Source organism: Telopea speciosissima, chromosome 5, assembly GCF_018873765.1.
Source record: "Telopea speciosissima isolate NSW1024214 ecotype Mountain lineage chromosome 5, Tspe_v1, whole genome shotgun sequence".
Lineage (NCBI taxonomy): Eukaryota > Viridiplantae > Streptophyta > Magnoliopsida > Proteales > Proteaceae > Telopea > Telopea speciosissima.
In genome coordinates this window covers 67,537,077-67,681,255 of record NC_057920.1, presented here as the reverse complement: position 1 = coordinate 67,681,255, position 144,179 = coordinate 67,537,077, and the positions used below count along the sequence as shown (strand labels likewise).

Below are 144,179 nucleotides of genomic sequence, written 5' to 3'. Positions count from 1 at the left end.
GTAGTTCTCGTGATGTAGCCAGAGAGACCACGGGAACCAATCGCGAACAAGCAAGAACGAGACCACAAGAGATAGTTGCTGCCATTTAATTTGATGGGATTCACTGGAAACGGAAGAAAGTCACGTTGCAACGAACTATCAGGGCCAGAGGAAGCATAAGTGATCTCCGAAATGTCAGGCACGGTTAAGGGTGTCAATTTGGGACCGGAACCGGGAACCGTCCCAATACCGTCCCGCTAAAACTCCGATCTTGACCGTCCCATTAGTAAATGGGACGCATGTATCTCGATTTTGTACCGAATGATAAATGGGACGGACGGTTCGGGACGGATTCCCGACGGTACAGATGCATCAAATACCAATAAGGTACTGAATGGTACTAGACATACTAGTACCGTTTAAAAAGAAAAATATATAAGATCTTTTTTTTTTTTGGAGGAAAAATAGGATATAAGAATTATATTTATGATGCATTAGGGACGGGACAGTCGTAGCTCTTGAAGTCCCGCCTCTCAAAATCCTGGTTCGCTACTCTCTCTCCTGCAAGCAACTTCATGTACCAGTTTTTCTTTTTTCCACTCGTAGTACCATGTGACAAGAATATGTGTGATAATAAGGTTTTATTTGGAAAATCAAAGAGGAAAACATAATCGGATTTTTCGATTAGGAACAATTAAACTTCTTCCTTTTCTACACGCCTAGAACCGTTTAGGAACCGTACCGTCCCGCCCCGCTAGTAATCGGACTGGGATCTAGGTTTGGTCCCGTTAAATAAATGGGACGGCATCGGGATTGACACTTTTGATACCGGTACGGTACCGTCCCGTCCCAAGTACCGGAACCGTCCCAATTGACACCCTTAGGCACGGTGGCTGGAAAAAATTGCATGAACAAAAAATAGCTTTAAAATAACCAGATCATATAGGTGGGAGTCAACTCACCACCAAGGGTGTGAAAGAGACGGCGGCAAAGTGGGAGAGGGCTCCCGCGAGAAGGAAAGAAGGCCGAGAGGGGTCGCGGGAGGCTGGAAGGGGCGGAAAGGGGTAGCGGAAGACCTGGAGGGGCTGGCAGAGGTCAGCGGAGGGGTGGTGGTGGGGGCGGAAGGCTGGCGGAAGAGTGGTGGTGGTGAGTGGTGGCCAGCAGTGGTTAGGTTAGGGTGAGATCACGAAAGAAAAAAAGAGGTTGAGAAAAAAAGGAAAAAAAATCATTGCCCATATTCCCAGATGATTTTTGGCTCTGATGCCATGCTGAATTCCGTGAATACTGACTTGAGTCAGAGTGACTACAGCCATCTTTATTTATAATGTAAAGAAGAACATTCTGAAATAGGTACAAAGACATAATTACCCTAGGACAATTTTACCCGTGAACCCATATTACAACAACTTGTAAACAAGCATGCTTTTTAACGTATGGGAAATTAACCTAAACATGAGACATGCTAACCATCTAACATATCTGTGAAGCGCAAAACATTTTTCATAATATTGAAGTCACATGCACTTAGTTTCATAGTTCATACCATTCCAACAAAGAAACAACAAGAGAACTACTTACCAATTTTCGCACCTCTGCAGAAGGATCATGTGCAAGAGCAAACAAACCTTGGACGTATTGATCCATGGATTGAAGTAGTCCCTGCAAAACAATAACAACTCATGCTGAATCATGGCAGCTGTAAGCCTGTAACAACAGAGCAACAGGTCCAGTGGAAAAGAAGGCGGGAACAAATGTCAGATATTTAAGAATTAAAAAAACCACTCAAAACACTTACCGTGGGCATCAGCATAATGAACTGATTTATAGAACCCAAGGAAAGCTTTCGGAGAGAGGCATGTGGCGACTGGAAAAACTGGTTGAAACAAAGCGAAGGGTCTTAAGACAAAGTTTAGTGCAGGGCAACAACTAGTCAACTTCCAAATGAACATAAATATCATGAAGAAAGACTTCAAACTATGCAATATATGACTGCAGAAACGCATTGAGTCACCTGGAATAATCTGGGTAGAAATACATTGATTGGGCGTTCTGCTAGGCCAGGCACATCTGAATCAAGCTCCTGTGGTATATCCTCACAAATCTGAGGTGCATCACGTGACTCAAATGTTACTAAACAATCAGAGAGTTCCATATATAACTTAGATTACATCTATCTTTGTTATTAAGAGCCTCATCAAATGATCAAGCACCATTAGAAGCAAATGGACGAGAGAAATATTCAAAACATTTTTGTATAAAGGAATCATGGGAGGATTTTGTATATGAATAGGCAAGTTTTTGTAGTGGGAGGGCAGGGTGAATTGATGTAAGTTTGATCAGGAGGCTCTTTCCATAGAATGTTCCTCATGAACAATTTTGGCTGCTAATGATACAAATATACTTACCTTTTCAGAATTCAGAGAGAGGAAAAAACATAATTGCCCCTATATGGTCCACCATAAAAAATAAAAAATTTTTAAAAAAACTTGTCTCCGCAGTCCACCTACTTTTTCCACGTCACTGATGATGTGGCAATTCCGACCAATGGATAGACAGGGCAAGATCTAAATATCCACATGTCAAATTCCACACTCAAATTCAATCACTTATCCTCCCATGTATGTCCATGCCCATGTATGTCCATGCACCCCTCTTCCTCGGTAGTCCGTGCACCCTATCCTGAGTCGTGAATTTTTCAGTGTTTCATTTTGCCACTTGGCGAACTGCATTTAGGCTGAAATTTCACATGTGGCAAGGAACCTCGAAGTCTTACCTGTCCACAAAATTTTGGCCCCATATGACAAGCCATGTAGCCAAAAAAACGGGTGCTTCCTGAAGAGAAGCTCCTCTCCACGGGCATATGGAAGGAACCTTTGCACCAAAAATAATTTCAAAGCAAACCACGAAACGGAATAAAGTAACCATCAGATTCGGGGTCCAACAATTGAGGCCATCAGAGACTCAGAGGTACCTTCATCAGTTCAACTATGCCTTACAAAACAAATAACTGTAAACTGTCGAACCCCGACTATATTACCAGCCTCATTTCCATACTTGGACCTTGGGGGTCCTACCAGTAAAGAACACTATCAAACTTAAATTCAATGATTGTGCTATAGACCTCTAGAATTGGAGGAGCTTTTAGGGACAGTAAGAGCACAGTGATCCAAGGCCAAGGGGGTAGCTCAGTTCGCAAGGACTACGCCTCACAACTAAGAGATCATGAGTTCAACTCGCCTTGGGGCCTATCTATCAATAAAAAAACGAGCACAATGATCCAGCCATTTTTAACCCAAATACAAAATTGCGGTTCAGTGGGAAGTCAAGGTAACTGCAGAGGGAATGCATCTTTAATAGTTGAACTCTGTAATACTGGATTATTAGGGGCTTCCCAACTAGAAGCATGAAAGAGCTTCTTGCTTACCACCAAAGGTTCTTCATGCTCAATAGAGGGGGAGGTTTTGTCTGACTTATGTGACCAAAATTGCATCTACAACCCAAGATTTCCAAAGCTCACTGCTCTTCCCCTCGTCTGGAGCCTCCTAGCAGTACCAGAGTCGGAACAAAAAGAATTTAATTCTTATGGTCCAAATTTACACTCAGAAAGCTTGACCTTGACTCATTCATGGGTCTTCTGGCAGACTTGAGTCAGATTCAGTTAAATTGCAAAAGCAAAGGTCTTCCTTTGGTCTCAAGTTGGCCGTGTATCACTGGACCTAGGAATCCAAATACAAATCCATGGACGAAATTATTCTGCAGTGGCTGGTTTCTTTTCTTCATGTACCACTGGGGGGGGGGGGTGATTAACTCTTCAACATTAAAAGGGCTCCTCTGAGCATTCCCACATGAACATCTCATTTATTAGCTACAGATAGGCAATTGACTCACAGATGAGCTAACCAAGAAAGAAGTAAGCAGGAACACTACATTTGTTGGGTCTTTCACTCTGCATAAATTTGGTAGTGGGATAATTTTTATACTCTTTCAAGGGACCTATATTTCTTTTGTGTCTAAGTACATTTTCCACCATATTGCTGACAAACACAAATTTAGTGAGAAACTTTGTTGGAGATATGGCAGTGGTGTTGTCATTGTTGTCAACACACTCGCAAAGTAGCAGTACTGGAATGACAGTCAGTGCTGGAAATGGTACACAGGTGACATGACAGTGTTCACAGGTGTCAGACAAGGTTTGACAGTGTTCTCTGATGATGCACAATGTTTACAAGTGTTCTGACAGTGTTGGACATGTCAGACAGTGATTTGACAGTAGACAGTACACGGGTAGTGTATCTTATAGTTTGGCAGAGTTTTAGTGGCATTCGGCGATGTTTGGTAATGTTTGGAGGTCTTTGATAAGGTTTTGATAGCATGTGGAAGCCTTGGGTTATGTGATGCGAAGTTTGAAAAATGACTTCGTAGGTTCATGCAGATGGATGCGTTGGAGCAAATTTCAGCATTCCAACTGGCTGAATTGGAAGATGAATGAACTGAGAAGTTGTAGAGCAATGAGAGCATGCGCATGCATGTATACAAAACACATGGGGACACATTACGGATATGAAGATGTGTTGCTGATGTGGCATTTGATGTGCCAAGTGGAACATGATGTGGCATCCGAGATGTCCATAGTCGCAGCCAAGGCTCAAGGAGTCACATTGCCTAGGTGGCAGCACAAGCCATACAAGCAGCCACCCATGGCACAAGGCCACGGCTCATGGCCGAGGTAGTCATGCCATTCTCATCACCAGGGGCCACGCACAAGGGCACACTAAGCCTGGGTCAGCAGCATCATGTGTTCTCTGCGCGTGCACAAGAATGTCAAGGGCATGGATCATTGGGCCATCTCATGGTGAAAAGGCCTTAGGCTGAAAATTACTATGCCATGAGTTGCTTCTGAAGTGTTAGAGATATTGCCCATGTAAATGGCTTTGAGGGGGCTGTCAGCAATTCTCAGAAGTTGAAAAAGATGCCTTTCTATGGTGTTTAGGCGGCCGGGTATATAATGCCTCATGAACCGCAAAGCACCAAATCAGTTTCCTTAGCTGATTAGCACATGCAGTCATGCGACTCATGCACAATTGGTACATTTATGATTCCTGGTATATTCCCTCATAAAGAATTAGAGCTATTAATGTTGATTCAGATCTGACGGATATGAGCCTTGATTATCTACTAGACTCATGATCCTTGTTTGGGTGTGAGGCATGCGCACAGTGCACCATATCTTATGAAGACAATCCGAGGGCTCAAATCTAATCCGAATGTTTGAAGCTCCATCCAATGGCTGATATTCCAGCCGGTCATCAGTGATAGTACCCTTGTCACGAGAGATCAATTCCACCCCCGCAAAATGACAGTTTTGCCCCTCCAACTTAGAAATACCATATCTCACTCATTTTAAGTCCATTTTTGCTCATTCAAATTGCTATCTTCTTCATTTGCTAAGAAGAACATCACTGTCCTGCTGGAATGAGCATTTTTTGAGGTCCTGCCCAGGTTTTTCAAGAAAAACTTCAAGAGGATGGATTGGGATATTATGTATGCATTGAATCACTTCAACAACTTCTTTTGGATGCATTGAAGCCACATTGATGTCCTAAGAAGGTTGTGCAGCCTATTGGAAACTACAAGTGATTCTTGCCAAGAAAAGAAAGTGTTTGCAAGGAAGAGAGAGAGGTGAGGGTAGATGCTTGGGGAAGATTAAAATGCATTGCTACATTAATTTGAAGCCTTCAAGACCATGAAAAATGCTGAAATGATGAATGTGTGTGTGAGAGATGTGTTTGTTTAGAAAAGAGAAGGAGAAGAGGGGAATTGCAAGTTTGTGTTGGAGACGTCCATCATTGGCAATTCCAAAGATTGTGGGTTACTCCGATTAAGGTAATCCACCTTTGCATTTCCCTATTTAGTTGTATTTCACATGTAGGCTAGATGTTTGTAAAAATGACCATGTGAACGTTTTATGGGGTGATTTCTATTTCAGAAATTGTTTGGGTTGATTTTTGAACCTTATTTCAGTGAAATAGAAATCAAATGGAATAGAAATTCTGAAATAGGTGAGGAGATGTTTCAATTTTGAAATTGAAATTGATTTCACTCTTGCTCTTTAATGAGCACATGGTTAATTTGATGGGCAAAGTAGTAGTTTCATGTTAAAAATAAAACACCACCCTTCTTCTTCTCCTTGTGGTCTCACCACCACCATGCCCCCACCACCTCCCCGCAACAATCGCCACCATCACCTTGACACCAGTAGCACCACCACCACCCCTTTCTGGCCCCACTCCGCACCACCACTCTCTCCCAAAGAAATGTAGAGAATGTTCTCAGAAATTAAACTATCACATGGATTTCTTATTCTTGAAATATTTCAAATTGATACAACTAAAAAATGTTAATTTCTTGACTATTTCAGGAAATCAATCCAAAATTGAAATAGAAATCATGCCAAATCTGGTCTAAGAGAGCTAATTACGGCATGACATCCAAATAACCTGTAAAATGGCGTACATAGACACTAACACCAGTTCTCTAGATGTGACATTTTAAGCATATCAAAAAGTGTGATTCTGACATTGAAATCTTATGCCAAAAACCAAAATGATATTTCTTTACGCAATGTTTGGCATATTAGTGTTGGTGTACCTTAGAGAACTTAACATGTTAACAAAAAGAATGAGTGAATACACTTCAATAAATAGAAACAAGTAAAGTAGGAATTTTTAATGTCTACAGGATGATTCTTTCAGTAAGCTACAGAACAAAATCCTGCACGGTTGATTGGTAGCACTATACCTTTGATAAAGCATCCATAGCACCTTCCATATGATTTAAGTCATTGCTGTCTAAGCACTGGACAAGTGCTTGCAAGAGCTCTGGCCAACCAAACACCCGTCCTTGTTGAACAACAACACTAATAACTGTTCCGACTGTGGATCTTATATGTCTATCTGCGGCTCCCAAGCAAGGCAACAGCTCTGATTTGATGTATTGCTGGTGGGCAGGTGCCATGGATTTGAAAGCAGTCCTCAGATTATTTTTTAAAAGTAAACCAGCTGCCTGCCGAACTTCTACAGATTTACCCTGTTTGAGCAGCATATCGAAAATATTCAAACCCAAAAGATGAAAGTATCGTGACGTAAATAATATAGAAAAGCTCAAAAATATATCCCAAAGCAAGAAAATATTGACTTTGGGGCCCACAAAACAGAAAAAATACGTAAATGACAATCTCAATCCTCAAGCATTCAAGAAAGAAATTATACAGAGGATCAAGAAATTAAGAGAACTCCAACACCATTAAAAATAAATAAATTACAAGCAGACCTATGCAAAGAGACCACTGTGATTAAAGCGGATATCAGCCTAACTTAAATATCCAAATCTTGCCAAGACTGAAATATGGACTGGGTGTATTATAAAAGAAGTTGCAGTTATGCTTCTCAACCACCACCCACCCTCGATCCCAAAAAAAAATAATAATAATAATAATCTATAACGCAATTGTGTAAGACGATCCCATTACAATCTTAATTATAATGCCCTTGAAAATGTCATGGTTAAGTAAGATCATATTCTAGAAAGTGTTCCCAAATATCTCAAACAAACATCCATACAAGAGGAGGCAAAGCATGAAGCATCCATCACTATAGTGGGTCTTTTTCCTTTTTCACTGTTTATTTAATTTACTTCTAAGTATGCAATGTTATCAAGTAAGTAGCAACATCTTGGCTATGAATGCACTCAAGCATCCTATAGCATTGTTAGATGTGAGGGAGGAAACAGGGAAAGGCCGATATCACTGAAGAACACAATCATCCAATAGAAACGCTTCCTCATCAACATCAATCCAATATTGAACCCCTCTCGTTAAACAATCACTTGCAAGTGTGGAGAGGCTCCACCCTCTAGGAAAAAATAACCTTTCAGTCCCGAATTTTGACCTTCTCCCCCAGCAGACAGAGCTCTTCTCCTTTCATCTCTACCCACACTCCTTCACCATTCCAAAGTGATCAAAAGGAGGCTCTCATGCATGGAGTCAACCAATCTATTCCCATGAATTCATTCAACAAGCATATAGAAACACACCCGATTCTTAATTTCATCAGTACAAACCAATCCACTACACTCAAAACACCAAACCCGAACTTAAACTGAACAACAACCCCTCCACCCTCCCACCCAACCCCAATTAAATCAACCAGAACCAGAATCCACTCAAAGAAAAAAAAAAAAAAAGATATCATTTGCAACAAACAGTTGATCGGAGTACCTCGGCATGGGCGAATATGAAAGCGAGATAGTTATTGAAATCAGGGAACTGACTGCAGTGCTGAAGCTGCTGCCAAATCTGAGGCTTATCTGAAGTAGGAGAGATGTGCTGTTCAAGTAACCCACAGATCTCTCCCAGACCTTCCTGCTGAGGCAGCCACAGAGCAGCTGCCGCCATGTTCAAGCTAGTGCGGTCGTGTGTAAGGTTTTTGAAGGATGCAAAGACGAACCGAAAGAATCTAGCGTTCAAATTGTCAAAAAAATCTATAGAGAGAGAGATGAAAGACGGCAATCGATATTAAAAAGGAACGAAATTTTCGAGAGCGATATGATTATGTGTAGGTAATACGGAGGGAATTGGAACTTTTCGCTTTTGCTCTTGCGGCGGCGCGCAGTGAACGTGTTTCTGCGCGCTTTCGGTGATGTCTACGGTAAAAGTTTTGTCGGGCACCAGTGTTCTAGCATGGATAATTTTAGCCGTTGGATATGTAAATGATGTTTACGGGAATTGATTTAATTGTGGGGGCCACTTGTTTGATTGATGTTTCTTCATACGTTGGATCCGAATCTACTTAACACCTAATGCTTAAGGGATCATGGGAGGGGTGAGTTTGAAAATGATTCTAATCTTGCATTTAGTGAGTTTGAAATGATTCTAATCTATCTACCAAAAAAAACAAAATGATTCTAATCTGGCATTTCTACGCTAAGTAGTCACTCTCAACATTTGAGTTCGGACATGTTTTTCACAACTTTAACCTGTTATCATTGCTCCAAGCAATGGCTCTTTGTCTTGAACACCCACCCTATAGGCTATAGCCAAGGGCATGGATTTAGTTCATGGTATTAATGACGGTATCGGATATTGATGATATCGACACCGATACATCTTGGTCATACCAGGTTGTATCATACAAGATCAAAAACCCATTTTTTGTTAAAAAAGTAAAAATCCAATCAAATTTGTATTGTATCAGTCGACCTGTGTCAGTCAAGTATCGATATCGGTAACAGCCAATCCATTTACAATTCCTAAGGGTTGATAATATTCATCCATATTAGTGAGCTTTCTAAATTCATGATTTCTCAAGTGGTATGGGTATATAATGTAAGTGCCTAATTTTTAACCCTAAAATGAACATGTTCTATGAGACATTCTACGTTTTATTATAAGGCTTAAAGGTCGCAGTACGTACATGAAAATAACTTTGCATGTCGTCCTGAAATTAATAACCGTTGATTTAAACCCATTGAATCTAAGTCGTTAAATTATTTTATCTCATTGTACCTCATACAGGCTGTGATGATGATCTCTCTCCCCATCACTGTGTTTGCACTCCTACCTCGCCCTCCCTTTTACTCCCACCTCGCCCTCTATCCCTACATGTATCTTCCTCCCACCCCACCTCTCTCTAGTCTCCCCCCCCCCTCCTGCCCTCTGCATCCCCTTACCCTCCTCGCCTCTGCATCCCCTCCCTACTCCACCTCTCTGCAGCTCCCTCCAGCCCTTGGGCATCTTAAACCTGTATCCCCCACTCCAACCCTAGCTCTCGCCCCCACCACTGTCCACATCCACTACCATCACACCCACAACCATTATGAGCAAATATTTTTCCCCCCACTTCACCGTTATCAAAACATCCTCCATGTCTATGAGATCTATGACTAAAGTCAAACTTCAAAACCTTGGAGAAACTGGAATATAATTGCAGAAGTTGCAGGCTTTAAGAAACCCCAAATTGTTGGCTAGAAGAGAGGAGAGATTTAGATGTGACCTACCTTCAGATCTTAGTAAGTTGGGTGAACGTATGCTCTGCTACCACTCACCCTTATTATTATTAACTTTTTTGGAAGGTGGTGGCACAACAAACAAATTGTAAACCATTCATTCAAAATAGATGCACTACCAGTGAAGGAAAAATTCCTTCTTCACATTGTAGTCTTGTTTCATCATTATACTCGCATCCCTTATTTATGAAGTTGAAATTATTCTTTCCTAATGCAATCCGATGGAAAGATGACCACGGTGAGGGAAAAATCAGTCCATAAAGATTAAATTAAACCATTACTTAGAATTTAATAAAGGAGGAAAAAGTTTTCCTCCTCCATTTGGCCATCTGATACTACCAGTTTCGATAATGAAGGAATTCCTCCTTGACCATGGATGAAAGAAAACTTGATCCTAATAAAGAATACTCAAAATTTTCTATTCATACATGATGGTTGTAATGGCCATAGAAGTCTTAATACATGTATCAGTACTAGTATCACATTAACATATTAGTATTAATATCACATGTGATTAAAAAAAATTGTAGGGATTGGACAAACGATTAAAAGCCTAGGGAATTATTGGCCAATGAATGCTGTTATATCTTTTTAACTTTTAGCCTTTGAAAACCTAGAAGGAATCAAAGGGAAGGGAAGGAAAGTAAAATTGGTTTTATAAACAAAAAATGGTAATCTTCCCTTATCGTGTGGCCGTACACTAGCGCAGAGACAAATGAGAGGATGCACAAGGCATTGTCCAGAGGGATTTTTCATTCAGTAGAGGTGCAGGGCGTTCATTTTAGGGAGGCTATGTCTGGACGCAGATGACACACGACAAGGCAGTGTTCTTTTCGCCTTTATTAAAAGTCCCTATTTAGTAATAACAACAAATGAAAAAGATCCTTGCCAAACAGTGTGCAGTCTGTGCCCAGACAGAAGATCGCATGAAATGACGCCTCGGTTACTCAGTGCTCCATAGCCTCTGTTGGCCCCATGCTTGTGCAGGGTCCACACAGCCTAGCAGTGATCTTCTACCCTAACAATAAATTATGTATACAGTCCTGTACATACACGGCCATCGTTGTAGCATTTTTTGTTTTTTTGGAAATGTCGTTGCAGCCATCAGATAGATATAAAGTGGCTACTTGTAATACATTTTTTTTGCCCCTCCCCCTACATAATGAAGTGTAGCCAAACACACATGTATGAAAACCAACCCAGTCAATAATTATCCTTTTCAGATGTGATTTTTCTTTTATTTTTCATATCCATGGGATTTGAATTGGATGTAAAGTAAAATTTAATAACAAATTTTGAAAAACTGAAACCAAACTTATTTGCTCTCTGGTTCTGTTTATTGAGCCTTTCAGTTTGTTACCTGGAAAATAATCATAACAATTGAGATGTGTTAGAACAGAATGACTAATTGCCAGTGAGGGGGAAAAACTTGTTATTAGATTTTACTCTACTTTACATCCAATTAGTCACAAAAAGCCAAAGTAATGTACTACTTGGGGCTGGGGTTGAAGATGGATGTGATAATTTTCGAGAGGAAAAAAAGATGGAAGGAAATGAATTAATCTGACTTTAGCTATAAGTTTTTTCGTTGCTGATGCCGAAGTTGAAGTGAGGTAATAGTGTAATACTCGATCTGTTGTTACCACATTTTATAGTAACCACAATTTTGGTTCAGGAACAGGTCTATGGAAAATAGTGAAATCAAAAACGAAAAAAAAAAAAAAAGGTGCTTTAGTACAAGAAAAAAAGAAAAAGCAAAGGATGACTTGCAAAGAACTTGCACAACATCCATACCAAAAAACTGCAGCATAAAAAGATGCGAGTGCAATTAAAAGCAATCTTTTTTTTTTTTTTTTGGTAAAACAATTAAAAGCAATCTAACACAACATGATAGGAAACCATTAAAAAAATTCCAAGCAGGAGCAAGAGCAATGAATGTAGAATTCAGAAAGAAATGCAAAAGTTACTTAAAGGGGGCTACGAAATTCAACCAATTCATTCTACCCAAATCCATGCATCCAAACATAGTTGTACTGATCAAATACTCTTACAAGTGGATCTAAATAACACCATATAACCAAGTTTCAGTTTAATCACGCATGACGAGAATAAGCTTATGGACCATCCCAATCAATTGAATCCTAAAATTATGGAACCAAGCAACTTAGTCTTTCAAGTATTTCTAGAAAAAGCTATATTGTGATTGCCTCTATATCGTAGCCCATCACCTCCCTGGACCAAGTAAGAGTTCCTGAACTCCATAACCAGGATATAGACAATGTACTCCATTACACAGCACTGAAATAACATTTAAAGGCGAGGCTAGTCCACCATGATCAGTTTTTGCAATAATTAAAAAAAACAAAAACTTACAGAAGGCAAAATAAAGTGAGGACTTCCACTTAGAAACATGTACCAGTCTTGCATCAGGTGAGAAATCAAAAGCCTGACTTTGAAATCCAACTGTAGTTTCAACTAGCACAATGTAGCAAAATCTACTACTGTAGGAGTCGGGAAGAAACTCCAAGACCACTCGTTGAAGATTGTCACTAACCATATAATACATACCAAGCAGCTTTCTGAGGCTACCTTTTAGTTAATTAATCAAGGCATCATGCTCTTCACTCATTTGCCAGAAATGAGAAACCTAAAAAAGTGGAACAAGTCGGCTTTTCATCCCCTTGGAAAAAAGATGAACTTGAATTCACGTATATACTACAGTATACAACAACAACAACTCATCCTTATCCCAACTTAATGGGGTCGACTACATGGATCCAAACAAAATAAAGTAGGAAAAACCGAGTTCTAACCAAAAAAGGGAAAGAAAAGATGGGAAAAGAGAGATGGGAAAAGAGATGAGAAATGAAAAATGGAAAATGACAAATGAAAGATGAAAGATAAAAGAAAGAGACACAACCCAACACATAATGAGAATCTTCAGCTAAATGGGTTCTGCTACATGGATCTTTGCCCTCCAATAGGCTCTATCCGAAGTCATACTATTCTGTATTTTACATCTTTAAACAACAATCAAGTGTTTTCAAATGCTTACCAAAGCCACAATCCTATGTTAAGCATCCTCAGATAAGGAGAAACACGTGAAAGGAAATAGAATAACCGTAGAAATTCATCACAAACATGAAAGATAACACTTAAAATAAAAATATAAATAAAAAAAAGGACTCAGATAAATCGAAAATCAACTGATGATCGTGTATATATATATATATATATATATATATATATATATATATATATATATATATATATATATATATATTTATTTATTTATTTATTTATTTATTTATTTGATTAGTAGCAATATCTATAACAAGAAATACAAAAGAATTGAAGGAATTGGGATAAACAATGTGTTTTGTCTATAAGCCACGAATGGTATAGTGGTATACACAAAAAGATTCTCTCCAGACAAAAGACACCTTCCATGACCAACATTTAGCCGTTACAAACTGAATTGAAAACGTGCAAATCCAATAAGGTGTTGTAGTAACCCTGTTCTATTTCCTCCTCTTTCACCATATGAAGTAGGAGTAATTCAATAATGCAATCCTCCCAATCAATAAGATCTTCTTTCACTCCCTGCTGTTGTTTTTTTCTCAGCTTGCAAATGTTCTGAAAGGCAACGATCTTCCTTTCCTCCTGAAACAACATTACAAGGTTGCATGATCTTATTGATTCGTTGTTTAGCAGCCATTATCTTATCTATCCTCCTTTTACATGACAAGCTGCATGCGACAAAAGATGGAGGCAAAGCATTAAACCCTACATTCTTCTCCAAAATTTGATTGAGTGAAAGCTTTTTGCACAAATCCGATTCTCCAGTCCACCATTCATGCACCAGAAACTCACTTCCTTTTCTCTTTTTTATTCTATGACACTCCCACTCTCATCTGTAGGCTCATGATAATCATACTTATTCTTGAATTTTGAATAAATCTTAGCCAAGCACTCTTGTGACAGCTTTAGCATCTCCATCTCATCAGAACACAGATTTGGGATTCCATTCCTGTTCCTAACATCAAAATACTGTGAATCCTTTTCTGCTTCACAATCATAAGTAGAATATTCATCTTCACCCCGCAAGCACTGGTTGACAACATCTTTAACTTCGAACCCCGCAAGTCCTATAATCTCATTCCCAATGCCACACTTCGGCTTTACCGTAATGTTCTTTCCCCAAGGCAAGGCTTGTGCCACTTTCACAAGTGTCTGTAAGAGCTCTTTATGCCGTCGTTTGCTCGTAGGCACCGCCACGTGTAATTCCTTTGCTATATCTTCAATCCTAGCTTGAACTTGATTCAGTTCGGCTACAAAGGCCAAAACAGCTACAATCACAGGAAGGGGCCTCCGTCCTGTCGTCAGGAACCAATTCACCGCGCACTGCAATAGAAATGTACCCTGCTTAATCATTTTATCCATCCTGTCATTGGAAATCCCAGCAAAACTAGGGCAATTCTGAATTGCCCGTTCCAAATGGGTCACAACATCAAATTCAGGCAATTTCAAGTCGAGGAAATCGACAACACGAGCAACCATGAGGCCTAGCTCGTGAATATCACATCCGATCACTGAGGCAACTTCAGCAATTGAGAGGGATCGATTGTTCTTGCTCATAACAGCATAAGAGCAAGCACCAACCAGGATAGGGAACCAAGTGCCACAACCAAATTCTCTTTCGGTGATGGTCTCAATCATTTGTTTGACCTCAGCAGAGGTGGCAGCATGGAGGCCTAGATTTAATGAGTGGCTTCGATCTCTTTCTGAGCTCCGTAGAGTTTCTTCTCTTTGTAACTGAAGTCATAGCCAGAGACTGAGGAACCAACGCGAACAAAGGTGCCCTGAGGGCCGCTGATGCCACTGAAAGTGTGTTGGAAGTTATTGAATTCTTACTCGATGCCACAAGACGTACAGATGCAGGTGCTTGTAATGTCGTCGCGGATAACAGTATTCTTCTTACATCTCGTGCAGGAGCGAGAGGTTGACATCTCTGCCAAGATAAAGCCCTAGTTAGCTGGCTTTGGAGTTATTTTAAGAGGACTTGGCAGTACCGCAGTCCACAATAGATGAAACCATAGTCGGTAAATACGAGGAAGGGGGAAAAACAGGTACAAATACGTATGGACATTAAACAGCCCTGGGCTTCAATAATAATTTCAAAAAATTCGGCGTTAAAAAAAAGGACATAACAACAATACAATATGTGTTTAAAACATGTTTAATATGGTTCCTGTTTAAAAATTCAGGGGCAAAAATACAGGCATGATATCAATATGCAATACATCATTCAACAAACACAATAATAGAATCTCAACTACTAATGTATAAAAGGAAGCCATCATATTTCATTTGCATCTACTTCTTGGGTATTGAGGTCTATCGCACCCAAGAGAGCCTTCATCTCTCACAGGCAAAATACATCACTGATTTGTTGCACTATGAAAATGGCCAATGCCAAGCCCTATGCCACTCCTACAGTAAGGGGCTCAACCATTTTCAAACTTGATGGTGATCCCTTTTCTGATGACATCTTGTATCGCAGCATTGTTGGTGCACTGCAGTATTTGACTATTACTCATCCTGAACTTGCCTTCTCCATCAACAAATTCAGTCAATTTATGCACCAGCCAACAGAGGTACACTGGACTGCTGTCAAACGAATTATTTGTTATCTAAAGGGTCCCCAAATCATGGTATTTTTCTCAGTGCACCCTCTTCACTGCAATTGCAAGCCTTTTCTGATGCCGATTGGGCCGGTTGCCCTGATATCGCCGATTTACAAGTGGCTATTGTATATATCTTAGCACTAATTTGGTTTCTTGGTCTTCCAAGAAGCAACATGTTGTTGTCCGCTCTAGTACTAAGTCTGAATACCGCGGTCTTGCATTTATGACGGTAGAGTTCACTTGGCTACAAACGCTTCTTTGTGACCTACATGTTCAGCTTCCTCATCCTCCTCTTCTATGCTGTGACAACTTGGGTGCTACCTATCTAATTGCCAATCCCGTATTCCATGCCCGCAAGAAACACATTGAAATCAATTTTCATTTTGTTCGGAAAAAGGTTGCTTGTAAGGCGCTTGATGTTTGATTCATCTCCACTCTAGATCAAATCTCAAATATAATGACCAAGGGCCTTGGCTCAAAGCGGTTTCTCTCTTTCCGTGCCAAGTTCATAGTTACTCCATCCATGTCTCGCTTGCGGGGGAGCTATTAGGGAGGTTACAACAACCTAAATGTTACCCAATCATTGTAGGATAACCTCCTTTTGAATTTAGTATTTTTTAATTCAAATGTAGTCAGCTCTTATCTCCTAATCTCTAAGAGCTTCCCTGTAACTCAAACACTTGTATAGACCTATATATCAGCACTCTTTCAGGCTTTGTTTGGTTGCAAGGGGAATGCAAATTTTTTTCCCAGGGGAAATAGTTTTAGGCGTTTGTTTACCAGGGAAATACATTTCACCTGAGAAATAAGTTTTACATTTTAGGTTTACATTTCCCGACCAAAATCAGAAGTAAAATCAAAATCCGACAGAACCCGACGGTGAGACATTCTCAAGCTGAAGCTCGGTCTCTGAGTTTGCTCATCTTTCTCGCTCGTAGTTTGATCGCTGCGTTTTCTCAACTTTCTCTGCTCGAAGCTCGGTCTCTGCATTTGCTGATCTTTTTTTGCTCGAAATTTTGGTGGCTGCGTTTCCTCTTCTTTCTCTGCGTTTTCTTGTTGGTGGCTCAGTTTGCTCATCTTTCTCTTTTGAAGCTTGGTTGCTGCGTTTTCTCAACCTTTTCTGCTCGAAGCTCGGTCTCTGCATTTGCTCATCTTTTTCTGCTCGAAATTTCGGTGGCTGCGTTTTCTCATCTTTCTCTGCGTTTTCTTGTTGGTGGCTCAGTTTGCTCATCTTTCTCTCTCGAAGCTTGGTTGCTGCGTTTTCTCAACCTTCTCTGCTCGAAGCTCGGTCTCTGCATTTGCTCATCTTTTTCTGCTCGAAATTTCGGTGGCTGCATTTTCTCATCTTTCTCTGTTCGAAGCTCGGTCTTTGCTTTTTTCTCTTTTCGAAAGCTTGGAAGCTTAGCTCTGTGAGCAGGTACCATTTTCAATTCTCTTTTACATTTTGATGGATTTGAATCCAAATGGGATAAGTTCCAATGTGAGTGAAAAACACTAGGATATACTTAGCTTCCTATCGATTCATTCTGATTCCTCAGGTTTTCCTTTATTTACCTTTAACTTAACTCACCATTTGTCTGTTACTTCCTTCCATTATGTTTCTCAGCATTTTGAGTTCTATTTTTCAACAAAAATACAAGAATTCAAAACTGTTATCAACTCGCTTTGCAGAGTTTAGAATGTAGAATACAAAATAAGACTGGAATTAACTTAACTTCGTAGATGAGGGAATAATATATGGAGACTGCTGATGGTCTTCTTCACAACAGTGGGAGAAATTCAGGTTTTCAATTAGCAAATACCAGTGCACATCAAGAATATAGCAAACACATCCAACTCAGACAGCAAACAAATCAAATCGACAAGAAAAAAACCGAGAAGTATCATCAGAGTCGAGAAATGGAGAAACGCTCTGAAACCAGAGCGTCTGTCCAGTGTGAGAGGGTGAAGAGGATAGACAGCGACAAAGAGAGAACCATACCTGAGTTGAGTGGTAAAGAAGCGGCAGCCGCTCCCTAGCTCTTTTGTGCCGTTTGATCAGCGAGTGTTGCAGGAATCACCTTCTTCTTCTTCTTCAGGGCCATAGCTCAGACTTCGGAGCAAAGAGCATAGCCAAGACACATATGCCACACTTTCGCGATACTCCCGTCAAAAGCCCGCGAATAGCTTCTCCGCGTAAGTGAAACTACATATTGTGCGGGATCAGAACCGGGAAGCACCCCCCAAGCGACTTACCGACCTACTAAACCCGGAGTGGATTGTCCCCATCCCTCTTCTTTTAATTATTATTATTTTTTTTGTTTTTAAGGTCTCTAGAAAGAATGCTATCTGGTTGCATGGAGTGCATGACCGCTGTCTGATTGCATTAGACACCAAGCAGCGTGAAATGAACGTCGCACCCCATGAAAATACGAAATCCCCGAGTATATGTGGTCATTTTGCATGGTCCTGTGACAGGATGCAGAGCGCACAACAGATGACCAGATATCTTTCTCTTTCTCTTTTTCCTTTTAATAGAGAAAAAGGCATTTGTTAAGAAAATCGGATTAAACTTAGGGCTGTAAACGGATCAGATTCGGCTCGGATAGTGCTATATCTGCATCCGCATCCGATTAGCTATCGGACGGACTCGGATAGTGCTATATCTGCATCCGCATCCGATTAGCTATCGGACGGATTCGGATAGTGCTAAACAGATACGGACACGGATACGGATTAGATATTTTATCCGTTTACATGTAAATATAGTTTTTCGGATAGCTATAGCCTATCCGTATCCGCATCCATTTAGCTTTCGGACGGATTCGGATAGTGCTAAACGGATACGGACACGAATACAGAAATGGATTTCGGCTATTCATTTACACCCCTAATTAAACTCCTAGAATTTGAAATAAGAAATTCATTTCAAAATAATCGCAAAAAATGGGAGCTGATTTTGAGATCGATTATTAAATGGAACGAAATCAATGAACAACTACGTGGAACCAAAACTACTAGGACCCGTTTAAAATGCATATTACTTTATGGAAGAAAAGTTTTATGCGAGGGAGTGTGCGCCCATACGGCCAAACACAAAGGGGAGCGAAATGACCACCCCACCTCCCATGAAGGAGGAAATGATTGCCCTATTGATGGCTCTGTGTGTGCTCCTATTGGTACCCACACCACGCTCCCCATAAAGAACTCTTCCTCATTACTTAATTAAGATTGATTAATATTTAATAAGTTGGGGGAGGGTTCTCTGAGCAAACAGGGTATATCTCCACCCTCCCATATAAACATTGTTTATTCGTTTATTGAAGAGGTAGAAAAAAATAATAATAATATATGAAGAGGCGCAGTGTATGCCTTAGGCTTAAAGAGCCTTTTCCCTAATAAGTATAACTATTTTTTCTACCCAAAAAAAAAAAAAGTATAACCATTTTTAAGGTTATGTTATAACTGCAAAAAAATCTTAAAGGTTATGTGTCAAAGAAACTTATATTTGAGTTTTTGAGACTTTAGGGTCCACAAGTTTTACAGAACTCGAACTGGATTATGTGGTAATTACAAAGAAACACTTATATTTGAGTATTTGAGACCTTATGAGTGTTCAAAACCGTTAAGGAACTAAAACCAAAACTAGATTGTCCCATTATTAAACAGGATTGGGGCCTAGTTTTGGAACCAATTATTATTTTGGACAGTTTTAGGATTAGGTTCCCTTAGGACTGGAACCGGTAAGAATCCATCCCGATTACCCAGAATCGTCCCTGTTGACACCCTTACGTGTGCCTAGTGTGAGATGCCCATAAACACACTTCCTTGGATCCGGCTCCTCTCCAGGGAGCTCAGCGCCCAGGGAGTGCCTAGGGGGCATCCAAGGGTTGGGCTGTGCCGCACACATCTCGACACACGCCTACGAATGTGTGTGGCACAACCCAACGGCTGGATGCCCTCTGGGTGTGCTAGGCTCCCTGGAGAGGAGCTCAATCCCACTTCCTTGGGCTTTCTATAAGCTCAGTGCTTCTTGAGCCAGTTTCCATAAGTTGGGTCCTACAAGCTATCCAATATGATGCCCATGGCCCGGCTTCGATTTCTTGGTGAAAATCCAAACCCTGGAATTCATGTTTGTTTAGCAATCTTTGTTCCTGATACATTAGATTTGGGACAAGGTTCTTTGAACCAACCCGTAAGATACACGAGCATCCTCTCTTTCTCACATGAAATGACCTTTCTACCACCTATATATGAAATTGTTTCGTCACTCTTCATTGATGCGTTTCCATATACTGCTTGCTCAGGGAACCCTCTCCCATAAACTTTATTTATTAAAATATCATTTTTATTAATTGTTGGGAAAGGATTCTCTGAGCAAATAGAACAAGGGAGCATACCAATAAGATACGACAAAACGGTACTATACATAGGAGGGCAGCGAGGTTATCTTATATGAGGAGGAAAGAAATAAGACGCATAAGTGCTAGCGCGCCCTGCCTTGATTGAACCCCTCTCTTTTCATCTCTTTTCATCTCTTTTCTTCAATATCCGTTCGTCAGTCTTTTGGGGGAGGCAAGAGAATTGATCACATATCATACAAAATCTACTGGAAAGCGTCACATTGGATGAGCAGATTTCATTGTAGACACTTTAAAAATAAATAAATAAATAAAAAAATGGGAGACTGAAGACAGAGAGGAGAGGAAGGATAGGGGAAGGATGTGAGAGAGAGGACTCTAAAGGTACTTTTGTGATAGGGAGATAGTATGGTTTAAGGGTTTTTAGATTTGTATTAAAAGTGGAGGATATTTTTGTCAAGTGCCACAAAGAGGGAACACAAAAATGTACGTGCAAAAAGAGAAAGGAACTGAAATTACTAATATTAATATACTGACTTATTTTGAGTGAGGTTTCTCAATCCCATCTCAATCCTTCAAGGGGTTAGCGCAGCTGGCTTGGAGGGGACATGAGACTCCGCCTCAAGAAGCGAGGTCTCATGATCAAACCTTCACCGCTGCATAATTTCTTGGGGCCACCCGCCTGAGGCTCACTAGGGCCCAGAAGCTCCCAGTTTGTGCGTGGAGTGGGGGTCATGTACGAGCCCGGGGGGGATTTAGTCAGCCTAAAGTCGGATACTCCTCCTGTCTCAAACAAAAAATAAAAAAATAAAAAAAATCAATATCAAGTTCTCAAAGTACAGAGAGAGAGAGAGAGAGAGAGAGAGAGAGAGAGAGAGAAGGGGGTTCAATAGTTAGCAGTTCACAACAAGTGCAGCATAGGAGTAAGTATATGAGCCCAAAAATCAGATCTCATTCCAGAAATATCATTAACATTATCACCAACATTGTCAGAGATGACTTAAATGTATATAAGAATACAAAATGAGAGACAATGGTGGGTAGGTAGAGACTCAAAGTAAGCAAAAAGACTAACAAAAAACTAGGTAACATTTGTTACAGCTGAGTTTCTCGGGTCATCCTTAGGAACATTCCTCTCAACTATGCCAACAAGATCAACAGTCATTAGCTGCTTTTGTAGAGGTACCTCCAACAGTTTTACCAAAGAGGGCTTGCACCTCAGTGACATATAGGCATATAGCTCTATTGCATATTAAGACTTTCTATATAGCATTGATTGTACAACAGCAATCGTAGGGCTAGAGTCTTCTCCATATTGTATAGGGGATATCAATAACCTTGATATTGGTTTTCAAGGCCACATTGTCCACATTTTATCTTTACCAACAATGTCCAAATGGAAGAGGGGGTTATATGAAGAGTACAAGAATGCAATCATCTTGCAGCACACAAGGCAGGATCTCATAGAGAGACATTCCCAGGTTCTTCAGACTTAACAATCATAGAATGTCGCAAGGAATTTCAAGATCAGATCTTCCAAGAGTTATCTATTCAAAGAAAAAAATAAACCCTTCATAAGCGTTTATTGACTTCAAATGCCCAGCTTGAACTGATTCATTTGCTCAAAAGAAAAATAGAAGAAAACATGAACATGCATTGTAAATCCTACGATAAAGAGAGAACCAGAAAAGGAAGAAGAGAATATACTGATCAAGCAGAAATAACTTCTTTCTTCTTAATATTTCAGCCAACTCCAGAAGCCAGATCCAATGCTCCTGCTTTTGACATCTTGCGATTCTTGAATACAAAAAGGCCTGAAAACACTTCAACAATAAGAACAAATAAAATTGTTTCTCATTTTGAGCAAAACTATCTCAAAATGAGGTAAATATTAAAAAATTAGAAGGATTGACAAACACAGCAAAGTTTAAAATAACGCTGCTGCTTCTCTAGGACAAGAGCAAAGCGAGCAAGAGAAAAAGAGTGTTTCAAAGAAATGACGCCAAATAGATGAGAGATGAGAACTTAAATGAAGAGGAGAAACTGAAAAGTACCCAAAACATACGAGGGTAAGTCCTTCGGAGCAAAGCGAAAATATAATAATCAACAACAAATCGGGAAGAGAAAGAAAATCACTACTTAGTTGCTGCTGTACAATCAATGCTATATAGATAGTGTAAATATGCAATATAGTAATATGCCAATATGTCATTGAGGTGCTAGACCTCTTTGGTAAAACTGGCAAATGTATCCATACAAAGGTAGCTAATGACAGTGTTGATCAAGAACAAATTCGCATACACAATTGAGAAGAGAAAAAGATGAAGATTATAAGAACAAATTGACATACACAATTGGCGCAAGTGAAATCCCCCTTTCTTCAACAGTGACATAAGCTCCTGTTAGCGCATAAACTCATTCCGTTTGCCATTGCCCTGTTATGGCAGATTTCAATGGTCCAAGTTTTAAAATTTGGTAAAAAGGATAATTTTTTTGAAGCGTACCTGCAAAGGGTAATCAGAAGCACGTATACAACCAAATTCTTTTATGGTACGTAGCGTCTCGCTCCTTTGGCTTTCTTCCCTAATGATTCAAAACAGTAGCAATTGAAATCTAATCGAAATAAAAATCAATAAATAAATCAAACCTATCATGTAACCAACTATGTTACCTTTCTTTGATATCTTCCAAGAAGGGATTAAGTGATAGAGAAGAGAAGCCCTAGCATGAGGGGGGAGAAAGAGAGAAAGTAAATAAATAGAAATTGATCGTACCTGGCTCTTAATAGGAGTAACGGTGTCTCTATCTCTTCAATCGGAATCTGTGGGGAGGATGATGCACAAATCTACGGGGAGAATCTCTGCCTTCAGTTTTAAAGCTACACTTCACCATAGATCTGCAGGGGAGAGAAGGAACCATAGATAAAAGGGGGCGAGAGAAGGAATGTGTGGAGAAAGAGGGTATGGGGATGAAGAACAACGTCGAGAGAGGGAGAGGGTTTGGGAGAGAAGATATTAAACCTAGGGATATGGAGGAGGTCAATGGAGATGGTATTTTAGATTAAAAATTTTAAAGACTAAGGGTACCAAGGTCATAGGAAAAGTAAGAGCGCAAAAGATGTAAGATAATGAGGAAGAGATAATATTTAAATAAGAAAGAAGGATGAAGTAGTCATATGAAAAAATAGCGAAAAAGCATGAATTCGTGTATGTATATAATAGTATTAATACATACTATTATATAAAAAAATACAAACTTATACTTAGTGACTATTTTTTCACTTGACTATTTTATCCTTCTTTCTTATTTACATACCTTCTCCCTCTCATTGTCATGCTTTCTTTTCTTTTTATTTTTTCCCGAATCTTTGGTATCCTTACTACTTTATTTTTATTTTCTCCAATCGAAATCTTTCCTATCTTTGATTCAATCATCCTTTCTCCCAAGACCTCTCCCTCTCAAGATGAACTGCTTCATCGCCGTACCCTCTCTCTCTCTCCACATTCCTTCTCTCTCGAACGCTCCTCTCCTCCATGTGAACTGCCACATAGATGGAAGTCTATATCACCAGCATAAGGAAAAGGAGAGGACCCCCAAGTTAAAAGCTTCCACTCCCCAGAACACTTGGATGCACCTTTGATTGGTTCTAAGATGGATTCTGAAGCAATCTTCACTCTCTCCTCAAGCAATCTCTTTAGGAACAAAAGCGATCTCTCCCTAGGAAAAACTGACCGATATTACTTGTTCGGTTATCACGCAGGCATTAGCAACAATTCTAGATTTACAGGTTTTGGGTTTCCTTATTTCTGATCCCATGGGATGTTGAAGAGAAGATTGGGCTGAATAAACACTCTTCTATTTATGAAATGGCAATATACTGAATAAAGATCGAAGCGAGTCGTCTACTCGTCTTCTTTTCTTTTTGTTTTGTATTGTCATCAATTTTAGAGGTTTTGGATGCTGATTTGGGGAAGAACTTGAGAGGGTTTCTTCAGTACTATATGTCTATATTTGGGTTTTTGGCTTTGATGTGGGAATTACCATTGGACTTGTAATTGGCTATTTTCTGTTCATGTACTTCCAACCAACTGATGCGTGAAGGTCAGTTTCTCTCCTTTCTCTCTACTACTTGGTATGCTCGTTCTGAATGAGAACAACGGTATTTAGTTCTTTGGTTGTATTTGTCACTGTCCATTGTTCAATTTTTTTGTTGGTTTGATCTGTTTCAGACTTCAGAGTATTGTATTTTGAAATTTTGTGTCTGCATGACAATAGATGCTTTTACCTTAATATTTGAACTTCATAGTGGTAAGATAATTTGTAAAACCATCATTAACAAAATGGGGGTTAATCTCTTAGAATAGCTTGTTTGTCTTCGGTCATAATTGGGGTATGAAGAAGCTCTGGCCAATTGAATTACATTGGTTTCATAGAATGATTTTGATTTCCGGAGTGAACGAAGAAACTCTGTAGAGTGCAGACTGCTAGCAGCAATGGCGAAACAGAGCTCATGGCTTCTGCGGGGCGGTCAATTCCTTGGAGAGATATATGCTCTTTGTTTTCCACCCCTTCCTTTCCTCCCCACTGGTATGTAATTCCTCTTCTTTTTTTTTTAATCTTCATTGTTCATTTATTTATTTTTATTACTTACGGCCCAATGAACCTCCAGTCCTCCACTAGTGAATATGTTCTTATTGTTCTGTAACTTTTTATCCTTCTTATTATGTTTGTCAGGACCTTCAGACAAGGAAGATGATTGGTGGAGGGCTTGAGCGCGATGAGCTGTATTACCTAGATGGCACCGGACCTTCCACTGCTGCTACATCCACTACCATACCATCCCCTATGCAATGGAACCTACGCTTTGGTCATCCATCCATATCTAAACTCCAACTAATGGTTCTTGGTTGCAAGTCCACATCTCATCTTGAATGTGAAGCTTGCAAATTGGGCAAACATCATCGTGCCTCCTTTCCTGCCTGTACTTTACCTAGAAGTTCTTCATTGTTTTCTTTAGTTCATTATGACATTTGGGGTCTGTGTCGAGTCCTTAATAGGTTAGGGTTTCTTGTTTTGTTAGTTTTGTGGACGATTATTCTCGATCCACTTGGGTTTATTTGTTAAAAGACTAAACTCAATTTCTTATTGTATTAAAATTTTTTTTTATCAAGAAAAAAGAATCAATTTGCTACATTCATAAATATTTTTTGTTCCGATTATGCTCGAGTACACTCAAACTGAAAATTCAGATTTTTACCTCACCCATGATTTTATACACCAAACTAGTTGCTCTTACACTCCACAACAAAATGATGTGGCTGAATGCAAAAATCAGCACTTATTAGAGGTTGCCCGATCTATTATGCTCCACATGAATGTCCCCAAACGTTTTTGGTGTGATGCTGTCCTCACCGCTTGTTATCTTATTAATCGTATGTCGTCCTCGGTTTTACATAATAAAATTCCTTTTTTTATTCTTTATCCTGATCGTCCTTTATTTTCCTTTCCACCACGTGTTTTTGGTTTTGTGTGTTTGTGCACATCCTTAATCCCTCCATGGACAAACTATCCTCTCGGTCCTTTAAATGTTTGTTTCTTGGTTACTCTCGTACTCAAAAAGGAGATAAATGCTTTGATCCCATTTCTAATAAACAATTTATTAGTGTTGATGTCACCTTTTCTGAAAATACTCTTTATTTTCCTCCTACTCCTGTACCATCCGCAGTGCATAATGAAAATCTTCTAGGTCCGCCACTACCTGTCATTGTTCCCCTCTCTCAACCAATTCAAGTCTATCACCGTCGTTGCCGTCAACCACCAACCAAACCGTCCACTACTGCTCCTATACCGGCCTCCACTATTCCGCCAACTATACCTGATCCATCCCTCGTTGTTTCTGATGTTCCAGCCTTGCCTACTACTACAGCGGGTGCCGATCAGCCCGACACTCAATCTGACTTTGATGTTGAAGGCTCCATTGACTTACCCAATGCTGTTCGTCAAGGTACTCGTTCTTGTACTCACGAACCCCACAAATCCTTAACTGTTTATCCTATTGAGCACTATGTTTCCATTTCACACCTTCCTTCCCATTATTAACCCCTTGCTTCTGCTTTCTCTATTAACTTTATACCTCACACCCACCATCTCGCATTCTCTCAATCTGGTTGGAAGGCTGCCATGGATACCGAGATGGATGCTTTATTATCTCGGAATACTTGGACTCTGGTTTCATTACCTGTTGGGAAGGATCTTGTTAAGTGTCGGTGGGTTTATACTATCAAATACAATCCGAATGGTTCTGTTGAGCGGCTGAAGGCCCGCTTAGTTGTTAAAGGCTATACTCAAACATATGGTATGGATTACTCTAAGACTTTCTCTCCTGTTACTCGTCTGAACTCTGTTTGTATCCTTATTTCTCTGGCTGTTAACTTTAATTGGCCTTTATATCAGATGGATATAAGAAATGCCTTTCTCTATGGTGATCTTCAAGAGGAGGTTTATATGGAGTAACCTCCAAGGTATGTTGCTCAAGGGGAGTCTACCAAGGTTTGCAAGCTTCGTAAGGCAATTTATGGGTTGAAACAATCTCCAAGAGCATGGTTTGATAAGTTCAGCTCCATTGTCACTCAGGTTGGATTCTCACAGTGTTATTTTGACCATTTTGTTTTTGTTCACTATCAAAATTCAAAGGTAGTGGTAATGGTAGTTTATGTGGATGACATTATTAAATCTGGGAATGATACTTCGAGTATTGCCCAAGTTAAAGCATATCTTCATCAACATTTTCAGATGAAAGACTCGGGTATTCTCAAATATTTTCTTGGTATTAAAGTTTTGCGAAGCAAGAAAGGTGTTAGCTTATCTCAAAGGAAATATGTCATTGACCTTCTGACTAACATTGGAATGCTTGCTTCCAAATCAGCAGATACTCTTATGGATCCTCATCAAAAACTTGGGTCCATTGAGAGTGAGGATTTTTCAGATGTTCATCGATATAGAAGATTAGTTGGCAAACTTATTTATCTTACAGTTACTCGCACCGATATATCCTTTGTCATTGGAGTTATTAGTCAATTTATGCAGTGTCAAAAGAAAATTCATTGGGATGTTGCTTGCCATGTGTTGAGATACCTGAAGAGCGCTCCTGGCAAAGGCCTTATTTATCGACCTAATCAGAATGCTAATTTGGTTGGATTTTCTGATGTTGGGCTGGTGTTGATGGTGATAGACGTTCTACCACTGGTTATTGTACCTTTGTGGGTGACAATTTGATCATCTGGAAAAGCAAGAAACAAACCACCGTTGATCGATTAAGTGTTGAAGCTGAATATCAAGTGATGACACATACTATAGCTGAATTGATGTGGGTAAAATCCTTACTCTAGGAATTAGGATCTCCCATCAATCAATCTATGCAAATGTTTTGTGGTAACCAAGCCGCGATCTATATTGCAAGTAACCCTGTCTTTCATGAGAGGACCAAGCACATTGAGGTTGATTGTCACTTTGTTCGGGATTAAGTTATGAAGAAGTTGGTTGTTACTCCATTTGTCTCTACTACCAATCAAGGCATTGTTTGGACCTGCTTTTCGTCAAAGTTGTTCCAAGCTGGGTCTAGGTGATTTGTACGCTCCCCTGCTTCTCAAGCTGAGTCTAGGGGATTGTCACTTTCGTCAAAGTTGTTCCAAGCTGGGTCTCTACTACCAATCAAGGCATTGTTTGAGTCTGTGTCTTAGTTTCCTAGTCTTAGTTTGAGTTGCTACTTCTAGTCCTAGTTCTATTTCTTATTTTATTTCTCTTTTCCTATTGTAACTTGGAATCCTAACATGATTAGGAACCCCCCCTCTTGTTGTAATCCTTTATTATAAATACAAACAAGGTGAGGGAGGTTGTCAGATTCGACAGCTCTCTTCTCTTCACCATCTCATTCTTCTCCTCACCTCTTCTTCTTCTAGTTCTCGGTTTTGGCTCTCTAACAGGTGTTCTAATTACAGACAATATTATATTAAGGGTTCGGCCTTTACTGCCAACCAAGAGTACAAATCCAAAACACCAAATTGTTTTTTTTTTCCTTTCAATTTGAAGCTTTAAATATGTTTATTAAGCCTAAAACAAGTTTCCCTTAAAGTTTCAGAGCCAACTATGGCCATTATCCCACCGAAACATAGTTTCGGGAAGAAAAAAAAAAACTGTCTCGCCAAGATCTCGGCGAGATCTCAAGATTTCAAAAAACTCGACCTGGTCGAGATGGCTGTTCGAGACGAATTTTTGAACCTTGACCAAAACAATATAATCAGCAAAAAACATACACCAAGGAAGCCGGATTGTAGGCCATATCAGAAGAGAGCCATAAAACTACCAGGTAGAGAAGCTGGAGCACATACACTGCCTAAACTTCTTGTTTGTCCAATTGAAATGAGCACTACACCTTAAGACCAAAAAGAAATGCAGCCAAACAACTAGCTCTACATCATGAAAACTTCTAATTAGTTGTGAGCACCAATGAACTATTTCTCCTATGATCTCATTACAACCAAAAGTAATGCATTTATTGCCAATTAATGGCATATAAATCCACAAAAGCATCACATAATCTGGTCTCCTGGCATTCAAAAAATTAAGTTCTAGAACAATCCCCTCAATCATATTCAACATTCTAATTAGAGCCTAAAGTTAAGAAATGCAGCTCCATATAATAAGGTGAAAGAGATATGATATTAATACAAGGAAGTATGACGAGGAAAACAGTGACAAAAACATACCAGATCCCTCTGAGTCTTACAGAGATGAATGTATCTGTTCTTCATCAATTTTACCTACAGCCTCAAGAAGAGATGAATAGGTAATGATATCATATTCAAATCCATTCGAATTCATCTCTTTCATTAACTTTGCTGCCTCCTCGAACATACCAGCACGACTAAGGCAGCCAAGAACTGTGTTGTATGAGACAGCATCTGGCTTAATCTTTGAACGTTTCATCTTTGTAAACATCTCCATTGCCCGTTTAGGGCCACCTGTCTTTGCCAAGCCGTTCAAAATAATGTTGTGTGAGTTTAAATCCGGAAAGCAACCCTGCTCTTCCATTGTTCGAAGCAAGGAATGAGCCTCGTCTATCATGCCAACCCTCACCATCCCTGACATGAGGGCATTGTAAGCATAAACATCCGGATTGCATCCAAGACTCTTCATTTCATTGAAAAGGTCTACAGCCTCACTGAGACGTCCACATTTTCCAAAGTGTTTGATCATCACAGCATATATCCGAGCACTTGATGATCCACAGTTCTCTTTTAGTTCCTGAAATAACTCATTTGCAGCTTCATACCGTTTTGCCTTTCCAAGAGCATCAATCAGACTGCAATAGGCAGCAGGGCACGGAGGGAAACCCTTTTCATCCATCTCCTCAAGAAGCATTAAGGCTTTCTCAACTCTATTTGTCTTGCAAAAACCATCAATAAGAATTGAATAAGTAAAAGCACTGGGAACAATGCCATGACCCTTCATCTTCTCAAACAAGGAAGCAGCATCTGATGCAGGAGCCTTGCATTGAAAAATAGCTTTAATTACAGTGTTATATGTCACCACATTTGGTGTGCACTGGGAAGAACCCATGTCTTCAAACAGCTTAATAGCATCACTCAACCGACCAGCCTTGCCTAAGATGTTGATTAAATTGTTTATGAGCACCACATCTGGCTTACAGCCGTCTTTTCGCATATCAAGAAAGGCCCCATAAGCCTCTTCAACCCTTCCACTTTTCCCAAGCCCCTTGATCAATTCAGTGTAAGTAAATACTGTGGGAGTACAACACTTCCCTTTCATCTCATGGAACAAAGCTAAGGCTTTCTCAACCCTTCCCAACTTGAAAAATATCTCAATCAGAGTAGTATAAATCCTTGCTGTGGGCTCCAAACCATTCTCCTTCATTTCATCAAACAGTCTAATAGCAGAGTCCTCACGACCCAGCTTGCTAAATGCAGATACAAGTGCACTGTAGGTCACAGTGTCAGGGAAACAATTGCCCTCATTACACATTTCATTGTAGAGCTCATGGACCTTCTCATGATGGCCCTCCTGCATTAGCATCAAGATCATGGCATTATAAGTGCTTGCTGTCGGTTTGCACTTCCGGGCCTTGACCTGGTAGAAGATGGAGAGTGCCTTATTAACCATCTTCGCCTTGCCTAAAATCCGAACAATCTCAGATAACTCAGCAGGTCCAACCACGGAATTGCTACGAACCATTTCTTGGATTGTCTTCCACATTTCACCAAACAATCCAGCTTCATTCAAGCAACGTATCAGAGTCATATAAGTGGTCGAGTCGTGTTCAAAATTCTTCCTCTTGCCAGCCCACTTAAAGAACTGTATCTTAACGTTGATCTCGACATTTATCTTCATGACTTCACGGACCAGCCGATGATCAACCTTCAGCATTAATACTTCCAAGGCCTTCTCAGCATCAGGACCCCACTTGAATATCTTCAAAATCCTCATAAACCTCTCATCCAATGCACGAACAGAGGGGTCATTCCTTGGCCGTTTGGGATTTGTGTTGTTCAGGTGCAAGGAGGCATTCTGGGGACTTGGCATGCGGAACATTTGGACAATTTCATTTTCTTCACCATTCGAAACAATTGAAATTAATCAGAAACTTGTGAAAAATTCATTATTCGTTCGAAGAAGAAAACTGAAAAGAATTGGAATGGAGATAGAAAGAGAGTGAGCGAGTTCTACCTGTTTGCTTAATTCTCTCACAGAGCCAAGTCGTAGTTGAGATCGATCGCCTCTGAACAATAAATCTCGAAGCCATTTCTTCACCGGAAGAGAACTAAAAACTACAGAGCGCAGATGCCGCCCTTACTTCGAACTAAAGTGAGAAGAGTTTGCGCCAAGCTGCCGGGTATTCATTACAAACCAGGCTCCGCTAGACTTTCCTTCGCGCCAAAACCCAAAGCCAAACAATCTGCATCACCACCACCTCTTCTCCGCTCTCACGTCTGCAACAACCCTCACCCAGCTCAAACAAATAGAAGCTCAAATTCTCCGTCCAGGGTTCGATCGCTCAACCTCTCTTCCTGAGGTTCGTCATATCCTCTCGTGCGCTCTCTCTCTCCTCTCCTCTAGCCCTGAGTACTTTCTCTCCAGGCTTTGAAGTTGGAGTTCGCTTTATGCCGCGCCCGCGCATAGGGGTGTCAAAACCTAGTCCGACCCGAGAAAACCGAACCGAAACCGATTTGAATTTATTGAATCATGTTTCGGATTGGGGTTTTGTGACGGTGAAACCAAATTAGACTCCATCGAAACTGATTGAAAATAGTTGAAAAGAACGTTACCTCGTCTACGGTAAGGCTACGTTTGGTAAATGTCTGAACAAAGAACGGGCGTTCTTGACTAAGAACGTTCTTTTGCTTCTTTGTTTAGAAACGGCGTTACGAGACCAAAAATGACTGTTTGGTAACGGTCTCAAGAACTGTTGTTGAGCGAAAATGGTGTTTGGTAAAACCTGTTCTTCCCTATTTGATGTTAATTACAAAATTACCATTTCCTTCTAAATTACACCAATAAATACTTGTAAAATTCTTTTCTCTCTTACCTACCTTGGCATAAAATTAAAATGTCTCATTAACATAACCAAAGTAATTATAAAAATATACCAAATTTAGAAAATGCCATTAAAATTGGGTTCTTATGTGGATTAGTGTCATAATGACAATGCTATGAACAGTTGAATAAAAATTGGGCCTTGGTGGATTCGAACCACCATCCCCTTGGAACATGGTCATGTTCCAAGTGCTCTACCAATTTGAGCTAAAGACCCATCAAGTACTCATTGATTAGGGACACGAGGATAAAGTATTGTTAATTAATTTCTGTGTTCTTCCCAGTAGTACTTCCTAGCTATTTTTTTTTGTGGTAAGGTGGTACTTCCCACTAGGACCACCAGTCTATACATGCAAAAAACATACAATCTGGTCGGCTTGTAAAAGAATGGATCCATCACAACCCTATAATTCGGAAATCACTAATGATGGTGGCACTGCATCTATGAGAATGGATCCATCACAGCCCTATAATTCAAAAATCATCTATTAGGCAAGGAAGGAAAGATAATAAGGATTTCATACTAGTATAGTAATGAGATGAGCTTATAGCATTTTATTATCTGAATTTTATGAAAGCGGAGACCAACATAAACCCATGCACGTAAGTTTACTTTTCATATCCAACGAGTTCGATCAAAACAAGCAAGGAAAGATAATACAATGTAATATCCAACTGAAACTCCATGAATTCCTGAACAACAGAGACCCACAATCTCAACTTACAACATAATCAAGAGATCATCTGCTCAAAAAATTTAAATGTTCTTTTTTTTTTTTTTTTTGAAGAAATAAAAAAGCAAATAGAGAAGAACAACGACTCTGCATTACCATAGAAGGATAAAATCATAAGGAAGAAAATCAAATACAAAATTTATTCAAAATTTATTCAAAATCAAGAATACAAAGCAATTTCTATTCAGGTAAATAGAGAAAACAAAAAAAAAAAACCCAACTAAATCGAGTAATGACCATTACAAAGAGAGAGCGGAGGCTACGGATCTGCTACCTTACGAGAGAGTGGGAGAGAGAGAGTCACCTTCACCTGCAGGATTGCGGACGGGGTCGTGGTAGAGAGGATCACGGGAATCCTTCAAGTTGTTGCTCCAAATCCTGAGACAAAAAAGCTGAAGTGAGGGAAAGAAGCGAGACAGAGAGAGATAATAAAATCATCACAGAGAAGGAAAGAAAAAAGGCGCAAAAGCGAGGGGGGGGGGGGGGGGGGGGGGGGGGGGGGGGGGGGGGGGGGGGGGGGGGGGGGGGGGGGGGGGGGGGGGGGGGGGGGGGGGGGGGGGGGGGGGGGGGATGAAGCTGGAATGACTCAAAGATAATAAAATCCCCAAAATCCATTATACCCATAACATCCATACCTAAAAAACAAACCGAGAAAATTCACATTATGTATGAATAAAATCCCCAAAATCCCTAACATCCATTCCTAAAAATCCAGACCTAAAAATCAATTTTCTCAACAAATCCATAATCATACCTTTCGGCTGAATCCCTTCAAATTTTAGGGAATTCGGACACAGTCGAGATCATCACAAAATAACGATCGAGAGAGAGAGGCGGAGAGAGAGCAGAGAGAGATAGCGAGATAGAGAGTGAGAGAGGGAGAGAGAGCGAGACACGAGAGAGTGAGAGAGAGAGCGAGATAAAGGGTGAGAGAGGAAGCGATAGAGAGAATGGAAGAGAGAGCGTGAGGGAGAGAGCGAGAGAGAGATAGAGGGCATGGTACTGCGGGTTCTCTTATGGGGTGGTCTCCTTCGTTTCCCCTTCTCTTCCCTCCTCTTCGCAAGTTTCTTTCTCAAGCATCCGATTCACGGGTTTGCTCGATATTTGCTCAAGCTTTTCTTCTTGTTCTTTGCGAAAAGACAAAAAATCATGTTCTAAAAAGAACAAAAAGTTTGGCAAGCCAAACATAAATGCGTTTTGTTTTTTGAACAAAGCTTCGCGTTACCTAAGTGTGTTTGTAGCGTTCAAACTGTTAGGTTCTTTCAGCACAAAAACATGAAATAGTGTTTGGCTTTGCGGTTGTTTTTGTTCTTTTAGAGCGGAGTACACAAAGAATTTCTTTCAAAGATGAAGAGACGGACAAAAAGTCACAAAACCCGTGATTTTTTGAGAGAAATCATGAAACTCATCTCTCGCTCTGCTAGCACCAATTTGGGAGACGACGAAGGAAGGACTCGCTCTGCAACCCTAGGTGAGATCTCTCACTCTCTCTCGCTCTCTCTCCCTCTCTCTCCCTCTCTATCTTTCGCATGCTCTGGTAACGTTCGCTCGTTGTTTCCCTCTCTCTGTTTCTCTCTCTCCCTCTCCATCTCTCGCACTCTATGCACCTCTCTCTCGCTCTTTCCCTTTCTCTGTGTCTCTCTGTGTCGTTTTTTGGCTCTTTTCCTCTCTCTGTCTCTCTCTCTCTCCCTCTCACCATCTCTGTGTGGAGATTATGGAAGATTGATCCAATTTGTTTTCGATTTTGTCTCAGGAAGTGGATCAACACCCCTTTAATCAGCAGCCTACAACCGAAAAGGTATGGAGAACAACCCCTTTTGTTTCCCATTTTGTCTCTAGAGAAATCGATCCTCTATTGGTGTCTCTCCTAAGTTCTGTTCTGTACAGGATTTTGGGGTTTTATTGCACCCTCTAAGAGGGCTGCTCGAACTCAGTCTTGGCTCCTTTTGCCCACTACTGCTGCTACTTCTGTTGTTCCCCTGTGGTTATCAAACGTTTTCTCTATTCAGCCCTAATGTTCAGATTTTGGTTGATTACTTCTAATTAAATCTTAGTCTGTTCTTCCTAAGTTTCCTAATAATGTTTATGACTCTTTCCAACTTTGTATTTCCTCATATCTTTATTCTACACAGTTTTTTTGTTTTACACTGCCTCTCAAGTCTCACTGATTAATAAATCATGGTTACATCCAATATTGGTTCAGATATACTTCTTTCAGATGTAATTTCTAATTGCCTCACATCTATATAGTGTAGAAACAAAGGAATTCGTCTTTTGATCAAAATTCAAATACAAGGCAGTTGTAAATCATTTCCATACTTAAGGTAATGGGGTTTCAGCACTTGAAATTATTTATTCTCCATAAACCACCGAATACTCAACACAACTCTACTAATCTTTGACCCAACTACAACTACTTTTTCCTACATGAGTACTGTTGTGTTGGTCCTCTATTTAGCACTTGAAATCATAAGCACACATGTCTTTTCTTACTACTGCAGCCCAAGTCATTTTTTCCCCTGTACCCATATTAATATAAGAAATTCCAATTTGCACTGTAGCATAAATCTACTAATAATACTTCCAATTTATCCTTTTGAGATGACTGCAGCCCAAGTAATTTTCGATTACCCCCATATCCTTTTAACACTTTCAACCTTCCTCTTCTCCTACTGGTTACAATGGGGTTCAAAGTCACCTGAGGATTAGGGATCAGAATTCCCAATAAAATTCAAGAATCTTAGAGATAGGAACAATCAGATTTTAGGAGAAATTAAGCATAAGAAAATCAAAGGGTCTAATCTAGATGATAAGCTGTTCAAATTCTGAGATATGAAAGAACCGTACTAAGGTTAGGTCTGTTGGATATTCAAGAACAGAATTCCAGAACCAGAAATCGATAACAGGAAATAAGGAAATCAAAACTGAATTATTAGGAATATCATAAATTGAAGCATGAACAAATAGCAGAAGTCATATTTCAGTAAACAAACCCAAAAACCTGAGAATTATACTAGAATTAGGATAATTTGGAATTCGATGGATGTGCAGGCCTAAGAACAGATCAGAACTGATATGCAGATGCAGCAGGAATAGCAGAACAATATTATGCTATTGTTCAACATGGAAAGACATGTCTGAACAATATTATGCTATTGCCCAGTTAGAGCTGTCCAAGTGGCATAACATAACTTTATAAGTCCATGTGTGCAAAAACTGATTTACAGTCTAAATTAGGGACTTCTTTTGATAAATTTATATATTCTATATGCTATTAATCTGTTTGGTAAATGATGTACATGGTTGCTGCATAATGAATGTCTATGCCTCTACTGAATTTTTGCAAATGAACACCAAAAAGAGTGGTTTAGTGCTCATGTAGTCAATTTAACATCTGAAAATGCTTATTATGTATCAATAGTTTCCTTTTGGTTTCACCCATTTCCTTTTTAAACATCCAATCTTATTCAAGTCATGCTTCTCATGCAGCACTTGGACTTTCCTTACACAGCACTGAACCATCTCAGTCAACTTCCTTCATCTTACCAATTGGTGTTAACACTAGGTTCCAGGGAATGCATTCAGTGTCAGTTCTATGCTTTATAGTTTCACCCTTGATCTGTTTAGCCTTTTTCAGCCTTGGGGTGGGTTTGTATTTTGAGTGAAAGTGAGTGAAAGAGTGAGAGAGTGAAAGAGAGTTTTTTTCTTAGTAAATATTGCCATAGTCTATGGCATGAATTATTTTCAAGTTGGCAAGGCAGTCTTGAACAGATGTGTTTTTATAAGTAGTGGTTTTCAACACATCAAGCCAAGAAGCTGGTGGGCCCATGATCGGAAAGGCACTGTGTGAGACCACCAATGTGAATTGTCGGTCTACTTTTCCTTCCATTCCAGCATCTCTCTCTCTCTCTCTCTCTCTTTGGGGGGTGGAGAGGGGGGGGGGGGGAAGGGTTGCAGGGAAGTGGAAGGAAAAGTTAGGGAAGGTGGTCATCCTAGTCAAGTCATTTTCTTCTTTTTGGTTTCTGCTAACTCCCTCTCTCTCCCCTGCCGTGTGTATGTGTGTGTGTCTGTGTGCATGGTTGAATGATGTAAATTGGAATCTGCAGTCTCAGAGGAGTTTGGTGTCATTCATCCACAAGTTTTGATACTTGTGTTTAGCGGGATTGATAAACATTTTTTTTTTGTGGGGGGCGGAGGGGGGCGGGAGAAGGGTTTCATATTTTGCTGTCAATTGATTTCAGGTTGTTATAGTTAGTAGATTGAGTTGCAGAAAAACATGATTTATGATTACTTTATATCAGTATGTAGATAGACAAACAAAATACAAAGGAAAGAAAACTGGGCTGGTGGAGTTGGAGTATAATAATGATGGAAGAAAGAAGAAGAAGAAAGGGGTTGCACTTAGTTTTGATGGGTCTTTAGCTCAAATTGGTAGAGCACTTGGAACATGAGTATGTTCCAAGAGGATGGTGGTTCGAGTCCACCAAGGCCCTCTTTATTCAACTGTTCATAGCATAGTCAGTTATGCCACTTATCCACACAAAAACCCAATTTTAATGGCATCTTTGAAATTTGACATATTTTTATACTTTGGTTATGTTAATGAGATATTTTAATTTTATGCTAAGGTTGGTAAGAGGAAAGGATTTTTACAAGTCTTTTTTTTTTGTATAATTGACAAAGAAATGGCATTATTGTAATTAATATCTAATAGGAAAGAACAGGTTTTACCAAACACTATTTTCGTTCTGAACGGCGTTCTTGAGACCGTTACCAAACGGTCATTTTTAGTCTCAGAATGCAGTTTTAGACCAAGAACGCAAAAGAACGTTTCTAGTCAAGAACGGACGTTCTTTGTTCAGACCGTTATGACCATCGTGTTCTCGTGGATTTTCACCTTTCCATGAGGGTGCAATGGTCATTTCGCTTGACTTTGTATCTAAACGCATGAGCTGGGAGCTACACATGACTAGGCAGTGTTATTTTTCCCTTAAAAATTACATTTTTTTTCATACTTTTGAATTGAATACTTTTACATGACAAATTAAAATCAAACCGACAAGAGAAACCGATATGGAACCAAAATCAAACTGAATCCAAACCAAAACCGAATGAAAACCAATGCACCCCTTGGATCATGTTTTGTTCCTAGATATGGATTGATCCGACTGATCGGTATCGGAGCCGATACCCGTATCGATACCAATATTTAAAATCACTAGTGTGTGAGGCAGGGGTTGAGATCCTCTGTTTCTCTTCCCTGCGTAACGAAAGTAGTACGTTCGACAGATACAGAGAGAGACCGACACAGATGCAAGCGGTGACGCTAAAGACGTCATACAGCAGGCCACGGCAAGCACTTGAAGCCTCTTGCTCATGCTCCTTAATAAAGTTGCATTCTAACTCCTTCAAGGTGGTTCTATACTTCAGATAATGTTCTCCCCAGAAGTTTTCATTCCTATTTGATATATTTTTATATCCAATAGATGGTCTCTCATCAGAAGATATTCTTATTTTTCATCAATTTTTATCTCAATGGCAGGGTTGGAATCTCCGTAGAAATCGATTTTCGCTTATAGGGAGAAGCTTGTTTGCGCTTAAGGGATCGTCTCATTACCTACGCGTTCGTACGTCTACAGGTACATATGGGCAAGGTGAGCTTTCTGTTATTTCGCCCCTTCCCCGGTTCTTCTTGCTGGTATGTATTGATTAATTTGTAGTTTCGTTGTGATTTTTAATTTATTTATCGATTCCATCGTTGTTTTGAGCAAGTTTTCTGACTCTCACCGCCCCCCCGGGTTGGAATGATATGATTGCGTGAAAGAATTGTATTTTTTCTATTATATGTTATATAGTGGATGTGTTTTGATGGAATTCATCCTTGGTGGTGAATCGTAGAACTTTATTGGAAGTTTTGCTGCGAAGTGTTTGTTTGCTCCATCAAATCTTTGCCCACATCATTGTTCTTTGTCATTTTATAGAGAAAATTGGAAACAATTTTATTTTGCCCATTGAAAGAATCTTACAATATCTTGTTGATGGAATGCTTCTATCGTTCTTTCCTTATATATATTTTTTCCCTTCTGCCTGAAGGATAGTGGTTTAGCTCTATTGCACAACAGTTTGTTATTGATTTCCTGTTCCCTGTAAGTTCTAGTTTTTCATTTTAAATATATAGTGTTGTATTGATGGGATCGGGATCTTTTGTATTTTTTTAGCACAGAACACTGTTTCTGATGTCTCATCATTTGTTTGTCTCTGCAGCCATTAAAGCTGTTGCTACACCAGATTTGGCATTGGAATTGTCCCTCACAGCTGAAAATGTTGAGAGTGTGTTAGATGAAGTGAGACCATATCTGATGGCAGATGGAGGTAATGTGGCATTACATGAGATCGATGGGAACATTGTCAGATTGAAGCTACAAGGAGCATGCGGATCCTGTCCGAGTTCTGTGATGACCATGAAGATGGGTATAGAACGTCGTCTGATGGAAAAGATTCCTGAGATTGGTGCTGTTGAACCAGTTACAGATGAGGAAACAGGCCTTGAGCTAAATGAAGAAAATATAGAGAAGGTCAGCAATATTTTTGATAACCATTTCTCTGTTCCATTAAGTGGATAACTTCTTTCTCAGGCATCTAAAACATTATAGGCCTTCTTAGATGATACAGTCAGAAGTTCCAATGAGGTGATTTATTTTGCTATCCATATTGGGACCTTTGTTCATCAACTCCTTTTTTTCCCCTCTGCCAAATGAATTTCAGTAGTTAGTCAACAAAGGGCAAGAGAAGAGAATGAGGGTTCAAGGGAGCATTTTGTTAGGATGTGATTGGTGTCAAGTGCCCTGATGTCTTGCATGCTTTTTTTTTTTTTTATAACACTCATGTCTTGCATGCCGACCTCTAGAAACCACTACTTGGAGGACAAAAATATATAATAAACTGGAGAAACTTTAGAAAGGAAGAATAAATTTTAAGAAATATTGTGGGAAAATGATGTACACGCTGATGGTAGTACACACCCTTTGCATGAAGTTCCATTGATAGATTAATGTTGTTGGCAATGTATCTATGGCGGCCTAATGCACTAATAGCTCTGTTGAAGCTTCTGGGCAAGGTACTAAAACTCGGGTCTCAGAATCAATTCGGCTCTTGGAAAAACCGAGACGAGTCGAGATCTCACTAAGATCTCGCCGAGTTGGTGCATTTTTTTTTTCCCAACTCGAAGCCTCAACTTTGGATCAATCCGAGATCTGGACCTAAGATCCGAGATATGCCGAGTTTTGGCAAGTTAGGTAAGGTATTTAAGTGGTTGGTGGGGGTAAAAAAAAAACCGGATCGAAACCGAGATCCGAGATCTCGCCGAGATATTGCACTTTTGAGACTCGCAGGCAGTCTCGTCTCGGCTTTTCTAAAAACTAAGAAACTCGGCTCAATCTATGCTTCTAGGAACCTGAGGAATTATTTCGTATGTTAACCATTCTGCAATTTCGGGACCTACATATGATTGGTTGAGTTGAGTTTTTTAGGTTCTTGAGTTGATTTCAATGGTCTAACTTCTGATCAAAGCAAGCTTAGTCAAAACCTAAGATTAAGGTTATTGCTGCCCCCATGGCTAATCCTTTCCTTGTAGCCCCAACCCCAAAGGAAAATTTGAAAAAAGGGAGAGAGGGGCCTCAAGATTGGATATTTGTAGAGCACTTTGCAGAGAGCAGTTTGGTAAAATATTTTGTGGTAAACATCATTATTCCATTTTAATGGAGGCTGGCCCTATGTTGGATTGTTGTTTGAGTTTAGTGCTATGGACAACTATTAGTGTTAGGTACTTATGATATGTTTGACAGTTTGACTGTTGCGGAGGCTATACTTTATTGTGAATTTTCAGAATTTATGAAGCTTTTGTCTGCCCCAGTACGTTGCTAAAATTATTTTTTAATGTCTTTTTTTTCTCTTTTTTGGTAAAAATTATTTTTTAATATCATGGTAACATTAAGAAGTTATAGAACTATGAAATCAATGATCGTGTTAGCTTTCTTGATTGAGGAATTTTTGGGGTGCTAAATTGACGACTCTCAGTTTATACCATCTGTATGTACACGTCTATTCAATTAAAAAATAAATAAATAAAGGGGAATTACATCTGTAAGAGTCAAAAAATATTTTTTTGCTTCATAATTTGTTATTAACCTAGTTTGTTGCTGTAGAAAGTATTGTCATTGTTATTAAAATATCAATAAGATAATAATGCCATTAACTTCTTTTTATTCGGAGTGGAGTGACCGATGACAACTGCCTACAGAGCCAGGAAGTCATGAAATTGCTTGCCACCCTAATTTGAAGTGAATTGACAACTAGTCTGTGGACTATGAAGGTCAATGTATGTCTTGTTGTTGGTCCTTAGTCTTTTGGGGTGCCTTTGCTGTACAGTTCTTTCTTTCTTTGTTTTTCTAATTTATTTGTAAAAGCTTTTACCATGATTGATTTATTGTTTGAGTTGGGGGAAAAAGGAGTAACAGCAACCATATTCCACAAATGCATGAAACAAATCTTGTGTTGTAACAGCAACCATATTCCACAAATGCATGAAACAAATCTTGTTTTGTACCCCTTTAAACTAGCTAATCTTCGTTATAAATTAGTTCTGGTCATTTTGGGATGCTCTATTTTGGTTAGATTTTGAGGCTGCACAACTGTAGTTAAACAATTTGTATCCTAAGGTTAGGGGGAAGGGGTATTTGGAAAGAAACTATACTGCTGTTTGCTGATAAGTGAAGAATATATAACTAATCACTTATGCTATGACAGGTCCTTGAAGAATTAAGGCCATACCTTGTAGGAACTGGAGGCGGAGGACTAGAACTGGTTACAGTTGAAGAACCAATTGTTACAATTCAAATTGTAGGGGGCAGCAGCAGGGGTCATGACTGTTCGAGTGGCAGTAACACAGAAACTACGGGAAAAGATTCCTGCAATTGCAGCCGTTCAGCTTCTGTAATCTTTGCACTATTATGTGAGCTGGGAGATTTTACTCCGGTCAAGTATTGTCTACATGGCTGTAATCACAATACCCGTCTGAATAGTGCATCTGGGTTTAAATCTTGAACAGAACTACAAATCATTTCTCATATTTGGTTGCGTTGTTTTGAAGTACCTACATGTCAATTATTTTTGTAAATTTTAAAACTCAAACAATCAGAACAAAATTTCTATAGTGAGAAGAATCTTCAAGGTGGTGAAAATTCATAGCTCTGTTTCAACTGTAGCTGATGTCCATTGATTCAGTATCGGATTAATATGGATCGATATGGCCGATCCATATCAGTATTTGTATCAGCTACAGTTTCAGTCCAATTCAAGTTTACAAGTGGCAAAACAAGGTATTGAAAAAATCAGGGACTACCAAAGAACTGTAGCCAAATGGTTAAACATACATGAGAGACGTCAACAACTGCTGAACACAGTTGGTTATGGTGTTGCTCGTCAAAACACTTCAATTCTGGTCATCACAACTTGTATTGCTTGCCCAAATGATGATCTACAGTTCTTTCTGTTGTATGTATAATCAATAAATTGATTTTAGGGTTTCTCTGTGGCCTATCATAATATAATTAATTCACAGAGGAGCTATTGCATAGTGCCCATGAAAACAGGTGATGATTTTGAATTGATTGAAATGCTGCTCTAAGTGACTGAATTGTGAAACAATTGAATACCTTACAATGCCTTCTTCATTGAGAAGCCTTTCTGCCAAGGAACAATACAAGAGCACAACAAAACTTCTCATAGAATTTGGGTAGAGTTTCTGGAGCCCTACATGTACTCTCTTTTAGGTCATGCATAGCAAGATGTGCATTTCAATTTCATGTGGAAGAAAAACTCCTGCTTAATCAGGTCTACGTACAGTACCAGTCACTTTGTCTAGAGTCAATCAAATCTCGATATGCACACTAGAACACTCTCTTTCTGCATATTTTCAGTCAACTCTCCGGCGTCCCATGTAGTCCACGTCTCCCTGATATCAAATTAAGTACTCAGTTTGAGAAATTATCTTCAGAGCGAAACAAATGAAATGAAGAGGGAGAAAACCACATCAAACAAAGAAAGATGTTACTTACAGTTGATCCAATAAAAAGGAGAACTGGACTATTTCCACCTGAGGTATAAGTTTCTGTGAGCGCTGAATGTTGAAGCAACTATGCTTCCAGTTTTTGGTTGAAATATCTCTGTAAAGCTCCTCCATTCAAGGCAAATGGTTTCAATCTGAAACATAAAAAAATTATGTCCCTTCAAAGGAAATGGAACTATCATTATTTAAAAAAGAAAAGGGTAAAAAAAGGACAAGTAATGTGGAAAGTATATATGCAGATAACATGGGATTGTGAATCCATGCAAAACAGTCTGCACTACAGATCAGGGTCCTTGCTAACTAGTTTCTTTTCTCCTCCAATGTGTATACCAAGGCCTGAATATGACCGAGTATCTTAAGAAATTCTTCTATTAATTTCTCGCATTTCTGATACTCTTGTTTACTTCACTACTTTCCAAAGCAGGTTTGGCTTGGTGTATGTTAGTGTGCATGCTCACAAGCCTACCAAGGGAACCTCAAATACTCCCATATGAAATAATCAAGATAGATGGCATACTGCATGCTCCACTCTAGCAATGATGGCTAATCAGAAAATATGAATGACACCAAACCCCTTCTATTTAATGCACCTTCACAGAACTTACAAGTTGGAGCTTAACGTAAAAAATATGAGGCCTTTTGCTCGTTGAGATTTTCGTCTCCCCCCAACAATTCAAAAAATTTGGACAGGACAACTGCATCATTGCAAGTATCTCTCACAGATAACCATTCCTCCTGAAGACAAACATCCACATCCCTGTACAATAGATCAAACCACAAACTCAAATACTAAACATAATCAAATGAAAGAGTGCCTACAAGAGAGAAAGAATTGCCGCATTGACATCACAAAAAACACCATACCTTCTTAGGCTAAGAACTTTATAATTCCTCCTCAGGTAATCAGCATGCTTGGTAAGAGCATCTTGTGCGTACTGTTTCCCCACTGTTCTAACTGCAGCTGCATTTAGCAAATTTTCTAATGAACCATGCTTCTTTAAGAGCTTCAAGGCTGTCTTGCGACCAAAACCCGGAGCAATATGTTGAAGTCCAGGAACACCATCAACTTCGTCACCAACAATGCATCCTACAAGATTACACCTTTTGTCAAAATAACCATTAGAACCAACTTACCTTTAAGGCAGTGGTTAAGTGCTGTCAAAAGAAGCTAGGCCAAAGGAACAGGAATACAGAAGAAAATACAACAAGATACAACTAGATATGAGGGTGTGAATACAAACTGAAACCGTTTGTACTGAAATCGAATTGAACAGATTAAACCAGAACCGACAAATCGTTTATTAATTAGTACAGTTTTGATTGTAAGAAGTGAAACTGATTATTAAACGGTTTAGTATTGGTTTTTAGAAGTAAAATCGGTTAAACCATTGTTTTGAACCGATTAAAACTTATTAGAACCGGTATGCTATTGAACTGATTATGCATACTAAATCGATAAAAAAAAAATGGTTACTCCTGCCATTTGATATACACTCCCTAACGTTTTATAGTTAATATAAACCATGTAAATTACTTTAAATTGTTTTTATTTCTTAAGTCACAATTTGAGCCTAGATGACATGGTTTAAACCCAGTAGCATCGGATTTCTTTATTGGGCTTAAAAAATAGGTTCGTTTCCAATTGGGTCCAAAACTGTTAAAATTGAATCGACAACAAAATTGAAACCATTTAACGGGGACAATTTGGGATATATTCAATTTTGATTTCTACCCCTTCACACTTTGAACTGAACCCCGATTAACAGAAACTGAACTGATTAACACCCTTACCTAGATATATCTTATGCATACCTTGTATGATGATTGTTACTGAAAAAATAAATTTGTTAATCTTGAAAATTATAGGCAAAAGGTCTGGAAAATGAAGGCTCAAGCAGCCAGAAGAGCCTACAATGTCCAGAGGATGCACTGAAGAATGAATTTGAGATTTTCAATGATATAAGATTGTAAATTATTCCTTATCTTATTTAATTCCCTGCATATCAAATTACCAATATTGGAACTCTTTTATCTAAGGCATAATTGATTTTACTTTATAGCAAGAAAACTTAAGTCATTAAAAAGAACTGTAGAAAGCTACAGTATACTTACGAAGACTCAGATCAGAGCTTGGATCACAATTATATTGAGCCATATAGTGCTTTAATGTGTAAAAGGACCACCGGCCAAACTCTGGCATGGGCATTACAATTTGCACATCTTCAGATATCAACTGCTTGAAATCTTTATCAGGTGATCCAATAACAACTCGGAATCCTTTTCCCAGAACTTGTTCTACTAACGTAGCTACTACATCATCTGCTTCATGGCCTTTGATTTTAATGACCTGCTTAATATAAAGCCTCAGTGAAGAACTGGTGAAAAATAACAAAATACTACAACTTGCAGCTTTCAGGAACTACAACATACCATCATTCTCTACCTTAAAAACTTTATGAAATAGTAAGGAATAAAATGGAGAGCATCAACAGTTTGTTCTTCCCAATGATGGAAAGTTTAAGGTTTAAATCAAGATAAATGAAGCAATGGTTTTCAATCATTCCCTCCAGACCAAGCTGTCGCTGGCTAAACAAGGGCAAATCTGTTTTTTTGTTGTCAACTTCATTTCGTGGATTTTCATTTTCTAGAATCAATTTAACTCTCACCTTCTTTTACTATTGAGTTTTGCTCCACATTAGTATTTCTACCAGTTTTCTTTCTTTCTTCACTTATTTGTGCTCTTAATATGTGAGAGATGTACGTTAGAAAATGAAAAAATTAAGATGTTATACTGATAGCTTTCATTTGGAGGGTCAAAAAAATATTACGACAGCACATAGAAATAACTTTATCAGTCAAATGTTAGGTTCATTAAATCATTGCTTTTCCTTTACCATCTTATCATCAAGAGGTGCTTTATCCTATGAAAACTCTGAGTCTATAGATGCTTTGATCAATGGGGTGAGGCCCATCATATATGACTGAAATTGTCGTTATTGGACCAACAACTATTGTTCAACTTAAATTTTGATGTCTTACATAATTACAAAAATGTCAGCTTGAGTTCAGACTCAAGCCTACAATTGGGTAGGTCAATCAGGTTGAGCCTGAATCAATATTAATGTCTATAGTCCAAGCCGCAATCCCTACTCAAGGAATGCTTCATTTCAGAATTCCATGAGCATGCACCCAATGTTTCCTATGAAAGGAAAGTGTGAGCCAGTCAGGCTAGTAGCACAATTACCACTGAACTCCTTAATAGTGTGAAGAATCTCCTTGCCAATGGCCTTTCCAAGGAATACCAAGATTTTGGAAAGATACAATTAGAGGAAGTCTGACAGTTACCTAAATCACTAGATAAGGTGCAAATTGTAGAGGGTTTCAAGAATATATTATTCTTGAACTACATGCATAGGTCTTCTGAAGAGATGCCCCCTTCTCTTCCTTTCTATTGATAGAAGCTATATTTTAAATTAAAACTTCACTTTCCTTGAAACTCATTAATTTTTGGATCTAAGGGTTCCAAGCTCCATGTGGAAGACAGATCGAACATTGCTACAAACAATAAGGATCTCATCAAGGATCAAACATCGATAAAATTAAGGACACCTAGCACATGTTAAAATCTGAATTGGAATGAATAGGGTGAATTCCTTTCACTATTAAGAAATGGTTCATTATGATTACGAGCCAGATCAAGAACATGTAATCATCGTCACCTTTGAGTTTTATAAACCACAAAAAAGGGCGTACCCAGTGCACGAGGCTCCCACCACTGCAGGGTCTGGGGAGGGTCATAATGTACGAAGCCTTACCCCCCGCTTCGTGGGGAGGCTGTTTCCTGACTTGAAACCACAACCACTAGATCACAATGGAGCAACCTTACCGTTTCGCCAAGGTCTGCCCCATTGAGATTCCCAAACCACCAAGATCAAAAATATGTCATGCCTTGGGGGGATCATTAAGGTCTTCCTAATTACTTGTATAAAAATATCCATATTACAGAAAAATGAAGCAAATATTTTTCATATAAATTGCAACTAATTATCATGCCCTTTTTATTTTCCTTTTATAAATTTTGCTTCTATTGACAAAAGTAGAAAGTCATTGTAGGAAATCTGCCTAGCATCTGTCCATAACAGGTTACAGAATAAAATTCATTCTGTTGTTTTCCCGGCTTTATCATAAACATCAGCGAAAATTATTCTACAACTTTCTTTTAATAATGTCAAAATGGTTGACAAGATTAGGGGCTCTCATGATTAATTGACCTTACATACTCTTCCCCTCCTTTCTTTGTGGCTACTATATTAATGATAATAGCCATAAGACCACATAACTATTCAGAAGTTGGTATTTCATGAGATAAAAAAGAAAAGCAGTTAGATAAGTAAGGTGGATAAACAAAGCTTTTATCAATAAAATTTATGCATCATAAGAAAAGAAAAAGTTATAAAGTAATCTTGAAACATCACAATTCACTTTTCATTCAGTTACCGAAATGAACTTCTTAATATGTTTCTACATCAAAGTTAGTTCAGGCAACAGGAAACATTCACTCACTGGCACATTGCACTTCTGAAGAACATCTGTAATGATATGACGTGAACTTCCAACATGATTTCTTGAAAACCATTGTGAAGCTGAGAATTTTCTCCTATGTACCTTGTATGAAGGTAACAACTGTCTTCTGTATTCATTCCCTCTTTCCCCATCAAGAACCTGAAAACAAGAATTCCCGTAGAAAGAAAGCAAATAAGCATTGCAATCATTTTTCAGCAAAACTAAGGCCTCAAACCAATTCCAGATATCTGAAGCCAGAATTATTTATGGAGTATTGATTTTTAAGATAAAAGGAGCAATAGTTTTGAGGATCATCCACAAAATGGATGACAATAAAGCAACATTACAAGCTGCTTTGATAATTTATCAATGTTATGGAAATAATAAAACGAAGGTATCACGAAATATAGTAAACAGACTACTTCTTAAGAACTAGAATTATTGTAGGAGTCTCGGAAGTGTACAAGTTCTATTTCCTCTACCATCAAGCAGCATATGCTAAACATGAGGTTTTAGGTGGCACCAATATATGTCGTCCAAAGACATCCTGCTGCAACTAGGTGACTAGGTCAAAGGACCTGGACCATAAATGTGGCACACAACCAATTGATCACCGCACAAAAAACATAAAGTGTATGGAGGAACTCTAGCTATCACCATAGTCTATATCAACAGTCAAAGATAGTAACTGGGGATTGTAATGAATAATGAATATTTTGTCGAGATGTAAAGAATACAGAGCTCACACGAAGGAGCACCTTAAACTGAAAAACTAACACCCCCACTTTGGCAAAGCAATCAAAATAATGGAGCATACATCACAAACACCAATCTAAGCATCCTGGGTGCACTAAATGCAGGAAAAGATTAAGAAGGGAAAAAATTGTAGTAGTGGGGGTGGTTGTACTAGCTTGGATACGCCAATTTCAGTGTATATATTCAGGGACAGAGTTCCAAGGCTGACATTAGTGATCGGATGCAAAGTCTCAAAACTGAGTGACCACTAGCTTGAGCCCAATTACGGGCATTTCGACGAATAACTTGCAAGCAAGCAAGCAATTATAGTTAAACTGCACATAGTGACAAAGAACTAGTATTTTAATTGAGAAAGATTCATGGCCAGGAAGTTGGGGCTTACAGCTATGACTGGGTCACGGTTGGTGACTTCGGAGAAGAAGAGAGAGATCCAATAACCGAAGGAGCGTAAGCTGGGTTTGCTTCCTGTATAACAGAGAGGGTTCACATCCAAGAAGAACACCCTCTCCTTCCTCTCACTGTTGTTGCTCTTACGGAACAATAATTGCTCACCACCTGTTTGTTTCTGGGACAATAATGAACCAGAAATATTAACAGAAGCAGAACCCTTGTTTTTCCCCGTTTGGGTTATTGTTATCTTTGATGATAATGAAGTTCTCCGGAAACCCCAATATGACCATGACCCAGAAACAAAAGAAGCAGAGAAAGAGGGCCTATGATGAACAGCAGCACCTACTTCTACCATTTCAAGGGCTACTCTACCTTCAAGTGTCCAGTTCCCAGCACGACGTGATGTTTTGTTGCAGACTTGCAATGATGAGAGTAGAACGAGGGTCCATTGTTATGCACATAGACCCTAAGTAATAACCATCAATTTGGAATCTTTGATGGATTTATCAAGTTAAACGGCAAATTATTGGCACTAACAATACTCTGTTTCAGAGTGATTGCTCCGTTTGAGCACGAAAACACCGGCAAATATGAGGAAAAGGCAAGGCTGAAATCGGTGTCACAATGCATACATAGAAATAGGTCATCCTTAGTTCTGCTTCTTAGGTCGTCTGATTCTTTCATCAGTCAATTCGTTAACTGATGGGGTTAAAAAAAAAAATTTGTTAACTGAAGTTCTTAAGCCTTTTTTTTTAGGGTAAATTACATATGCCTCCCCTGTACTTTGTCCTAATTACACATTCCTCCCCTTGATTTTCCCACCTTACATACGATTCCCCTATAGTTTTCAAAAAATTACTAATTCCTCCCCTGTCGTTAGCATCCGTCTGTTATGTGCTGACATGGCATAATTAGATTTTTTATAATGCCCAAACTAACCCTTGGTCATTGTGAGATGACCCATTTACCCTTTTGATAAAAACCAAAATAAGAAGGAAAAATTTGCCCTTTCTCCTCTCCCAACTTCATCTTCAACCTCCGAACCTTGTAATCGCCAACGATACCCCTACCAATGCCTGAGTATTTATGCTCACAAGGACCATTGTGTCATTCGATTGTTTCGGTTCTAAAACAGATTCCTTCCCAAACCGGTTTCTTTTTCTTTCTTTTACAATTATTAGAAGCCCTTCTCCATTCTTGTATTATAGGATTCAGCTTTCTAGTTTTAAGTTTCGTGGTAGCCAGCCCCCATTCTTGTATTTGTGGCTTGTTAACGCAGGAGAGAGAGAGAGAGAGAGAGAGAGAGAGAGAGAGAGAGAGAGAGAGAGAGAATGGAGTTACTTCTTCTTCTTCTGCTATCGAAACCCATTCCCACCTTCAGCCTCAATTTCACCAACTTCTCTTCATTCCATACGGTTCTCTCATAAGGTATGCTCTCTTTGTGTGTGATTTCGACACCTTGAAAAAGCCTGGATTTATGAATTACCAAAAAAAGGAAACAAAATTCCATTGAAAAGAGTGATAAAAAAACTACCAATTATGTTGGTGGAAGTGAATCTTTGGTGCTATTTTGGGTGAGAAGGGAATCAAACAAATGAAAATGCCTGTTAGAATTCAAGAAGGAAAGACATAAAAGCACTGCCGAAATAAGAAGCGAAAAAGAAAATAATCGATCTTTCATCTTATCTCATCTATTGACAGATAAAAATTCAAAAGTCGATAAACAAATAAAACAAAAAGAAAATTTAAATACGTAATCTCTCGCATCGCATTGAATTCGTCTTCTCCTTCAATCTCTCTCTTTCTCTCTAGTCTCTCCTTCCCGAAATTGATTGCCCTCTGGTCGAGAAACCAAAGGGCTCCTTCCGCCTCTCGTTTCTTCTTCTTTCTTATTTTTCTCCTGCAATTATGGAGAAGATGGTTTAGATGAAAGACATAAATATAAAACGGGCGTAAACCGAGAGGTTCACAGTGTTTTTTCTTATGTGAGCAGGACGAGGTTGCAACTGGTTCGGTTTCTAATGTTTTAGTCCTACCGCAGCAACCTTTGGTGAACTTTTACCAATCGGTATCCCTTCTTTCTCCTCTAATCTCTTCTTATTTGTTTGTGGTGGAGGCGGCGGCAAGCAGTGGTGGCGGTGATGGAGGCAAATGGCAAGGCTGCTGGTGGCGTGGTGGTGGTGGTGCTGCAATGGAGTAGGAAAGATATGAGTGTTTTAGGTTGAAGATGATGAGAAAGGTAGAATTGAAAAAGCAGTTTTAATTTGTTATTTTGTGATTCCTACGTGATAGAACAAGAGATGCTCCAGCGTGTTCAAGCAGAGTAATCGAAGATTGAAATCAACACCTTCTCGTGCTCTTCACGCGGTAATGGAAGCTATGATGATGAACCCATCTCATTGCTCAGTCTTTGCAAGTGCGTGAATTTAAAGTTTTAGGGAATAAGAGTTCGAGGAGGAGGAGGCGGCAAAGAAGTGGTGGCGGTGGAGAAGGAGGCATGCGTGGTGGTGGTGGTGGTGGTGCGGCGGTGGAGGAGGAAAGAAATGAGTGTTTTAAGGTTGAAGATGATGAAAAGGGTGTCATTGTAATTCAACTTGTGTTGTTTTAGAACAAGGGTAATATTGTCTTTTCAAATCATTAACTTACAAAAACTAACACCGTCAGCCATAAGGGGTCAAAATGTAAGGTGGAAAAATCAAGGGGTGGAACGTGTAATTAGGGCAAAGTACAGGGGAGGCATATGTAATTTACCCTTTTTTTTATGAATTAAGAGCTTGTATAATAGGGGAGGAGGAGGAGGAGGGGGGGGAATTAGGGGATGGGGGTAGGCCCCAAGACGGTTTGAACTCATGACCTCTTATTTGAGAAGTTGGTCTATTGCCATGAAATTCTTAAGCTTGTTTCGATAAGTTCTAAAATGGGTCATGGGCCCATGGCTATTCCGTTTATTAGGTTCTTCAAAGCTAACCTTTCTGGTATTTTGTGAAATTTTAAGCTTCCCAAGTCGAGCTAAGGTGAGAAGATGAATGTTTATGAAGTACGTGAAAAAAATAAAAAATTTATCAGCTTTCTATAGAAACTCAAGTTTCTCAGTTTTGCTCTTCTGGAAGTTGTGGTAGTGGTTAAACTTGATTGGATGAACCAGAGCGTGAGAATGACTTGAAAAGATTATTGAGGCCCTTTGACCTTGAAGAGCTTAGGAGGTCACTCGATTTGATAAAACCAGCGCGGCTCTGTAAGTTACAAGAGCTCCCTCTTGATTTACCCACTTCCATGGCAATATTTGATTGGGGGAGGAACCCAGAAGGGATATTCACATACTTTTGATGAATTTTATGTTCTAATTGAAAAGCTTGGAGCTGCTGAGGAGTTCAAGGCCACATCGAAAGAATATTGCTGCAGATGAAAGATGAAGGGTTGTTTTTTAAAGAATCCCTTTTTATTGTGATTATGAAATGGTATGGGAGAGCTGGTTTGCCTGGGCAAGCAACTCTCGTCTGTGAAATTACTTTCAAACTTCTTTATCGTATTGCAAGTCAGAAGTTGATTTTTGGGGGGTTTTTGTGTTAGGGTTTGGAGTGGTCATGAAAGCCTTCTGTTCAGTGAATGAGATGGATTATTATGCCTGCTCACTACTAAGGGAGACGATGAAGCATGAGTGTGTAACCAATTCAGTAATGTATAAGACTCTAATACATGCTCTCACCAAGGATGACAGGGTGACTGAGGCATTCCAGCTCCTCGAAGAAATTTTTTCTGATGGGAGTTATGCTTTCATTTCTTTATTGAGATTTGAAATCAAGTGAAGAACCAATCAATGGTGCTCAATCCCAATTTCAAATTGATGCAACCCTAACAATTTCATTTTCTTGACCAAAAATCTATTTGTTGACTATTTCATGAAATCAATCTAAAATTGAAATCGTAATCAAAATCATGTCAAATTAGCCCTAAGAGTCCCTATGCCATGAAAGAAAATATGGTATATGATGCAAATTGAACGAAAAAGTGACGATCAGTGTTTTGGCTGGAATACAATTTCCAGCTCTGCAGTCGTAGAACACTCGCGAATCAATGACACAAGACAGCAAGCTGCACCAATGATTCATTCCCCACAAAATAAATATAATTACATCGCTGCTGTGAGCAGTTAATTAGGCCAACCTTCCTTTTTTGACCTAAGTCAAAGGAGAAAGAATTACAGGAAGAATTTGTAGACAACAATGAGGGCAGTGTTCATTATTGTTCCTGTTAAAAGGTTTGATCATCTTTTCTAGGTGAACTGGCAGTGTTCCACAGGCTCATCTGGGAATCCATCAGGACAAAAACACCCAATATCCACCAATGCGAACATCTGCTTTACAAGCAAGGGGCCTCCATCATCGGAGGTTGGAAGGTGAGTTCTGTGCTGTGGTTATGGTCTAATACTGGCTCATTCATTCCCATACTCTGATGCACTCAAATACTCACCATGCTCCTCAAAATACTCAATCAATCGCTTCAAGAATCCATCACTGCTCACAGTCTCTGTGTCGCAGACGAGACAACACTGTCTCCTTGCACGTGTCACAGCCACATTCATTCGTCTACGGTCACTAAGAAATCCCACCTGAAACATCAAGTAGAAACCAAGATGCACACACTTACACTGTTAGAAAACAATTTTGATGCTGACCAATTCACCTGACATAAATACCTCAATATCAGGGTACCTCTTTCTTTGAGTTTGACCGGACCATGGAAATAATAATGGCTTCTTTTTCCCGACCTTGGAAGCCATCAACTGTAGAGATTTCCACCTCTTTTAGTTTGTCATCTTTGCTTCTCAGAATCCTTAGCAAGACAACCTACAAGACCATGTTGCATCATCCAACAACAGTGAATTTACTTTGAGAATTATATGGTTCAAGGAAATACTATTACTTAGAAAGGGAAAATGAAAATCTGTATGCTGTCCGTCACAAAATGAGCCATGGGTTCATTTTAGACACAATATTCGAGAATAAAGCCTGATTGGAGAAAAAAGATCCATGTAGCCGACCCCATTTAGTTGGGAAAAGGCTGAGTTGAGTTCAGTTGAGTATTTGAGAATGGCATATGGTAAGATTCTTATTGATCAAATGGCCATACTTTGAAAGTTCTTCTCCAATTGTTCTACAGATGTTCCAAACTGTAAACTTTCTTCCATTTTCCTTTTACAAAAGTGGTCATATAGATTAGAGGCGCTGCTTAAGATGAACAAAGGGATTTGTAAAACCTGAGCAGCATAAGGGGTGATTATTCCAATATCAGATGGCTGGACCCCACTCTGAACAAGCCTTTTTGCATGGGCTATAGCAACCTCAGCCTCACCCTCATTCATTGTGCTGTCTTCCTCATCTTTTTTTTCTTCCATGTCACAACTGAAACAGACCACATTAACATAGAATAGTTCACAACCAAGTGTTATTTGTGGTAATGAAGGTATATATCTGAGAACTACAAAGCTACTAAGGAATCAACACAAACATATAATAAAAGCACCATAAGATACAAACATTGTTATAATATTAAAAAAAATAAAAATAAAATAAAATAAGAAAGGGCTACAGACCCAGTTGTGTCTACAAGAATAAGGGTTGGTTCTGTTGAAGATGTCCTCTTTACATCATCAAGATCATACAGCATATGTGCTGCAACACTTGGATGGGCTTCAACCTACAAGGAACACAGAACTATACAGTTTCAGTGCCACTAGAATAATGGAAAAGCAACTTCTAGACTCTCCCAAATGAATTGATTTCTCTTAAAATACTATGCATGGTATCTACTGATGAGTCAACGCAGGAGAAATGTTATTTACACCTTACTATCATATAGCTCTTTGGATGACCAGCTCATTATATGCTCATGCATGCGGTACTGGACGGTGAGCATAGATATGACTTCATCTCCATACAGGCCTGCAAGGCGTTCAAAAAGGGTCCTGCCTAGGCCTTTCTTCTCTGCTTCAACACTCTGTACAGTTGGGGGAAGCTGAAGATGGTCCCCTGCCAGTATACATCTTGATCCCTGGAATGCACCCATAGAATTTTATGAGACGCATAATGTGTACGCATACATTTTTTTTTTTTGGATAAGTAGGTCCCAAGGAGAGTTGAACTCATGAACTCTTAATTATGAGGTGTTAGTATTCGTCAACTGAGCTACCCCCTTGGGTTTGTGTAAGCATACACTTCTTTTGACATCACCTCATATTTTTGCCAGTCTAAATAGACATGTCCAACTGAACCTTTGAGGTGTTGGCATGTAAATGCCAGGAGAGACCTTTTCTTCTTCTTTCCCCATTTTCTAATAAATAATGATAACTATTTATTATTTGTTAGGAGTCCCAGCCCTATGGGAACATTTTTTAAGTCTACCATAAAACTGAGGACACTCTTGCTAGATAATATCCCGGAAAGATCAAACCAAACTTTGACCTCTTTCCCAAGCCAGCATCAACCTAATGAAAAACAGAGAAAAAACAAAAAATCTGCCATCCAAATAGACTTAAAAAGGCAGAAAAATTGAAGCCAGACGTTGAGTAGAATGTCCTTCGAATAAGCAACTCTTCACGGAGGAAAAAAGAAAAGCAAAGAAAGACATGACTGCTAATAAAAGTCGAGAGACCAAGAAATATTGATATGTTAGGTTGTTCTAAATTAACCCCATGATTCTATTACATTAATTTAATATAAAACCCGACATAACTGGATTTGAGAAACTGGAGTATTCTAGTTAGGAGTATAAAAACATACATGAATTCGAAATAAAAGGTACAACCGTACAAGGCCCCAAAATTAGATTCCACAAAACGCAGCTCTAAACTTAAAAAAGTAAAAAATAGAATTAAGACCTCCATTCTTTTCTTCTTCATCATCATCTTCTGATAGGAACAACCACCGGCTTCTTCTCGAGAAACTAGTAAACATATTTGAGATTTCTTTACAGTTTCACTGTTTCAAGTTCAAAAAGTATCATTTTCTTCACTAGCCTTAGCAGTGACCCTATTGCAGGTTCCACATGATTCTGGGAAGCCCTTTCATTTCTTTAATTCACATCTAATATAACTCTTGTGAAATAAGTCCTTGGCACATATTTATGCTTAAAAAATGTATCCTCAGCAAAGAAATCCAGCATGCTATTTCTAGTATTTATGTCTAAAAAAGTACCTTCAGCAAAGCAATCCAGCAAGCTATCTCTAGTGCCTGGGCAGCTTCATCAATAATAACCAAATCAAATGAGGTATTTTCAAGCTTCTGAGAGGATGCACCAGTTAAAGTTGTCAATACCACATCTGCATTTTTTATTACATCTGTCACCGCTAGCTGCTGCCTTTTCCTCTCTTCCTTGGAAAGAGTTCTAAGCTCCTTCCTAATGTCCCTCTTTGCATTTTTATCTTTGGCTTTCAACAGCTTCCCATTCAGAGCCTGATAAAAATAATGCATCAGAAACATCTAAATGCAAGCTCCAAAATGAGACAGTTTCCAATGTAGTAGACTTATAGCCGCAGAATAGAAGATTTTACAAATAACTATTGATGACTGATATGCAGTAATTGATGGTGTATACTATAGCCCAATATAATAATAGTCTCCCAACTATATTCTACATTCTCATGTATAAAACAATAATATGATCTGCAAATTTTATTGTGTGTTACATTTGACTGTTAGTTAACATATGGAAAAATAGCTAAAGTAAGGGTTGCACACCCCTCATGTATGCATGTATACTCAAGACCCTAGTTGTCAAGGCAACTAAGAGACCCAAGGCGGTGGAGGGGTGCCTAGGCGCCCTAGGCATGCATTACATGTAGAATAGCGATGATATAAGTATGCTTATATGCTACACTAACAATCAACATAGAAGGCCATATCAATGCAATATGATAAAACTATGCTAGTAATGATCTAATATGAGAAATAAACTTATAATAAACAAAGCATAGGATATAATAAGGGTGTCAAAACCTAAACCGGTCCGGTCCAACCCACTAGAGCCCAATCCAAACTGAACCGAGGCCTTATCAGTTCGGCTTCAGTTTACAGGTTAGAGCACAATTCGATTTCGGCTCGGGGGCTAAATCGACGGGCCACCGATTGGCCAGCCCGATAGGACCGAACCGAATACTAAAACCAACCCCAAACCTTAAAACCTCTAATCCCTACCCACAAACAGCCTATACCCGAGTTTCAAACCGGACCAAACCGAACCTGAGTCCAACCCGAACTGAAACCGAAAAGTCCTTATTGGTTCGATTTCAGTTTCCTTGAAACCCACACCGAAACCGGAAAAAACGAACCGCCCCGCCCAATTGACACCCTTAGGATATAATATAAGCATATTCATAAAAAAGAGAGGTTGGAATTAGAATCAATTTTATATAATATAGAAATTTAATAAAAAAGAATACCATACAATTCTCTTTGATAGAGATTAAGTCAAGTATAGAAGTTTCAAAAATCTTCTCCAAATCAGTACCTTCATTTCCTTGCGAATATCATTTGCTAGTGAACTGTTATCCCCTCGTAAAACCTAAAGAATCAAACTGAATAAATAAGTACAGGAAAGCAAAGAGATGCACAATAAAATGTGGTTTTGAACAAACAGTATTAGTTTTTAACAGTCAGACAAGTGACATCCAAAACAAAACCTTACAAATAGAAAACACAAAGACATAGCTTTATCTAAATTTGCAGAATCAGTAACAAATAATGCAAGAACGAAATCAACCAATCTGGGAGCAGAAACTTTTCCAGAATTATCTAGAAAATAAGAATAGGTATCTTAAACTTGATCAACAATTTTACTAGAGGGATAAATAGATAAGGTACATTCTGACATCTAGAGGAATAGAAACTGTGAATTAGTCCTAGAAGAATGAGAGTGTAAAGAAGATTATCCGCAGATAAACATATATATGAAACACATGCACATCTCCCACCTCTCCCCCCCTCTTAAAAAAAAAAAAAAAGAGGAAAAACAAACTGTCCACCCGAAAGAAAAACATAAATAACTAAATAAATAAAGATACAAACATATTAGTAACCGCCTTCAATGTGGGGGCAAAAGAAATACACCATCATACCTGTGCATCAAGTGCACTCTCCAACACTTGAGGTAGTAAGCGAGCAGGATGCCCCAATCTGACCAACTTTACTCTAATAAGATGAGAGAGCCAAAGATTTGTCATACAACCCAGCTTAAAGCTTAAATAACACCAAAAAGCTTAACTGAATACAAGAGTTTCAAAGAGATAACATGTAAACTTAGAAGATTCACCATTGGATCAAGTCGATCTGCAAGGCATTTAAGAATACCAAAAAGGTAAAAGCAAAGTCAGAGTTAAGTCAGATACTACATGATTTTGGTACTTCGCGCTAATTTTTTAGGTGATTAGTTTTCCTATTTATTGAAAATTCCAAAGATTGTTAATATATTCAAGTCACTGTCCAGCATTGGAGAAAGTTCTATGTACCATGTAAGTTGTGGCCAAAGTAGGAGAGGGGCGGTAGAGTGTGGTCATTTAGAAATTACCTATTTTGAGACTAAAAAGCCATTGTTGAAGATTTCCCTTCCAATCTTCTGCTAGACTGCCCATAGATTCTAGAGACCAAAATACTGGTTTAGACATAAGAAGCCATGTCGGTTGTATTATCAATCTCTTGGTCACGTCTTTTTCTCTTCTCTTATTAATTGTGGACACATAGAATCTGCCGAAGATGGAATCAGAGCCGAGAATTTCTACTAATGCTTTGTGACTTCAATGATTCTACTATAGCTAGGATAGATGCCAAGAAAGTGATTTACATGGAAACTCCACTTCTCACAAAATTGAGAACTTACAGGGGTCTGTACTATTTGTATAAGGTAGAAACACCTGTTTTTCAGGATTGCGGAGTATATTAGGACTTTTATACAACAAAGTTGAAACCAAAGAAAAATTACCGACTTGGACTGACCAGTCACTTTCAATGAAAACTGAGAGGATGAAGTTCCAAAATCAAGTCATCCGTGTTGCAAAAAATACCCAAGAACGATTTGGTGAGATAAACATTGAAAACTTTCAAACTCAGTTCGATCCTTAGACTCCATAAAGGCACTTCATTTTGTATCCTTTTGGAAACATTCTCCCTATAACCAACAAGGGGAAGTCTTAGCCTCTTAGGTCTGGGGTTACTAGACCTGTAAATAGGTGTAGAGCTCAAAAATATGCCATGTGAAATGAATTTAGAGGATCAGGACCTATACAAAGGAGGAGCCCACCTTAAAAATTATAAATATAAAAGATCGACGTAACCAGATGATTTTCAACCATCTGATCTACATGATGCTCTTCAGACCTTTTTGAAAGTTGAAGTTTCTAGACCATCCAAATAAATGCAGAAGCATGTGCTGTATTGATCCATCCATACTATACTAAATTTTGTTTCATCAGATCTCTTAAACCAGACCCACCTAACACTAGTAACAATACTCCAACCATCAAACATTTGGCAATTTATAGGCACCCACGACCTGAAACTTTCTGTGTCTTGTTGTGTTGGAGAAGGTGTGAACTATGGATAATTTCTAAAGAAGGGGGATAAGATTAAGAACATGCGTAGGTTGTATAGGGAAACAGACGAAGATGGGAACTATTTGTTTATAGCATAGTTATCAAGGCGTCGCCATGGCGTCCAGGCGGAAATATGGGAGCAAGGTGGTGGGGCGCCTTATGGTATGTAAGAAAGGCGACCGGCTTGGTCACCAAGGCGTCTCCTAGGCGACCAAGGCGACGCCTTAGGACGCCTTGTGACCAAGGCGGTCGTTTTTGTTGTTAAATTTATTTTATGTATTTACTTTTTTATTCTATTTCCTAACTTATTATTGGAAAGTGTATATGGAGTATCTACACTGAGATACATTGGATCAATACTATAAAAACCCCATTTATTTATTTTTATTGTTTTATTCTATTTACTAACTTTTCATTGGCTGGTGTACGTATTATCTACACTGATATACATGTTATCAAGGGTATAATAGACTTTTTCTTCTTCTCTTTCAACTAAAGTCCAAAACTGAAACCCTTCACTTTTTATCTTCGTTATTTGGTTTTGGGAGAAAAAACCTGCGGTGAAGGAACAACTCCAAGTCTCCAAGAGTCCAAGTCTCCATCGAATCCGGCATTGGTCTTCTCCTGCCAGCCGCTTTGAGTCCGACGAAGCTTCCTCCAGCTACCACGTCTCCAGCAAGGTAAGTAACCTTCTATTCTTCTTCTTCTTCTCTTCTATTTTTCTTATTCTGTTGTTGCGCCTCCATGTCCCATTGTCCCCTCGATTTTTTGTTTTTTTTTCCCTCCAGCCTCCACCCCCACCGGCGATTCGTACCTTAGGGCCTACTGCCTAGGCGTACTGATAATCGGTTTTTTTTCTCTTTCTTCTCATCCTCCTTCTTCTTTACAATTTTTTTTCTTCCTTCTCCTTCCCCGTGACGCACTATGTTCTTTTCTTTCTTTTCTTTTTTATTTTTCCATCCTCATTTCTTTTGCCTATAATAAATTGAATGATATATCCTCATCCTGAGACAATGTGGACCTGTGAATACATATCATAGACGTCATTTTGTTATTTTGTCGAAATCATGATATGATAGTGTGGCTTCTCCACCCCCATTGGCAATTCTTATGCTGTTGTTCCTACCTTAGGGCCTACTGCCTAGGCACTCATTTTGGCATCATAGAGATAAGTATAATAATTTAGCAATCCTTTATTCTTTATATTTAATAATTTATAATGTTGTTCCATATTTATATGCTATATTTCTATGATAATATCATGAACTTAGTTTGTTAATTTGTTTTTTTGATAAATATCTTGCATTGGTTTGACTCATTAATATTTATTTAGCAACCAGAATTATATAATTTTTAATATGCTATTTGTGCCAAATAAAATGGTTATATAAAAAAAAGAATACTAGAACGCCTTGTGGCCGCCCTATCGCCAAGGCGCTTAGGAAGGCCCTCAAACGCCGTGGTCGCCTTGCCGCCTTGATAACTACGGTTTATAGCCGATTTTACTTCATGGAGGTATGGGGTGTCTCTTTTGATTGCAAGGACTTGCTGAATATTCGCTAACTCGCTTTTTTTTTTTTTGGTAATGGCGGGTGGGAGGGCAGCCACGTAGAGGGAAGGGTTGCCTTATAGTAGATTATGGTTCCTTTTTCTATCTGCTGGGGCATTTGGAGGGGAGAAATGGGCGCATTTTTTAAGACAAGTAGGAGCCTGCCAGTTGAGTAGCAAGAAATGCTATGAGACTGGTATCAAGCTGGTGTTTACTCTAGATTTTAGGAGAGCAAATAAAGGACCATAGCCAGCTTCAATCCCCACTTTTGAAGGGTCCCAGGAGGGTTCGATTCAAAATGTTCCAAAGCTTTGGCAATTTTGTACAAAGAGGTCACTTTCAAGACTTGAACCCATGTCTTGATGTTGGAAGCCTAAGCTTTTCCTAAAGGAGCAAATACATACAAATATGATGATTGAGATAATTTTGTAAATGGGTTGGGTGATTTTTTGGTTAGCTTTTTTCGGTATGTAAAGGAGAGGGGAATCTTTTATAGAGGGCCCCTTGCAGGCTGATCTTATTTGAACAGCATCTTGAGAGTAAAAGTTGCCATTTTGCAAGTTATTAATACAAGTACTCTTACCTTTGTCAAAAAAAAAAAGGGGGGGGGGTTGCTTTCTTGTGATTATTCTGTGGATCCAATTTTGTCAGTGTTGCAACAAAGCAATCGAATAAGCATCTAATGAGGTACTAATGGAAGAATAATAAGGCATCAAATTTCAACTTTTTTGCATCAATAGACACAACAAAAGAACTTTATTGTATACCCTTTTGGGAGTACTTTCCTATTTGTACAGATCTGAATATGATCAATACAGTTCTTTCGCTATCAGTTGAAAATCTAAAGATATTTAGGCTCTGTTTGGATCCTTAAGAATCCAAACTGCAAGAAGAGTAATGATTTACATTGGATCAGCTGTGCTCAATCAGGCATCACCTGTATGTTACATAGTACATACTTGATCCTATTCCCATGATCAATGGGAACCCTAAACTCCCCTTAAAATAGTGGGATACAAACTGTAAAGAAGCACAAGAATCTGTTTATGATTATTGATCTAATCTGATAGCCCAGCTTAAATTTTAGCTGAAATTGTTATGAAAAATCCAAAATGATGTGAGTTAGTATTTTCTCAACCCAAACAAAGATCACTTTCTTGTGATTATGCTAATGCATTATGAGGGCGCTCTCTGTAAAACTTTCTATAAAGCAATATCGTGGAAGAAATCCTGAAAACTCCAAGGATTCATCTAGGCCCTTCACATGGCAAACTAGGGCCATGGCAGAACTACTGCCATACGAAGTAAACACAATAAAAACACAAACTGTAAATGAGGTCAACTGAGTACAAGAAAATATTAGTCAATTACATATATAATTTCACAGAAAATGTTTGGGGCACTAAAGGATATAGCTTCAAGGCTCAGGTAATAAGCTTTTGTCACATTATGAGATCATGGTACCTGTGACGCACAAGTCGCTCAACAATGTTGTCAACAGCAATATTGGAAGCAGCACAGGCAAGAATCTTTGATCCACGTTTCACTTCTTGCAAGATAATTTCCACCACTGTTGTAGTCTTCCCAGTTCCTGGAGGCCCATGCAGCAGAAATGCATCCTTGGATGAGAGTGCCTTTGAAATGGCATCTTTCTGAAAGAATAAAAATAATACTAACTGTAAGCAACGAGACAAAGGAAACACCAACTATGAAACATAAGTCTTAGCATAAACTTATCAAAGTGCAGGTTCCTAAACTAAGCCAAGATAGTTGTAGAATTTTTTTTTGCAAAAATAGACCTTCAAGCATGACTTAAATGTTCAGCTTCTTCAAATATCTATATTTTGCTTAAAATTTCATCAAAGAATAGTTGAAACATGATCAGATTTCAACCATACAGTATATGGTGGAAAGATATAAGGAAAATGTGGACTAAACACTTATTTATATTTTCTATCAAGTTATTGTCTTGACTGGTATTTCACGTTTTTCTAATAAGAATCATATACTATAAAGGATAGAGTCGGAGAAGGCTTACAAGATATAAGTCTTTTGGCCTATTTTTAATGTTTCATATTAAGGGAAGTGTGTCCTGTGGGGAGCGTGACCCCTGCACATGCACAGGGGCCAATGGGAGCACACACGCTGGAGCATCAACATGGGCAGCATTTCTGCCTTTCATGGGGGTGGGGGTGGTCATTTCGCCCTCTTCTGTGTCTGGGCGCAGGCACCACGCTCCTCCACAGAGTTCTTTTCCCTTCACAGTATTGCTAAATATTTCTATCATCTCCTTCAATAAATCAAAACTAGAAAATTTTTGAAGACCAGAAAAATACCCTATGCCACCATACGGTAGATTAAAAAAAGCATAAATTAAAAATTTTCATATTTTTTCACCATATTCTAGTATTTTTCATTTTCTTAATATTTTCTATAGGAAAAAGAACACCGCCTAGCAGTGTGGCTTCCACACCCAGACTGATGCAGATTTATCACCAAACTGGGCTTGTTTGCTTAAGAATAAGTCTAGGGTTGAGTTGTATACATGTTGGGCCTTTGATCCCATGGGTTTTCAATGTAATAGGACACTTTTATTGGCCTAAAATATGGGTAATAAGGTTGCATACGGGATTAGCTAGTTTGTTTCTTTACTTAGTTTATTTTTAAGTTGTTTTGGGTTAGTTCAATTGAACCAGTTCTATGTGGTTCAACTTAAGTTACAAGTAATTGTTATTAAGAGTTTTAGTTGGGCTGGATTAGGATTCTATAAGTCCAACCATGTTTTGAGTCTATTTCCTTTAGTATTTCAGTTTCATAATCAGTTTAGATTACCTTATAAGTTAAGGATTGGGTAAGGCCTTTCCTTTTTAGTGTAGGAGTTTATTTTCGAGTCTTCTATATAAGTTTGTAAGGGGCCCAGCATTGTACACGAATTTTGATTAATGAAAAGCTTTTTGCTGCTCTTCTCTTCTTCTTCAATGAAGATTTGTCTTGTGTTCAATCAAGATTGAAGGAATCGGTGTTTGTTCCGATTGACACCTTGCAGTGGGAACCCCGAGTGGATCATTTGAAGGAATCGGTGTTCGATCCGATTGACACCTTGCGGTGGGAAGCCCGGGTGGTCTGTTTTGGTTCGCTTTGCATCTCCATTATTGTTCGTTCTACAGTCGAGCAATCTGATCTCAAGGCTTATTCATCATCAAAGTAAGTTCAAATCTCCAAACCCTAGATTCCCCTTTTCCCCCTTTCTTTTCCAAGTTCGACATTCATCCTAGCCATGAGAATCCTCCCATATTTAGATCGAGTACTCCCCCATTGGAGAACTCGGTCCAAATATTGGCTGGTTCTGACCAGTCAAACCCTAAAACCCCTCTTTTTCCTTCTCTTAAACCCTAACCCTAAAATAACCTAATTCCTTCTAAAATCTTGCTGCCTATTTTATTTATGACCTACTGGTTTGCTGATTTCAGTCCATTACATCACTGAAGTTACTGAATTAGAGACCTATCATTAACCTAACTTCAAACCCTAAATCCCATAAAACCCTAACCCTAATTTAGCCACTTTTTACACTGCTTTAACCCTAAATCTGATTCACCTTTTGGTAAAAGATTCTGGTTTGGCTCCTAGTTTGACTTATCAAACCCTAACCCTAATTTAGCCATTCCCTGTTGATGCTCCAACACACACTGTGATTGGGCCCTGCATGCTGCCAGGCAGAGAACCCTCTCCCATTTTCTACATAATAATAGGAATTACAGCAAAAAAATCTGAACACAACTGATATTCTATAGGCAATGTACTATTGATGATTACGGACCTATAGTTATTATTCATTTACAGAGTGAACCGTATCTTCCAAATATGTGCTCTAGCATATGCCACTACTCACAAGGTATTGATCTACTTAAATCATTATAGATCTTTCCTTTTTGCTAATGTTGTGGAATTACTGTTCTTAATTATGTATCGGTGCTTCTTCTATCATTTCCAGGGTTTCATTAAAATTTCCATCATTTTCATAATATCATTTTTATTATGCTTCAATACTTCCTAACATGCTAAAATATTTCCTTTTCTACAAGGGACAAAATAATGAACAAAACAGAGGTCATTACCTGTTTCTTAAAAGTTTTACAGCATGCTTAAAGACATAATATTGAATCTCAGTTTCACTAATATGAATTAAAGCATGGTTTTGATAAGTCAAATACTAAGTAATTTGTCCAAACAAGAAACACAATTTTTTGGTAGAAAAACAAGAAACAGAAAGGATTCAATTCAAAAACTTCTGAATAGAATAAATAATTTACTGAGTATGGATATCAAGGTCTCAACACCTGAGAATGATCAAGATTGGAGTTGAATAGAGAGAATGAGACAGACTTCTTTGACACAGAAGGTGGCTTCTCTCCAAATAATACAGGAATTAGATCAGATGCAGGTCCCTTCTGAATGCCTTTGCTCAGTTGTATTAAGGCATCCTTCATCCTACGATATGTTACCTACAAAATTGATCGAATACCATTCTTTGGTAAGAAATGAATCACGAAAACCACCATCCCCCCCCCCCCCCGCCCAAAAAAAATAAAATTAATTGACATGTGAATTGTGAAGTAATTAGATATTGTCTTCATAGTTATCAAGGAGGCAAGGCGACCAAGGAGCCTCGACGCCTTGATAACTGTGATTATCTTCCTCATATAAGTTTGACCAACATTGTAAAAATCGTCACCTAGGCGACGCCTTGATAACTATGATTGTATTCCTCATATAAGTTTGAGCAACATTATAAAAATCAAATAACATGTTCCAATGACAATTGCCTACTTTAAGACAGCAAATTGAACATCACCAATTTAATTTCAAAAGGCAACGCTGTTTTCAAGTTCCACCAGATGAACTTTTTAACTAAGAGAATACTACCATGTCATATACACTTATGTTTTACTATCAATCGGATAAACAAAAAAACAAAAATAAGCTTCTAGTCCTGATTTATCTAATAACATGGTCGTGAGTGTTAGAAATTAAAGGGTAAAAAAAATAAAAAAGCAACAAACCTCATTTGCAACTTTCTCAAGACGTAGAGGACTGTTTAAACCCTCTTCTGGAATATCATCAAAAGCAACAGTGATAGACGAGTCCTGTTCAAAAGGGAAAACAGGTTAACAAGTGAATGAGAAACAAAGGAAAAGATGTTCTTCTACCATTCAAAAACAACATTGCAAACTAATCCAACACAGAAAAGAAAAAACAAGTGTATTTGTAGTTCAATCTGTTTAGAAGCAAACATACCTTTAGACGATAAACCACACCTTGTCCAAGGGAAGGAGACCCTAAATCAGACTTGTTTGGTCTTAGAATAACTACATCATGAGTTCCAAACTGCAAAAATGAAAAATCCCAAGATATTCAGAAGCTAATAAAAAAATTAACAACCTAAGCATTCATTTCTTTTCTTGGCTTATGAAATCTAATTTGTAGAAAGTTGTTGATTCAATCATATTAGATTCAGCTACATTTTGTAGAGAGAATATGAGGCAGGACATATTAGGTATGGGTTCTTCTAGCAGCAACAGAGAAAATGAAAGTAAAAGAAATTAAAAGAAATTTCTAAAGTGCAAGTCAACTATCTAAGAGCAAAATCTTAGAAAAGCAGTTCCGAACATACATCAATCTGGAACCTTAGAATTGTGGCTAAATTGTTCTAGTTCAGCATGGACTAATCAAAGTCAACAAAGGATATCTCAAAAGTAAGTAGCAAATGTTGGACTACAGGTGCAAGAAAATTGTAATGGATCAGTTAATAATAGCCGCCATAGGGAAGTAATTAACCTTGTGAGCAGGAAGAACATCTCCCTTATTAGATTGAAACTCCAGAAGAGTCTTCCCCATTAACCCTGTCTGATATCAGAAGCAAAGCAAGAACCAAAGAACAAAAATATTATTTTATTTTGATAGTTGTAAAAAAAAAATCCCCAGACATGAAGCTAGCTAAAAAATCATATAGAGCCAACCTGAACGTCCACACACTTCAGATTAAGAATGGCGGAGCCCTTCTTTTGAGCAGCATCCAGACTTCTCGATGAGCCTGAACTGACAGAAGCAGATATCTCGGCTTCCTAGAAACCATGAATGAACATTGGAATTAAGCCTCATTTGTTCCAATTACTAAATTAACCAAAACGTCCAGAAAAGCAAAATATTTATTTTCAACCCTGCTTCATGATTAATTCGACAAAACTAAAACAAGCAAAAATCTCAGTGTGTATGAAATAATTTTCACTCCATCTCTTCGTTCTCTCTCAATGGATATAAATGAACGTCTATCATGCAGAGAAACCGCAGAAATAAATTCTACAACTATTTCGATACCAACACAAAACAAAAAGAAATGCTGAGAAAATTGAGCAATTGGACGGAGGATTAAGCCATCACGCAGCGATGGACAGACTGTATGTGAGAGAGAGAGAAATGACCTTTTCCATATCGATTAAAGGAGCCATGATTGATACAAATTGTTGCAAAGAAATAGCAGAATATTTCTTGGTAGTCTTCTCCCTCTCCATGGCTGCTGCTCGGCGAGAGAGAGAAAAGGTTTCGAGTGTGGGTTAGTGGCGAAGAGCAATTCAATCAATTTTCGATGAACTCATAAAAGGAAAAAGGTGCTCTGAGCCTTTGGCGAAGGGTACGCCGGTCGCTGGGAGAAGTAAGAATCCTCTCCCTTTTAATAAATCCATTGGTTTTTTTTCCCCTCTCAACAGGGTTCTCTAGCAAGCCGAACAGAAGAGGAATAATTATCACCTCCAATCCGCGGCCACCTTCAATTCCTATAATAGGGGGTAGGATGGTTATTTCCGCTCTCATGTGAGGAATTGGAGGGGGCAGAGAATTAGAAGGGATATCAAGGATCCGGCTCCTCTTTAGGGAGCTCAGCGCCCAGGGAGTACCTTGGGGGCATCCAAGAGTTGGGTTGTGCCGCATACATCTCGATGCACACCTAGGGATGTGTGCATTATAGCCTAATGGTTGGATGCCTCCTGGCATGCTGGGCTCCCTGGAGAGGAGCTCAATCCCACTCTTTACCAAAAAAAAAAAAGTGCATAGAAAAGCACACATATGAGTATATTTTTGGTAAGACTAGGAAAATAGATTAATGTGTATTACACATATGAGTATGAGGTGCGGCACACTGGTACTCTACATTTGAGGGCAACAAGGCTATTTCATGTGAGAATGGAGCAGCAAAGCTATTTCATTTCAAGAATGGAGCATCCACACATATGTGTAGGTGAACATACATCTTAGAACCAACAACATGTTTATTTTGTTTTCATAAATACCCCTCCTTCCCTTGTAAATGGCAAAAATAGGACAGATAAAGGACAGGTGTTGAAATGACAGTAGTAGCGAACGGCTGAGATGCCCTCAATTTCATCCGACAGTCAAAAGTTGTTAGCAAATGAGATTTCATCACACCCCATTAGTGTGTACATCATTCCCCTCCCCCCCCACCCGCATGTGTTTGTTTCAGTGTGAAATCTTACTTGAAAATTTTCACTTCCTAAAATTTTGGATGTAAAATTTTAAATGCTGAAAATGTTCCAATATCCCTTCTTTTTTTTTTTTTTTATGAAAACAAAAATTAGAAAAATTTTCGACATGCAAAATTTTATATTTACGAAATAAAATTTACCGCCTAAAATTTTCCAGATCACCGCACAAACAGAGTGGAAAATAGGATTTGCCAAAAAGAAGTTGATACACAGCGTACCCAATGATGTTTGTTAAGATCGGATAAAGTTTTCCTCCATTGTGGAAGAAGGAAAGCCCACGATTTAACTGCCATTGTTACTCCCCTATTAGTTCAAGGTTGAAAATATCCCTACCGGATTTATGATACCTATGTCACCCCATTAATGTCCACTGTGAGGTAATATCTCCGGGGGTGAAGAAAAACCAACCCCTTTTTTGAATTGCTATTAATCTTGCACGAAGGGTTTCCTTATGAAACTCTTACCAAGATCCCTGTGTGTATACACTTGGATTATGTTTGGAAAGAAATAAAAGAACAGCAGAGGGGCCTTGATTAAGGTTTCATAAGGAAATCATGCATCGTGCACCCATTTGAAGAGGTTTTCTACATCAGTTACAGGCATCTTTGGACACCTTTCTTTTTCTGGCTAATACAAATGGTGTCCCAAAGATTTTAACTACACTGACTAAAAGGTAAGATATAGTTAAAATCAAAGATACAAAACCAAAAGATAGTCCAATATGATTGAATTAGACTAAAAGGTAAGATATAGTTAAAATCAAAGATACAAAACCAAAAGATAGTCCAATATGCTTGAATTAGATCACCTTAATTGACAGACAGAGATGGCAAATTCAAGATGGACCCTATATATCCTTATAATTCAATAGGTTCCACATCATACTCCTTAGATCAATGCAAATGAACCAGTAGATTTGCCATATGACTAACCCAGGGCAGACCCTACCTATCCATATAGTTAAGGTTTCACATCATCCACCAACACAAATCAGGGAAGATATTATGCAAGTGCCCTAGCACACCTAGAAAAAGATAATTGTGAGCCTAGGAGATTCCGTCATTTCTTATTAAAATATTGCTTTAAGAATGTATACTATCCATATCAGCAATCGCATCAACAATTGGGGTGAATCAATTACCTCAAAAGGAGAATAGAAGCAAATGTCATTCGGTACTAATTTTATCCCTTCCCTTTTTTCCATTACTTAACATATATAAACCGATGTCTTGGGGGAATTCTAAGAGGGAACCTTGAAGCATCACAATCTCATCACACTGCAGACACAAGAAAACAAGCATCACCAAAACTAGTATACACTATAAACTCCTAAAAGCCCCGTCTTTAGATCCCCTGCATCAACTGTTTTGTTGGACGATTCCGTTCTCAATCAGGTATTCAACGAACTCATCAATCAGGTAAGGCCAAGCACCTTCTGCATCATAGTTTGATAGAGCAGGACCCACCGTCTACACAAACCAAGACAAGGCAAACGTCAATTATGCTTTTCTTTTTTAAAAGAAAAAAAAAGCCATCAATAATTCACTAAGAGTAAGAATCCATCCCAGAAAGTGAATTTGAGTTGTCACCATGAAATACATGATTTTGATTAGCCTGCACAAGATCAATGCATCATATTGTGAAGCTTCCAACCATTAACCCCTGTGCCTATCTGACACCTAAGCTTGTAATTTGCTAGAGGAATTTACCCTTTTTGTTACTTATCATTTATTTAAACTTTTCTTTCCCACATCAAACTGCCAAAAGAGTCTGCTTCCACCCTTTCACCCCCCCCCCAAATTATAATTATTATTATTATTTCTCAAAAACAGTCGCTTAGAACCAGAGCATGGAGTATATTGATCCAGAATCCAGTCCAACTTTCTGGCCTAGCACAAAGGGCTACTTATGACTGCCATGTAGCACCTCATCTTACAGCCAAATTATACAGATAGTCCCAACCCCCCTGTATCTATCTATCAATTTTCAAGCCAAAAAGGACTTGCAAAATACTAGGGCAAAGTCCCATACAAGGTTGGCCGTATGGTGAAAACCAGAACTCTTTTAGGGTGGTCTACGATCAGCTAGGGCGTTCGAGCTTTTAGCCGGAATCAAGACTTGAAAATCAAGCCAAGTGCCATCAAGCTCGCCTCCTGACTGTTGAGTAGGACCACTTCATACTAATGAATACCTGACAAATCAAGTAATATATACCCATATTCAATTATGTGCCTTTCAAATTACAATTACAATATGCAAATATTCAATAATGTGCCTTCCAAATTCAGACGTACACATTGCATATACCCAAATGGTCTAGTGTCATGCTTCAAGCATGTGTTCTGAACCATATGATCCACAGTCAAGTGGTATCATGCATTAGAAAATAAGAAATATCCCTATGAAATATGTCACATGTTTGTGTATATGCTTACCCTTGCAAATTCCAATAGTTGAGACCATGTGTCCCTTGGGATTGCTTTGTTGTGGCGAACCTAAGTTGGATGCATCCAAAAAATATAATAATGAGAAAAGCAGCAATGGTAGGTACTTTGTCAAAACACACACAGACACACAGCCCACCCAAGCTGCAACAGCGGAACCAAATACACTGATTAACTTCTTTCCAAGGACAGCTGGAAAGAAATCGGTTGCAGCTTTGAGATCAAAACTAAACTAATGATAACACACCGATTATCATTGCTATATTACATATACTGCACACCTAGGCACCTAAGCACCCATCCAATGCCTTTGGTCACCTAGTCTCCTTGACAATTATATGTTCCACAACTAGAGAAGAAATGGTCTTGTAGTCATGCTACCTGTAAGAACTGGCACCAGTGATCAACCAATGGCCACTGCTTTTCAGCAAATAGCAACTGCCACATCCCAATAGCTGTATCCAATGCAAGAGACTTCTGACCCTGCATTTACCAACTACTATCAGCATCCAATTTACAAATAACCTTATAATCTATCAATAGTTGGACAGAAACAAAAAGAAATTGATTTTTTTTCCCCCTTTCTTAATTGGCAACAAGAGAAACAATAATGTAAGTTCCTTGTCATTTGAATTTTCCATTGATTTACTAAAACTTTCACTAATGAAATGGACGATTTGGGAGGTTAAAAGGGCATAAAAGAAAAATACATTAGCAAGATTTAAAAAAACACAAAAACAAAAAAACATTTAAAAGATGAAAATCCAGGAATGCCAAATGGTGGAGTTGTTGTTTAAAGATCATTCTACCATTGTGAAGCTTAATGTGCCTTAACAATCTATAGATCTCTCAATATTAATTCGCAAGCTCATATTTTAACTTCTAAAAGGAAATCCAACTTTCCTAACAGTACAACAACAACAACTCAGCCTTATCCCAACATAATGGGGTCAGCTACATGGATCCTTGCAAAGAAAAAAGGTTAATAAAAGTAGATATCCAACTCTCCAACAGTAACACAAAAATAAGATAATTTTTATTTGTAGTCGAAAATCCTGCCAGAAACCACTCCCCCCCCCCCCCCCCAACCTATATTGAATGAAAATATACTACTAACCCTCACAAAGCACCGATACAGATTATGTATAATGTGAACTCTGTTATGGATGATGGCTATAACATGCAAATTTGGTCCAAATGTAATACCATTATTAGACATACAAATCTGCAACACAACAATCAAGAGAAACAAGCAAAAGCTCGAGAAAGGGGCACCCCTTGGAGTAGGAGGAATAGATGGGAGAAGACAACAAACAGTCGAGTAGAATGAAGTATTCTGAGACACAGGTAACATGGTACAACAACCTAGAAAGCACCATGCCTTTCAATAATGGCAAGCTGTTCATCTATGCTTTTGAAACATTGAAATCCCCCCACCAAGAAATAAGGAAAGTTTACTAGTATGAAGCAGAATAGAATATCATCAGTTTTAGCACCACATACCCATCAGAACTTTAGGTTGTTAAATGGCTTTAAAACCAAGAAAACAAAAGCATAGTAGGAAAAAGTGGAAAACCAGATGAGTTCATACATTTTGGTCAATTAGTAATCAGAAATGGTTCAGAAAGTAAACAATCAACAGGAATAACTGCTGATGCCAATATTCCTCAGTGCATCTGATATTATTTTTCTGGCCTTACCTGGAATACAAAATACAGTTTTCACTATTCATCAATGTATTTGTACTAAAAACAATTTCTGCCCAAAATGTTCAAGAGAGATCTGACCAAATATCAAAATGAAGAAAAAGCCAAATTCAACAGAAACTCCCATACAATACTAACTGTGATAGTTTTAAGTCAATTAAGATGAGTGAAATATAAAAGCAACCTGACAGTTATCAATAGATACAGATAACAGCTTCCATTTATTAGCTTATAAGTGGAAATACCTTTTCTTTAGCCCAGCCAAAGGCAAAGTTGTATATCTCACGGAACTTTTCTGAAAAACAAATGTAGCACAGAATACTAATCAGTAACTACAACAGCTTCTATATTAAACCCCCCCCCCCCAAAAAAAAAAAAAAAAACACAAACTTCTATCAGTATGTCCTTCAATTAAATAGTTACTTAATTACCAAAAAAAATATCCATCAACTACCCCAGAATGTTGATCCAATTTTTTATTAACAGAATTGCAAGATTAAAAGTTCTATTCTATCTGAAAGGGGCAATATACTTCTTTTCTTATTTTATGATGAACAAAGTGACACTGGAAAATTCTAAGATTGAAGAGTTTGAGCTTCCTGGAATAATAAGGGGACATACGTTCATCTTTTAGCTCAGAACGCATATATTGTATCCTTTCACGAAGCTTCTCAAGTGAATCTACCCTGCCATCAGAATGTTTGATGTCAGTAAGCTCAGCCATTACATTACCTTAAGTTGTTAAGAAGGTTGACACATTGAAAAAGAATATTAATTATTAAGAAGATTAATTAATACTCACCCCAGTGATTGCAATCCACCTATGAACTCCTGCTTGGAAAATTCACACATTGTAGCAGCCTTCATGTGCCAGGACAAAACCAGCTGCGACAAATGCAAAATCCATATGTTATCAAGAACCTTCAACCAAGAAACAAGTCATCATAGTCTTTTGTTTTTTAGCAAATAACTGATTTTATCAGAAACCAACAAAATATTTCCATTTGCTTTTCTTCAGAGCTATTTTTGAAAGATCAAAACCTCTCCGTTTCTTATTTTTTAACTCTTCCAGTGAACAACCAATTCTATTCAAATCTAAAGATATGATGCAAAAACAAAAAAAAAAGAACAACAAAGATTTTTTTTTTTTTGGCGGGGGGGGGGGGGACGTTGAGACATCATACCAAAACTTCACAAAGATGCAAGAGGTCACACCTACAAACCCTTTCCCAAAATCCAAGGGTCACAAAAGGTCCTACGAACAAAGTGATTCTCAAAACTCCAATCATAAAATCACTGTACAATCGCCCAATGTAAGTATGTAACCTTCCTTATCAAATGATGCTACCACCAAGAACCTGGATTCTAAAGAGACATCCAACCAAAGATGCAAAGATTGGGGATCTTAGTGTTGAGATATTGGGTGTTATGGAGATATAGTCCCACATCAGTTATCCGGGACCTTGGATGTGTCTTCATATACCATTAGGCTATCTCCACCTAATAGCTTAAGCTTTCGGGTTGGACCCGCAAGTGGTATTTCGTGGCTATCCCACTTTATTTAACATGGTATCAGAGCTAGGTCCGTTTCTTATCCTCATTAAGATGTATAGCCATGTGTATGCCGAAGCAACACATGACAGGAGCGTTGAGATGTTGAGAGTTTAGAGGTATAGTCCTACATCTGTGACCTTGGATGTGTCTTCATATGCAATTGGGATATCTCCATCTAATAGCTTAAGCTTTTGGGTTGGTCTCCACCGGTCCTAATTTCTGGGTTATCCGTCCAGTCTAAGTTACACTTACAAATAATAATACAGGGAATCCCACTTCCCTTGACCTGGATTCTGAAGAGACATCCAACCAAAGATTTAAAGATCAGGATCTTAGATTGGATTGGTCTCCATCAAACTGATCCCAACCTACCTAGCATGAGTGACACTATGACAGTTTATGAATGTTAATGGGTATGCTACTTCCATCATTGATGCAGTTGCATTAGACATTGATACCATTTGGAAGCATAAATGCAAATCTAGAAGGCCCACAAGGGGCAGGTGGCAGTCCAATGGGGTGATAGCTTTGGGTAGCTATGTTATAGGTTGGGCCTTTTATTTTCTTGGTTTCATTGTAATGGGCCTAATTAAGCCTATAAAATAGGGATGAAGTTAGTACACGGAATTAGTAGTTACATGCTTGAGTTAGATTAGGATACTAATTAGCTAGATAGAGTTCTGTTTTGAGTCTATTAAGTTAAGCTAGTGTGAAAATAGCAATCAGGAGTCCTTTTATGAGTCAATTTAGGAAATTTAAAGTAAAATATATATACAGCACCAATCACTTGGACATGATTTGAATAATAAATTGAAGTTTTTTCAAAGTTTTTGGGCTGTAACGTGGATTAAGGTTCTTCTGGCCAGCTGTATTATTTTCTCCTATTCTTCTTAGTCCTCTTCTTCTCTTTTTAACCAAAATCATTTCCATAATTCTGGTTATTTCAGATTCCTAGTTTGATTAGGAACTGATTTGAACTTTATAAATACAATGCAAGGGCCGTACAACCTCTCACGTTCGAATGAATTGAAGTTTTGAGTGCTGTTTAGCCTGGAGAATCTGTGAGAGTCAGATTGGGTGGGATACCCTAGCCTGCGATAGGCTACATTCCCCCTTCTCCCCTGTTCTGCTGCCAGCCCTGGTTTATGATTAACTTCTGCTCAATAGCTTCAATTTCTACTGGTGTTTATCTTCGGATTTCAAGAGAGCATATTGTCCTTCGGTTCATGTTTAATTCCTAGCTAAAGGTAACAGCTAATCAGACTTTAATTTCAGTCTAAATCAACCTGCAGCATACTCTGTTTTCAGACCTGTTTTTGTTTGATCCATATAATCCTAACCCCTCCTCTGATTTCTCTGAAACTTTGAGGACTTAAAGAACACCTCCAGACTTAAACTTGACCTGACTTTGGAATCCTTTGGATCTGCCAATAGGCTGCTACTTAATTATCACTCTGACTTTGTGAGTCAAGTCTCAGATTCCGAGTTAACTTGATTACATATCCAGCCAGTTGATTGAACTATAATTTGGGGGTTTGCTGAGTCCAACCAAGGGTAGAACTCGACTCTAGTTTGGTGACAATCCACTGGTTTGATTAGGTTAATTTGAGTTTGATACAAATCTGAGTTTTCTCTCTCGATCAGTATTTTTTAAATTACTCCTAAACTATTAGAGCCCTCAACTAGTATGTGGTTCCCTATGATCTAACCCTCTCCTATTCCCCATATCATATCCACATGCTGAAAGAGGAGCCAGTAAATCTGACGCTCTTCTATGGGAGGAAGAGAGATACAATTACCCTGCTTGGTATTCCAACCATTGATGCAAAGAAGGAATTCTCCACTCTTAGGTGTACAAGAAAATAGGTTGCAGAAATAGAAAAAATTGGAATGTTAGAATATAAAACAAAGAAAAACTAAAGAAATTAAATAGTTTAAGTCAAAATAAAACCAACTTGAGACGATGGATAGAAGGATCAGATGAATGATGTGGCTACAAGAAGACTTATTCCTCTTGTAATTTATGGAGTGCAGTTGAAGACCCAACCTGTTTTTCAGCAAGCTGATCTATTCAAGATGAAAACCAGTGACAGCTTTAATGACTGTTATAGGATTCAGTATTGTGCAAAAATAAAAGAAAAAGTTGCTTATTGTGGTTGCTGGACAGAGAATTAGAAGAATTGAAAACAGATGCAACTGTACCTAATCGACTAAAAGTGAAATGTAACGTGTGGAAGTAGTGAAACCAATTAAAATAAAATATGCAGAATTCCTTCAATCAGCTAGAGTGATATAGGCAGATCTATGGCCCTTATATTGGAGAAAACAGGAGGAGACTTCATTGATTAAAACCCTACTATAAATAGAAATAAACTTGTTTAAATAAATTAAATTGTATTTCCAGTAACAGGAGCACGAGCCTGAGCTCTGAATGTAACACTCCAGAGAACCTTCAAGATATAGACGTTGCACCTTATTGCAAGTACGGCAAAGCTTTAAATGAGATAGAAACAAACACAACCATAGACAATCAAGGTTTTGCACCCCATTGCATCTAATTTGCAGAAGCAAATTATAATTTAATTGTTTTATTAATTTATGTTGTTTAACTTTTCTTTGTCATTAAGAGCATGAAATTCTACTGTTGTTGTATATTCCATCATTTTTTAATACACTTAGCTAAGCAAGTCAAATAGTTGGTAAAGGCTTAGTTGAGCTCAGTTGAGTTGTCTAAAGTGGGTCAAATGTGACAGCATATAGATGTTTTATCCAACCATTTATACTCTCTCAATTTTGTCCCTCACCGAAAATATAGTGTATTAACATTATATATCCAGAAAAAGGTACTGACGCTGCCACTGAACAAGTACATACCATAACAATATCTTGAGGATCCACCTGCCAAAAAAAGGTTCACAAACAAGTCACTCACTTGTAAAGAAAAAGCCTATAACAGTCGGGGCTACATAAAACCACTCAAGAAAACAAATATACAAAAGTACTTCAATGAATAACATTTATCAGAAAAACACAATATTTTTAGAGTTTGAGCATTCAAAGAATACAAGTACTACTCATCCAAAAATTAAGAAAGTTACCTGCAGGTCATTGCAAAAAAGAGTGATGCCATCAACCAAGATCATGTCAGCATATGGGTCTGCACAAACTGACAGGATCACTTAGAATCGGGATCCGACATGACAAGAACATTTGTATGCCATATATTATTGCTGCAGAAATTAGGAAGACTCTATGTACAAACTCTGCTTTAACTAGCAAAAAGAAACAGAATAAACTCTGAAAGTTTGTCATTTCAAAATTCCATATTGTAAAGGTAAATAACTCTTGGGAACTTTGAAAAATGATTCTGCAGAGACCAGATACAGTATTTCCTATTTTATCATTAAGAAAGACAACAGTATGAAAAACTGACAAAACCATGTGCCACAAGATACAGTACAAACACATTAATCACAATGTCCATTGCCCAGTCCATGCAGCAATGAATATGAGCTGATTAGCGGAGAGCGATCTCAAGTCCTTCAAAATGCAAAATGGGGAGCAGGTCTTTAGGACATGATACAAGCAGCCAAAGACTCAAAAGTCAAAATCAAGGGATACCAAATAGCCAAGCAGTTAAGCTAGGAGTTAATGTGGCCAGATTGGCAAGTAATTAATGCAAAACTGTGACTCTTCTGAATGACGAGGAATTTCTAGTTAGTGGCAAGTAAGAGATGCAAAAAATATGACATCTGAATGATGTGAAATTCCTACAGACACTTCCTCCATCCCCCCACCCCCCCCCCCCACTTTAGGTCTAAGAGGATTGCCAACTTATGATTAAAAGTTTAGACGGTTAGAACCTTTCCTTGTAAAATCATGCAGTTGTCATATCATTTATGTCCATTAGGATCTGTATCATTTGTCAACTCCATTTTTTTTCCCAAAAAACAATACTTAGCTGTTGAAGAATTGAGGAAAAATTAATTGACCTTCTTTAACAACTTGAAACTGCTTTAAACCCAACTAGTACCAAGTACCAACAACTATGCAGTATTAATCAAGATGTAAACCAGACCTATTTCTTTAATCCCCTGTTGAAATTCAATGTAGTTTGGTCTTCCTACCTCTCTGGCCCCTTGGTTCCCATCAAAAGTCTTAAGAGAATTTTTTGTCATCTCCATAGAATGTCAATAAAAAATTTATATATTACATTATCCAATGCCAGTATATTATACATCTAAACATAGATTGAGCTGAAATTAAAGTCTAAGGTTCTGTCTTTTATTTTTTTGATAGATCACAAAAAAAATTTATTGCACAAGAAAAAAAAAATACAACAACAGTGTACAAAAACAACCAGGGAGGCCAAGACCAAAAAAAGTCTTAAAGGGATCTACTTGTTCGATAAGGCCCCACATACGAATCATTCCTGGAAACCCCAAGACCATCAGCTAGGGAATTAGCCATGAGAAAGAAAAAACTACCCCGAGATCAGAGAAGTCTTGCTTTTCTAATTTAAGGTTTTATGTCCTATAACAATATCTTTGATTGAAGGATAAATATATCAACTAGTGACGCATATGCTTTCCAAAGCAGAGAAGACTACAGATCTGCCCCTCAGCGTTTCTATCAAGGTTATAAATCTCGGCGTCAACCCTGGTCGAAACCGAGATTTCCCAGGTTTTGACTGAAAACTGGTCGAAACCTGGTATTTTTCTAGGTCAAATTCGAACTGTCATGGGCTGGTCAAAACTACCGAAACATGTGGAATACGGTCGAAAATAGTCGAAACCTGGTATGATCCAGTATTGACCTTAGGCTCTGTCTCGGAAAGTGTTGAAACCAAGATTTAGTTCCATGGTTTCTATCCCACCAACTTCCAAGAGATCTAATGATCTAGGGTAAAAGAGACATATATCTGCCATGATTAAGAATTTAAGACAATTTTGATTGGACCAATTGAAAATCAGGAATAATTTAACCTTGGATTGCATATTTTCAAAACTAGTATGCTTTTTAATTGTCTTTTAATCTCTTGCTCAGTTTTCAAATTGTCTTCTAATCTCTTCCTCTTGTGTAAGGGTTCAAATTGCAATGTTGCATACAAGTAGCAGACTATATTGCCAGGAAAAAATGCATCATGCACAGTGCAACTTCAAGTCTTCAACATTGACAAAGCATCCACAACAAACTTAATCATGATGAACAACATAAAGAATGGATCTCTTTATTGTTTTTTGCTTTGACAATATCAATCAATTTAATTAAAATTAAAATATAAACAGTTCTCCAATTGTAACGAATGAATAGGTGAATCTTGCCTTTGTATCTATTGTAAAGCTCCTCAAGGTGTCTAGAATCAGTAACTGCTTTAACCTGCGGCTGGCTGTAAAAAATATCAAAAGCCCCCTCAAGATGCCAATCACTGGACTTCAGAGCCTGAAGAGCAACTTTTTCACTGCACAGGAGGATGGTTTGTAATAAATATACAACGCGAAAATGATATTATAGAATAAATAGACTATGTTGGCTAGGTTGTGTAAGTAAAACGTAAAAAATGACAAGCTGCACAGCCAAAATATTCAAGATATTAAGGGTACAGAGTTTGCAACACAAGTCATCTACTGAAGGGTTTGAAGGTCAGGAATCTCACATAGGGAACGACAGCATAAGTGGTGGTTAAGATGGTTCCATGCATAAACTATAATGCCTTCTCTTCATTTGTTAACTTTCAGTCCAGCTAGGCACATCTGGTCAACCAAAAAAAAAAAAAAGAAAACCTAGGCTTGCTTTTTTTTCAACTAAAATTCATAGCACTGCCATAACCCAAGGTGTCCTGTATGGAGTCTGGCATTTGGCTGATGTAGATTGTAGGTTGAGGCATAAATGCAGTCCGTCCAGAGGGCTGTCTACTAGATGGGCATCTGGGATAATCCAACACAGTCAGTCCTGTGGCTAAGGATTTTTAACAACAGTTGTAGTCACCGGGGTTCCCTAGGCAAATATGTTGGGACATTTGGAAGGAAAGAAACAAGAGATTTTCAATGGAAGTAGTGGCCTTCTTCTGGAGTTTATAAAGTGGTGGATCCTTTTTTTAATGGACGGAACCCATGATGTAGATCAAAAAATGAAGAAAAAGAACCAAAACAGAATTTGGGAAGAACACTGTTAACGTTACTGTTCACAGAACACTGTTTATGTGAGTGGTATGGGCCAGATTTGACTGGCCATGGAGATTTGCGTATGACTGGAGATGGATCCTTAAATCTCAGAAGCTGTCAATGGCGCTCTCTGTCACACCCCGGCTTGGTCAAAAAGGGCCAAGTGTGACTGGATGTCTCAGACACCCAGAGAATCCCACCAGGATCGCAAATGCAGTGTTCTATTCGTAGTTTCATCCATAATTATCAGAATTAAAATTGCAGCGGCGGCAATAATAGAGCAATAAACAATAAATAAGGAAAGACTAATGATAGTATTATATTCAAAAGAAGCTTGTTTGTACATCAGTTACATTGGTACACAAAAAGAGATAAGATAAGCTCAAAAACCAACAGGTTAGTAACTATAGCTATACAAAAGTGTTATAAACCAAAAGGAAGGAGAGTAGCCTGGTCAGGCCGGACGTTCAGGAGAACGCGCAGTCATCGCAGGAGCACGCAGCATCGTGTTCAATAAGGACAGGAGTATCAACTCCAGCAACAGGAAAAGCATCCTGAGAAGGAGCAATCCCCACAGAACCAGCAACGGTAACGGTAGTAGTATCATCTCGAAAAAGAAGGACGCCCACTGGGTGAGCTCTCAATCGAGCCCGATGAGGGGGGGAAACATGCATACACAGTAATTCATGATGCATGTCTTAACTAGTATGCTCTTAGCACAGTTACTAAGTCTCATGAGGTATAAGTACTACTACTAGTGGTAGATGCTAACCTCGGTCCTGGAACTAACCCTTCGGTCACCCGAGCGAAACCATTCTACCACGGTGAGGACCCGCCAGTTCCGGAACTAACACATCGGACCCCGACAGACCCCCAAATGACCAACCCTGCCTGTTTATTCCCACAGCGGAAGTAGGGACCCGCTAACATGGAACAGAAGATGGCATCCCGGAACTAACACATCGGTCTCTGCCACGGGTTGTCCAACACCTTTCCCCCTGTTGGTAAGGGGCGCAGTACTGGGTAATGAATATCAACCTAGCCCAGTGCAGTCTAAACATGATGAGGCAAGCATGATCTGAGTTATAAATTACCGAATTCCATCATCATAAATTCAAGTCATATAAATAATCAATGCAAATGCAATGCAGTATGTCTTTATTCAACCTATTTTACATGTAGTCTAATGCATTAAATAAAAGCTAGAAAACTACATGCTTCAGGTATAGAGGTAATGATGCATGAGCATGGCATTCAGCATAAAGTTGAAATTAACGTGATAAACATGCAGGAAATTAAGGTCGAATCCCCTTACCTGTACTGTAGCCTAGCCCTAGACAGGTAATCCAACACGTACACAGCACAACAAGCAAGAACAGTAGAAAACAGGCCTATACAATAAATAAAAACAGTATCCATTAAGTTCTATTAGAAGCTAGGGTCATTCCTAACACATCAGGGCAGCAGGGGTCCAAAAATAGAGCAGCCAGATGGAGAGGGGTTCAGGGCCGGTCGACCTACCTTGGCCTGCAACTCCATCCGTGAGTCTGTCCGAAATTGGGGCTTTTGCTCCCCATAGGCAGATTCTTGCATGCATGGTTCCAATTAAGTGTTTTAAGTCTTTTCCAAGGTGGGTCAACCTATCCAGGGTTCCAATGTCATGATTAGATAAGTAATTTAGAAATTTCTTCAATCAAACCTAAACTAATTAGGTTAGGGTTTATGGTTTAGTCACTAGAAACAAAACCTAGGCTGAATAGAGGTACAGCCACGGAATTCCATGCATAATTGCGTCCAATTACAGCAGGACAGCAAGCAATTACTCAAGGTCCATGTCAATTGAGCTCAAACTTAGAGCTTTAATGGCAGAGTTTCTATTTCAGGTATTCTTGGACTGAATTCCAGCAATTTAAGAGGAGAAGAAGAGAGGAATAATAAGAGTTTTTCAAGGCTTACCTGTATTTGTTACAAGACAGCCTTGTAATGGAGATCCTAGTCCACAATCGGATGTGGGAGCCAAAACCTTAAGAGCAGCCCCAAGTTCTTCCTATTTCTCTTCTCTTTTCCACTTTCTTTCTTTCTTTCCTAAGCTGGAACGAAATTTCAGGTTTCTCTCTAACTTGTGAATAGTGAATGGTTTAAGAGAAGTTTGTATATATATATTTCATTTAACCACTAAGGGGTAAGATGGTCTTTTAGTTATAAATTATTTCTAAAACTAATTCTCTTGTATTTATTACCTTATTTCAGGTACAGAATGATGTCATGCGACATCAAGGGTGATCCGGACACGGGTAAATGTCCGGGATAGTGTTCTCCATTGGGAAAGTGGGTCCCACAGGGTAAATTTACATAGACACCCCCTCTAATCCTAATCGGTCATACAAAACACTTATATAAATATAAATAAATTACACTTAACAATAATTTTAGTTGAGGGAGAGCCTTTGCATGGCCTTTAGAGAGCAGATCCGGCACAAGTAACTCCGGTGCGGGGTTTCATGGGGGTCCTCTGACTCCAACAGAGCAAGCTGATAAGAATCCCTGGAGTCCTCCATAGGAGTGTCGAGAGATTCGTCTGTATCCTCGACCGATATAGTCCATGGCATCGATGCTACCATAAACTGAGAGTTGGAACCTGAAATCACACAAGTTCCAAAAGTTCAAATTTATTCGGAAATTTGACCGGGTTTCACACTCTCTCCATTAGTTGCTCCCTTCCATCGACAAGCCGTGGCTTCTTGTGGGCGATTGGAACTCTTGTCTTTGTGCTCCAGAAAAGAGGGGTGGACGGCCGTGCACTAGTTCACAAATATCTCCGTTTCTGGAATTCTTCAACGAAGCGGCTTTGATCGAACTGCCTTTCACTGGGCCGGTCTACACTTGGGATAACAGACAGATTGGACACCGCAGAATCGAAGAGAAAAGGAAAAGGCATGACCAGAAGATTTGTGTGAAATAAAGGTTTTGGGCCTGAAGCTTTCCCTGTCCCCCCTTCGTCGGGTGGTGCTTGTGTGGGGGGTGTGCCAACAGAAATCGGGCTTGAAGTTCTTGCCTTACCAACGAGCCGTGGTAGAAATTAGTTTCTATTTTGTTTACTATTTCTTTTGGTTTCCTAGCAGTTTCTATTTTTGTAACCTTAAGTTATTAGCTAGCTATGTAATTTTTCTTCTATTTACTTTCTAAATTTAGTTTTTAAGTTCGCAAGTTAAGTTACTTGGTTAAGTCTCAGTTTTTCCTTGTAAGAGTCTTCTAGAGTGTTTCCTTTTTTATTATTCTCCGTTTTGGAAGGTTTCTACTATATATGTAATGGACCTCTTGGGTCCTCCACGATTTTAATGAAGAAGAAACTGATTTGCTTTGTGCAATGTGTTGCTGTGAGAGACTGTTCCTGTCAGAGACCCTTTCCTATCCCCATTTCTATCCCTCCTCCTTCCCCTTATTCTCTATTCTGTTTTATTCCTCATTTCTATTTTCATTAAACCTGCAACCTGGTTCTATTGTGAGGAATCGAGATCCCTTTTTATCACTGTTGATTGCTGTTACAACCAATCAAGGTTGCTCTAATGGTTCTCTAAGGAAGCTGGTGATAGAAGGCTATATACACCGTGCAGCTCCCTCGTTCTCTGTCAGAAATTTCAGACCTTGATACATCATAATCTGGCCAGCAATCTCAGGCCATATTTTGGTAAGATACTACCCTTCATATTCTCTCCATTCGATACTGATTACAGCCCCATCCACTGGCTGCATCAGGCTGTGACTGTAAGTTGCCATTTTCTTCCCCTAGTTTCTAATTCTGCGCAAGAGCCATCACTCATCATCTAGCCATCAGATTGGGCTGAGGTTTTAGAGTTAATCAACACTAAGGGCCCTAAGATCGATAAGGATATCAGTCCCATCAGAGCTTCTTAGTTGCTAAGTCAGGATCAGTTACTATTGCTGGGTTTTCTGCTCAGACAATTGTAGAGGTTGCTACACTGTTTTGTTGCTGTGACAGAATACTGCCCTGGGACATATTCAGACCAATAATGGCTTGAGTATCAAGGTCCCTATTTACTGCCTTCTATTTTGGTGATTGTGTAATATTGTATTGCTGGAACCTCGTGTGCAAGCTTACTGTTATCAATTCCTATGATCCTACTGTATAGGTTAGGACTACATTGACTTAGTCCTACATTAACCCAGTCACGATGTCTGCTGACCTTCTCCAATCTGAGTTTGGGAAAAATTCTGAATCCATCTCAATATAGGAAGTTAGGAACAAAGACAAGACTATATGCAAGTAAGTGCCCATACAGTATTTACGAAGGGTAGCAACACTTTTATTTCTTTAGTACAGCAATAAACAATAATTTTATTCTATGGGAAAGCTACAAATACAACCAAGCAATGAGGAAATACTAGACCAATTATGTCACAAATGAAAAAAATAAAAGGAGGACAAAAACTTAAAATTGGAAATGACACTATATAAAGAGGTTCCCTATCAACAGCTAGCTTATCTGCTAGCATTTTTTTGGGGGAATGTTGTAAAGAAAGAGGAGATTAAGAAAAAACTATTTTCTAAATGTTGAAAAACTAAAGATTAATAGTCCTTTTTTTCCTTTTGGGTCCAATAGATCTTATTAGATAGAAAATAAGAGTAGGTATAAAAGGAAAGTGCGACACCATCAGGGTTTTAAGTATCGGTAGGTATCGCATTGCATCGGCCGATACGTATCGATATCAATAGGTATCAAAAAATTGTATCAACCAAAACGGCACCAATACAATCCGATACCGGACTGAGACGGTCCAATACAGGTAAGACACACATCTTTTAAACCTGCAAAACAGAAAACCGTGAGTGAGATACAAAACTTACCATCCTCCAATACCAATACTTAAATCCTTGGACAGCATAACACATATTGGCCTCATCACTACTCTCCTAGCCAACTCAACCACATCTCACGAACTGACCTACTCCAATGCAACAAGACTTCTACAGGAGAGGCTAATGCTCTAGCCCTACTGATATAGGTAGTGTTTGCATGGGCCAGGCTACAAAAGACTAAAGCCATTGACTGTTCATGGGCTATATTGGATATACTATGACTCACCGTTTTTCACTCTCCTGTGTAGACTTGGAAACTCCAGCTCACATGTGATATCAATCTTCTCCAAGCTACCAAATCCGATATGGAATCCTCTTGTATAGCAAAGTCAATATTTTATGTATCTTCAGTTATTCTCTTTCCTAGTTCATTCCATCTAGGATTCTCCAACATTGGGAAACTCTTGTACTCTATAAATATTCTCCTTTGGAGAATCATAATTCAATGGAACAATATACTCACATTAACATGGTATCGAGAGCCATCTAAAACTCCAACAAGTTTTATTCTCTTTTTTTTCCTCTTCTCCATGCTTGGAGCTGCTGGTCTTCGTCTCTAATGGGTGACGATCTTCACTCTGCTACTTCTGATGGTGTCACACCCACTGCCCCGCCGCTGGCCTTCTCCCACCTCCTTCTTCTCCCTCTTTTAACCAGGCTCACCATTACATCTCTATCAAACTTACCCCCAAGAATTTTCTCTTCTGACAAACTCAAATTGAACCATTCCTCGATGGACAAAATTTGTTTGGGCACTTTGATGGCACTTCTCCTTGCCCTGCTGACCCAGTCGCTGCTGCTACTTGGCGCCGACAAGATTCCATGATACGCAGTCTTCTCATTGCTTCTTTGTCTGAGGAATTTTTCCCCTGATTATTGGGAAACGCACAAGCCGTGAAATATGGGAGACCCTCTCTACAGCTTTCTCCTCCCCCTCTGAAAGTCACATTATGTCTCTCAACATGGTATTGCAGGATCTTTAACAAAAACCAGATGAACCGGTCTCCCAGTTTTTACACCGTGCGAAATCAATTGCTGCCGAATTGAACGCTGCTGGTCATCCTCTACGCCCGAATGTGTTCAATCTCCACATCTATCGTGGACTTAAAACTGATTTTTGAGATATGGTCTCCTCTCTCTTGACCAGAACCGATCCTATTTCATACGATGATTTACATTCCATGCTGCTCAGCCATGAATTCCTTCATGACACCTCTATGTCCAAGCTCCAAGTTACTGATGCTCCTACCTCTGCCGGTTCTCCAAGTGCTAATACTGTGCAACGCTCCTCACTTGGTACGTCCTCTCCTCCAAACCAGGGTGGCCATAATGGTTCGTACGGTGCCTCTCCTGGACAAAGCACAGGCTGTTTCTGGTGCACAACCTGTCGTCGTACGAACCACTCTACTGATAGATGCTATTTCTGTCCTCAAACCGGTTACACTGCACCACCATCCCTACCTTACCCTCCCCCAGCCCCATCCCCAACCATGCATTACACTTACCCTTCCTATATATCTACCGCCCCTACATATGGTCACCCAAACCCTCCTCTTTTCCCAACCCCAAATCCATCTACCGCTCTTCCGTGGTACCCTGACACAGGTGCAACCCACCATGTTACACCTGACCTACAGACTCTTTCACAATATGATGACTACACTAGCCAGAACCAATTACACCATGTTCTCCAAGGCTTACCTATCTCACATCTTGGTTCCAATTCTCTTCCCTCTTATTCTTCTAAGTCTTTTGCTTTGAATATTGTTCTTCATGTTCCCTTAATTTCTAAACAGCATCTTTTTTTTCAACAATTGACCCGTGATAATAATGTTTTCTTTAAATTTCACTCCTCATTTTCTTGTAAAGGATCAGGCAACCAAGTCCACTCTGCTATCCGGTCCGAGTAAAGAGGTCTCTAAGAACTTACCCCCTCTTTTTCTCCTTCTGTTCACATTGTTGTTCGCACCTCTTTGGATCTTTGGCATCATCACCTAGGGCACCCGCATGAGCATCTACTCCATCAAATGCTGAAAGTTAACAATTTACCTTGTCAATGGTCCCATCTTAGTACTCTTTGTAAGGCTTGCCAATTGGGTAAAGTCAATCGTCTTTCTTTACCAGAAACATTTAGTAGAATTTTATTTCCGCTTGATCTTATTTACAATGATGTATGGGGACCTTTTCCCACACCGTCTTTAGCTGGTCATCGTTACTATGTAATTTTCATTGATGATAATACTAAGTATATTTGGTTTTACCCTCTTGTTCACAAATCTGATGTTTTTTCTATTTTTTTCACAATTTCAAGCTCTTGTTGAAAGTCAGTTTGATCGTAAAATCAAAGTGATCCAAACCAACTGGGGTGGTGAATACCGTTCTCTTCCTGTTTACTTTAATAAACTTTCATAGGTTTTCTGCTCCCCATACCCATGAGCAACAAGGAGTTGTTGAGCGCAGTCACCACCATATAGTTGAAACGGGCTTGTCCCTTCTTGCTCATGGTTCAGTCACAGGTTTATTGGCATTTAGCCTTTGAAACTGCAATATATCTAATTAACAGAATGCCTTCTTCTGTTTCTCTTGATGTCTCACCTTTTCAACAGGTTTTTCACAAAACCCTTGACTACTCTTTTCTTAAAGTCTTTGGTTGTTTATGTTACCCATATTTGCATCCTTACAATCAGCATAAGATGGATTTTCACTCATCGTTGTGTGTCTTTCTAGGTTATAGCTCTTTTCACACGGGCTACAGGTGTCTCATTCTCTCCACAAATCGTGTCATTGTTGCGCGTCATGTGCGCTTCGATGAAAATAATTTTCCTTTTGCTACGACAGTGTCCGGTAATCATGCTGCTTCCCTCTTATTTATGCTCTTCCATGGGGTGTTGCTCCTCTCCATGTCACTACATCACTGGTTCCCCCTCACCCAGGTTTGCCCTTATTGCCATCCCCCTCAACGTCTCTTGTGTCAATACAGCCACCATTACCTCAAGCTTCCCTATTGGCCAACTCTCATAGCCCACCTAGTCCAACATCGTTGCCCTCTCTCCTCTCAATCCGACACCACTTCCTCCCCTCCATCAAAAACTTGATCCCTCACTGAGCTTTACTGCCCTACACCCTCTATTAACCCTGCCCCTACAGCCCCATCGCAACCCTCTACACATCCCATACAACTAAGACCTCGTCGTGATCCCCCTTATGCTCTTTCCACTAACACTATTATTGTTGAGCCCACATGTTTTCGCAAGTATCTAAAGTCCCAGAGTCGCGCACCGCTATGGCCAAGGAGTTCAATGCTTTGGTCCAAAATGACACCTGGTCTCTTGTCCCACAAACCACTGATATGAATTTAATTGGCTGCAAATGGGTGTATCTAATCAAATGGAAAGCAGATGGGAGTCTTGAATGTTACAAGGCACGCCATGTCGCTAAAGGATTTCACCAACAATATAGCATTGATTATGGTGAAACTTTCAGTCTGGTGATCAAGCCTAATACTATTCGATGTGTACTCTCTATTACTGTTTCACAGAGCTGGCCCATTCGCCAATTGGATGTCCACAATGCCTTTCTCCATGGCCAGTTACATGAGGAGGTGTATATGTCACAACCACAAGGTTTTGTTGATGCTTCTCGTCCCACTCATGTATGAAAACTTCATCGATCTTTATATGGCCTCAAACAGGCCCCTAGGGCTTGGTTTCACCGCCTTTCTAAGTTCCTCATCCAGCTTGGGTTTCATGCATCACGGACTGATACCTCCCTCTTTATTTGGCATACAGGTGCTCATGTTTGCTATATCCTTATTTATGTTGATGATATCTTGGTTACAAGCAGTGATTCTGCTATGGACAACTCCCTTCTTCATCAATTGTCCAGTGAATTTTCCATCAAGGACCTTGGGTATCTCCACTTTTTTCTAGGGATTGAAGCAATTCCTCACTTCAAGGGTCTTCTTCTTCCCAGTCTCGTTACATATCCAATTTGCTTAAGAAGACTAGTATGGTTGAGTGTAAGCCTGTTAAAACACCTATGGCTACTACTCAAAAAGAATCAGCCGAAGGGGGTGCTCTAATGACCGATCCCACTTTATACAGGTCAGTAGTTGGGGCATTGCAATATGCGACTCTTACACGTGTCAATTCATGCACGCTCCTACTGAGGCGCACTGGCAGCTTGTTAAGCGGATACTCCGTTATTTGAAAAGTACATCCACTTCGGGCTTGCTAATTGAATGATGAACGATCCTCTTCCCATTATCTTCAGGCATTTTCCGATGCGGATTGAGCAGGAGATGGTTCTGATCGTAAATCTACTAGGGTCTTTGCAATTTTTCTAGGTCCCAACTTGATTTCGTGGACCTCCTGTAAGCAACGCATTGTTACCCGTTCGTCCACTGAGGCTGAGTATAAGGCCTTGGCCGATGCATCAGCTAAGCTTGTTTGGCTTGAATCCTTATTTCGTGAATTGGGTTACCCGCTTTCTAGTGCTCCTGTACTTTGATGTGATAATATTGGCGCCACGTGTTTATTTGCCAATCCGTTTTTCATGCACGCACCAAAAATGTTGAAGTGGATTTTCACTTTGTGCATGATCATGTGGCCAAAAAGCAGTTGCATGTTCGCTTCATCTCCACTCAAAATCAACTAGCGGATTCATTTACCAAGGCCCTAGCTACAGCCCGGTTCGAATCCCTACGAGACAAGCTGAAGATTCGGTTGTCCGACTCTCCACCTTGAGGGGGTGTATTGGATATACTATGACTCACCATTTTTCACTCTCCTGTGTAGACTTGGAAACTCCAGCTCACATGTGATATCAATCTTCTCCAAGCTACCAAATCCGATATGGAATCCTCTTGTATTGCAAAGTCAATATTTTAAGTATCTTCAGTTATTCTCTTTCCTAGTTCATCCCATCTAGGCTTCTCCAACGTTAGGAAACTCTTGTACTCTATAATTATTCTCCTTTGGAGAATCATAATTCAATGGAACAATATACTCACATTAACAGGCTACTCTTAGTCAATGCAACCAGCAGTTTTTCCACAGCCCAGCTTAATTTTAAGAGGCAGCCAACAGATAGAACTAGTCACACACTCACTGACCCTGGTAGGAACCACGGTGCGATCAGAAAAAGCAAGTAATCAGGTCTTTCTCACATCCATAGTTGCTTGTAGTTTGAGAACCTTCATAAGCCATTTGCCCAGAATAATATTGGCCAATCCTCCTACCACAAGCCTTTGGTACTAAAAACATCTAGCCAATAAAATAAAGAATAAGACCTCTGCTCCTGTGGAGTCTCCTCCTCCAATGGACATGAGTTTACTCCTACTGATCCATTCTCAAGTCTGACAGACCAGCATACACCAAAAGGACCTTCCCTAATGAAAATCCAATCTCTGCTCTTGTGGAATCTCCTTCTCCAACAGACATGAGTTGACTCCAACTGATCCATCCTTAAGTCTGATACTACAGACCACAGCATATACCGAAAGGACCTTCCTAATGAAAATTCATCAAAGTTGAATTTCAGTAACCAATCAGGTCTCCCCATCCCACCCTCAAAGCTTGTGTGCATACTCCAACCCAATGATAATTTTCTCACAAACACTTCCTCTTCCCTGCTTAATATGTCTATCAATAGTAAGGCATTATGTTCCAACTAAACAGAGCATGGTATGGCTGTCATTACATTCCCCTAGGAACTTTCCAGTCAAATATCATAAGAGGAATGATACTTGAGGTAGACACCACATCCAAACGAAACATAGCAAAGAAATGATACCAAATTCTCATAGTGAAGGGACAACGGAAGAATAAATGGTCAGTAGATTCTTCATCCACCAGATACATGAGAAAACAAGTCTCCTCTGACAAGTCACAAGTACCAATCCTTTTATGAGCAACTTCCCAGTAAAGAACCTTACATTTAACTTTTGTTGGGCAAAAGCTTCCAGACAGCTTTGTCAGCGAACAAGATTCTAATGGGTCTAACCTATTAATTAAAAAAATAATATCAACATGGCTTAAACAGAATAATCAAGCTCACATTCGGAACTAGGAATCAAAATAAAAAAACTAGATGGGATATGGAATGATAATGAAACTGGTAGAAAGTGTGATTCAAGTCGATGTCACCAACAGAAAGAATAAAAATCAAGCAAGCACCAAAAGAAGCACAGAACTTACATAAATAAACAAACTACCAACAATTTTTTTAAACAAAAAACAGCTCTTAAATGGAGTACCAACCTCGTCCCGGTGATTGCCATGAACTGCTGAACTTTGTCACGGTGACCTCTACTCAATTTATGCTGCCAACCAAGTAGCCCCTCATTTATCAACCAACAGCAACAACAATTCGGAAACAAAAAGAAAACATCCACCGAAAACCACAAAATCGCAAAATCTTGGAGAACAAAAGAGGTACTGATTTCTAAAACCCAAAAAAAAATTATTGATTTTCAGTATGGAACGCGAAACCTCACATGCACCAAGAGATGGTCATCTGTTATCTGGATGAAAAAATTGTTCTTTCTTTAGGAGTTTACTAATCCGATTTTAACTTTAACGGAAAAATAAATCCTTCTAAGCCAGAGCAACTAAAGTTTCGAAACTCACAGACAAACATGCTGAAACAGTCCGATCGGATTTCCATATCCAAACTCCAATCCAATCATCTCAGATCATTTAAACCATATACTTAATCCAAAATGAGAGAGAAATAAAAACAAAAACGACTCCTAGCGATATAATTCACAGAGAACCAAATTCTACGCTGTAAGTGAAAATTTTCATATCATGCATGGAATGGGACAACAATTCAAAGCTCGAAAATTAGGGGAAGTACTGACCATTTTGAGTTCGAAACAAAAACCTTGATTCTCAAAAAAAAAAGGCTTTTTCGAGAGGGAACTGGAGCGAGTGAGAGATTAGGTTTTCGATCTTCGTTCTTCACTCTTCGCTCTCTTTCCCTCTCTGCTCTTTCGGCCCTTTTTATTCTCTGCCTTTTTTTGTTTCACTTCTACTGTTTTCACACACACAGACAGCGTCGTCGACTTCGCGATTTGCTGCTAGCAGCAGTCATACTCTATTAATCTATTCATAATACATCATTACCCTCAACTTTTCTTCTAATTTACGATGATGTCATTAGCATTGGGTCTACTCCTTATTTTGGACTCCGTTCATGAACCGATGTTTTAGAATCTGCTTAAGAGATCTTGATGGCCTTAGTAGGAACAATACCATCTCTACATGGATTGCCTTTTTTGTTTTGGGATAGGCGTTCTTTGTGGGAGAGCATGGTCCCTATGCACGTTTAGGAACCAATGAGAACACACGTGTTGGCATCATGGGAGGGATTTCCACCTTTCATGGGGATGGGCAAATCAGTTTGCCTCCTTCTGTGTTTGGACATGGCCAGTACACTTCCTCATAGAGAATTTTTTTCTTTGGTTTTTTAAATGAGGAACCTAAGTGGGCAAATCGGGTAGATCCAGGTCCATGTAAGACCTCACAACCCACAAGAACCAAGAAAGACTGAAGCCCGTGATAACTATGAAGTCATTTTCATGAGGGTGGCCCTAGAGAGGGGTGTAGGAAAGTCGAAGTGAGGACCTCTTTTTTCTTAGGTATGATCCCGCAAACAATAAGCTTGGGTAATTTTTGTGGATCATTTCAACTAGATGGCCTACCATGTACCTTAGAAGGCCAACAATGGTCATATCTATTGTTGTGTAGAGTGGAGATTTTGTAGATTAGTCATTTGTCAAATTTCACACTTAAAACTCAATCATGTTCTCTTCCCCCCCTCCCCCTCCCTTTCTTTGTTTTTTTTTTTAACTTTCTTGTTAAAAGAAAACCCATTAAAAACCTAAGAAAGAAAAGAATAAAAAAGATCCGATGCATATGATCTCACTTTTTCTGTTCTAGCCTTCTGTGTCATGCAATGTGTCAAGGCAATTTGATCCTTATCTTGTTTCTTTATTTTTTTGACACAGAAACCCCGCGGAGGTGGGGGACGGTTTATTCTTCCTCAACTGGGGAAAATTTTTTGATTACAATAGACGCGAGAGACTCAGGATATGAGTTCTCCCTATCTTGCTTTAATACAAAAACTTTAGTAAATAATTATAAAAAATAACATTAATCAGTCTACCACACTTTGAAAGTCAATCTAGATGTTCTCCCATTTATTACTTTGTATTCTTTTTGTAACTGGAACAACATGCCATGTATCCTTTTGACAGAAAATTTGGAGTCACTATTGAGTGGATCTCATCTAAGACATCAGCTAATACAAAAATCATAATGAAATCATGATGCTGATAGAGGGTTATTTGTTCCCTTTTCTTTTTTTTTTTTTGATGGAAGGGTTATTTGTTCATTTGGTTGGATCATCAAGAAATCTATAATTTGTTTCAAACGAGGAAATTTTTTTGAGAGACTAGTTTAGCAAGTCTAGAGGGCATCTTTGAACTTGCACAAATATCTATCGCATAGTAGATTGGATAGAGTTAAAATTTTGTGAATTAGTAGATCCCAAGTTTCTATTTTCACATGTTAAGTTTCAAGCTGAAATTAAATTGCCAGATGGAAAAAAATAAAGTTTTGAAGATCTGATGAAAAATGGAACAATTCTAAGAAGAGATGCACCATTGAAAATATTAAAGAATATGTAAATACATGTAAAGGTATATAATTGAATATAATTATGAAATTCAACAGGTGGTCCATCTAAATCATCTTCCAAATACGCATATGATTGAAATAGCCACATCACCATTCTATGTAAAAATTAATGTTGGTCTAAAGATATCAAGTAAAGCTACTGATTTAAAAAAAAAAAAAAAATTTGTCAATTTAAAGGAGTTAAAATCCTTGGATCACTAAGAGGAACACCCTTTTAATCATATCAATTTGTAGGGTACATGGGGCCTGTTTGGGTATATGTCATAATCATTTAGAAGGTCTAACACATGCATATTAATGAGCCTTCAATGGGTCTGGTAAGCCCAAATCCAACACATACCATTTTTATTATGTGCACTTACTTTGGATCATCAACAACAAAGCACAGTTCTGTGGAAACCCAAATTTAGTGATGATGTTGTCCACATCATTATCTTAAATTTCCAAACTTTTAAACCAATCCAATACATCCATATATTATTTGGAAGGCTAAAATAAGTTTGAAAAGTTTAAAAAGTGAACAAAACATGAACTCAAAATGAATCAATGAAAAAGTAAAGTAAAGAACTTAAAAATGGTGAGCCAAATGATATACCATAAAACTTCTTAGGGGCCTATCAGGGGTTCCATCTCTATTCATAGTGAATCTGCCAAGTCACCAATCCATGTAACTAAAAGTAGAGAGCATGATAAAAAAGGATACAGAAATGAGCGTGAAAGAAACATTTCTCCATCAACAATGTAAATGAATTGTTTTCAATCTAAGATGTTAAAGTAAGCTTTATCTTTTGGATTTATTATGGAAAGCTAATCTACATAGACACATTAAAATTTGGCGAAAGTTTTCTTTCACACGTAGAGAAGGAAGTATTCCCTCATCCAATGACCTCATGAGTGGACTATTGGGTCATCATTACACTTCCACTCATGTTTTAAATATCGGTATCGATTTCGGTCTCGGCTGATACCATGACCAAAACTAATATAGAATGGCCCATATCAGACGATTATGCTCCCATTTTTTTTAAAAAAATTGATTCTTTTTGAACCATTTTGCCCATACCACAGACCGTCTCACCGATATAATATTGGTCAAGTCAATCGATACCAATACTGATATTTGAAATCATATCCCACCCCCTATTGACAAAGTCGAAACTACCTCTTGTGACCATCTAACATGACATAACCGATGCCTATGATGAAGGAATTCCTTGTTCACCATGGGTGAAGGGAAACTCAGTGTTTATCAAATTTAATAAATTAGATAAAGACCCTAGTCTATTCCATCATGTCCCTTGCCATCTTTTTCATATTTTTTTGGGTTGAATATAATAAAGGAGGGCACTGAACATGACATGATAGTGGAGGCCACTCAACGTGACAAAGGAAGGTATTAAGGAAGAGCATGAGTGATGATATCAATCTAGTCGGGCCAAGAAATGCAACTTTTGTCTTCCTTTCTCTATAGAATATAATGCTGCTCCCATGTCCAGCCTACATGCTACTGCCATTGTAAATTCGGGTAGTATTTACAAATTATTTGTGTCTATATCAAAACTTTAACAAATGGGTTCCTGTAGGCATCACTATCCTTAGTGAAGTATAATATCTCACTATTTGCCACTTGGCAGTAAGTTAGTCCATTGATAGAGGACCCCGCATACATATCAATGGCCAAATTTTAGTCCAAAGTAAACAAGGAAAGTTGTTCAAACTCTAATTCAAAGGTTTAATAAAATTATCAAAATGCCATCAAATGGAGATGAATATTAAACACAAAATGACATCTTTTGTAATTTTAGCTACTTCCTCTACTCATTTTAAGATGAAATTATACCAATGAGATGCTTACCTGGTCCTCTATCATATGGAGTCATGGATGAACTAACTCACGTACTACCATGTGACAAATAGTGAAGCACTATACTTCACTAGGCATAGTGATTAATGAAAGGGACCTTGGGGCTTGGGGTCTACGAGTCCACAAATTGGACCTCATCTAACATGACATGCGACAGATTTTTTAGCCATCCACATAAACTTTATTTAAAAAAAAAATGATTCCATAAATAATAAGGGAAAAAGGCAAGCATACAACCACAATATACACGTCCCCTCACGAATCGACATACATCAAAACTCCTCTCCCCCTCTAAGCACGTGTGATACCAATATAAGTGAGCAGCAGTACCGATCCTTGTCCCAAATAATGATATAAGAAATTATATGTTCATTGCATTTTCATTGATAACACCAAATTATTCTTAAACAAATCCCACACTATATATTTTTCCTGTAATAAAATTTATTATGGATAAAGACCACACTAACAATTTGACTCACCAATGGCCCCAAAAGTGTGGATTAAACTAACCCAGTTTCATTCAGATCGGTGACCCAGAGAGGAGTCTCTTAACCTACAATGATGTTGAAACCCCAGAAAGATACAACCAGACCAGCACTAGGGGTATACTCTTCAAAGACCAAGGAGATAACTTATCACACAATTATTAAGGAAATCTGAATGAGCCCTTTTGCCTTAATTGGAGCTATAGGTTTGTGAGTTGCGATTTTTTTCTATAAAGTCAGTACCCATGGTTACTTTGGCGAACCTGTTTATGAATCAAGTAGATAGTGCCAAACGAAAACCTTTATCACTAGGGATGGGTGGGTTCAAGAATTGCCTACCAAAGATAGAAGTTGTACATAGCTTGTGATGTAGTTTGATCAATTTATTGCTGGTGCAGATCTGCCAAAGTAGCACTTGAGAATGATGGATCCCAGCTATCATTTTTAATATATATATACAGTTATAATAGATTTCAACAAAAATACAGAAAACGGTACACTTGAATTCTTTCAATCCACATCTGTAACTGAATGACATGAAGGCAGTAAGAACTAACAAGATCTAAGAAATGGATGTAATTTAATTTTTCTTTCCATTTCATAAGCTCTATAGATAAAGTGTGTATCTCAAACATACAACGGTTAAAAGAGTCGTATTAATTGATTTTGACATTTTTTTTTCCATACTGAATGACATATTGTTACAATCGGACTTACCCCAAATAATAACCAGATGCTGCTTTCTCTTGCACTTGTGTGGTCACATAGTATCAGTTGAATGAAAAATGACAGGGCAATGAGAGACCACTTCTTCTTGCCTCAACTCAATAACACTAGTTCCTTTCGAGAAGTCTTATTGATTATTTGCAACCCCTCACCTGGTTTTGATCAAGCACTCCGCTGGCAAGCCATATTCCTTTTTCATGTAACTGAGTTGCCGCCTCCAAGGATCATTGTGTAACTTGTAGTGTAGAACCTTGGTAGCAAAAAAAGAACTCAGCTAGATCAATCAGTGCGACATATTTCTAACAAAATTAATCAGTCTATCGCACATGTATAGTATACCTCAATAAATTAATAATGGGAAATGTAATTCATATACATGAGGACAGATGAAAGCCATAATGTCCTTACCAGAATAACATAGGGCTTTTTCAAGCATCTAACTTTCTGACAAGAAAGAGTGAAGGCTATTTATAACTAAAAAACTAAAATGTGCACATTATCATCATATGTGATCTGAGCTAATGAGCTTTACAATAGATTCAAAAGCACAACAGTTCTAGTCCTTTAGGATTGAGTTCTAACTTCTAAATTTTGGGAGTGGGGGGTTAGTATCTTTGTCATAGTGCAGTATTAGAGTACATAATAGGTCATGTAAATCAATTTTAGCCTATATTATCAAATTAACATGTCTAAAAAATGATGTTATCATTGAATGTAAGGTTGTGTATTGTTGCATGACAAATTATCATTCTTGAGTTACCAATCTCAATGATTATTTTGTGACATTTAGTAATAGAACATCATAGCAACTTGGACACATTTATGAGGCACCACATTTGCTTTCATAGCAACATCAATCCTGACAAAATGCAACTGATGCATATAGAGTGAGAGGAAAACCCAAATGTTTTTACTCGGACATCTAGTGGTATTATTCTATCATCTAGATCAATAACTTGGACATATTTTATGAGGCATAGAGCAACACCAATCTAACAAAATGTAACTGGTGCATATGGAGTATTGGAGTGAGAGGAAAGCCCAAATGTTTTACTAGGACATCTAGTAGACTTAATTCTATCATCTTACACCACTGACAGCATGCAATTTAAGAGCAGATTTATAGTTGTATTTTTATAAATAAAAAGTTTCATGATTATTGCAAAAAAAGGACAATCTGGGCCTTTATTTTTGTGTGACAGATTTGCATTGTTTTGAATTAACTAATCTCCTCAAAAAACAGTCAATGTGTTTGCTAATGCCAAACACAGCAAGAAGAACCTAGCTTAGCTTCTCAGGCTTGTTAGTGTTGAAATAACAGACCTGGTTATATGTTCTTACTAGTTACTACCACTGACCTTCCAAGTAATAACTTACATGCCAACCCAAAAAAAGGAAAGGGAAAAAAATTGTGGTGACAGAACAAATACAGGCACAAATATATGGACAGAATATATTGATGACAGGCGGGTGGGTAAAGAAACTGACAACCTACAAGCATATGGGCTCCAAACAAACCCTAATTATCTAACACAAGCCTTTTGATGTTTAGCATTTTGAAGGAGGGATCGGATGTGAAACAAATGACTAAGGGTAACAATAGGGTTTTGTAAAGCAGACAAGGCAGAGAGAGTGAGAGAGTAAGTACAATAACAAAAAAGAAATGTGATCAAATGAATTTTACTCCTCTTCCTGCCCCTCCCCCGGCAAAAAAAGAAAAAAACAAGAATTGTGACCAGATGAAGTCCAAACCAGATAAAACTTGAAAGATAGATTAATCAGGTATATCAAAGGAACTGGACAAGAGGGGAATGTCCGGCACCAAAGTTAGTATCAGCAGGTCAGGGTGGTAAAGGGTACATTTTTAAGTGAGATGATGTGATTCTTGCACAGATGGGGCAATCAACCAGATTGAAACAGAATTTCAATGAACTGAAAACTAAGTATCTTATGATCAGAAGAAGAAAAGAACAACGGAAGACAGAATTGGTTAAACTCTTGAAGATCCAAGGAACTGATCAAAAAGCAATATTGAACACAGCAATCACAGCTCTGAATATGATTTATGATCACAAAAACTATCAAGAATTGAAATACATTAAACTGAGCAGCAAGATATCAAGACATCAGGTGAAGACTTAAAAAGACTGTAAGGTTTAAATTAAGAAACAAAGTAACTGATTAAAGAATGAAAAGAAAGGAGAAAGAATGAATGAAAGTCTAAAGAGGAAGAAGATAAGCAGATTCAAATAGACCTTAAAAGAAAGAAGTTAGAAGACAGTTCACCTAGCACCCATGGCTGGACCTATACTATTTACTACCATATATCAACTAAACAAAAGATGCTCATCTAAATAAATAAAAGATATGTAGGACCATAACTACCATGAAATAACTAAACTAATGACTCTGATGCTAATTAAATAAATACAACTGTCCCCCCCTCCCCCAAAAAAATGCAAGTTTAACAAGACAAACCCTACTTTGATTTGACTCATAAACTGAATGAGGCTCCAATAATAAAGGAAATTAGTTGTGCTGGATTCCATGTGCTTTTGGGGTTTAAAGGAACTGGTTCTTCTCTAAACAAGGGGCAAATTCATTAAGTGCGCTATGTTGGTTATTGTAATACTATTGAGTGTGGATCTTGACGTTCCTAATATGTAATTGACTTCTGAAAATCATATGCGAAATGATGAAATATGCATCCATAGAAATTCAAATTACCAGAAAATTAATTTTAAGGTTGTAAATGGTAGAGAAATAGAAGAAGAGAAAGAAGAAGGAGAGAAGAGAGGAGAAAAGAGGGAGGGAAAAGCTGGACTCTCTAAACTAAGAGAGAGACCAGAAATCATCCATATATAGAGAACACTTTACAGGGGTATAAAAGGAATAAAAAAGAGAGGAGGGGAAACCCTCTTTGTATTAGCGCCAGATTGTCTGACGCTAATTCCGAGAGGGGTCTTTGCCCTTTTTACCCTCCAACACATACTTCTAACACTCCCCCTCAAGCTGGAGCGTATATATCAATCATGCCCAGCTTGTTACAAATATAGTCAACCCTCCAACTCACTAGAGACTTAGTAAAAATATCAGAAAGTTGTTCTCCAGCCTTGACATACTTAGTAGAGATTACGCCCTGTTGGAGTTTTTCTCTTATAAAATGACAATCCACCTCAATGTGTTTATTTCTCTCATGGAATACGGGGTTTGAGGCAATATATATTGCTGCCTGGTTGTCACACCATAATTGCATTGGTGTAGAACTCTCAAACCCTAGTTCAGTCAACAACATCTTCAACCAAACCAGCACACAAGTAGCATGTGCCATGGCTCGGTACCTTGATTCTACATTTGATCTAGCCACTACACTCTGTTTCTTACTCTTCCATGAGACAAGGTTCCCTCCAACAAATATACAGTAGCCTGTAGTTGATCTCCGATCAATTGGTGATCCAGCCCAATCTGCATCAGAAAATCCCTCAACTCGTGTATGACCATGATCAGAGTACACTAATCCTCGTCCGGGAGCCTTCTTGAGATACCTTAAAATCAGAATGGTAGCATCCCAATGAGATGTCCTAGGAGATAACATGAATTGACTTACAACATTAACCGGAAATGAAATATCAAGTCGAGTGAATGTCAAATAATTCAGCTTTCCAACCAACCTTCTCTATCTTTCTAGATCATCAAGGGCATCTCCCTCATCTACAACAAGCTTAATATTGGGATCCATTGGGTTATCAAGAGGTTTGCACCCTAGCATCCCAGTCTCTGTAAGCAAGCCAAGAGTATACTTCTGTTGTAAGAGATATTCCCTTCCTGGATTGAGCCACTTCAACTCCTAGGAAATAATTCAACTTTCCTAAACCTTTAGTTTGAAATCTCTATTGTAGATGAGTTTTCAAACTATCAATTCCTGTAGGGTCATCACCAGTAATCACAACGTCATCAACATATACAATCAGAAAAATTCTTCCAACACTTGTTTGACGGTAGAAGAGAGAGTAGTCACTATTGCATCATGACAAACCAAACTCAAGAACCACTTTTGTAAATCGGCTAAACCAGGCCCTTGGAGATTGTTTCAATATACAAAGATTTCTTCAATCTGCAAACTAACCCAGACTCCCCCTGAGCAACAAACCCTGGAGGTCGCTCCATATACACTTCCTCTTGGAGATCTCCATGGAGGAAGCCATTCTTGACATCGAGCTGATGCAAAGCCCATCGATGAGAGGAGGTAAGAGAGATCAAGACACGAACAGAGGAGAGCTTGGCAACTGGAGAAAAGGCATCCAAATAATCGACACTATACACTTGTGCATAGCCTTTGGCCACCAATCGAGCCTTCAGGCGAGCAAGAGATCCACCAACATTAACTTTGACCACCTAGACCCAACGACAACCAATGGCAGACTTCCCAGGGGGCAATGGAACAAGGTCCCAAGTATGGTTATGTTCCAAAGCCTGTAATTCTTCTTCCATAGCTGTCCTCTAGCCAGAAATAGATAATGCCTCTGCAATGCTCTTAGGAATAAGATGAGATGCAATAGTGGAAAGGCAGGTTTGAAAGGTAGAAGATAAACCAGAATAAGAAACATAAAAAGAAATTGGGTGTTTAACACACTGACGGGTACCTTTCCGATGAACAATGGGCTGATCCAAATCAGAAAAGATAGGATCAGGGGTAGAATCCACAGACGACAAAGATGTGGCAGCAGGCGGAGTATCAATAGGAGCAACAACTTCTTCTCTGGGACGAGGGTGATGGTGATAAACATGAATGACTGGAGGCCGAACAATAGAAGGCAGCACAGGAGGCTGAGCAACAGGAGGCTGCACAGGGAGACAGAGCAACAAGAGGCTGAATAATACAAAGAGGAAGATCCTCATCCAAGGAAGGATCCAGAACAAGCTCATGCACATAAGACTGTGACTCAAAGAAAGAAACACCAGCAGTAATAAAATACTTGCAAAGAACAGGATAATAACATCGATACCCTTCTGAACATGAAAATATCCCATAAAAATGCATTTAAGAGCTTTGGGGTCTAACTTCGATAACCCTGGAGTATGGTCTGGAATAAAGCAAACACACCCAAAGACACGTGGGGGCAAGGGAAATAAAGATTCAGAAGGAAAGAGCAAAGCATGAGGAATGCCCCCACCTAGGATAGAGGAGGACATTCAATTGATAAGGTAACAAGCAGTTCACACTGCATCGGCCCAGAAAGACTTGTCCAGTTTCATTTCAAAGGGAAGGGACCGAGTCACTTCCTTCAAGTGATGATTCTTCCGTTCAACCACACCAGTTTGTTGGGGTGTGTCAGAACAAGAAGACCGATGAATGATCCCACGAGTGGTCATAAAATCAGAAAAAGGGGCAGAAAAATACTCTCGTGCATTAGCACTACGCAAAATTTTAATATAAGATCCAAATTGATTATTAATTTCAGCAACAAAAGAGGAAAAGATAGAGAACAATTCAGATCGACATTTCATTAAGCACAACCAAGTAACACGAGAGTAGTCATCAACAAAAGTAACAAAATATTTAAAATCCAACTTGGAAGACACACGACAAGGACCCCACGCATCTGAGTGAACTAGAAAAAAGGGATGTAAGGCCCATTTGTTGACACGAGGGGGATAACTCACACGGTGGAGCCTCCCAAACTGACACGACTCACAATCAAAAATTGAAAGGGAATGCAAACTTGGAAACAATTTTTGCAAACTCTGTAAAGATGGATGACTAAGCCGACAATGAAGCTGATGAAAGGAAGTTGTGCTTAACCAAGCAACTGAAGATGTGTCCTCAAGAAGGTACAGTCCCCAGATACCTGGCCTTTACCAATCGTCCTCATCGTCTACAAATCCTAAAATACACAAGAATCAGGGAAAAATGTTATGGAACAGTTGTAGGCTTTGGTAAGTTGGCTAACAGATAAGAGGTTAAAAGGAAATTTAGGTAAATACAAGACAAAAGATAGGGACAAGGAAGAAGTGGGCTGAACAGTACCAGTGCCTTTGACTGTAGCACATGAACCATCAACTAAAGTAACACTGGAATGAGAAGTTTGTAAAGAGGAAAAGATACCTGAGGTTCCAGACATATGGTCTGAGGCCCTTGAATCGATAATCCAGGGCCTAGAAGTGGAGAGACACGCAATGGCATTACCTATCTGAACAAAAGTAGCAGTGGAAGAAATATCCTGAGAAGCCTTTCCCTGGTTGTAGCGAGCATATTCCTCCTTTGTCATAGTCAAAATCACACGGTGGTCCTCCATAGGTACAAGTGGGACTGCAGGGTCAACACTGGCAGTGTTAACTATCTTGGACTGTGGAGTTTTGCCATGTAATTTTCAACAAAAGCGCTGAATGTGACCAGGTTTGCCACAATGACGGCAAGTCCTCACAAGACCAGATTTCTTAGACTTCTCAGATGAGTCACGAGTACTAACAGAAGTTACAGTCGGGGGAATTTTGGTAGGCTGACGACCCCTACTACGGCCACTACTCACAAGGGCAGTACTATCACTAGAAGAGACTCGAGTGGTGTCACGAGACACACGAAGAACTCGAGAGAAAGTGTCTGCAAGAGAAGGAACTGTAACACCTCCAAGAATCTGAGACCGAACTGAGTCAAATTCAGGGCCCAAGCTGCCCAAGAAACCCATAACTGCTAACTGCTCACTTTGTTGTTGCATCTATGTCACATCAGATGTAATGGGCAGCAGAGCCTTCAATTCCTCATACATTCTTTTGAAATCATTAAAGTGTTGGTCAAAGGGTGACCCTTCTGATCAACTCGATAAAACTCTTGGGAGAGTTCATAAATCCAGGAGAGATTGTTGTGCCCAGAATACAAAACAGCCAGATAATCCCATAGATCTTTGACAGTGTCAATATGGGTCACAAGGTCTACAATATTACTACCCATAGAGTTTAACATCTGACCCAAGATACGAGCATCAGCAACCTCCTACGTATCAGCATCCATGCTAGCTGGTTTCTTTCCAGTCAAATGATGTTTCTCACCCCTTCCTATGAGAACCAAGGTCACAATCTTGTGACATTGCTGAAAGTTCTGACTGCCTTCTAACTTCTTAGAGGTTAGAAAATTTGGTGATGAGGATACAACCTCAGTCACAACCTTTGTGTCCTTCAATGTTTCTCCCATAAGTACCACCAAAGAGGAACACCAACCAACAATAATAGCGCTTAAGCCAACTCAAACAACACTCAATTTTCACCAAAGAAGCACCCGAAAGTGCATAATAGAGCAAACAACTAGTGCTTAATCCAGAATAAGCATTAAACAGTAACTCATCAACACATAAAGGCCCTCGAACAACCAACCAGTCCAATAAGAGCAATCCGATAGCATAACAGTAGCTCAAAGAACACTCCATTAGCATAACAGCAGCTCAACAGAAGCAAAATAGCCAAAATGTTAGAGTTGTTAGAACTCATGTGATAAGGGTAGTTTGGGAACTAGTCTTATATCTAGTTGCCCTATTGTGTATTTTCTATTTTTTACCTTTCTTATCTTTTACCTCCCTAGGCAGGTGTATGTAATATTCTCAAAGTCTATTAATGAAGTAATATAGGTGTGGAGAGCTCTCTCTCACACACAACTAATTCCACCGAAATACACTCTTCTTCTCCTTGTCTTCTTCTTCTTCTTCCTTCTCCAACATCTCCTTCCTTTCTCTCTTGCTTCCCTAACCTAAATCCCAACTCGGTATCAGAGCATAACCAGGTTTAAGAGTCGTGTTCAGTTCTTGGTTCCTTTTTTTTCCTTCTCTTTGAAATCCTAGGGCATCAAGGGTTCAGGTTTCAAGGAGGAGATTCCTATATAAAGATTTGTTAAAAAGTATGAAATAGGTCTCCTATAGCCTATTTAGAAGGTTGAAGTACTACTTGACCTATCCGAAGCTCTTTGAAGATTTGGAGCTCACCCAGCTGCTGCCGGATTTTGCCACTAAGTTGCAAGTTCTCTACCTCCCTCTCTCGGCATATGTTTGGGTATTGGCTAGACTACTAGAATCGCCCAAGAGTCCTTATAATAACCCCTATGTCCCTCCTTGCTGATTGAAGGAGCTCTATGAGCATAACTCTTTTTCACGGGGTTCCATTTGCTGCCCAGGTAAAGCCGAGAATGCTCTGTTTCTGTCTTTCTTGCTTTTGGACTGCCATATGTTGCTTCCTTGGTTGAGAAATGTTTGTGGACAGCTCTTGTGAAGTCTTTGAACTTGTTTAAAGTGAATGCTGCTCATTGGAGAGTATTAGAGTGAAGTGTTATCAAGGTTGTGCTTGTTTCTTCTCTGCTGAAATATGTTTTTAGGTTGAGTGTGTACTCCCCACTTGTCTTTGGTGTTCTTGTTAACGGTCAAGTATTGTTTCCCTTACAATATGGTTGATTCATCCACATCTGGGCTTGGTTCGGCTGTTTCACAGCTCACTCCAACAGCCCCTCAATTGGTTTATGAGAGCACACATCTACAGATTTCCTTTGTGAAGCTTGATGGCACAAATTACTTGGACTGGTCACACTCTGTGAGGCTTTCCCTTAGGAGCAAAGGGAAACTTGGGTACATTGCTATCCAAGCCCCAGAACCTGGTTCACCTACCTATGAGAAATGGGAGACCGAAAATTCTACAGTCATGATATGGTTAATCTTCTCCATGAAGTCCGAGATTGGGAGAAGGTTTATAAGGAAAGAAACTACTAAGGCAATCTGGGTGTCTCCCAAACCTTTGATAGAGTAGGTGACTCTGCTAAGGTCTATCAGCTTCATAAAAAAATTAACTCAATGAGGCAGGGTAACAAGACCATTTGATGCAGAATGATCACCAAATAGGGCTTATTTCTTTAGAAATAGGCCTAGGGTTGGGTTATATACATGTTGGGCCTTTGTTCCCAAGGGTTTTTTATGTATTAGGCCACTTTAATGAGCCTAAACTAGGGGCATATAGGTTGCATACGGGATTAGCCCAATACTTAGTTTATTTTCCTATTTTTAGATTGAACCGGTTTAAATTGGTTGCATCCAATTGGTTCAATTGGTCTAATTTAGTGAAGTGATCCTATTGGCTAAGAGGTTCTTATATCCTATTGGCTAGTAGGGAATCTTCTTTATTTTAAGTAGTTTAAGTTGTTTTTAAGTCATTAGGACTCTATTTTGAGTCTATTTTAGTTTCCTAGTCAGTTTAAGTTACCTAATAGGTTAGGAATTGGGTTAGGGCTTTCCTTTTTAGAGTAAAAGTCTATTTTTGAGTCTTTTATATAAGGTTGTAAGGGGGCAAAGCCTTGAACACGAATTTGATTAATGAAAAGCTTTTTGTTTGCTGCCATAGCTGCTACCCCTCTGTTGAGTTTTGCTCTGTGAGTGTGCATCCTTGTGGTTCTATCAAGGTGGAAAGGGACTAGTGGAATCCGGTTGACTCCTTACGCCGTGACGGTGGGAGGATCTTTCTTCGAAGGTGGCTTCATCCTTCAACCATTCAAACTGCTGTTAGAGGATTCGAGAGTGAGTTTGAATTTATTATTTTCTGTTTATCCTTTCTTCCCTTCCCCAATCAATTCCTTTTCTCTTCCGTCCTATTTTCATAAACCCTAGAAGACTCTAAACTCGATTCAGATCTGCTCCTCCATTGGAATCTGATCAGATTTGGACCATAACTTCCCCTCATCACCATCTCCACTCGACCCTAGCTGCTGCCCATTCTGTCCATCCAAACCCTAAGATCCCTCTTCTCCATTGACCCTAAAAACCCTAATTTTCTGTGGGACACATTCAGCCATCGAAACCTTCCATATTGCAACCGAATCTTCCCCTAGCCCCTCTAACAATGACCTTAACCCCTGCCCCTAAATCCTACTTTAAACCATAATTTTAGTTGTTTTTCCTCATTACAAAACCCGAAACCTAACCCTAATTTCTGCAGGAAATTAAAACTTGTTCAAATCCAGACAAGGCCTTTAATAAGTGGACGTGAGGAGCAAGGCCTTTAATTTGTTTACCCTTTTTTGCCCACAGCTCAGTCCTATGTGTGTGGACGTAATAATAGTAGTTCTGTGGAGTCTGTTATGTTATGGCATCGTCATCTTGGCCATCCATCTTTTGTTGTAATGAGGAAACAGTTGCCTCACTTATTTTCTTCTATTGCTTCTCATGTTTTTCAATGTGAACCATGTATGTTTACCGAACATTGTCGTTCCTCTTATCCATATCATGGTAATAGAACTGCTGCTCCTTTCCATATTGTGCATACGGATGTTTGGGGACCTTCCCCTACTACCTCTTTATTTGGCTATCGTTACTTTGTGTCATTTGTTGATGATTTTTCTCGTGCTACTTAGACTGTTCTTATGAAACATAAAAGTGATGTTTGTGATGCATTTCAGAATTTTTATCAGATGATTCTTACTCAGTTTGATACTCGTATCAAAATTGTTCAGTCTGATAAAGGAGGAGATATGTTAATAGTATAAATCCTTTGTTTCATTTTTCAGAAAACTATATAAATTTTATATTACCAAGATGTTTTATGTCAAATCATTCATTATATTTTTATAGGAACAACATCAACAGCTATATATAAACAGCAGCAGTAAGGAAGCTACCTGTATGAATGTGGCAAAGACATCATCTTCAGTCAGTCTCAAGAACTCAACAGCCCAGTCATCCACAAGGCCACAAACACTTTTTTGACGTTCAGCCTCAAGTAAGACAGAATCACGATACAAGAACCTCTGCCAGATCCTTTGAATGTTTGCCAACTTGAATTTTATTTCTTTTTTATCAATCCCCTAAAATAAGTCAAGAAAAGAAAAATAAGAACATCAATACACAATAAATTGCAGCTTCCCCTAGATAAATTTTTTTTGATCCCATCTTAGTAACTAACAAAGAAAGAAAACAATTACCCGTAGAATCTTAATCAAGTTTGGAATATCATCCTCTCGAATTCGCACAGCAAAACTATCATAATTGAGTACATTTTCATATGGCAAGTAAATCCCATCCTGAATAGAGATAGAAACCAATAATCATTGCAGTCAAAGGAAGACAAATTGCTATCCAGAAACTGATGTCGATCAAAAGCAGAGGATTGCATTAAAATAGAATGTTATGATGGTCATGATCCTTGAAAGACTTGCATAGTTTGTGATGCAGGACAAACCCTAGAAACTAAGGAATCCCACAATAGGACAGGATTACAGGTGTAACACCCTAGTGGGGACTTAATGCAAGGGCTGGAATTCACACAACGCCACATTCAACATCAGACATAAAAACAGAATTTACTAATGGCGATTATCAATAGAAATCAAATGAATAACACCATAGGTCTTAGGAATCAATTCTAGCAACCTATATGGTTAGTTCCACAAGGCTAGGTAAGTAGATTCATGGCATTATATTCAAGGATTCACTAGGCATGCATGACAGGCCATATAAGATAATATGCCATTAATAATAAGCATTAGAAATAGATGCAACACCAAAACAGCACAACTAGTGTAGAATAAATACTGTTTCAGGTCTGAAATTAGTGGGAAATCATGCAAACATGATCAAAATAAAATTCTGTTTCTAGATTTAAAGAAAGGATGGGTTGTAGGGGTTAGCTTGGGGGTTAAGATTTCAAGGTAAAATCTGAAAATGGGGTTGGGATGGTTAGGGACTGGTTTAGGAAGGGGAGACAAAGGGTTTTGGCTAGCAGAGAAGGAGGGGAATGGAGGGAATAATTTTTAATGGGGCTGGGGTGCTTCGGCTACAAGGACAGGGAGGGGAAAAGGAATCTCGACAGCAAGGGGAAGGGGGGGGAAAGAGGGCCACGACAGCAGCAGGGGGGGAATGATCTCACGACAGCAACAGGGGGGGAGTGAATGGTCTCACAACAGCAGGGGGGAAATGGGGACCACGACAGCAGGGGGAAAAAAAGAAAGAAGAGAAAAAGGGGAACCGAGGGGAAAGGGAAGAAAGAGGGAGAGAGGGAGAGATCGAGAATTACCTTGAGAGGGGAGAAAATCCAAGAAGGGGAGGGGACTGCTCTTGTCGCAAGTCTCTTTCAGTCTTCATTCATTCATCGATCTCAAAAGTGGCTGAATACAAACCTAAATAGAAAACTAAAACATGCATATTCCTAAACTACCCTTACCCTAGTTAAAAACAAAAGGAGTTACCCAATACCCTTACTTAAGTTATTAAGCTGAAACAAAAACTGCAGAAATAAATAAATAAAAAATACTAAAACACCCTTCACTTATTTAACATAAGTACTAAGATAAAAAGACCAAAATAACCCTAGAAGTCTAAACAGCCCCGCGCTAGCCTGTAGCCTCTGAAAGCATCATCGAACCATAGTAACTAGCTCCGTGGTAGTCTCCTACGCCTCTGGTAGTGGTTCACAAAAGGCCTCTAGTAGTGGTGCGGCATGATGTCCCCATCAATCCTCCCCGCCCGCAAAGAATTCACCTCCGGTGAATGAAAACTTTGGTAGACCTCAAGGAGGTCGGGGTCAACGCTTTGGAAGTCATCAAATGGAATCCAAGAATTGTCGCTCGCCGGTCTTCCGCTCCACTTTACAAGGAACTCTCGTCTCCCCCCTTGGGTGGTGGATATAACTCTCTCATCAAGTACATCCTCAATCTTTTCGGGCCTGGTGGCAAAACGAGGTAAAGGAGGGGGGTAGTGGCAGGTAGGGTAGGGCTATGCTGGCTAATGTCAAAAGGGGAGTCGTCCAATGCATCTGGGTAAGGTGAAGGTATGGTGTCTGGGCCATGATAGTGAGCAAGGTCTTCAACAATGAATATATTACTAATCCCCATATCAGCTGGCAAATCAATCACATATGCACTGGCACCAAGCCTTTTGATTACCTTGAATGGGCCTGCCCCATGAGCATGAAGCTTGCTCGCTCTTCCTCTAACAAACCTAGCCGGATGGATCCGGACCATTACCATGTCGCCTTCTTCAAACTCCTGCAACCGACGGTGAACATCTGCATAGGATTTATACTGATCAGTGCTAGAAGCAATCCGTTGTCTTATCTCTGCATGCAAATCATGTAAGCGCTGTGCAAAAGACTCGGCTGACTTGCTAACTCTAGAACTGACTAGTGCAGGGGTAAGATCTATGGGTGCTTTAGGCTGTGTGCCTAAGCATATCTCAAAGGGAGACAGACCAGTCAACCGGTTCTTGGACATGTTATAAGCAAACTCAGCATGAGACAGGACACGATCCCAAGTACCTAGACTCTCACCTACGAGACATCAAAGAAGGTTACCAAGACTCCTATTGACAACCTCAGTTTGACCATCAGTCTGAGGGTGGAATACAGACGAAAACCGGAGTTTAGTCCCTAACATGTGCCACAGGGTTCGCCAAAAGTGGCTAGTGAACTTGACATCTCTATCAGACACTATAGTGAGAGGGAGCCCATGATATTTGAAGACATTATGAAAGAATAATCTTGCCACCGCAGAAGCATCAGATGTCTTCGAACATGGAATGAAATGGGCCATCTTAGAGAATCGATCTACGACCACAAAGATCGAATCATTGCCTCTCACAGTCTTAGGCAGACTGAGCACGAAATCCATGCTAAGGTCCTGCTATGGGGCATGAAGCACAGGCAAAGGAGTGTAAAGACCCGTGTTCTATTTCTGTTGTTTCGTAGTCTGACAAGCACGGTACTGACAAACAACTCTTGCCACATCTCTCTGTAGGCCAGGCCAATAGGATCGGTCCTCAACATGGGGAATGGTCTTGTCTCGACCAAAATGGCCAACAGCTACCCCCTATGCAATTCCTAGATCAGATGATCCCTCAGTGAAGTCCTGGGAATGCAAAGGCGGCTCCCTTTGAACAGGAACCCGTCCCTCAGAATATAATCAAGATGAGGCACCGGTGGGTCCCCGCTAAGGGAAGTAAAGACTACTCCAAAATCAAGACAAGTGGGGTACTGGTCCTTCATCCGATCAAAACCAACAACTTGCACACTCAGACTACGCAGGGGGGACTTCACACGACCAGATGCACTATAAAGCTTTAATAAAGCATTGACTCGACTCAAGGCATCGGCGGCTTTGTTCTCCACCCCAGGCTTGTGCTTGAAGCACAAAAGTATACTCCTGCAGAAATTCAACCCACTTGGCATGTCTGGGGTTTAGTTTCTTTTGGGAGTTCAAATATCGTAGGACCTGATGATAGGAAAACAGGACGAATCCCTGGGATAACAAATAGTATCGCCAATAGCATAAAGCCTGGACTACCGCATAGAATTCCTTATCGTAGGTCGAGTATTGTTGCTTGGCTTCATTCAATTTCTCACTGAAGTAAGCAACGGGGTGTGCTTCTTGACTAAGGACACCTCTTATCCCGACCCCTAATGCATCACAGGCTACTTCAAAAACCTTGGAGAAATCAGGTAAACGCAGAACTGGGGATTCTGTCATTAATTTCTTAATTTCCTAGAAGGCCAATGAAGCACTCTTAGTCCACTTGAACTCCCTTTTTCTGACGCAATCTATAATGGGAGCCATGATGGAACTAAACCTGTAGATGCACCGCCCATAGAAAGTGGCTAAACCATGGAAACTTTGCACCTCATGAATGTTTGTTGGTTCAGGCCACTCTACTATCGCGGTATCGCATTAACTTTCTCGGGGTCGGCTGACACTCTGTTTGCCAACACGACAAAACCCAAGAAAATCACCTGGTCGCTCAGAAAGGTACATTTCTTAAGATTAACATAAAGCTTCTCTTTCAGAAGGGTTTGGAAAACCTGACTCAGGTGATCAAGGTGAGCTACCTTGGCCTTGCTGTAGAGAAGAATATCATCGAAGTAGACCACAAGAAACTTCCCCATGAATGGTCGCAACACCTCCGTCATGATCCTCATGAAGGTACTGGGGGCGTTTGACAGACCAAATGGCATGACTAGCCATTCATAAAGGCCGTCCTTTGTTTTAAAGGCAGTCTTCCACTCATCCCCCGGTCTAAGCCTTATCTAGTGGTACCCACTCTTCAAGTCAATCTTGGAAAAGATTGTAGCGCCAGCCATCATCTCAAGCATGTCGTCAAACCTAGGTATGGGAAACCTATACTTAACAGTAATCTTATTAATGGTTGTACTATCCATACACATACGCCACATACCATCTTTCTATGGTGTGAGCAAGGTAGGTACCGCACATGGGCTAAGACTCTCTCGAATGAAGCCCTTTTGGAGCAACTCATCTACTTGCCTTTTTAGTTCGGCATGCTCCTTAGGGTTCATACAGTAGTGAGGTAAATTTGGCAGGGAGAAGCCTAGCACTAGATCGATAGCGTGCTGAATGTCATGCATAGGTGGTAACTCGTCCGGTAACTCCTCAGGAAACAACTGCTCAAATTTCCTCAACAGAGGTTGTATGTCCTTAGTGCCTCAGTGAGTAGGCGTGATACATTGAGGTGTTTAGTCCCAACCTTTGATTCTTTACACTCATTTTCAAATTGCTTCGACTTAAGATGTTGAGTGTCTTCTTAGGGTTTGTTTGGAAGTACTACCTTTATTCTCGGAGCTTTCACATCCTTAGGGGCACTAGGGTTCAATCGAATTTTCTTCTGTTGAATTCGAACACACAGTTTTGGATCTTCCATAATTAGTGACATCTCTATCATATAGCCAAGGTCTCCTTAGGATGATATGGCGACATCCATGTCTAGGACATTACACCATACTCTATCCTCATAGCCCGCAAAGTGTAAGGGGACTAAACACCTCAATGTAATGGGAATATTGGACTGATCAACCCACGCAACCTTATAAGGCTTTGGGTGAGCCTCAGGTTTAAGCCCCATTCTAGACACAGCATTTTAGGCAACCACATTCATGCAACTCCCACTGTCGATGTCAACACGGCAGTTTTTACCCTGGTGGCAAGTATAGATAATGAAAATATTGGTTCGCCGCCAGTCATTGCTGCCCTTGGGTTGTGAGACCATGCAAAGCACAACACCCAGACGAGAGATGTCAACTACCTCAATCTCATCGTCGGGTAGGGTCTGTGGTACCATGCATCGCACAACTCCTAACCTAGAAGTGTCGGTCTCCTCTTCGACCTCCTCATCAGAAATGAACTCATTGGGATCATGATCGTCGTAGTCACCATCCTGATTATCACCCTGATCATAATCCTCAAGATTCCCCGCATAAGATTTCGGATGGGGCACTCTCTAGCTGCGTGTCTAATACCTTGATACTTAAAACACCGCATTTGACCTCCAACTGATGGTTTTGCTCCCAAGATACCCTTGTCTTTGCTGTCAAAACTTCTTGGTGGGTTATTGGGAGGCTTAGAGGGGTTTGTGGAAGACTGTGGAGGTCTTTTGAAGCTTGAGTCTCCTGTCGAGAAACTCTTCTTCAGGGGAAAAGATCTCATGGACTTTTCAATCTCTAAAGTTGTTCTAAAGGCTTGGGGAACATCACGCACCAGGTGGGTGCCATGTGTAACTGGATCTTGGAATGGAGTCCAGTCAAGAATCTAGATAATGTCTGCTCTCCGATCCTCATGGGTACGGCTCCTAATCTTTAACTCATTGAATTTAGCCACGTACTCCGTCACAGACAGCTTACCTTGCCTCAAGGAGTTCATATCATTTAGAAGTTGCAACCTATAGGTGATAGGCAAGAACTCCCCTTTGAGCCTTTCCTGCATTTTTAATGGGGCTGGGGTGCTTCAGTTACAACGATAGGGAGGGGAAAAGGAATCTTGACAGCAAGGGGAAGGGGGGGGGGAAAGAGGGCCACAATAGCAGCAGGGGAGAAATGATCTCACGACAGCAACCAGGGGGGGAGGGAATGGTCTCACGACAGTAGGGGGGAAATGGGGACCACGACAGCAGGGGAAAAAAGAAAGAAGAGAAAAGGGGAACTGAGGGGAAAGGGAAGAGATAAGAGGGAGAGAGGGAGAGATCGAGAATTACCTTGAGAGAGGGGAGAAAATCCAAGAAGGGGAAGTGACTGCTCTTGTCGCAAGTCTCTTTTAGTCTTCATTCATTCATCGTTCTCAAAAGTGGCTGAATACAAACCTAAATAGAAAACTAAAACATGCATATTCCTAAACTACCCTTACCCTAGTTAAAAACAAAAGGAGTTACCCAAATACCCTTATTTAAGTTACAAGGCTGAAACAAAAACTGCAGAAATAAATAAATAAAAAATACTAAAACACCCTTCACTTATTTAACATAAGCACTAAGATAAAAAGACCAAAATAACCCTAGAAGTCTAAACAGAAAGTACTAAGATAAAAAGACCAAAATAACCCTAGAAGTCTAAACAGCCCTGCGCTAGCCTGTAGCCTCTGAAAGCATCATCGAACCATAGTAACTGGCTCCGTGGTAGTCTCCTGCGCCTCTGGTAGTGGTGCAGCATGATGTCCCCATCAGTTTGGGCCTCCTCTCTAGCATGGCATCGAATAGAAATGTTTGGAGGACCTCGATACATGTTGCTGACCCCTTTTAGATGGCTTTTTTTTTGTGTTTTCTGCAGATGTTGTGAATCTCAGTCTTTCAGGGATCCATGTAGCCGACCCCATTTAGTTGGGATAAGGTTGTGCTGTTGTTGTTGTTGTTGTTATTATGATGGTCATGATTTTTATTTTTTTATTTAAAAAAAAAAGATTCAAATTAACTAAACGGTTCTGTTTAACTAGTGGCAACTGATGCAGCAAATACAAAAATTGATGCTTATCTTGGCTTAAGATGTTCCACCAACATCAGTACTATGCCCGACTTGAATATGGGAAGGATGTACAACTTGAATACTTGATAAGTCCTATTTAGGAGATATATTAGGTTAACTCAATTGAGTTATCCTAATCTTCAAATCCTAAGCCTCTAACCTGCATGTACAGCATATAATGTTATGCTGTTGCTATGCTATTCACACCTATCAGTTGCATTGGATTTTCTCGTCAATGATTGGAGGACTACCAAGGAGGAAGAAATGAAAACCTGAATAACTACAGGGATGCATCCATGTAAGATACTATCTTCCATTCGACCACTCCAACCATCTCCAGGTAATACCCCACAGAAAACAGAGCTTCCCAGATCCTCATAATAATGCATAGACCGTACAGGGGTTACAACAACATCTTCTGCATGTTGTTTCCCTAGTTTTCCTTCTTTGTTTGGGCTTGATCCAAATTCTTCTGCCAGTTTCTGCCTGATGCCCATGCTATACCTGAATAATCAACACCAAGTAGACGCATTAGGTGTGTCAACTAAAATCTAAATTCTTAAGGACTGGATCTTAGTCTACATACGTATCTTCAGGCCTGCCATTAGCATAAGCTGGTCCAAGATTTCCATTGAAGCAGAAAAGTGTCCTACGTCTCTCAAGGGGCCTGCAAGCACAAGGCTCAATTGATTTCAATCTTGCTTAGCTAACTGCAAATCGGTGGACTCTATCCACTTCAATCAGCAGTGTTGAGGACAGAAGCAAATTAGCTGCACAAAAGTTTCAATGAGATACATACCAAGCCCATAGTTTTGATCTCAAGGAACTTGGATCTGGTCGTTTCCACGCAGGAAGCACAAGATCCTTCTCAGGGTCAAAGCACGGATGATTGCCTCTCTTATGTGAAGGAATTTGGTCCCATTTGTCAGCCCAATATGCTGTTGTAGACTGGTTATGCTTTGAATTTGTGTTTCCCCAGTGTACCAACATCATGCTGTTCCAAATCTCTTTAGGAGCATAGCAAGCACCTTCATCCCACGAAAAAAACTGCCTTCAGGTATAGATGCAACACCATTAGAATACACACAGCGAAGAAGATAAGAAGAACACAACTGCTTCCACATTGTCAACCAATGAAGATCCTCAATTTACATCATACCCAAATATGGTCTCTTCCTGCTGAGCGATTCCAGTAAGGATAATGCTCAACCATGTGATCATATGCCTTCTTATAGAACTCAAGGGTTAGAGAGCTCCTCAAACCCATATGCTCCTGAAATTATGGCAAAACAAGATTACAATCTGGTTCAAGCCTTAGACACATACATATGGATACATTAAATAGCTTACAACTACCAGGACAGATATTATATTCTTGGCAACCTTCTTAGGCAGTCAAATAGTTAAATGCTTGCATCAAAAGCTAGCCAAGTAGTTCGTGTGATCAAAAGTTACAAGAACTTACAGAACCATAAAATGAGGTAGTTTATGAGGAACAAATAACATGTGAGCAAAAAAATTACTTGCATACTCAAGTGGGGTGCATCATCAGCACGAGTTATAATGCATGAATCTAGAACAGGAACGAAGAAATAGTCTGCTTCTTCACCATTTAATGTTCGATAAGGGCTAGCCAGGATGCTTTCATAGAGTGCAATCTGCAAAAGAGGAGTGTCAAAAGACAGTAGATGCTACGGTAATTTCAATATCGCTATGCTGGTAATATTAGACAGTCAAGTTACACCTGAGCACCATATAACTGATCCGTCCACAATGTTGCATTCTGACCATCATATATTCGGTTTACACATTCAAGCTTGAAGTGTCGACCCTGCAACATCCAAGAACAACTGATGAAGAATATATTTGAAAGCTTGTCCTGTGCTTGCACAGGTAAAGATTTTAAGCACCTATTCCAACCTCAAGAAGGAGATTGTTGAATTCTGGTGGCAAATCATAGACGTATATAAGGGGTCTTTTCTTTTTAACCACTGCGTTGACGTTGACAGGGCTGCTACTGACTTGTGCATCAGGCACATCAACTGTGGCTGGCCGAAGCCATCGAGGCCACTCTTGTACAGATGATAAAACAGACGGGATACTGCAATCTGTTCCATACCAACCACTGTTGCACTAAAGATGAAAACTGCATGCAGTTAGTTGGTCATATCAGAAAGAACAAAAAAAAACAAAGGTCAAACCAAATTTCATGACTTTGGATTGTAAAACACCCTAAATATTGAAAGCTATAAAATTTTCATACCTGACAATATCCACCACGGCAATGTCCATGACCAGAGCATTGGTTGAGACATGTGCATTGCACAGGAATTTCACAGAAACGACCCCAGAGGCCATCATATTTGCAATCACATTCCTCTTTGAATTCAACCTTGGATGCATATGCTTCCACCGGGTTCACATTACACCATCCAGCTATGCTACTGTTCGTTGTGAAAATATCCAGATCAGGCTGTGACCAATTGGCCAGTTTTGGAGCACCGGGCTCAGATGGTAAGCTGTGACAGAATTACTATCCTCCAATTAATTATCTATAGAGACTGGAGAGATACCATGACTGAAGATCATACTAGAAATTCAGTGTCCTTACCTGAGTTCAAACCCACATGCCTCTGCGACAGGCCGATTTGGATATTTTGTGCCTTGTCCACAGAAACACATAGCTCTTGTTGTATCACAATAGGCAGCGCAAATCGAGACAACCCATTGCCCATATGGTTGCTCTGGTGTTCCTTGATGATTGCATTCCAACTGCAGTCTCTCCGAGCAACCTTCCCCTGTTTGATTATTAGCAAATATTATGGATTTAAATGATTAATGAGTGAACATACATGCCACCAAAAGAAAATGAAATATTTACAATTATAATTGTTAGTCAGTTTCCTGCAGTAGCGGGAGCCTCATGCACTGGGACACTCTCTTTTAGTCAGTATCCTCAAATGTAGTTAATACAAGCAGTTAGCCTTTAAATTTTATCTTTCCCATAAAACTTATAATGTGTATCCAGGTGTGATTCACCCTAATTTTCTGGAAAATATGTTCGACATTTTAGATTAAATAAGAAAAAACTTACAAACTGAAATATTGCAAGGAATTAAAACATTCTTTTTGATAGTCAATTGGATTCTAGAATTCTTAATACAGCTTTTAAACAAGTCCATATATAATTCTTGATATTCCACTTATATCACAAGAATATACCAGAAGCTACTTGTTGAGAAAAAAAAGGCAAGTTAAAACTCACAAAATACATAATTTAAATAAGGTGGTCCTTTTTTTTGTCTCTTTCTGGGTAAATGATAGATAGTAAAGGGGGCACCCCTGAAAGGGTTGAATACCCATGACTGAAAGGCCTCAATAATGAACTTTTGAAAATAAAATTAACAAAAACAAGGAAAAATTAATTCTGACCAGAAAATCCATGAAAGCATCTGCATTGTCCCAATTCCCGGTTACAAACACCTTGACCACTACAGTCATTCTTGCAGCCATTCCCACCTATTTTCTGTCACCACAAAACAGGAGTTATGAGCAGTGTAGTAGTGGCAGTCCATCTGATCCAACCTTTTAAACTGTGGATCTCCTTATCATGAATTGCTAGAGATACCAACAATGTCTTCGAGATGGCGAAATCTCACATAATGAATTTAATGATGGAATTAACAGAAACAGGATCAAACTTTTTTTATTAGAGGGGGGGGGGAGAATACAGAACTTAGCAACTCAAATTTTAAATTTGTTACAAGACTTCGTCTAAATAGATGATACCAAAAAGATGCTCAAAGTTTGAGTATGACAGTCCAAGTGTTGTTGTATCCTCACTCCTCAGATATCATGTAACAATAACTTCTCAATTAGAAGGGCTAAAATTTAGATGTACAAGATCAGATCTTAGCAGTGCGATATTGCAATATTCAAGCTAACAATCCAATCAGAGAAAAATAATGAGACCAGCCCCCCAAAATGAGAGCACTTTTAAGTATCTTTCTATTACCTACCTCAACAACACTGATAGCTGCAGACATTGAATCACAACTAGAAAGCCACCTACCAATCCTCGCCAACCATGGTGTACCATGGTAAACCACTGCGTTATGTGCATCTGCAGGAAACCGATGATCTAAATCAAGACTTGGCTCAAAATTCCCAGCCACATGTTGCTTCCCTCCCTCACTTGATCCATTAACTGGAGAACAAGAACTCTTAACTTCTCGGTTGCTGATGTAATAGAGAGAAGACGGCACCAAAGGAAACAAGAACAGATGAACCATTGAAGCCAACACCACAAAAGAAGCAATTATCACTACCATAGACCGTGAACAACTCCACGTCTGAAGAGAGCCCATTGTCTTGTGAAACCTTTCCATCAAAGACCATCTCAATCAATTCTATGAACTAGAACAAGTCCACCTCTCTCAAGCTAAGAGCCTAAGGTACATGACCAAAAACAAAAATAAAAAATGAGGAATTAATTCATAGCTACATAGAGGTTCCCATATATCAAAAAGGAGGAATCAATGCATAGCTACATAAAGGTTTCCATACAACCAAGGAAGTAATGCCACCCTGCCCTGCTCCCCAACTAAGGGAAATTAAAAGAAAAAATAAATAAGGAGGCCTGAATTCACACAAAATCAATTTATGCTGAGGGAAAACACAATTTTGCAACCTCGGCAGCCTAATTTAGGTCCTCTTCCTTCTGCTCAATCTCCACCGAACCAGCTAGAGAGATGAGATAACAGTTGTTGTATGTGATTTAAGTTTTAAGAATCTATTGGTAATTAGCTCATTCTGTATTTTAGCCATTCAAAAGTTACAAAAATATTTGTTTTTCTCGCCCGAGGGATGCGAATGGACTCTACCACTTGAAAAATTATTGATTCATATATGTAACAAAAAGATCCAGCTAAAACGGAAGACTGGTCAATGAATGCAAATCTGAACACAGAGGATCTAAGTAACTGAAACTAACGATCCCATAGTTCAAAGAAGTCGTAGATTGACGGAAATGCCGATCTGGTCACTAGTCAAAACTATGAAATTACTCGAATCATGAACGAAATTTAGTGAAATGTAAACAACCCCTAACCTTTACGGAATCTGCAGACGTAGATTTTGAAGAAAGACCCTGTAACATGAAAAATGGAACTAAGATCCAAAGAAACAAAAAACACAGATAACTGAAAGAAAGTTTAGATTTCATTCAAAATTGTTAATTTATAGATATACTCATTAAGAAGAGCTGAATCCACCGTCTCCAACAAACCCCGTACGAAAAAAATAGAAAATTATTTTATAAAATGAAAAAACATACACGATTCAGATTTCAGAGACACAGTAGGGGAGAGAGGGAAGATATGGAAATTTAAAACTCAATAAATAAAAGGGTTTTTACAATTACCACCCCAAAATCTTTACTATCTACCATTACCCCCCAAAAACTTTCAAACAACTGTTACCCCCTCGATGCATATTAACCACTAACTGACCCCCACCGTCACATTTCTGTAACAGTGGGGGTTAGTCGTGACTATGGTGTCGTTGTCATGAATTTTCTAGGACCAAAATGCCCTTTTGGGGTGGTAATTGTAAAAAAAAAAAAAAAACCCATCACCGTCCTCCTCCTCCTTCTTCTCCTTCTTCTTCTTCCTCCTCTCGCAACCCATCACCGTCTTTCGATAACTTCCATGGCTTCTTTGAAGCGACCAGCTCGACCAAGAAGGTCTATCACACATCCATAGTGCTCAATTTGAGGCTCAATTCCATAATCCCGAGTCATGGAAATGAAATAATTACAGCCTTCCTCCACCAATCCACCATGAGTACAACCATTCAACAAACCAACAAAGGTGATACCGTCTGGATGAACTACACCTCCACAACCAATCATCTCCTCAAACACAGCAATTGCACTTTCACTTTGCCCATGGAGTGCAAGGAATTGATCATGGAATTCCAAGAAGTCAAGCTTCTGTCTGATGTCTCATTAAAAACCCTTCTTGCTTCCTTTAAACTCCCACATTTACCATACATATCCACAAGACCATTTGAGACAAAGGAATTGGGGCCAAGGTGGTTCCTATAGATGTATCCATGAATCCATTTACCTAGTGAAGCATGCCCAAATGATCACAAGCCGACAGCGCACACAACAAGAACTCCGATTTGGCCTCTCGTCCCGACTCGCAAGAACGATCATTCTTCTTAAGAGCGAGATTGCCTCGTAAAGACCATTCCGAGTGCACCTGGCTATAACAACATTCCAAGATGGAACATCTCTCTCGGCATATCTTGAAAAGCAAAATAGCGTTTCCAATCTGTCCAAGCCGTGCGTCTTGAAATCATAGTCGTCCAAGACATGACATTTCGTTCACTCATTTCGTCGAACAACTCCCCGCGGCTCCAAGGTCCAAGCATAACCTTGAATAAGAATCAAGCGGAGCAGGTTGCACAATTGGTACCCACCAAAACCCGATCTCAAAATCGGGCATGTATTGATTTAGTCCCAGTTTGAGAGATCCCCGAAGAAGATTTTAAGACTTGGGGATAGATGAAATGATTGGGCTTAGAACGACCACGAAGGATCATAGTTCCATACAAGAGAAGTGCCGACTGTGATCGGGCTTGGAAGCGTGGGCCGTAATCATGGCCGTGTAGAGGTAGACATTGGCGGAATGAAGGTGATCGAAGATGAAACGAGCATAGTCGAGGTCGACAATGGTGACAAACGAAGCGAACAAGCTTGAAAGCATAAAGCGAGTCGGCCATGGCCAAGGGTTAGAAGGAAGGCCTGGAGCTGCTTGAGATGATTGAGATGAGTGCATTTGTCCAACACATACAAAGTGGTTATGAATCGCTTGAAGATTATAGAAGAAAGAATCCCTCGCGAAGAGCAGTCACTTTCAGTAAAGGACGGTGATGGGTTGCAGAGGAGGAGGAAGAAGAAGGAGAAGAAGGAGGAGGAGACGGACGGTGATGGTTTTTTTTTTTTTTTTTTTTTTTTTTTTTTTTTACAATTACCACCCCAAAAGGGCATTTTGGTCCTAGAAAATTCGTGACAACGGCACCCGGTCACGACTAACCCCACCGTTACGGTGGGGGTCAGTTAGTGGTTAGTATGCATCAGAGGGGGGTAACAGTTGTTTGAAAGTTTTTGGGAGGATAATAGTAGATAGTAAAGATTTTGGGGTGGTAATTGTAAAAAACCCTAAATAAAACGATTTCAAAGAGCCATGCAAACTGCAAAGGCCAACGAAGGACAAGAGGCTCTAGGGGTGCAAATTGGCCCGGTCGGCCCCAACCTGCCCTGAGCCCGAACAAGGCCTGGGCTGAAATATTTGGCCTTGAGTGAGGGTTGGGTCGGGTCAGGGTTGAGGCCTCGGGCTAAGCCTGGCCCGGGCCGACCATGTGTTAAGTTATACTATAGACCCATTCCAGCCCATGCATTTCCTTCACCCTCCCTATGATCAAGACCAATTAGGGTCAACCCGGCCCAACCCTGAGGTTGGGTCAGTGTTGGATTTATCAAACCCTGAGTCAGGGTAGGGTCGGGTCGGATCTGGGCCTAGCTAATAGGACTTAAGGTTGGGCTAGGATTCTATAAAGCTCGGCCCAACCCGACCCTGTTGCAACCCTAACAAGAGTTGTCTCAAGGCCTTTTCCAGTGTTTGTTTTAAGGGAAAAAGAACTCTATTCGGGAGTGTATGCCCTATGCCCAAAGGGCCTCAAACACACATAAGGCTAAATGACCGTCCTACCCCATGAAATATGCAATTGATGCCCTGCACTCTCCCCTTGGCTCTATGCATATAGGAGCTCTCAAACAGAGACCACTTCCCCTTGTTTTATTCGTAAGATTTTTCAATGCTTGTTTACCACTTATTTGCATGGTAGAATAATTTAAATAGGGAAAATGTTCTCTGCACCGGAGGGGGGGGCATGCTGCACCGAGACACATGGTGGTGGGCAAAATGACCACCTTGTCTTGCCCCATGCATCTGGGCGTGGTGTGCTCGCAGGCAAAGAACATTGCCCCTTTAAGATATTTATAAAAAAAATGTCATTATGATTTAAATTTTACAGCCAATACTATATGATTGTTACTGAAAACCATGTATGGGATATGGTCTCTCAGATGCATAAGCCTTAATTGAATGGTCATATTAGTATCGATCAAATCGGTCATATTGGCTGATTCGTATCGATATTGGCCGATCCATATCAGTAATAATTAAGACAGTTTTTTTGTTGAAAAAATGATGTTTTGATCCAGTATCAGACTCGAAATGGCTTCTTAATTTTGAATAATGAAGAGTTAGCCTAAATGGAAATAGAAGATAAATTAAATTTTACTACACCATTTAAACCTTACCATATACCTACCCTAAAATGTAACGAATCCAAACATAAAAGCAAAGTTGGACAGCCACAATATGAAAAAGAAAAGAAACCCAATTGCACAATCTTAGCCCAGCCCAATACTTGAACCATTCTTCTCATTATGTTTTTTTGGGTAAACCCCATTCTTCTCATTTTCTACCCTCACTAATAAGTAAGAGATAGAGAGACCTACTTGGACTTGACTCTTGTGCAGCTTTGGCGGGAACTGCACAGGTGCAGCTCGAAAACCACCCCTAATACAGGGGGAGGTGGTCATTTCACATGTGGGGCTCAGGTGGGACCCACCTGTGAAATGACTACCTTACCACTATTTTTGCTGTCGTTTAGCGGTGCTGCACTTGTGCAGCTCCCGCCATGGGTGCATAGGATCTTTTTCGGTGTTAATGCCAACAAAGATGTGATCGTAGATAAAGGCAACAAGTGCTGCACCAATTAGTGGGCCGACCCAGCAGACACAGTGGCTGGTCCATGTCCAGCTAACCACCTTCTGGGAATTTTATCCTTTCTTATTTAGCAGCCGTAATTAATTATTATTTGAAGGAAGTAAATGCTCTTAGAGATTGTCTAGATCTTTATTGTCAAGCAACAAGACAAGCTATAAACCTTCAGAAATCCAGTCTCACATTCAGTCCTAATGCTCATGACAGAATCAAGAGGTGGTTTGCTAGGATTCTCAAAGTTAAGCAAGGGGAAGGCCCTTCGAAGTATTTAGGCTTGCCCACTTACTTTGGTGTCTCCAAGAAGGAGGTCTTTAATGATATTAAGGAAAAGACTCTTGGTAAGATTCAAGGGTGGAAAGAGAAGCTTTTGTCTCATGCAGGGAAGGAGGTGCTTCTGAAGGCGGCAATGGCTCCTATGGCAAATTATGCGGGGTCTCACTTTAAATTACCTGCTTCAGTTCATGATGCAATCTCTAAAGCTTCCTCTAGTTTCTTTTGGGGGGATTCGGCAGATAAACAAAAAGTCCACTAGATGTCTTGGAATCGGCTGTGTAAACCAAAGGCTAGGGGTGGTTTGGGGTTTAAGGATTCAAAGCTCCAAAATAGAGCTTTGCACGCAAAAGCTGCTTGGAGGCTGTGGTCTTCGCCAGATTCTCAGTGAGCGAGATTTATTAAGTCCATCTACTTTCCGCGCTGTGATTTCTTGAAGGCAAAGCTAGGCAACAGACCTTCTTGGGGGTGGAGAAGCCTTTTGTTAGGCCGTGATGTTCTATTGGAGGGTCTTGTTTGGAAAGTAGGTGGGGCGGGGTTCGATAAACATTTGGGGTGAGAAGTGGATTCCTTCGCTGCCACACTACATGCTTATTCATCCAAAACCTGAGGCTTGCACTCTCTCGGTGGTGTCTGACATTATTGATCCAGTTTCTCGGTGTTGGAAGACTAGCTTGATTAAAGAGACTTTCCACCCCTCAGAAGCTGAAGCTATTTTAAAGATCCCCCTTAGTTTCCTCCCTAGGGAAGACAAGAGGATCTGGGGAGAAACTTCAGATGGTTGTTTCACAGTTAAGTCTGCATATCAACTGCTGGTTAAGAAAGAAGAGGAGACCAATAGAGCCAATGCTTCTTCGTCGAAGATCAGGAACTGGGAACTGATTCCAGACTCAGTTTGGAATAGAATCTGGGGTATTCGGACTCTACCAAAAATAAAATCTTTTCTCTGGAGAACCTGTAATGAAGCTTTAGCAACTGGAGTGAATTTGGTGTCGCGCAAAATTCAAATGGATCCTATTTGTCCGAGGTGCAGTGCTACCCCTGAAACTGGCGATCATCTTTTATTTGATTGTCCTTTTGCTAGAAGCATGTGGTTCGGTTCTCCCTTACAGTTCTCCCCTCCTAGTGAAGCTCCTAGCTTGGCTGACTGGATCCAAGGTTGGGACGTTTGGTTGCGAGAAGATAAGAGGTTGGCCTGTGATGCTCTCTCTAGAGCCTCCTTCCTTTGCTGGTATCTTTGGAGAGCTTGCAATGAGTTTTCTTTCAATGGTGTTTCTTGGTCTCCCTCTGATGTTATTATGTTCGCTAATAAGGCTTTTCAGGAATTGAAAGAAGTTTCCCAGAAGCTGGGCGATGTTCCAAGCTCCGATGATCCTAGTTCTCCTCAGTCTTGCTCTCATTGGCAACCCCCCTCGGTAGGGATGGTGAAATTGAACTGCGACGCTGCTTTACCAAAGGAAGGAAATAAAGGGGGTTTGGGGGTGATTCTGGCCGACCATACTGGAGCTCAGATTAAGGCGATGTCTATCCCTTTTCTCTTTAGTTCCATCATTCAGGGGGAGATCCTTGCCATTAGAAGTGGCCTCGTTGCAGCTTTGGAGATGGGTTGTGAAAATATCATTGTTGAATCTGATAGTAGAGACGCTGTTTCCTTTATCAAGGGTGATAAGCCTCCTCGCGTAGAGGTGGAGGACTTGGTTTTGGACGTCCACTAGCTGGCTTCCCAATTAAATAATGTATCTTTCTCTTTTATTCCCAGGGCTATGAATGGTACTTCAGACGCCCTGGCCCGGAAGGCCCTGTCGCTTGGGTGTACGACAGATTGGCCAAATTACATTCGGTGGCTTCATGACCTCTGTGTTCTTGATGTCACTACTTGTACTCACCCCCTCTTCCTTTCAGTAAATTCACTTCTTACCAAAAAAAAATTAATTAATTAATTATTACTTGAAGAGATAAGATTTTAGTAAATATATTTTTTTTAGAGAAGTTCTCTGTGGGGAGTGTAACCCCAGGGCCCTTACGTCCAAACACAAAGAGGGGCGAATTGACTGCCCCATAATTCCAATGCACACGCTCTCATTGGCCCTTTGTGCACACTGGAGCCATGCTCCAAAACAGGGAATGGCGGCCCATACATTTTTTAAGAAGGGAACACAAAGTATTATTTCAAACTACTCATTCTAGATTGAATGACTTGTTGACATTACCATAGACTCCTTTTTGTTAAGGTTAAAACTATGTAGAAAGGAAGTTCATACGTACTATTTCTCTAGAAATTGTTTTATGTCCATCTTTTATTAATATTTAAGAAGGCGACTTGTGAGTTGTTTCACCCAATAGTTCGAGCTTTTGACTTGAATATTTTCATGGTATCAGAGCAGGTTTTCTTCAATCTTGCTACAGGTGTTTTCAAACCTATCTTTGTTCATTTGCGTACATGTACGCAGTTTTGTCCTGCTTACATGTGAAGGGGCAGTGTTGGGAGAATAGTATAATACAATGATTTAAACTTTCAGTTTAGATCATTTGGCATTACTATATATGTTCATATGACAAATCTCTCAATTAACTCTTTGGTTTTTGTTATATGGTATAACAGGTCGCCTAGAAGGAGTCCCGATTGGTGTACCGGTATGAATTTTGCACACGTGGTGTAATTTGAGAATATATTGAAAACAAAAGTTCATTAGAATTTTCAAACACAGCTCGTTGACGATGGACGAATCTCTCAATGATGTCCAAAGAGTGAAAGCCCTCGAGGATCATCTAGTTTACCTTAAGATCGAGTGCCATGGAGTGAGTATATATACTCCATATGGTCTTGTTCTTGAAGAAACAATCATGGAAATAAATAAATAAATGGCACACATTTTATTTTGAGGATCTCAAAATAACTTAGGATTTTAATTATGGAGAAAAATTCCCTATGGGAGAGTGTATCGCCCACCCCCCAATGTGCCAACTCGCATGCTCTCATTGCGTGCCCCCTGCGTCCGCAGGAGCCACACTCCCCCAAAGAGAAGGATGGCCCTTTAATTATTTATCTTAAAGATAATTTGGTTTTGTTTTTTAAACAATTTAAAACCTATTTTTTCTTCATTTTTGTAGTGCTGGTGCAGATGTGAAGGGATATTTCGTGTGGTCTTTGCTGGATAAAGAATTCCTCACTCTACAATAAAGAGTGAATATTGTTCTTCAATTTATATCCTTTGTATCAACCTAAGATTGTCTTTGGGTATGATTTTTTATTTTGTTTCTGTCCTATTTCTGAGAATAATTTGTGGGCTAAAAATAGAAGTAGTCCGGTAACTAATACAAATAAGAGATTCTAGTGGGTTTGGTATGTCTATGTGGAATAAATTGTGTATCCTAATTTATTTTTAAAAGTCCATCTGTCTAAGGTCGAATTTAGTTGAGTTGTTTATGATGCATCAACACAAGCACTCACCACATACTTTGGGATTGCTAGAGCTGGTGGTATCTTTGGGTCTCATGATGGTAATCATATTTGGAGCTTTGGGAAATACTTGGATGTGAGGTTTTCAGCTATTTTTTGTGGCTTTCTCAAAGCTAAAGGAGAATGGTTTCCAAAATTTATGGATTGAATGTGACTCCTACTTTGTGGGGGTGTGTGTTCAAAATTAATCCATTTCATAGGCTTTTGTTCAACAGTGGCTTTATTTCAAGTCATATCTCTCCTTCATCTCATGGAAGATTACACATTGCTATAGAGAAGCAAACCCAATTGTAGACTATTTGGTTAAATTTGTAGCAAGACATTGTCTTATTTCCATTGATCCGATCTCCAAACCCTTGTTAGGGATGAGATCAAGAACGTGCAACATTTCATTTTGTTAGTTGATTGTTGTTTTTGTTTGTGATTTGCATCTTTGCTGATAGCTTTGCCGAAGGTGGTGTTTTAGATTTTTTTTATATTTGTGTTTTTTTTTTTTCTGTCTGGGTATGCCTAGACCTTAATATTGTACTTCCATTTTAATCATAATATAATCTTTGCTGAACTTTAGCACAAAAAAAAAAAAAAACACCACATGTTGATCCTGCCCTCCTACTTGGCATCTCTGATTTTGTAGACCTGCAACTAAAATTACAATGTTCCATCGGATAAAATAAATTAGGCAAAAGGTTTCATACACGACCGTGCTTTCAACTGTTGGATGAGCATGATAATGTACAATATAGACCTCTCATCCCTATCCAACAATAATTGTAGACAAGATCATGCACCATGCATGGCCGTGTACAAAAACTATTCCCAAGAAAATATTTTGATGTTGATTCCATTTTAGCCATATTATATAGTCTAATCACTCATTGCACAAAACAGAGGATTTTATTTTACCTCTTTATGTCACAAATTCATCAGTACCCTTCAAACGAATATAGCACTTGATCATGCATCCCTCTACAAACGAGTGAGTTCCTTTGTTCAAAGACTTACAAAGGACTTGCGCACCTACTTCGATCTTCATACATTAGAGGTAAAAACCCTAATCTCGAAAGAAGACAAAGTGTAGGAGGGAGAGAGAGGCTACTATAAGCATGCCCTACCGTCTACCCAAACTCTCTCTATTTATGGAATAGGAAAACTTAATTTGCTAAAGAGATCAGATGCCCAATGGCATAATCATAGTGGATAATCCAATTAGGGTTTTCTCATATGACTCAAACTTAAAATGTCTAAAAAGTAATTACTTAAAGGGATGGTCTAAATGACACCTCTATAGGTGTATTTAGAATTGGACACCATCATTTAATTACTCCTTATCTTATTTCCAAAAGTTACTTAAAATAGGGGTAAAAAGGGTTTTCAAAAAAACTTTGAAAGTGACTTATCATTATATTATTATAAAAATTGCCATTGTCATGCATATTTTTTGAATACATATATGAAAAGACAATGTTTACCCTCATTGGAAAAAAAGTGTGTTATAGTAGAAGGGTAAAAAAGTAATGTTATAAATTACTTGACACATTAGGAGGTTTCATTAAAAAAAAAAATCCCTTAATTGAAAGTCTTACCTTTTAGTAGTTATGAAATTACTTGTATTAGCAAGCTCACATCCAATGTCCTGAAAGACTAATTTTGCATTTAATTTAAACATTCTCTTAATTGGGCTTTACTGGAATTAGGTCCACAACTGATACTTTAAGACGACTTGACTTTCTTACCCCTCCCCCCCCCCCCCCAAAAAAAAAAAGAAAAAAGAAGACAACTTGACTTCTTTTTTTTTAGTTGACTGGCACATGGGACTTGTTAGGATTTCAGCGTCAAAATAAGGTATAATTTATAATTAGAGAATATAATTATGGGAAGAGGTATAAGTGATGTCTCTCTCTCTCCCAAACCCCATGAAAAAGACCCTTCTCCAGTAATTATGGGAAGAGGTATGAGTCATGTTTGTCTCCCTCTATTTATAGAATAGGAAAACCTAATTTGCTAATGTTATACCCGCACTCAAGATCCTAATATTTTATTATAATTTCTCTGTCGTGTAGATGAAGCTGAGGTCTATGCTGGTGAGTTATTTGCCATGGTCATCAAACCGACCCACAAGATCATCGATCAATTCACGGGATTGGCGATTGAGGATAGATTCCTCAACCGAGAGGGGAAAGTTCGTCGATGATGATTTCACCGACTACTCTCCTAGTACAAGTCCCAAAAGCGAGGAGTTCCGAAAGGAACACCCAGTGTCTTGCCACATCGACACTTCATGACCTAGTGAAATAAGTGTTGAAGTGAGAAAACTCTTCGGGATCCTAGAAGACACACCTGGATGGGCGAGGGGACTACACAAAGGTGAGCTTTCAATCACTAATATCATGTGTACATGTTCCCTTTGAAGTCCCTGAAGTACAAGCCATAGCCTAAAATTGTTTGATGTGTAAAAAGCCCTTTTTGGCGAGGATGGTTTTTCATGCAGTTGCAGATGCTGTTAAAACCGCCCAGGCTAAAAATGTTGTAAATGGGATATATTGTTAGTGGGACCCACTTACCTTGGGATTTGTGCTGAAGGTTAGTGTTCCTGTACATTGCGGGCCCCATCCACAACTTTCCTTCACATGTAGGGTCATGTTGGTGGGCCCACACTACCCAACCTGAACTTAAAATGGGTTTTTGGACTTTGAAACTTAGCCAAATAGACCCTAACTAACCCTAACTCTATACATAGAAGTCTTGGCCTTTCATTGGCCTCTACTTCACTTCACCAACCAAAAACGTGGGAGAGGGAGTGAAAGAAGGAGAGAAAGAAGGAATAGAGAGGAGTGGTGGGGCCTTGAAGGTTCAGCTTGGTTGGAGGCTCAGCTTTGGTTCCTCACACTTGGCAACTCAAGGTAGGTGCTTTTGACCCCATTCTTCTTCCCTCCATTTTGGGTTTTGAGGCTGACCTAGGGTGGGTTTGGCTCGGGTTCTACTTGGATACCCAGGCTATGGATGTAGGACTTCTAAGTGACCTAATGGGATGCTAAGACCTTACCTATTGAAGGTACATTATGCTCCATTAAACCCAATTTAGAATCTTGAGGTTCCTTTTCACCAAAACCCTAGTTTTGGTTTCATTTTTTATTCCAACCTCGAATCCCCCAAATGCTTGGACTAAATAGATTCAAGGTGACCTTTAAGACCCTAGGGTACTTCCCCTCTAGCCCCTGGAGCCCTCAGATCCAACAGGAAGAAAATTCTAAGGTGAAGACTTCAAGAACTCGGAGTTAGAGCTAGGCAGTTTTTCACCCGGTTCCAGGCTCTGATAAAAATCGCACCTAAAACCGCCCAGTTATAAAGCTCTTGCCCAGAGTGGTTTTTCGCCCGATTGCAGGTTCTGTGAGAAACTGCCCAAAAAACTATCAGACTCAAAAGCTCCTGCCCTGTATGTTTTTTCACCCAGTTTCAGACTCTGGTAAAACCGCACTTAAAATCGCCCCTACTCTCAGGGCTTGTTCTTAAAGGTTGACTTTGGGAACCCTCTTGGGACCTCTCCTACCCCTCTTAACACTCTCTTTCACACCTCCCTAGGTAACTCCACTTGCGGTGAAGCGTATTAAACGACATTCGACGATGAACCTTACTGCCAAATCTTCAAACTATCAAGTGAGTGGATTTGGGTCTTGACTTAATTTGGGAATGTTTTCAAATTATAACATGCCATGTATGTCCTTTAACATGCATAATTCATTTTTGCATATTTGTAACTATGATTGTGATTTTCTTAGTGTTGTATGTAGATATTGTTGGAATTGTGTAGAAATTGGATACGGTGTCGGGGCATGCCGACATCGGATCCATGTGATATATTATAAATTTCTTATCATGTGGCATGTTGTGCTGGGACCCGAGTACTAGATGGTATGAGACGTCGGTGCACCCGGTATACCTCTCGATACGATAGCTTCATGTAGTATAGTTGTGGTTAGGGTTATGAACCCCTTGCTACGACCCTTACCAACAGGGTTTAGGTGTTGGATAATTGAGGCTCCCTATGGGCCTGAGGAGTGATTCGAGGTCAGGTAATGAATGACCATTGGTTATCGGGGTTTGCCTTCGGGTGGCTAGTGGCTTCTACCAGCACGGGCCCCAAGTAACAGTTGAGGTTGCACTGCAGTGATAAGTTAAGTGACTCGTGGTGTTTTTCGAGTTGTTGCAGTAGCAAAAACCTAGTGACTTAAACATGATTGCTAGGTAGTTAATTGGATATTAATTTCATGCATCATGGACTATGTGATATTGCTTTTATGCTTCCCATCTCCTCACTGGGCTCAATGGAGCTTACCCCTATTTGTGTACACCTTTTAGATGTGATATCAGATGACGTATGTTTGGCAAACCTCGAGGTTCATTCTTCGGAGTATAACTTCATTGGTTTTGAGGACCCAGAGTTGGTGACTAAGGATCACATCGACGGGTGCTCCTGTGATGACTATGCCTTCGGGGCATAGTGATTGGAGTTTCAACTCCTTTTAATTCTTTTTGGGTCATATCATGTTTGTATAAACTTTATATGTATAGATGTATTGTTTATAGTTATGTAATGGTCATTTGGGCAAACCTTGTAATACTGTGTTACTTATCAGCAGACAGATGAACATTATGTAACTATATTTAAATGCTTCTGTAACCTCTGTTATTTGACGAAATGTAATATTTCCTTGTTTTCGCATTCTGATATTTATGTGTTAGTTTGACTGTGATTCGGGCCACTACATTCTTGATTCTGGTGATTGTGTGGGATGACACGTGTCGTCCTAGTCATACCCGTGTTTATTAATATTTTATCCCTTCTAGGGATGGGGGTGTGACAACTAAAGAGATCAAATGCCTAGTGGCACAATCATATTGGATAATCCAATTAGGGTTTTCTCATATGACTCAGACTCAAAATGTCTAAATAAAAGTAATTACTAAAGGGACGGTCTAAATGACACCTCTATAGGCGTATTTAGAATTTGACACCATCATTTAATTACTCCTTATCTTATTTTCAAAAGTTACTCAAAATAAGGGTAAAAAGGGTTTTCAAAAAAAACTTTGAAAGTGACTTATCATTATATTATTATAATATTGTCATTGTCATGAGTATTTTTTGAATACATATGTGAAAAGACAATATTTACCCTCATTGGAAAAAAAATGTGTTATAGTAGAATAAGGGTGTTAAATGGTCCGGTTTCGATTAAACGGTTCTGTTTTGACTGTTTGAGGGTAGAAATCGTAACCAGACCGTTTAACTAAACAGTCTCATAATCAAAACCTGGACCGTTTGGTAAACGGTTTCTGTTAAATGGTTTTTAAACAGTTTTACACGGTTTCGGTTAGACGGTTACTAGATGGTTTCATAAACCATTTACTAAGTCTAATTTACATTGGTTACCTGCTGCATTTTTTAATAGAAAATGGGGGTCTTTGGCAGTGCACATAACCATTAAAGAAGACGCATATAAAAATTAAGAATGAAATAGGAACAACGGAAACCATGGTTAGAGCTTCAAAATACAGAGACCCAGAAGCACATAACAGTACGAATCAATAGCTCCCCTGAAATTGGGGTTTTAAAACGGTTACACGGTTTGGTTATAATCGGTTTTAATTGGATTACACGGTTTGAAACTGTTGCATTAATCGGTCTAAACCGAACCAAAGCGATTAAATAAACAGTGTCATTTCTAAAACCATAACCGGACCATTTAACTAAACGGCCTACCGGTTTCGGTTTAAATGGTTCGGTTCGATTTCGATAAACAGTTTCAGTTTGTTTTGACACCCTTAAGTAGAAGGATAAAAAAGTAATGTTATAAATTACTTGACACATTAAGAGGTTTCAATAAAAAAAACATCCCTTACTTAAAAGTCTTACCTTTTAGTAGTTATGAAATTACTTGTATCCTAATTTACTTTTAGAAGTCCATCTATAACATATTTGAACAAATGGCCCAACACAATCCAATATATGTCCATGCATGTGTACTAGTAGTTCAGTACACTACACATTACTATGTACACTCTCATCAACCTTGAGTGATAACAAACGATTTAGATTTAAAAATAAAAATAAAAAAAGTGCAAAAAATATTTTTGGAAAATTTGTGTCTATAATTTTAAGGGTGTCAATTTAGAACCGAACCTAAGTAAATCGATTCGATTTTGGTTTCCAAAGCTGGAATCTTTTCTAGATTCGGTTCATTTCGGTTTCATGCCTAAGACTGTTAACCTGAACTGAATTATCTATTTTAAAACCGAATAAGAAATCATATAAATTTGTATTTATTTATTTTTTATTTTTTAATCAAATGTGGATGATAAATTCTTTTCCATTTTAGTGGTTGAGAAAAGTTTGGTAGACTATGATCCTAACAAATAAGGGTTTTTTATTGGTGCAGATGTAAAAAAGTTGGCCAATAAGACCTAAATTGATTATGAAATCAAATTAAAACCCATTAAGAAGTTGAATACAAAACCGGATAAAAACCAAAATTGAATCGAACCAAATCGATTTAATTTTGATTTTGAAAATATATTCCTATTTTTGATTCGGTTCGATTTTGGTTTCTAAATCCCAATTGTAATCAATAGGCAGTCAGTATGTGGAAAGCTGTTTTAAAGGAAGAAACATAATGTAGAGTACAAGTAAACTCTTAATAGTTGTCTTAAGCCAAAACGTGGGCTGCCAAATGGGGGAACTGCTCTACATGATTTGGTAATAAAGTCAAAGAGAGGGAAGAAATAGGAGACAAGGAGATAAGAGGAGACAAAATCAGTCCTCCAATCCATGGTATTGGTAAGTCAACAAAAGAAGATAGAAAATAGGGATCAAGCTCCAGTTTTTTAAAAGGAATTTGCATGTGATTGTGTTAGAAAACATTTTAAGTTGCGTAACTTGACTATTAATTTTGTATTTAATTTTAACATTGGCCAAAGATTTCATACACGGTCGGGGTCGTGCAAGCATTTACGGTTGTTTCCTCTCACATGGAGTTGGAAAAGTCATAAACCCTCCACCCCTATTTAAAGCCTTGAAACTCTCAACCTCTCACATGCATGTCTTACACAGCTGTGTAGGAAAATTGTCCTCTTAAACATTCTCTTAATTGGGTTTTACTGGAATTTGATCCACAACTAATACTTTAAAGACAACTTGACTGACTCACCAAAAAAAAACAAAAGACACGACTTTTTTTTTGTGTTTTTATTAAGACAACTTGGGCTGTTAGGAATTTTTTTGGTACGTCGACAGCTACGATTTCAGTGTTAGAATAAGGTATTATTTACAACTAGAGAATATAATTATGGGAACTACCACAAAAAAAATTTATATATATAATTATGGGAAGAGGGATCAGTCATGTCTGTCTCTCTCCCCAATCCCATGAAAAAGGAGTTCGGATCCTCAGTACGAACAGGTGAACGTATATGTGAGAGCCAACCATTTGTCTTATTTTTGTCATTTATAAGGAGAGGAGGGGTTTTTATAAAAATAAAATTAAAATATGATTAGCTCTAAGATGTACGTTCCTATTGGTATACATTCTCATGAAAAAGACCCCCTGTCCAGTAATTATGAAGAATTGGCTAATCCTTGACTCAAAACGTGTTCTCACATGTTACTTCAATGGTAGATCTTAATTAATTCCGAAAAACAACTAATTGTGAAATTTTAAATTAAATTTGGTAAGGCCATATCCTCCATTTTTTATTTTAGTCACATGTACCTTTCTTTTTGTGTTTTTTTTTTTGTTTTTAAAATCCGAATATTCTTCAAGACCCGGGTTGGCTTCTAGTAATTTATTAAAAATTAATCAACCAATAAAATGGAATACACGGGACGAGGGGGTGAAAGTTTACGTACGTGAGCGTATGTGAACGACTCACAACCGTTCAGATAAAACATTCCCACATAATAGATTCCATCTGAACAACTGTGAGTTATTCACGTATGCTCACGTACATGAACATTCCCTACACACGGGACATATTCGCCTTACCCCAACCCAAGATAAGAACATTATTATTCACACACTCTAACAGATCATACCTCACTCCCATACAAGACCCACAAAAATAATTAACGAGTTGTCAACACATTAACACTGGTTACATCCTCACGCAAAATATAATATAAATATAAGAATTGGCCACTCGTTGAACGTGTTCTCAAATGTACATTCTTCTTGCTCTCTCTATATATAAGAAGTTATTAGTTGATGGAAAATACCCCTCTCTCTCTCTCTCTCTCTCTTTTGCTGTTCATAATTAAGCCTCTGCTAACACATATATTTCACATCAATAATATATGGAAGCAACGATGCTGAAGGATGATGAACCGGCCATTCCCATTGAACCTGCTATTAATACGAAGCCCATGAAACGAAGTGATTTCCCACCTGAATTTTTCTTTGGAGCCGCATCATCTGCTTATCAGGTACATCCATAGTCCTTATAATTGTTTGTTGCATGCCAAGGAACTCTCTCGTCTCTCAATTAGAGAGTGAGTGACTGCAAATTTCTCATATATATATATGGTCTGTGTGTGCATTTGTTCTTCAGTTTGAAGGTGCCGCAAGGGAGGATGGTAAAGGAGTAAGCAACTGGGACCAGTTCACTGCTAGACATCCAGGTCTCTCTCTCTCTCACTATTATGCAAGCATGAATAAATATATGGAATATTTTTATGGGAGAAAGGACCCTATCTGGGTGCGTGCGGTGCACTGTTACTACACCTAGACACAGGGGTATTGGGCGAAATGATCACCGCACCCCTATGGAAAGGCAGAATTTCTCGGGGGCATGGTAGTCATTTAGCACCCCCTTGTATCTATGCACATGGGCAGTGTACCACACGCGCTCAGGTAGCATTCTCTTTCGCAATTTTTATATAGAGAAAAGGAACGCCACCACCCGGTCACACAACACGGCGTGTACGTACCTATGCCCAGAGGCCCCAGACACAACCATGCGCCAAATGAGACAAACGCATCCCCCTGGAAAGGAGGAAAGGATCAGCATCCCCCTGGAAATTTTACATGTAGTTGTGTCTGACGCGATTGATTTGGATTCTTTGTACAGTCATATATATACTAACAATGTATTCACATAGGTAACGTTGTTTTAATTTGTGGGCTGCAGATATGATAAAGGACGGCAAGACTGGAGATGTGGCCGTAGATTTTTATCATCGATATCCGGTAATACGTACCATACTTCCTCATGATCTAATTACTTGATTAATTAAATTTTATTATGATAGGTGGGGTTTTACCAAAAATTAAATTATGTTAGTAGGGGCATTGTATGTTTCATTAATTATTCTTTTTTTTTTTTAAAGCAATAAATAGTATATAATTAATGTCTAGGCGTTCAAAGATAGTGAATATAAGAAAATTTGATTCTCCATCTTCGGCATTGTCATTAGCAGAGAGACAAATCTTAAAAAGTATAAAAGCTAATGGGGACCTGGACCTGGCCCTCCTCCAGCTGTGGCGGGAGCTGGAGGATCCAACCTAGCAAAAACAAGGAGGGTTTTGGTCATTTCATAGAGAGGGGGGGGGGGCTGTGAAATGACCCAAACACCCCTATTTTTGTTGGGCTGGATCCTCCACCTCCCACCACAGCTGGAAAAGAACCGATAGTCCATATTGCAAGCTAGGAATCATGATCCTTTCCTCACATGGGGACCTCCCCACTAGATCTCACACCATCCATGGAATGTGGGACCCAACTCTAAATGGATAGAGGGAGTTTTGATCAATACGATTATCACCGCCAAGATCATCCTTGAACGATCAGTATGATGATCTGCCTCGATAAACAAGGTTAAGCATTGAGATGGGAGCTAGATGGGGGTTCCCTCAAGTCTTTCAGAAACCATGCATGCCCGATTTGAATTTACATGATATATAAATTAAGGGAGAAAAAAAGATACTTGGTCACCTGCAGTGCGCAATCTTGCGCCCAGACACAAGACCATACGAAATGACCGCTATGCCCCCATGAAAAGGCTTAAATTCCTGGGGCGTAGCGATCATTTTATGGGCCCACCTACCGCACGCGATCAGGTAGCGTTTTCTTTCCTATACATTAAATCATATTGTATGGTATTATTGATGATGATGATGTTTTCCCACAAAACAGCAAGATGTGGCTGCGATGGCATATATGGGTTTCAATTGTTTCAGATTATCAATTTCATGGACCAGAATAGTACCAAGTAAGTAAGATGCACGGACATCCTTAAAAGCTTAATTTGACTAATTACCAATCCATATTGGCCTTACCGGGGTGGGTAGGGCAAGGGTGTCAATGTGTACCATATCGTATATTGTATACAGATACTAATTCCATGTTGAATCGTACCGAATAAATTCGGTATGGTATCAGTATGAGATATCAGTACTAAGTCGGTATTCGGTATGGCATCGGTATGGACATAATGCTGAAAATATACTATACCGTACCGATACCATACCTAATACATGTTCCAAATCATTTCGATGAATTTGGTACAATATTGGTCAGTACAATATCGGTATGAGATACCTATACCATATTAACTATATGCTCATTAAAGAACAAGAGTGAAATCACTTTCAATTTCAAAATTGAAACTGCTCTTCTGCTATTTCAAAATTTCCTCTATACCATTTGATTTTTATTTCATTGAAATAAGGTGTAAAAATCAAACCAAACAATTTTCGAAATAGAAATCAATTTAAGAAATTGAAACAGAAATCATCCCACACATACATATAGAGGACCCCACATACATCTTAATGGTCAAATTAGTCCAAAGTAAACAAGGAAAGTTGCTCAAACTTTGATTCAAAGTTTCAATAAATTACCAAAATACCATCAAATGAAAATGAATGTGTAGTACAAAATGACATCTTTTGTAATTTTAGCTAATTTCTCTACTCATTTTAAACTGAGATTGTACCAATAAAATGCTTGCCCGTTCCTCTATCACATGGAATAACTCTTGTACTATCATGTGGCAATAGAAAAACGTTATACTTTACTAGGCATAATGACGGGGAAGAAAACCCATATTTATAAATTATATGTTACCATAGTGTATTATCCCAACCCTCCACATTGCTCAAAGAGCGTAACTCTTGCACTTATACAAACTTATGATCTCGACTATGGTTGAGGAAACTTTGGCTTTATATATTATTTCGATTTAGTTATCGTAAATTTGTGTTATGATTTTCTTAATAATTATAAATTCGTAGCTGGAAAGACAAGTGATGGAGTTAATGAGGCAGGCATCGAATATTACATAAAGGTCCTCAAAGAGCTTAAAAAACAAGGTAAAATATATCTCTCTCTCTCCAAACAAATAACAAATAACAAATAACAAATATTATAAATTAAATTGTCTTAAATATATATGTGTAGGGATGGAGCCTTTCGTGACACTTTTTCACTGGGATGTTCCTCAAACACTCGAAGATGAGTATGGTGGTTTCTTGAATTCTGAAGATGAGAAGGATGGTTTCTTCAAATCTAGAATCATGTAAGCAATGAATTCACACATACACACACACACAAATAACTTTTGGGAATAAGACAAGGGGCAAAAAGTGAGGTTACAACTTCTTAATTCACCTATTTAACGACAACAAAATACATATATTTTGGGAAAGCATTCTTTGTGGGGGAGCGCAAGGGCCATATGCTGCGACAACCAATGAGAGCACACATGCTGGCATCTTGGGAGCGAAATTTTTGCTTTTCATGTGGGGTGGGGCGGTCATTTCGTCCCCCCCCCCCCACCGTGTCTAGGTGGGGCCTGCGCCCGCCCTCACCCCCCATTGAGAATATTTTCCCATATTGTTTTTTCAACCACCATGCAACCTTCTCAAAATTTGAAATAACACCAAATCTCATTGATTCTAGCCATACGTAACATGCAGTAAAGATTTCCGAGACTACGTAGACATTTGCTTTGATCGATTGGGGAAGTATGTGAAGTATTGGATCACCTTTAACGAGCCATATGAATTCATCACTTTTGGATATGTTGATGGCGTCTCTCCTCCTGTCAATTTGGAGGATCCTGGGATAAACCCATATATAGTGGCCCACAACTTGCTCCGTGCTCATGCAGCTGCAGTGGATCTCTACAGGAACAACTACCAGGTAATTAATTAAGGGGAAAGAGAATGCTACATGGGCGCGTGCGGTGTGTTGCCCCTGTGCCCGAACACAGGGGTATGCAAAATGACCACTGTGCCGTTAGAAAATTCCATCTTTCCATGAGAGTGTGGCGGTCATTTTGCACACCCCTTGTGTCTGGGCGCAAGGCAATGCACTGAACCCGCCCAAATAGCGTTCTCGGTCTCTTCCTTAATTAAGTCAATGTACATAGTGTACATCTCTCTCTCTCTCTCTCTCTCTCTCTAAGAACAACAATTCTTATTTTGAGTCTTAGATTTAAAATACATATTGGTTAGTGGTTATGGTGGTACAATATTGAATGGTGGTTGGGACTGATAAATTGCATTTACTTGCTAACGAAATTTTTACAGAGATCCACAAAGGGAGAGATTGGAATTACATTGAGTCGGTTGTGGATGAAGGCTTTATCCCCCAATAAACGTACCGATGTTGATGCTACTGCTAGAGCTACTGATTTCACATTTGGATGGTGAGTCGGTCTTTAATTATTTGTGATGAGCCATTGCATATATTTGTTGTTGGAAACTAAGGTAAAAGAGCATTCTCAAGTGCGGTGCACCGTTCCATGCACTTTAAAGTTGACTTAAAGTCGGTCTTTAATATCATTATTACGAACACAAGAAAAAAAAAGTATTGAAAAATTCTCAAAAGACTCTCATCCGCTGGAATGGCGTGATACCTTCCACCACTTTGGTGTGCCTGCTACTGCCCTTTCCACCAGTCTTCTTTCTTGTTGAGCCGACAACTTCTCAAGGCGTCTTTCTTCTTCGTCGTTGCCCAAACAAATGGCTCCGTTCGATGATGACTTCCTGGAATCATTTGTAGACCCACTGACTTGTCACCTCTTCATTGCCACCCTTCTATTCGCTTACTTTTGCCTCGAGATGTTCGGAGCTTTAGTATTTCTGCTTGAGTATCTACTCTGATTCTCAGGCTATCTCCCTTTCCTGCTCAACTCTCTGCTCTAACTCCTTTGCCTCCCCTCTGTAAGCTCGCTTCCCCTCCTCCCCTATCCCTCCCTCTCTCTTGTTTCCCAGCTTCGCCATGAACAGAGTTCCCCCCCCCCCCTACCGCTACATCCACACCCTCCACCCTCCCCCACCCCCACCTCTACCTCCACCCCTGCGCCGCATGCTCATACACCACCACCAACACCTACCAGTGAACCAAGCAGTGACCACACCAGTGACATGGACGGCCCTTTCTATTTGGATGACGACACTGAAGACAGACTAGCCGTCTCCTGTGAGCGCACCCTAGTTGGATACATCCTCGAAGGGAAGAAATTTTGCCCGCAAGCAGTTACAGAAGCGCTTCTAAACGCTTGGAACACCAGGGAGAGTGTCGAGGTCTTCCCCTAAGGGAACGAACATTTACCTTCCATTTCAACCATGACCTGGACTTGTAGAATGTCCTCACTGAAGGCCCCTGGTCTATAGCAGGGAACCTCCTCATCCTTGAGCGATGGAACGATGGAGAGAAATGGAACTTCGATCAAGTCGATATATGGATTTAGCTCCACGCTATTCCCCATGAACTTCAGGATCTGAAACTGGCTCTTCAAATGGGAGCAAAGCTTGGTCAACCTTCAACGGCGATGCTCATTGATGGCACCCAGATGGGAACTAGAGTTCGGTATCTAAGGGTCAGAACCACCATCGACATCTATAAGCCGCTAAGAGCCCTGCTACCCCTCCGGCGTAGAAATGGTACCCAACTTTCTGTACACCTCAAATACTAGCGCCTACCCTCCTATTGTTACTTTTGCGGCATGGTAGGCCATGAAGTTAGTCGCTGCGCTAGTTGGTTCACCACATAACAACACCACAGGCAGGAGCATGGTTGCTCCTTTGGCTCCCACTGCAGCAGTCTTCCCAAATACAAACTTGGGCCAGAGATCCGAGGTACAACTCCATCATCACGTCTCATTGAACATGCACCCTCCCTTGTCTATCAGGGCAATGCTGAAGTTACTGAGACTGCTCTCTCCGATGACAATGGAGCTCAAGCTGGAGGAAATGATAATCGTACCCTGCCAAGCCAAGACTGCACGACAGGTGTACCGCGTGCCTCATCCCCCTCAACTGAATAGGACAACCGCTCCAGAGGTGACAGCACAACAGTTGGGTCAGCTTTTCAGAACCAAGCAGGCTCTAATGACTGGCTTCTGTCCCCTTGTCCCCCTCCTTTATATCCTATTTCCACTGTGTCACCGCAAATCGAAAGGCCAGATCCCAATACCATTAACCAACTCCCCCAATTCCCATTCCCCATACCAGCGTACCCCAATCATTTCCAAACTTTTTCGGTTTCATCACAATACCTCCCCTTCCCACCTCATACCACCCACTTATCCTACCTACAATCCCAGCTCAGCAACAGACCAGACCTTACACAGGCCCTTCTGAGCCTTCTCCCCCAACTCACCGCGTGCTCCATCTCCAACACTAACCCGCAGCTGGCCCACCAATCTCAGCTCCCACACCCTGTTTGTCCTATTAGCTATCAACCACCCCCCATGGACACTCCAAATATCCAGGGGTCCACCAGTTCCCCCCCTCTGTCCCATGCCCCAAACCACCACCCTGCAGCTCAACCACATGCAAACCTCCCTACACCACCCAAGCTACACCTCCATCCCCCCCCCCAACAAAATCCAAAAGCATCCAGGTCAAGTCCAAGCGGCCCCGCAGAACCAACAACTCAACTAAGAAGGAGCTACCAACAAATGAAGAAGAGTCCTTTTTATCGATTGGCCCCGTGGCGACTGGGGGAATGCAGCCCCACGGGTCATTATGAAAATCTTGAGCTGGAACTGTCAAGGCCTGGGGAGCACCTTGACGTTCCGAGCCCTCCGTAACCTCTCTAAATGTGATAGGCCTGATCTCATCTTCATTATGGAATCCCGTTGTAGCCCAGCCAAGCTAGCTAGTATCTGCAGAAAGCTAAAGCTCCAGTCTCACTTCACTGTCGACCTTATGGGTACTGCCGGAGGCTTAGCATTACTCTGGAATGCCAATATTACTATGAATGTTTTATCCGCTGATAACAGAGTTCTGGATTGTGAAGTCTCTATCCCTCAAGAGGACCCCTTTCATATCATGTGTGTCTATGGCGATCCGGTTCGTGCTAACAGGCATGGGGTTTGGGACAAGATCATCAGCTTGGGTACTAATCGATAAGCTCCATGGCTTTGCTTGGGCGATTTCAACTCTTTTCTAAGCTGGCACGAGAAAGTTGGGGGCAGCCAAAAGCATAGTCTAGACTCTGTGCACTTCCAGAATATGTTGAATTGCTGTAACTTGTTGGACCTGGGAGCTAAAGGTCCCAAGTACACTTGGACGAACTGTGGAAATGGTGCTGCAAATATTCGTGTTCACCTTAATCGTGCTTTGTCCAATGTTACCTGGAGAACTCGACTTGAAGATGCCGTGGTTTTTGTCAAGCCAGCCATAGGATCAGACCACAATCCGATCTTGGTTGACACGACGGGTGGCCAGGCCAGAGGACCGAAACCTTTCAGATTCGAGGTCTTCTGGTTGAATCATGAACAGTGCAAGGAAACAGCTAAGCAAGCATGGCACCTCCCTTTGAGCGATTCGATCGCTGGTCAAATTCGTATCAGAACCTCAAACTGCAAAGAGCACTTTAAGAAGTGGAGCAGAGCATCCTTCGGCCACATTCAATCTAACATCAAACGTTTGAAAGAGGATCTACAACGACTGCAAGGTGCCCCTCAAAATGAGTACTCTCTGGCCGAGATCAACAGAACCGCTGAGGCCCTGGCTGAATAGCTCGCGAGAGAAGAAATCCTATGGGCCCAGAAGTCTCGAGTGGACTGGTTGACCCACAGAGACCTCAACACCTCGTTCTTCCACACCATGACTGCTCAAAGACGCAACTCCAATAAAATCCTCAGGCTGCGAAAGGCTTCTGGTGAGTGGTCCCGTTCTGACTTAGAGGTTAACAGTCTCATTTTAGACCATTTTGAAAACTCTTTCACTTCTGAGCCAATTGATCACGCAACTCTTAATCTGGTTCTACAACATGTTGACTCTGTTGTCACCAGTGACCTTAATAGCTCTCTCTGCCAGCCACCTTCACTAGAGGAGGTAAAACATGCCCTCTTCTCAATGGGACCTATGAAAGCGCTTGGTCCTAACAGTCTGCCACCAGTATTTTTTCAAAAATACTGGGACCTAGTTTGCTCTGATATTTTCGACTTTGCAGTGGATTTTTTCAATACAGGTCATATGCCAACTGAGTTGAATAGCACAACCATTTGTCTCATCCCCAAAGTGCCTTCACCTGAGACAGTGGACCAGCTGCGGCCCATCAGCTTGTGTGACGTGGTGTTTAAAATTCTCACAAAGGTTCTTGCCACCTGTTTGCATACAGCGCTGGATGAAATCATAATGCCCTCCCAATCGGCCTTTGTGTCCTCCCGGCTGATCTCTGATAACGTTTACATGGCTCATGAGGTGTTTCATTTTCTCAAGAAGAGGAAGAAGGGAAAGACAAAATTCATAGCCATTAAGCTCGATATGAGGAAGGCTTTTGACCGGAACAGAGTGGGGATTTATTGAACAAATGCTTCTAAAGCTGGGTTTCTGTGGTCGATGGGTCAACATGATCATGGCTTGTATCTCCTCGGCTAACTATAACATCCTTATTAATGGCACAACTCAGGGATCCATCAAGCCTACCCGTGGTATTCGGCAAGGCGACCCTCTCTCGCCAGCTATTTTTATCTTATGCTCACAAGCCCTCTCTTCGATCATTAGTAAGACTGAAAATTCTGGTCTGATCCATGGTATTCAGGTGCGCAACAGAGGCCCCTCACTTACTCATTTGATGTTTGCGGACGATTGTCTCCTGTTCTCAAAGCTGAACTTGGAAGAGGTGTTCAACTTGAAGGCCTGTTTGAACCTTTACTGCCAAGCGAGCGGGCAAGTCATAAACCTAAAGAAGTCAAAGCTTACCTTCAGCTCCAACACCCATCAGAAATTCAGGCGCTGGTTTTCAAGAATTCTAAAGATTCCTTATGGTAAGGGGCCTTCAAAGTACCTTGGATTGCCGACCAAATTTGGTGTGTCCAAATCTGAAGTGTTTAAGGAGCTCACAGATAAGGTTGGGAAG

At 39.5% G+C, this 144,179-nt stretch overlaps 6 protein-coding genes, 2 long non-coding RNA genes, 1 other non-coding gene and 2 pseudogenes across 11 annotated transcripts in view; 3 read left to right on the top strand and 8 right to left on the bottom strand.

Annotated features, from left to right (window-relative positions):
- Window positions 1–1,487: 1,487 nt before the first annotated feature.
- On the bottom strand, window positions 1,488–8,516 carry LOC122661199 (transportin-1-like). Its single transcript, XM_043856539.1, has 5 exons — window positions 8,255–8,516; window positions 6,778–7,065; window positions 1,991–2,080; window positions 1,775–1,852; window positions 1,488–1,638 (listed from the first exon to the last, which is right to left on the bottom strand). The coding sequence occupies exons 1-5, from the start codon at window positions 8,429–8,431 to the stop codon at window positions 1,510–1,512; spliced, it is 762 nt and encodes a 253-aa protein (XP_043712474.1). The 5' UTR covers window positions 8,432–8,516; the 3' UTR covers window positions 1,488–1,509.
- A 4,885-nt stretch (window positions 8,517–13,401) lies between these two features.
- On the bottom strand, window positions 13,402–15,065 carry LOC122661110 (annotated as a pseudogene).
- Window positions 15,066–22,582: 7,517 nt separating this feature from the next.
- On the bottom strand, window positions 22,583–30,919 carry LOC122660832 (pentatricopeptide repeat-containing protein At3g16010). Of its 2 annotated transcripts, XM_043856077.1 has the most exons (3): window positions 30,812–30,919; window positions 28,834–30,693; window positions 22,583–22,651 (listed from the first exon to the last, which is right to left on the bottom strand). In XM_043856077.1, the coding sequence occupies exons 1-2, from the start codon at window positions 30,885–30,887 to the stop codon at window positions 28,850–28,852; spliced, it is 1,920 nt and encodes a 639-aa protein (XP_043712012.1). In that variant the 5' UTR covers window positions 30,888–30,919; the 3' UTR covers window positions 22,583–22,651; window positions 28,834–28,849. The 2 variants fall into 2 exon arrangements, with proteins under 2 accessions (XP_043712012.1, XP_043712011.1); XM_043856076.1 differs by lacking the exon at window positions 22,583–22,651 and having other exon boundaries at window positions 28,599–30,693.
- Window positions 30,920–37,705: 6,786 nt separating this feature from the next.
- On the top strand, window positions 37,706–41,513 carry LOC122661160 (annotated as a pseudogene).
- A 1,213-nt stretch (window positions 41,514–42,726) lies between these two features.
- LOC122663356 (5'-3' exonuclease) lies at window positions 42,727–48,602 on the bottom strand. Its single transcript, XM_043859033.1, has 5 exons — window positions 48,240–48,602; window positions 47,102–47,260; window positions 44,651–44,885; window positions 43,403–43,625; window positions 42,727–43,295 (listed from the first exon to the last, which is right to left on the bottom strand). Exons 1-5 carry the CDS (start codon window positions 48,600–48,602, stop codon window positions 43,154–43,156), a joined length of 1,122 nt encoding a protein of 373 aa, XP_043714968.1. The 3' UTR covers window positions 42,727–43,153.
- Window positions 48,603–52,561: 3,959 nt separating this feature from the next.
- On the bottom strand, window positions 52,562–67,009 carry LOC122661960 (DNA-binding protein SMUBP-2). Its single transcript, XM_043857482.1, has 15 exons — window positions 66,861–67,009; window positions 66,399–66,503; window positions 66,217–66,285; window positions 65,677–65,766; window positions 65,442–65,525; window positions 64,719–64,883; window positions 61,843–62,030; window positions 57,360–57,432; window positions 56,753–56,806; window positions 55,441–55,698; window positions 54,092–54,298; window positions 53,841–53,944; window positions 53,505–53,649; window positions 52,960–53,094; window positions 52,562–52,856 (listed from the first exon to the last, which is right to left on the bottom strand). The coding sequence occupies exons 1-15, from the start codon at window positions 66,948–66,950 to the stop codon at window positions 52,680–52,682; spliced, it is 1,944 nt and encodes a 647-aa protein (XP_043713417.1). The 5' UTR covers window positions 66,951–67,009; the 3' UTR covers window positions 52,562–52,679.
- A 1,971-nt stretch (window positions 67,010–68,980) lies between these two features.
- LOC122662219 (DCN1-like protein 2) lies at window positions 68,981–91,741 on the bottom strand. Of its 2 annotated transcripts, XM_043857797.1 has the most exons (11): window positions 91,547–91,734; window positions 90,945–91,006; window positions 78,966–79,102; window positions 76,740–76,798; window positions 76,516–76,539; window positions 72,890–72,972; window positions 72,709–72,773; window positions 72,333–72,382; window positions 70,763–70,864; window positions 70,373–70,432; window positions 68,981–69,406 (listed from the first exon to the last, which is right to left on the bottom strand). In XM_043857797.1, exons 1-11 carry the CDS (start codon window positions 91,547–91,549, stop codon window positions 69,296–69,298), a joined length of 756 nt encoding a protein of 251 aa, XP_043713732.1. In that variant the 5' UTR covers window positions 91,550–91,734; the 3' UTR covers window positions 68,981–69,295. The 2 variants fall into 2 exon arrangements, with proteins under 2 accessions (XP_043713732.1, XP_043713733.1); XM_043857798.1 differs by lacking the exon at window positions 70,373–70,432 and having other exon boundaries at window positions 91,547–91,741.
- On the bottom strand, window positions 71,711–71,853 carry LOC122663482. The gene has a single exon (XR_006333150.1). It is a non-coding gene; the product is annotated as a small nucleolar RNA snoR137 (small nucleolar RNA).
- A 4,808-nt stretch (window positions 91,742–96,549) lies between the features above and the next one.
- On the bottom strand, window positions 96,550–118,609 carry LOC122660809. Its single transcript, XM_043856043.1, has 14 exons — window positions 118,235–118,609; window positions 117,648–117,741; window positions 116,827–117,013; window positions 116,479–116,734; window positions 116,136–116,348; window positions 115,960–116,046; window positions 115,739–115,873; window positions 115,375–115,488; window positions 115,015–115,262; window positions 114,802–114,882; window positions 114,488–114,719; window positions 107,407–107,505; window positions 107,104–107,289; window positions 96,550–96,714 (listed from the first exon to the last, which is right to left on the bottom strand). The coding sequence occupies exons 1-14, from the start codon at window positions 118,601–118,603 to the stop codon at window positions 96,613–96,615; spliced, it is 2,403 nt and encodes an 800-aa protein (XP_043711978.1). The 5' UTR covers window positions 118,604–118,609; the 3' UTR covers window positions 96,550–96,612.
- A 16,613-nt stretch (window positions 118,610–135,222) lies between these two features.
- Window positions 135,223–136,017, top strand: LOC122662071. Its single transcript, XR_006332966.1, has 3 exons — window positions 135,223–135,282; window positions 135,408–135,477; window positions 135,987–136,017. It is a non-coding gene; the product is annotated as an uncharacterized LOC122662071 (long non-coding RNA).
- Window positions 136,018–138,781: 2,764 nt separating this feature from the next.
- Window positions 138,782–144,179, top strand: part of LOC122662073 — a 6,522-nt gene continuing 1,124 nt past the window's right edge. The window contains exon 1 of the long non-coding RNA XR_006332968.1: window positions 138,782–139,001. This is a non-coding gene — a long non-coding RNA (uncharacterized LOC122662073). The remainder of the gene's footprint in view (window positions 139,002–144,179) is intronic.

Excerpts from the sequence above, each read along its gene's own strand:
- LOC122661199 (XM_043856539.1), bottom strand. The coding sequence starts at position 8,431 with ATGGCGGCAGCTGCTCTGTGGCTGCCTCAGCAGGAAGGTCTGGGAGAG. Across the intron at positions 2,081-6,777 it reads CTATGGATGCTTTATCAAAG|ATTTGTGAGGATATACCACA; the intron begins GTATAGTGCTAC and ends GATGCACCTCAG. Across the intron at positions 1,853-1,990 it reads TTCTACCCAGATTATTCCAG|TTTTTCCAGTCGCCACATGC; the intron begins GTGACTCAATGC and ends TGTTTCAACCAG.
- LOC122660832 (XM_043856077.1), bottom strand. The coding sequence starts at position 30,887 with ATGGCTTCGAGATTTATTGTTCAGAGGCGATCGATCTCAACTACGACT. Across the intron at positions 30,694-30,811 it reads TGAGAGAATTAAGCAAACAG|AAAATGAAATTGTCCAAATG; the intron begins GTAGAACTCGCT and ends CGAATGGTGAAG.
- LOC122663356 (XM_043859033.1), bottom strand. The coding sequence starts at position 48,602 with ATGGTAGAAGTAGGTGCTGCTGTTCATCATAGGCCCTCTTTCTCTGCT. Across the intron at positions 47,261-48,239 it reads ACCGTGACCCAGTCATAGCT|GTTCTTGATGGGGAAAGAGG; the intron begins GTAAGCCCCAAC and ends TCTTGTTTTCAG. Across the intron at positions 44,886-47,101 it reads TTCAGAAGTGCAATGTGCCA|GTCATTAAAATCAAAGGCCA; the intron begins GTGAGTGAATGT and ends TATATTAAGCAG.
- LOC122661960 (XM_043857482.1), bottom strand. The coding sequence starts at position 66,950 with ATGGAGAGGGAGAAGACTACCAAGAAATATTCTGCTATTTCTTTGCAA. Across the intron at positions 66,504-66,860 it reads CTTTAATCGATATGGAAAAG|GAAGCCGAGATATCTGCTTC; the intron begins GTCATTTCTCTC and ends CATGGTTTCTAG. Across the intron at positions 65,526-65,676 it reads GTGTGGTTTATCGTCTAAAG|GACTCGTCTATCACTGTTGC; the intron begins GTATGTTTGCTT and ends CCTTTTGAACAG.
- LOC122662219 (XM_043857797.1), bottom strand. Across the intron at positions 70,865-72,332 it reads TTGGCTGGGCTAAAGAAAAG|GGTCAGAAGTCTCTTGCATT; the intron begins GTATTTCCACTT and ends TGGTAAATGCAG. Across the intron at positions 69,407-70,372 it reads AACTATTGGAATTTGCAAGG|ACGGTGGGTCCTGCTCTATC; the intron begins GTAAGCATATAC and ends TGGTTTGTGTAG.
- LOC122660809 (XM_043856043.1), bottom strand. The coding sequence starts at position 118,603 with ATGGAAAGGTTTCACAAGACAATGGGCTCTCTTCAGACGTGGAGTTGT. Across the intron at positions 117,014-117,647 it reads ATGCTTTCATGGATTTTCTG|GGGAAGGTTGCTCGGAGAGA; the intron begins GTCAGAATTAAT and ends ATAATCAAACAG. Across the intron at positions 115,263-115,374 it reads CAGGAAGAGACCATATTTGG|TTTTTTTCGTGGGATGAAGG; the intron begins GTATGATGTAAA and ends ACCTGAAGGCAG.